Source organism: Lycorma delicatula, chromosome 6 (genome assembly GCF_047948215.1).
Source record: "Lycorma delicatula isolate Av1 chromosome 6, ASM4794821v1, whole genome shotgun sequence".
NCBI lineage: Eukaryota > Metazoa > Arthropoda > Insecta > Hemiptera > Fulgoridae > Lycorma > Lycorma delicatula.
Window position 1 is genome coordinate 54099993 of NC_134460.1, and position 144179 is coordinate 54244171.

Here is a 144179-nt window from a genome sequence, read left to right on the forward strand (position 1 = left end):
TTTTCTTGTGTAGCATAAAGCACAGCTGATTAGAACTCTGGTCGAGTCTTTTGACCACATTTAAACAACCGCATGCGCGGTTGTTTGAATTTCCGTTATTTGCAAACAAAAAATTTTCTATGAAAATAGATTTTTTATGGAATTTTTTTGTTATAAAATGAATTGTCATTGACAAGAATGTCTGCAAAATTTTAGCCTTCTATCTCATCTGGAAGTAGGTTAAATATTGCTGGAAAAGATTCTGACTATCCCGTCGTGCGACACAGTGCACAGAGCAAGTAAAATAAAAGCGTATAAAAATAAAGGGCCATTGAACAGTGCCGAGGCGATGCTAGGATATAGAACGCTTTAAGATCATGAGTAAAGGAATACACCGGTTTAGTAGTTTCCATGTATTTTTTTTTGGCAGGAAATTTTAAAATTGAAAATTATTTATTTTGAAATTAGGTTTAGAATTTAGTTAGAGATTACGAATCTTCTCCGCATCAGTTCCTTTATTTAACGTTGAGAAACGCAGGAAAAAATTAAAAAAAGTCAAACGTAAAATACTAAATTTCTAATTTAAGTGTGTTTATTATTTTTCGTATATACATATATATGGTTCTGACACATTCCTTATTGTAAGTTGGTGGACATAAACAAAAAGAATGGAAGCTATTGCAAAAACAACATTTTACGGTACAAAATAGCTCAAACTTATTGTTTATATTACTTCACTGACCATAAAGTTTATTTCATTGAATTGGCAGCGGAAAGCATGGTGACAGCTTAACAAAGCAACAGGGGAGGAGGAAATTCAACAACAGTATTTTTCACAATGTTGTTTATTTCAGTTATAAAAATAAATAGAATTCCCTTATAAGTAAATAATCTGACCTCTGTTCAATTACATCTATACGTAATAGGTTACATGTTATTTATTTACTGAAATATTTGGCATAATTTTTTGAATAAATAAGTACAAGGTATAAACTGTTAGAGGATTTATTAATATTTATTAAATTATTAATACCGTTCTCTACTAAAAATTATCAATGTAGTAGTGTCAACTAATAAAAAAGATCTTTCTTGGTTATTTTAACTGAGAAATTTATGTTTATGAGTTCATTTATTCGCCGGTGCAGTAATCGTTTCAAACAAACTGGAATAAATTTCTTTTTAACTGCTTTTAAAATTCATATTTTACAATTCTTTGACGTCAACGAAATTAACCTTGTAAAACAGATGAGTAAAAACAAACGCGCCCAACGACGAGTAAAAACAAACATTTGTAGTTATAAATATGGTGAAAAACGCTGATTCAACACATGAATGTAAATAATTGAACTTATCGAATTATAACTGAAAATTCCCTTGTGCTCTTGATTATAAAGAAAGATAGTACCCGGTAAAAAAAATTCACCTTTGAATTCTGCTATACCTCTTTAGAAATTCTCATTGACAGAATGAAACGACTACAGTGATGACTTCAGGGAGATACCGGATTCAATCTTTTTCTAACTACACACCCACGAAATACACCTACACTAAAGTGAAACATTTTATTGATTTGTTTATTTAGTAACGTATATAAATATCACTGAATATTTACCTAATGTCTACATAAAGCAATTACTGTGGGGAAAACATAAATTTAGTAAAACAAACATAAATTTTCTTTTTACTTCGCATTAATTATAAAATATATTATTTCATCTTTTCATGTTTTAAAAATTAATTAAGTAAAAAATATTAATTCATAACAACATAAAACAACTGTCAACATTAAAGATTCTTGAAAAACACTTTAAATGTAATGTCTCTTTTAAAAATAAAAATTAAAGATAGATTTTCTTTTACCTTTTAGAAAGTTTTTAATTTCCAATCATGCATTTCTTTTACAAGTTAAAAATCCCGAACACATAAAAGTTAACGAAATCTAATCACTATAAAGATTTAACACCTCTTTAATACGCGGCTTTATCCGCAACTGTGGGAAAGTCCTACAACTGTGGGTTGTTTCTGATTCACGGCTTACACACATATATAACAGAACTTAATATAAAATATTTATCATTTTATTTAAATATAATATTTTTTGTCTATTTAATTCAATGATTCTAACTAAAATGCGCGCATACCGTATTTAATTCGCGCGGGTGTGACGGTACCAGCGGCGACGGTAGGCACTAACTTAACTAATGTAATTTCACAACTTAGATAGAACAAATTTCGCTTGTACGATCGGCAGACTGGTGTAGCCGCGAGGCTTAACGTACAAGGTAAAGAGTCAAACGGGCGATCGAGTTCGAAACCCAGTCAGACCGAGTTACTTCTTTTTTTTTTTACACTTTAAATATTATTCATTTATTGCTCACCTCTGACGTCACAGCATATCAGTAGTTCAGAGCAGGCCTGGCCAACACGTGGCCCGCGGGCCGTATGCGGCCCGCCACGTTAGATTGTGCGGCTCGCCAGGCGATTTTATATTTCTATTGAAACTTTTGTTTCTCGTTGTACGTATAAAAAAAATTAAATAAATGAAAATTTGCATGTGTCGTTGTTATAATACACAAGTGCAATTACAAACTCTAGTTCTATATTCGAAATCCACGAACGCCAAATGTTACTGAAAGAATCGGTTTCGTTAGACAACCATCGGTAACGTTCATCTGTAATTTGAATGCAGTTATGCAATAAAGAACCAATCCACACATTTTTGCTCTTAGTAATCTAGGAGAGTGGAATGATGACGTCGAACGGTGTGCAGCGGGTTGTCTGTGGGGAATCGATACGCTGTAGTTTTGCGACCCGAATGAGAGCTGTACGACAGAAACGCGAACGGAGAGCACGTGCATCGCCCGCACAATTCATTTCAACTGTAATTTTAATAATAATAATAAACAAATACATACACATTATGTTACAGTAATTGATGTTTGAAAAGACATTGGTTCCCTGTGAATAAAAGTGACATCTGAAGACATCAGATTTTTTTCCAAGGAAATTCTGAAATTTATTCAAGTGAGTGTATTGTAAAAATTAATGCAAGTAAAATTAAAAATTAATTAATAAGAATTTAATAAAACGTTAAATTGATAAAAGTTGTTATAAATTTTCAAGTGTCAAGTGACCGCTATTGGCATTATGTTTAAAAAGTTATTAAATTTGGTATTTTTACTTAATACATCATTAGAAAACAAGAATACTGAATTTACTTAAAAAAGTAAATTTGTTGCTCTGTGTAATATACCAATATTCTCCAACTAACATTTATTTACAATTTTTTTTTAACATTTCAGGATGAATTCAAAGAAAAGAAAAGTTGTTAATGAAAACAGGAAATTTAATGATCGTTGGGAAAAAGATTATTTTTTCACAATGTAGAACTCAAAATTAATTTCTTTAATTTGTAGGAAGACAGTCGCTGTATTTAAGTAACATAACTTTAAAACGCATCATGAGACAAAACATATTGAATATGTAAATTTCAGTAAAGAAGTAAAATGTTTTAAATTAGCTACGCTTAAATCGCATCCGAAACTTAGAAGACGATGTTTGGTTCACCATTACAACAACCATCAACCATTGCCAAAGCAAGTTATTCTGTTGCCACGTTGATTTCTAAAAAAATAAAACTATTTCGGATGGTGAACTGGTGAAGGAAGCAGTTATAAAATATATTTTTCTGTTATAATATATATATATATATATATATATATTATAACAGATATATTTATAATATATTAAATAGAAAGTTTCCTAAACCTATTACAACTAGAAAACACAAGCAATCCTCAATATATTTCACGGTTGTTGGATCGTTCTTGAAATATTAAGTAAAATATACATAACAAGCAAGTGCATACATACACTGTCCACACACAGGTTTTTTTAACCAATAATTTAATTATTTTTCAGGACTTTAGAAGAAGGATACAAAGTTAAAAACAAACCAATAACAATTAATTATTAATATCGTTGGCGTACATGCTTTCCAAAATATTATATATATATATTACTTCTCTAAAATAAAGAGGTACATTGGGGATATGCGCAAAAATCGGACTTGTATTACTAATTTTAACCACTAATTTTTCAAATGTATTTTAGAGAATTGTCTTAAAATGCACAAACAAAAAAATGATGCAAACCTAACTGTTAACATTTTGAGACCTAATTAAATTATAATTTTCTTTAAAAATAGAAAAACCGATTTTTTTCTTTTTAATGAAGCTATGATTGAAAAGTAGTGAGATTTTCCATGTGCATTCATGATGTTGTACGAAAAATAACAGAATTAAAAGATATAGTTGGATGATAATCTTATGTGCATTTAAAGTAATAAAGTCGTCGTTTTCGCAATATTTTGATTAAAATTTGAGGAGATAGGAAAACATTCCCATTATGCGAAAAACATTTCCATTTAATTTATATATACATATTTAAAATAAAATGTAGTTAAAAAACTTAACTATTTGTTGCTGTAATGATCCAGGATAATAAAAACCATTTAATAGCTTATATTTATTAGCTGAGATATTCGCTGTTAGGATGAGATGGATGTGTGGAGAACTCGGTGTGGGAGAGGGTAAAGGCATTGACCTCGCTCCTGAAAACAGACCAGAAGCAGAGAGAGAAATAGGGTATGTTTTAATTAGAGGCTTATTAAATTTGTGAATGAGTTTCTTGATTTTTAAGTAAATCAAGAGAGATTTGAGTAAATTGAATTATAAGACAAAATTGTTGTAGCGATCAACGGTTGTTTTGTCGATATAAGGATACTATTTTTGGTATTTAAAGACTTAATCACGTTATGATCTATGTGTACAGTGTAATTGAAGTTACATGTAATAGGAAGAGTTTTTGTGTGAAACCTTCAGTGTTTGAGGAAGGCGCGTGGAACGCGATTCCGCGAATCGGTTAATTTGATAATTGAGGGTTTTAAGTTATGGTAGGCGGTCGTGGTGAAAATGGCTGATAGTAATGTCTGCCGAGGCATTTGCATCGGTGGCATCCTGACAAGAGGCCAAACTGATGACTGTGTTGTGTTTCGAGAGTTTAAAAGACGACCATCAATTACGTAAAGCCCATCAGGGCTATGAAGGGAGGGAATAGTGTGGCGACCGAATCGTCACAAGGCGGTTGTCTTCCCGTACAGAAGTCAGGGTACTAAAAAATTCAGTTTCGATAATTTAGTTTGAAAAATGGTTATTTTTTTAAGTAATCTCAGTACTGATTTGGGAAAAAATCATTGTTTGCACTTACTTCAATAAGACGGAAGTATGTAATAAAAGAAACAATATTTCAATGTTATTATTACTACTACTTTGAAGAGGAAAAGAATTACCTTATACTCATATTTTTATTAAAAAATAATGAGGTACACATATTCTACCACATATTTTAAAAGTAAAGCTATCCAGATATCGGTATTTGCTTGTTATAAAATATATACAACGTATTCAATCGATTTATCCTACACTCCATTTAAGTGTATGTTAAACCATTTTTTTCCTTTTTCCCTTAAAAAAAAACTTGTCATCTTATTTCCTTACCTTGTCAAAGCCTTTCTTATGAACATAAATATTCTTTGTTAAGTATAATCAACTTCCTTTACTCTTTTTATAATATGTATGTATAGGTTTGATCATTTATCAAATAAAGGTGGTGAGATTGTCAGAAAATTTTCTATTTTACACTATTACTTTTTGTAAATATCACATGCTATTTTACAATGAATATAAAATTATACTGATAATTATAAAATTTACTACAATTAATTCCAAATAGTAAGAGAATCAATTTTTACTTCCTTATACGAAGTAAAGGAAGTATTGTGATCGCGAAAAATTATGGTTTTCAGATTTCAACGGAAATATACTCTTTGACCACTCCTGAATCCATTTTGACTCGGCGTCACGTCTATACATGCGTATGTATCCCGCATAACTCAAAAACGATTAATCGTAGAATGTTAAATTTTGGATTTAGGATTGTTGTAACATCTAGTTGTTTATCTCCCCTTTTGATTGCAATCGACTGAACCAAAAGTGTTCAAAAAAGCCCAACATCCAAAATTTTTGAATTTTGGTCTTTTTCTTAACTGTAGTAATAAGCCCTAATTGAGATATTTTCAACGATGTGTCATAAGTAGTACTTATTTTCACCGGTTACAGAGTTATAACCAAATAAAATTTTAATTAATGAAATATTTTGATCTTTCAAGAGGAAGGCCCATCGGTACGAATCCGACTTCATCTCCTTTTTTTTAACTTTTTTCTTTTTAATTTAAATATATTGATTTATTAATAATTGTTAAAGACTGATTGTAAAATAAAAATTACAATAAATAATTCAATAATAACAATAAATAAAATATCATAAAAAAAATTAGAAGTTATATATTAAATACATTAAAAATATTATTTTTAATATTCTTTATATTTTTTAATAATCATTTTTAATATTTATTTTTAATATTTTTAAATATTATTAAAATATTTTACGGATACATAAAATATTTCGGGTAAAATATTTATCCGGATATGTAGGTCCTCTCGGGAGCCCTTAAGGGCAGAGAGAACCTCGACTCCATCCGGTAAAACGACCCCTTTGACGGAACGGAGATCAGCATAGGCTAATTGTAGAACCCTTTGCTTTAACCACCACTCTAGTCGTCGACAGACCCACTGGCCGTTTCTTTGTTTTGTTTCAATATTACTGTGTTGTTATTGTTCCGTGTAATATTTTTATGTTTCGTGTTGTGTGCTGAACTCACTTTTTCCCTCCACGGATAGGTAGTTCAGTTCCTTTGTTTCGTTAAGTCCTTTCAGTCTTACTTAAGACTCGGTAAAATGTTTTCAGTTCATTAAATAGTAGTACACCGATGGGATGGCACTCGTATCGGTGATTTCCTCACTGAGGCCGACTGGAATATTTCAAAACCCGAGCTTTCGAAGATGACCTCCGGTAAAGCCGATAACGGCTAGGAACGTTGGGGTGTCTTCTCATACAGGAGTCAGGATGCCCCTTCCTTTTCTATTGATGTAAATGACTTAAAACAACGTACCGCAATCACTGTTGCTAGTGATGATAAAGTGGCTCAGTAAAAATAAAACTAGACGCGGGGTTCGTGCTTCCGCGGTTTGCTATTTCAGAGGGCACTGATAGGACATTCAAGATGTCCGGACGAAGCATACAGCGAAGGCTGAGTTTAAAAATCACCGATGAAAATGTCAACCGAGGCATTTACATCGGTGGCATCCCAACGAAGCTTGGCTTATTACTGTGAGATGTAAAATGTTAGAGGGCGAAAGACGACTTCCGTCAAAGCCCATCAGAGCCATGAACGGAAGTGGAGAGGTATGGCGACCGGAAGCGTCGCAAGACGGGTATGTCTTCCCCTCCTGGGTTGGGATTTTGCTAGTGATGAGCGGGATATGCTTTCTTGTGTTTGAGAGTACCGTATTGATGTCTGTTATATAACTCATCGTGTACACGTAAAACACATATATAAAATATTTTACAAAATTTCCTGTAAAATTATTAAAGTAATCTGTAAAAAGAATTATTTATAGACCATTGAATGTATATATTTCATTTGTAATCACCCTGTAGTAGATCAGGAAAGAAAAATATTATCTTATGGAAATATCTTAATGGAAAATATTGCTTTTTTACCGTTTAAAACTTTTTGTGTTTTTGAGGTAGAAATTGTAGAAATTCCATTAAGGATTATGAAAGATTACGCACAAAATTTATTCCATTTATCGCCTGTTTTGTCAGTAGTAGAACTTTAATGTTACATAATTTCGTTAAGGATTATTCGTATAAATTTAAGAACAGAGTTTTATATATCGTTTAAGCAATTTAAAAAAAAACAAACTAATTTTAATTTCGATATTAGCTTGTAAAAATCTCTCAGTACAGTTTTCAATGAAAATAACAGCGTTTTTTTTTCACCAAAAAATTTGTTTAATAACATTACTGCGGTAGGGTATGGGGTTTTATAAATTCTACTAATACTGGGATGAAAAAAATAATTTCTATTTAAACGGTTGGAAATCTTAACCGTCTATTAAAAACAGTAACTCGGGCATCAGTGGACTGCACAGAAAGAGGTTGTATAAAGTGAAAGGCCAGTGCAATATTGTGCGGTTAAGTGAAAGACAAGTTGTTTCATTAAAAATAATACATAATCTTTGTTAAAGTTTTAAGCTTTTGTAGCTCATTTATTACCAGAAAATAGTATAATTAAAAATAAATATATTTTGTCAGAGAGTTAAAGATTTATTGTAAGCTTCTATTCAATATCTTAGCCCATATTTACATAATCTTCCCAGTAATAGAGTGATGTGAATTTTTTTTTTAATTTATTATATAGCCCACAGTATTGTTTGTTATTGTTTTATTTTTTTAATAAAATATTTCAATTCATTTATTTATCTTCAGTAATATGATTATAAATAAATAAAGTATTCATAATAAATATCTAACACTTCTCGTAAAATCAGAAAGCGCAGTTTCCCAAATTAACAGTCTAAAAGAAACAAAAGAAAAACAGTTTGAAAATTTCCTTCACATAAACAAAAATCATGATAGGTATTCAAAAAAATCAGTACAGGCCAAACATTTAAAAATAAATGCAACAACATTTAAATATTTTTGGAAATCTAAATTAGATAAATTACATTTCCTAACAAAAGATATTTTCAAAAAAAAAAAACTATCTTTTTTTTCAACGCAAAACTGAAGCAATTAAAATGTAGTAAGACCAGTGTTCTTACACGAAATTGAAACAGCAAATCTAACTGGCCTAGGAAATCTCAAAATTGAAAGTAAAATCCTAAGGAAGCTCTACAGTCCCAGAAAAACAGAAGAAAAGTACACACTAAAATCAAATAAAGAAATTTATAAAAACCCAATAAAATTTGGAAAATGCAATTAGAAAAATGAGATTAAAATTCCTCCAAAACATGATCCGAATAGACCCAAAAAGACTAAATAAACACTTTTCGAAAAAGTTTAGAAACTGAACGCTTCTAAACAGAAACAGAATGCTTAAGCAACTGTAAGAACTTAAAAATGTAATGGTAAAAGAGGAGGACTGTTTGAAGTTTGGAGAAAAATCTTGCGGATGAAGGAAGAAAAACACCAGAAGAAAAATGGGTACATAGAAAAAATGAAAGAAATATGCAAAAAAAATATTAACGTGATTCTTAGTAGGCCGCTTATAAATTAAAATAATAATAATAAATAAACACTACAGACAACCTTCTTTCTTTTTCTGATTAGCCTCCGGAACCACCGTAAGGTACTTCAGATAATGATTCGTATGAATGTAAATGAAGTGCAGTCATGTAGTTTCAGTTCGACCGTTCCTGAGATGTGTTATTAACGAAGTACACCGGTATTCACGATCTAGTATTCAAATCCGTAAAATAGTAAGTGTCTTTAATAGGATTTGAACCTTAGAACTCTCGACTTCGAAATCAGCTGATTTGCGATGACGAATTCACCACTAGACCAACCCGGTAGGTTACTAGATACAAACTGCTACAGAAAAAACACGTTGCTAATTAATTTCTTCGATTGTCTTTATATAATATATTTGTCATTTATTTCAAAATAAATGGCATATTTTTAAACATTAAATTTATTTTGAATAAAATTCATTTTTAAGATAGATTAATGATTTTAATCATTTCATTTATTTGTACAGTTCATCCGATGAAAAATATTTATACGCTTACAGAATTTTCGAGGCTATACAACAGATAAGAGATGTAATAATTAATTGCGTAATAAAAACAAACAGTTATTCTAAAACAAAAACAAGACAATCATGAAGAATTAAAAAATGTTTAACTTTGAATGTACAAACAGAGTAATCAACAATCGGTTGAAAGGGCTGTATAACAAACTTTTTAAGTCTGTAACAGTAAACTAATTTATTGTTGGAGTTTATAAAATATTAAAATGAATCAGTTACGGATTAAGGTAGAGTAAAAACGAATAAAGTGATTACATAAAACAATTTTTCAATTTTATTTCAGTAAAAAATATAATAATCTTAAAATTAATACATTTATATAATAATTACTAAACTGCACATTTATCTCTAATCATAACACATTTTTCATCTAAACACAATATATTACTATTTATTAAACCTATATAAATCATACCAAAACTGAATTATTTATTATAATTGTAGGATAATAACAATATACAAATTATTATACTTAAAAACAAGCTAACTTTATTATACTTAAAGTAAATTAATAAGGAACATAATTACTTTAATAATTAATCCAATAAATTATTTTATTAAAACCAATAAATAATATTTTTTTTTTTTTAATTATTATTAATATAATTAAAATGTCATGCAATAAAACAATAAATAGACATGACAAAAAAGAGTTTTTCTGTTAACGTTTTTATTATAAAATAACAACTACAAGATTTAAAATAATATATTTACTAAACTACAAAAAATTATCACTAACAAACACTCATTTTATTTATTAAAAACTAATTGATATACTGTTTATAAAACAGAAGTTAGGGCATAAATAAATTTAATAGAGTATATATATATATGTGTGTGTGTGTGTGTGTGTGTGTGTGTGTGTGTGTGTGTGTGTGTGTGTGTGTGTGTGTGTGTGTGTGTGTATAATTTTTCTATTTTTTATACAATTAATATCTACTAAATTTATTTATCTATTTAATGAGATCACATAAAAGAATCTAGAAGAAAAAATATAGGCCTAATTATAGTACCTATTTTATAACAATAACATTATATATATATATATATACAACAACAATAATAGTAGTACTACGTAAACGCTTTCTGGTATATTTCAATGAAATAATAATATTACTTAAATATTAAATTAATAATAACTTATAGTTAATTTTTATCTACCAAATAAAGCATGCTTCTAAATGTATATCATACAAATATTCATGCACGCACAGATATTCACAAACATACATAAATAACGATACATACGTAAAAACAAACATACATAATAGAGTTTTGGACTGAAAAAAGTGAATTGATAATCACAGGTAAAAATGCTGTATCGGTCAAATCTGAAAAAAGCAAAAAGATTAATCCTTTTGTCGGAGGACCCATGGTACTTTTTATAGGCATCATGTCGTCTCGTATCCCGTAGTACTGGGGACTCCACCTTGCGGGCCTCCCCACTAAAACCCCTCCGCCACTATAACACGGTATGCCGGGTCCACCTTAAGGTATTATCACAGCAGCCCACGTTATTGCTGGCCCCACGCCTCCAACTTATCGGTATACTGAGGTTTTTTATCCTCACCCCTGAACATCTTCCGCCAATTTGGTTCGGACGACATTAACTAAATTCGTGGACACCGCATGCCACGATCGTTAGGTCTGTAGCACAGTCCCGATGATGATATCTGGGGAAAGCACACCGAATTCTCTCCTGCATGTTTCCCTATGCTGCTAGATAGGATATCCGTGTGCCGATCGCACCCGGACATCGTGTTATGCGATGTTCTCCTCCCCGTAGAAATCGCAATCGGCGGAGAGATACCAGCGTCCGCGAGCAAAAGTACACCTTAAAAGACCCGTGACCGGTAAGGAACTGACTCACCTCGTACCCTAGTTCCCCGAGTTTTCGGCAAGCCATCTCTGTAAGTCCGGGATCAGTCTGTAGGTCCATCTGCCTTTTCTTGATCCCATCTCTCCCGTTTTCTGCAGACATTTCGCACCCCTCTTACCCAATCCCCCGGAGAAGAATAATCTAGATTTTCAATTTTTCCAAGGTCTAATTGATCTTAACATAGCCTGTAGAAAAACTGACCGCTCACAAGCGGCGAATCAATGTGGCGTGAGCCGCATTGTCGGATCATGTGGGAGTTCCTTGATGCAGTTGCACTGTTCAACCGGCATCAATAGTTTGCTTAAGGGAAGACTCTAACCGCATTGCTGGAAGAAGCTACCCTTGAGTAATAAACGACCATCGATCCAAGCAGCTATAAAGGATGGATAGGTACTTGCTGGCATACAGGATCTAGGCACAGCAGCGAATCGCTCTCCTGTCCTTATGTATTATTGTCTTTATTTGACGAGGATAAACTTTAATTTATTGAAGTTAATATATTTTATTATAAGACGGGGTGCGCCTACCCATTTAGAAAATATATGACAAGTGAACGACTGGACACAAAAGCAACTGGTGTAATAGAGCGTGCTTCTACTTTTCATGCGACTAGATTACCTCCGGAAGCTATTACGAATGAGGTCGCTTAAACTGTTTCGAGGTACAGTGGCATTTCGAGGCACGGACATTCGGTCTCATGCTTCAGGACGACCGAATAGGGTGGCTACGGAAGAAATGGCAGTAAATCCAATAGCGTGTAGAATATAGAATAAAATTCTCATTTTTATCCCTTGATGTTAGCCGCTTATTAATAAACAAAAACATTTAAGTATAAATCGAGTACAACTGCTAAAACTGATATTTAATTGTAGTTTTCCCGTCATTCATTGCTATATATATATATATAGTTATAAAAACCGTAATAAAAATCTTTTAAATAATAATTTTAAAGGTTAGCATCTGGGCGATTCAATTTTTACGAGATTTATCTGGTTAAATTACGTATTTACTTCGGACTTTTAGATAAAATAAAAATCACACCGGCTATTTTAAAATAATAATGCTTAACAATCAATTTGTATATAAAAATATTTATCACTTCCCAATAAAATTCCAATTAAAAAAATAAATTTAACCAGGTAAATTATTAATTCGAAACCTACTTCTCCTCTATACAGGTATTTCTTAGTACTTGGAAGTATTTATAAGAAGTAGTAGTACTTCTTCCATTCTGAATTTACACAATTTTTATCTTTATAGAAAAAAATCTACGGAACATATACACCGCACACAAATAAAACATTACTATTAGCCTATCCAGTATAACACTATACAACTAAATTTACTAACATATCGTTATTCAGTCAGTATGAATGATAAAATTAAATTATCATTCATTAAAGATTACTAATTAATTTTACTATGAAACTTTCTTATTAATATAATGACCAGAAATATATTATTTATAAAACATAGTGTATTTATTATGAATATATAATTTTAAAAATATAATATTTTAGTAAATGCAACATACATATATACATTTTTTTTTTAATTTTATGACAATTTAATTGTCATAAATCTAATTGTATTATTATATATTTTATAATTTAAATGAACTATTAGTTAATTAAATAATATTATAAATTAAAATATAATAAAATTTCTTTTTATAAATATCATTAAAAATATTTTTTTTAAACTAAATTTCTTTTCTTCATCTAAGTATAATGTAAAATATAAGCTTACTCATTACAAATAAATAAACTTTATGTTAGATAAATATAACAACAAAACAATGTTACTGGTAAAAATGTTCGAGTAAAAGCATAACTTTAGATAAAATTAAATACCAGTTACTTTGTTTTTTAAGAAAAAATATTTCTTAATTTTTGTTAAACGAAAAACTATTTTTAATCTTTAAATTTGAAAATAAATGCATGAAAAATAAAGAATAATAAAAATTTTTCTTTATGTGCAAAAAAACATTTAAATTAAAACTTTTTTTTAATTTTATTTTACGATAGTTTTATTCTTATTTATTTATTTTGTCATTTATATTCATGTTTACCAGTCTGTCTACCACTTACTTATAAGAGACTTTTTTTTTACGACCGAATGCCCTTTCTGACATCCAACTTAAGAGTCGTAGCGCGCACATTAACACTATAACTAAATATAATTTCTAAAATACTTTTTTTTAATTTAACATTTATAACTTGAAGAAAGTTACTTATTTTAAATTGAAAATTTTATATATATATATATATATATATATATATATATATATATATATATGAAGGAAGACAAATAAATTTAGATAGTATTTCTAGCTAATTCAATCAAATTAGGTTTTACACATTTAAAAATATATTTCAATATTTAATTTAAACCTAACAACAATAATAATTAGAAGTTTGTAAACATTTTATAAAATACTTATTTTTATAAAAAAAAAAATAAATAAGCTTTTATAAAAACCTTATTTTTTTAATAAAAATTAAAAAAAAAAAAATAATTCCCAGTTTTTATAATTGTATCATTTATTCGTATTAAAAGGTAAACATTTACATTTTTAAATAAATAAAAACTAGGAGACCTTCACAAACAAAAAAAAAAAATACGAAATTAAAAAAAAACCTATATTTTAATTTGTTTAATTTATCTTTGTCGTGTTTTAAGAGAAACAATAACGTAGACAGTGACAAGTAAACAATGAACTAATGAAAAAATATCAGTAATCTCATACACAGTGTGCAGTGTAAAAAATAAATCATTTTCATATATGTACATATATAAATACTAAACACGATTATCTTTATGAAGTTTACGTATAATTTTATTAATAAATATTTATATTTAATATAACATTTAAACCGATAAAAAATATTTTCTTTATGTTTATAATCTCTACTACAAAATTATTCACTTAAAATTAAATTCTAAATTCCGAAATCTAAAAAAAATGTTTGATTTCAACAAAAAAAAAATTCCAAAAATATCTTTTAATAATAATAAATGTAATATTTATTATATACATTCTGGTAGTCGAATTTAAATTAATTAAAATATTACGTTAATATTTATTAAATACTATGAGAAATAAATTTATTACTTTCAGTGACAAAATTCTACGATGTGCTTATTGAATGAATGGAAAATAAAATTAAAAAAAAAAGTTTTCTATCTACATAAAGTGATTCTAGATTAAAAATTTGTGTAAAAACGTAAAAATAAATTACTATAGACTAGCTTTATTTCATAATGAAATTTTTTTTTTTTTAATTTTAAATGAAATTATTATATCTTTTATTTACTTTTCTGAATAATCTTCGCATATATTTTTTTTCAAATAATTACCAAATTTTCGCATTCAATATATATGTATAATTAATAATATTCCTCATTCACCAAGGATAATGAAGGATAATCATTGTCTCGCTAAATTATTAATAAAAATGTTAAATTATATGTTTTTTTTATTTCAATTATTTTTTGTAATAACAATAATTAAAAACATACAACAATATTTCACTTTAAGTAATGAAAAAAATAGGAAAAAATAAAAACAATATATACATTGTAATTTTATAAATCGAGTACATAGGCCGATAATCTGCCAACTAATTACAAAGTTGTGCTGTTTTAGGTTTGTTTTGAATTTTACAAATGCTACAATCGTATTTTATTTCAAATTTAGGCAGAACAATTCAGGTATATTAAGTGTAGAATAACAACTATAGGAACTGGAGTAATAATAGGCATGTCAAACACGCATGCAGAATCCGTGAACCGAATAAGGGGCTCAAGATGCTTCAACATTTATTTATCGTAATATTTTTCTAAATAATGAAAGAACTTTATATTAAAAAATTTAAGATTTATTTAAATAAAATTTTCAGGAGTTTACAAAAAACTAAATGATATTTTTCAACCTAACATATAATTTATTAATTTTCTTCAGTATATATTCAAATTTATAAGTAGCATTAAAAAGGTGTAGGTTGTGCTGATGTCCGGCCGGCGTAGACTGAGTCCTATCAGTTTCTGTGTAGGCGGTACTATAATCTACCCCAGTATAGTCACAAAATACCTGGGAATGTAGCTGGACAACAATCGAACATTCTCCGTTCATGTGGAAGAGGCAGCCAGAAAGGGCGAGAGGGTGGTTCAATCATTGAATAGAATCACGACTAAAAAAGGGGGGCCAAGGACCATGAAGACTTGACTTCTGGTAAGTGTACTCTCGTCAGTGGATTTATACGTAGTACAGATTTGGCAAGGAGCTCTTTCCAGAGCTCGAAATGCGAGTCGATTGATGAGACTACAACGCAGACTTAACCTTCGGATAATCGCAGGATACAGAACCGTACGCACAGTGGTGAAATCAGTAATAGCGGGGGTTCCTCCGATGGATTTACAAGCTAGGATGAGGAACCTTACTGTGAACGGTAGAGACAGGAGGTCAACAGTAGATGAGCTGTATAGGGAGTGGAACAGAAGGTGGCAAACGACACCCAAGAGTAGATGGACGTTCGGGCTCATCGGAGATGTTGGACAGAGAGGAGCCATAAAGACACGAGCTTCGAGTTTACCCAATTCCTCTCTGGCCACGTCTGTTTTTGTGATTACACAAGGGATAGGTAGAAGCATCACCAACCAAGGTCATGATTGCGAGGAACAGGACACCGCGGAGCATGTGGTGTTATCCTGCCCAAGATGGCGAGATTTGAGAGTCGGTCTGGTGGAGCAATGAATAGTGGACGCGAGCAATATAATAAGAGTAATGTTTTCAAGACATAAGCTATTATTAAATCTAACTAAAAATATTTATTAATTTTAAATAAATGTATTTTGACTAATAACAAAGAAATCCGTAAAAATAAAATATTAACTTTTACTAAAATTTAAAAATCGTTACAACACATTTTGATTAGATTATTGTTTCAATTGCTAATGTTAGTAAGAAAAAACGTAAAATTGACATTGCATCGATATGAACACCCTATAGTAAACATTTTTAAAAGGCAACTGATAATATGAAATACTTTTTACACGAAGCTTAAAAGCATTTCAAACAAAAACGGTTGTTATACGTTACTTAAAGATTTTATGGAATTATCTCAGATTTAATATATATATATATTAAAATTATATTCAATTTATATCGAATATAACAAGAAATACATTAAAGTCAATGCTGTTTATACCTTTTTAAGAGATTTAATTTTGAAATAAATTTGTTTTTTATAAATAATGATTACAATTCATTAACTTTGTGAAAATAAGTTACGGTTGGCATGTAACAATCTTATAAATTTAAAAAAAAAATTATAAATAAAAAATTGTAAAAAATTATTACATTTTTAAATATTTTATTAGATTTTATTATCAGATTTGACATGCTTGGTTATTTGACATGATGCAATTGTTTTCGGTCTACAGCATGTTCTCAAAACATTTTTTTTTTTTAATTATAAAAATTCTTCCTTTTTAAAATTCCGTTTTAAAAAAGCGTGTAGTTATAGATTTAATTAACTACATGACATTAAAAATAGCAAACTTAATATACCTGTACAATGTCTAACACCGAAGCGTGATCCAAAAATACACAGTAATGGTATTATGTAAATAAAATTGTAATTGTTATGGAATGATTACGATAATCCAGAACACTAAGGCAGTGAATTTAGGAAAAAACTCATTTTACAACAAATAAACAAAAATTATAACTAAACAAAATTAAAAGAAAAAGCGAGACGTTATAATTTATAAATTATGATTATCCCTCCTTATCCTGGGATGGACTCTCGTAATCCTATATTCCCTCTAAATTTGTATCCGCCGTTGTTTCGCAGGACAAAACCCATTCCCAGATTCTTGAAGTCATAGCTTTTTGGTCGATAGTAGTTTCTAAACCGTAGCTGCTTAGTAATTTTTTAAGCCTCGTTTTGCTTTCATCGACGACATGATGCGCATCTTCTTCTTCATCGTCGTCTTCGTTATTAATATACAGATTAGTAGAATCTTTACGTTCGACTGGAGAAGCGTTACCGGGTTTATCGATAAGCCAACTATCTTTGAGATATTTACAAATTTCAGTAATCGGCGCCCTCTTTTCCGGTTTATGATCCATTAATCTACGAAACATACGAAGTAATCTCGGCGTAAACTTTTTAAATTGAGTTGGAATTTTTGTAGTTCGTCTTTTTTGCCATTTCGCAAAATTGCTATAATCGCTGTCCGAAGTAATATCGGCCGATTGCCAAGGCGGACAGCCGGTTAAGCATACGAATAATACGATTCCTACTTGCCAACAGTCTGAACCAGTACGACATATAAACCTTTCGTTACGAACCACTTCACACACTTCGGGCGGTAGAAAAGGGTGCCATGTACATCTGACCTTACTGACTAAGACGCCTTCTTTTCTCGTTTCCCCGAAATCACAAAGTTTTATTTTAGATAAGTCTCCGGAAAAAACTAATATATTTTCCAATTTTATATCCCTATGAACGAGTTGTTTGGAATGAAGGAACTCCAGCGCGGATCCCAATTGCTGTGCTACTTTTTTACAAGATTCCTCAGGTACTCCGCCGGCCTTAACGATACCGGCTAAATCGCCGAACGGTGCGTATTCTTGTGCGAAAACAAAACATCCGTCCGCCTTAAAGGCGACGGGATAGGAAGACAGTATATTCGGATGCGGGCTCAAATGATAGCTGTAGTGAAATTCTCTGTAAAAATCTTTTATCGTCGATAACTCGGTATGAATGGCCTTCAATACCACCGACGTATTAGTTTTACGATGTGTCGCCAATAAAATTTTAGCGAAACATCCTTCTCCTAACGTCCTCTCGACGTCGTATTCTTTAGCGAGTTCCAGATCTTCCAGTTCGACTTCCTGGATACGGTGTAACCCGCCTTCACGACCCCTTTCACCACGCATTCTGTGAACAAAAATAAAATAACTATTATTAGCATCAAACTATTCTCGACTGTCGCTGTACATTACAGCAAAAGACATAAAAAGTATTTGTGACGCTACATCTGTGCCAAAAACAAAACAGATTTTATTCGTAGCAATAAAATCCATTCTGAACATTCTTTTGAATATGCCTCTCACATTAAAGTGGCACATGCTAATTTTGCAACACATACACACACACATACATACACACAAACTTTACAACTTAATTATATATATATATAAAACACAGATATACAATCACCAATCAAACTAATTATTTTTGTAATGAATTAAAAATAGATGTATATTTTTAAAAACTTTTCTTTTATGTTATTTAATTTATTACAATTCTCAAAATTCATTTCGAATAAATTTAGAAGTAAGCCGTGTGTTTGACTATTGAAATGATATAAAATTTTCTAAAAAGAGTTCCTGTAATATCATTACTTTTTTTTAAGAACATCTAATTATATGTTCAGTAAAATACTACTTGGCATATCACTTCTTAAAGTAAAAAAATAATCTTAAATTGAAGAAAGGGAATTACATATATATAAGGGAAATACATATATATATAGGCAATGTTCACCTAATACCTTCTCTTGTATATGTATTAATTACATACAAAATAATGTCTTCTCTTTTATATATATGCCTGCGCTGATTTTTTTTGATTTTTTTTATATTACGAACAATTAATTTCACTTTCCCGACTATTATAGAATATAACAGAGTACTGCTAAAACAATCAAGATTAGGTTTTTTTTTGACTCAAGAGAACAATGAACTGCTGAGTCCACAAAAGAAAAAAATGCTTACTATATATTACATTTTTTAATTCCTATGGAAAATAATTACATTATAGGAAGCGTAAATAAAATTAAAATAAAAAAAAATAAAAAATTATTAATTAACATTAGAAAAATATAAATTGTACTCTATTCGATTGAACAATAAATTTTATTTATATAGTGATGTATCAGTTCAGATCAGTTCAGTAAAAATAATTCAATAGATTAACCTAATTGAATTATTAATAGTGGTAAATAAAATGATTTGTGGAAAAAACTTTATAACGGAGCAGTAGTAATATTTTGTCATTTAAAAATGTTTCTCAAACTTTTTTGGCTCTAACTTTATTTAGACTGTGAAATCTATTAATATTCTACTGAATTCAATTATCTAAAATTTATTTTACATGAATTATTATTTGTACAACGATTGCAAACTACATGATTATCATATAAGATATACTTTGTCGGTAACTTCTTTGCGCTGGAATTTTAAATTATAAAAATAATTATATGGTTCAAAAATTACTCTTTCAAACGCAAGTTTAGGAAATGAAATATTTTTTCCAAGCAAATAATATTTAATAACTATTGTGATCACGAAAAATTTCGGTTTTCAGATTTCAACGGAAATATCCATTTTGACCATCCCTGAATCTATTTTGACTAGTTTCAGCGTGGCGATTGTACATACGTATGTATCTCACATAACTCAAAAACGATTAGCCGTAGGATGTTGAAATATTGGATTTAGAACTGTTGTAACATTAGTTGTGCATCTCCCCTTTTGATTGCAATCGATTGAACCAAAGGTATCCAAAAAAGCCCAAAATAAAAAAACTTGGTTTTTGTACTTTTTCTTAACTCCCGTAATACGCCCTCATTGAGAGCCTTTCAACAATATACATAACTGGCATTTATTTTCATTGGTTCCAGAGTTACAGCCAAATGAAATTTTAATTAGTGAAATATTTGGATCTATAAGGGGAAGGCACATCGATTCGAATCAGACTTCATCTCCTTTATTAATTTTTTTTAACTTATATTTTTAACTTTTTTTTACAAGTATGTATATGTAATAGATTTGATAAAACATTTGATGATTACTAATATTAATTGAAAATTATATTTTAGAATCATATTATTTTTGGATTTTTTAGTATAATTTTATTTAATTATTTTGAATAAATGTGTGTATGTATTTTAATAATCGTATAAGTTACAAAGTCATGTGGTGTCCACATCAGATTTTTTATAATATAATCAAACAAGTGACCCCAGATCACTTGATTTGATAATATAAAATGATATTTGTTTTTTCTTAATATCTTGACATTAAAATTATTAATTTATTCAATATTTACGGGATACCATTTCTTATCTATAATCCGATACAGAACCTTACACTAAAATTTCTAAAAATATTTTAAATATTATTGACTTTAATTCATTCACACGAAAATTATTAGTAAAAATTTATTTCCAGTAAGTAAATCACATAAAACTTTGTTCCATCAAGAGGAACGAGGGATCCATTAGAAAGTTTCAAAATATTTTCTTTTATAAACTGTTTAAAATTATGTTTACTCTAATTTATCCGTTTAAGTTTGCAAAAGAAAAATTTCAATCGTTCAAAATTTAAAATTATATTTCTCTAGAGAAATTTTGCCTAAAATTTTCTTTTCTTTGAATTATCACAAAAAATCGATTTGACAAACAAGAGCGTGGCCCATAAAAAAACCTCAAGGGCTATTTCAATATGAATTTATTTTTTGTATCATATTTATATTTTTATGAAATTACTGCTAATTACTTCAAGCGATTGATGATGTATTTTTAATAATCGAAATTTCAATTCAAATCTAGAACTTTATTTTCTGTAAACAGTTGTTCAGCGATTACTCTTTTCAATTTTATAACACACTAATGTCATAGATTCTAATTTTTATTATTAACAGGAACATCCAGATTTAATTATAATTTATTATTTATTCAAAAACTAACATAAGACAAATAAATTACATCCTGTTATTTCTCAAATAATTTTGCTCCTTTTTAATGCACAAGCGCCATATTTCGGGTAGCTTCTGCATTCCTCAGAAAAATATTCTTGTGGCAACTGACGGACCATTCTTGCGTGTCTGCTTGTGTTCGTTTGTTAGCATACACAGAATTTAGCGTCCGTATATTTTTATACTTTCCGGTAATAAAGTTGATTTCTTTTACCGACACTGATGTAGAGTACAGAAAAGATATTCCGCACTGTAATTCGACAATAATTTTGAAGAAGCGTGTTAATCTTGTTAGCCAATTCTTCTGATGTCTATGTTTTCGGGCGGCGAGACAAGGATTCATCATTCTATATACTTTCTCGACCGTCTTTTAAAGATTTACACCCGTTATAGATTCTTATATTTGTCAACGTTTCTTTATCAAACTGTCTTTTAAGTCGTTCACAAATTTCTGCCGGTTTCACGTTTTCTTTTGTAAAAAATGTTATAATTATACACTATTCCACGCTCGGATGCTCTTTTTCCACTCATACTTGTTAACAAATTGCGTATGCTCAGGCGGGTGCTGAATTACTGGAATAGGTTAATGTTTAGCGCTTGTTCCCGCCCACCAGAAAATGTTACAAACTTCGGTTTTTGTTTCTTTTATTTGGCGCCAAATTTAAATTATAATTTAAATTTGAACACCCTATTTTCAATTGTGCGTAAAGTGTAGCCAAAAGAAAGGAGAGCTAAAAGGAACGAAAAGGGTTCTGAAGTAAAGAAATAGCTATGTGCATTTAAAATTAAGATACATACATTCTATTTTCCTTACTTCTTTAAAACAAGTTCGGATGTTCTTACTTTATAGTGTAAACAAAAGCACAAGATAATGAACTAATTTGTACATAATGATGCACGTTCTGAATGGAACGTTAAGATATTACAAAATATAAATAAACAAATCTACAATATGTTTTAAGTAATATACAGACAAAAATTTGTATAGGAATATAAACTTTAAAATAATTTAAGCGCTATTTTTTTTCATAGAAATAACAATGAGTTCAAAAAATAACACAAACAACTTCATAAAAAATCGTGTAACTTAAAAAGAAGAAATAAGAAAGCTAAGTTCATTACAGTAGTTAAAACAATAATTATCGCCGTTTATCTTCGATGATTTCTTTTTTTAAAAAAATATTCGAAAAACACCAAAGAAAAACATTAACACAAAGGTTAAAGTTAAAAGTAGAAAAAATAAGATAACAGTTTCTAAATAAGATAAACATGAAAGATCCTTTTTTCTCATCATCTTGTATCAGCCAGATCACGTAGAGATAAACAAAAGATAGTACTTTGAAGTTATAATATTTACATTTTTAAATTTGGAATGATTTATAATAGCGTTTATTATTTGGAGTCTACGAATAAGTATATAAATAATGTAAAGGTAATAAAAAATTTATTATAGCTATTTATAGTCAGTTTAAAACGTATATCATTCAACGCCTAAACGAACAAATATTCTTTAAAAACGGTTTCATAGTTTTATAATACAGTATTTCCGGGTGAATGTCTTCAATCACGTTGAAATTTACTAACATATGAAGTAAGTTCTTAAAATTTTTTGACAGTTCTTTGAAGTTCGTACATTTAAGATCTGTTAACAATATATAATCTATATATATAAAAATGAATTTTTGTTTGTCCCGTATGCGTTCCTATGCCATTCATCCGATTGCGATGAAACTTTGGTGAGTTATTGTGGGCAAGTCCGCGAAGGTTTCTGAATTAGTTTGAACTCGCTAGGTGGCGCTGTGGTGGAGATATATCGAAAAATTGTATTTACGGCCCGATTTGTCTCATATTCAATATATATATTAGGTACGTGTAGAAGAAATATTTTTTGCGAAAAATGAACCTGCTAGGTGGCGCTGGGGTCGAGATATTTACGAAACAAAAAAATATACAGACTTTCTTCTTCTATATATATAAAAGGTAACGTCGTTATATAAAAGGTCAGTGTGACCGCTATAAAAAATGTCCGACTAAAAAATTATTGGACCGATTTTTTCGCGGGAAAAACGGAAAAACAGGAAGGGAAAAATGGAAATAGGGTAAAAGTGAAAGGATAAATTTTGTGGTCCCGTAATGTTCAGTTTTTTAATGTTTTATCAAACTTTCAATTGTGTTCGTTTAATCTATATACTAATCTAATCTTTATTAGATAAACTATATCTAATCTATAATTGTGTTCATTTAATCAGGCAGTAGCGAAGCATTGCCGGGTCTGCTAGTAGTAAATAATTCATTAAACTGTAAAGAATCACCCAATAAAAGGGTTTCAGTAATAAGAAAAAAAAATTAATGATAAAAATTGTTCAGTGTAGAAAATAAGTCAGGGATGAAAATAAATATATAATAAATTTTCATTTATTTTTTTTTCGTGAATGTTTAAAAGAAAATAGTAAACAATTTTAATATAAACTAGAAAGTAATATTTTAATTTTGTTCCCAATACTCTAAAAAAAAACCTGTTATTTTTTTTCTTTATCAGGTCAAATTTCCAACACACAAATAATTTCAGAGTTGACCACCGATTCAATAGAAAGATGATAGATATAGATTTTTCCTATCCTAAAACTCGCTAAAATCATTAGCTACGTTGTATTTATGTAATTAAGAGTAAAGATATGACTAAACGTAATGAATAGCTCAAATTAAATTTTTTTTAAATCTAATTGTTTCTGATAGCTTATTTCTTTAACTTTTTTTTAAGCAACAAACTAACCATACCTTGTTATCTCATAAAAGTATTCTGTTTTTTTTTTTTTTTTTATAATTACCAAATATAAATCAAAAAAATTATGATTTAAAAATAAACAAAGCTGAGAAGTACTCAAAATTCTTTGTCATAAAAAGATTTTTAATTATTTAATAATACACCAACAGAAGTAAAAGAGATCTTTTTTTAATTTAAAAGAAAATTCGTGAAAAAGAAAGTGACTGAAGAAAATGATTCTGAAAGATAGCAATATAATATATATATATATATATATATATATTATAAGTAAGTAATATATATATATAATAAAAGTAAGTTAGCGTAAAAATATCACTGTATTAATAATAAATTTGTATTTAAATCAAATTTTAAAACGGTTTGCATATATATATATATATATATATATATATATATATATGTGTGTGTGTGTGTGTGTGTGTGTGTGTGTGTGTGTGTGTGTGTGTGTGTGTGTGTGTGTGTGTGTGTGTGTGTGTGTGTGTGTGTGTGTGTGTGAGGGCATAGTTTTAAAAACGACGATTTAATTGGTGAATTGGTGATGGTTGTGTTGGTTATTGTCATATATGGGAAACACACTGATAGCCTATAAAAAAGATTTTACAAGTCTGCAAGGCGGGGTATCAACAAGAAAGGAGAAATTAGCTTGCTTCAAGCGATATGCGTTTCCATGTAATAGTTTCTTGATAATAACGAATTATTTACTCTCTAATTCCCGCATAAACAGAACAATCACTAACGTGGTATGGTAAAAATAACATTTTACTATTCTGAAACTGTAGTTAATTAGCTGAAAAATACCTTATTCAATTATATAAATAAAATAATGGTTTCACTAAATGAAATTCATTATTATTTATAAAAATGTTTTATTACAATCTGTTTACAAACTAACATATTATACACGTGCGTCCACACACAGAAAATAATTAAACATACAAAATATACAATAAAAATAGGAAGTAAACAAATATGTCCTCGACAATAACCTGGCAATGATTCAGATCTGAATTTTAAAGTTTAAACATCTTCATTGTTATAACAGGCCTAAACGTTGAACTGGTGAAGGTCTTATTATCAAGGGACAAACAGTATAAAAACAATTCCACTTCCAAATTATACTTACAACAAACTTATTCATAAAAATTATTATTAACCCGTTATATGACGTAAAATTCACTATTAACTTAATAATAGATTACAAAATTAATTTACTCTGAAAATAACGTAGTAATTTAGTACCAAAATTTATAACCTAAGATATCAATAATCTTTTTCGGTAGATTTCATAAGAAAGCTACCTATTGTAATGGGTACCGTGATTCGATTTCCAGAATATTTCGACATATCTTCACCTTTCATATACCCCAGACCCCAAAATCACCGTAAGTTCAAAAGTTTATATATACATTTATGTATATATATATTTCACTTTCTTGTGAACAAGATAACTGACGCAATTTGGCGCCAATCACTTTCAAATTGATACGTAAAATATAACGATCCAAAATCTCGGCCGAGTTCGTTAATGGACAAAATCGGACCATGGGGGAGAGAATGAGGGGCTTTTTCGAAAAAAACAAAATATTGCTATAACTTTCTTATTAAGTAAAATATCGAATTCGTTTAAAAATCCTACTATTCTTTGGATAAGGGCCTAAAACTTATCTGAGTAAAGTTTTTATATATCACATTAGCTCAGGGGGTGGAAAAAATGGGTTTCGAAAACAAAAAAAAATCATAACTTCCGTAACAGGCACCGTAACGAATCCATTTATGAAATGGTATTATTCCTATTTTTGTCAAAACTCCTGTTATTATTAAAATTATTTCATTGTTGTTAGTCCTCTAAAGATTTGTCTTTGTTAGTTCTCTAAAGATTTGTTTGTTAGACCTAAAACCTTTGTCTGAAACAATTTTTGATATGACCAACCCTTACGGCAAGGGATGACAAAATTTTGCTGGAATTGTAAGAAGGGCTTGTCGTATGCTAAACATGTGAAACTTTTTTCACGTGAAACCAGTGTCGTATTGAGTATATTTGAAGTTTTACTTAACTTTAAGGTAGAAATATTTTTGATTCCCTACTTAGTAACGGTGAAATCTACCTCCGCCTTCCGGCATACCGAAAGGAATTTTTTATTTTAAATAAAATTTAATAAATCTCAATGTAGATTATTATTCTGTATTGTATTAAAATAATTTGTAACTGCTTAAAATTACAACTTTATTTCATGAAACTACCATTAATTGAACAAAAAATTGTAAATTATTAGCGAATCTATTATCTTTTTTTTAAATTACAATATCCCCTACATTTTTTTAACTTCCACCGATCAAAATGGGTGTATTTTTTTGATAAAAATCTGTAATTTTTTCCTATGTAACTTTTGAACGAATTGAACGATTTCAACACGGTTTTCGGAAATGAATTATTATTTTTAAAGTAAGGTTTTTAACTTCTTAAATATATCTAAAATTGTATACTGTTTTTGAATCACTTTTTCACGCAATTGAATTTTGAGGTCGACTCACCGTGTGAACATGCCGGCATCGTTTGTCATCGCTAGTAATAATTCTTTCATGTATGGATCATTCTCTTTTTCTGTTTAACTTCCGGAACCACCGTAAACTATTACTTCGCAGGATGAATGAGGATGATATTTATGAATGTAAATGAAGTATATTCTTGAATAGTCTCAGGTCGACCATTCATGAGATGTTAATTGAAACCCAACCGCCAAAGAACGCCGGTATCCACGATCTAGTATTCAAATCCGAGTAAAACTAACTGCCTTTACTAGGATTTGAACCTTTGACTCTCGACTTCGAAATTAGCTGATCTGCGATGACGAGTTCACCACTAGACCACTCGGTGGGTTTTATGCATGAATCAACTTTTAAATTCTATATATATTTCCCTCTCACGGTTAATAAAAATTTTAATTTCAACATTAATTTTACGTTTTATATAAATATCTAAGCCGAACATATTACATAATTTTCTAGTTAAAGAAATTTATTCGTTAAACTTTTTTTTCAATACCGATACATATTTTAATTTATTAACTTATATAAAATAAAATACTTGGTTTAATGTTTTATTCTATATATAATTTTTATTTTACTGGAAAAAGTTATTTTACGATCTCAATCAGTTAGTGGTTGACGTTTTCAAATAATATTAGATAAAATTACTTGAACAAAGTAAAACTAAGTACTTCAATACAGATAAAACTTTGATGACGATAACAGCTGACACTGTTTCCAAAGTGACGCTCTTAAGTTTCTTCCTTGGGATCACGAAACCAATATAAAAAACTATTAAATCGATATGGTATCTACCCGTAATTGTGAATCAGAAAAGAAGTTGCAAGAGGATTTATCGACCCAATTTTACTTGTTTTAGATAAAATTGTGTCAACATGCTATTAATCAATGTTGTTACTGAATAAAATAAACACCTTAAAATCAGTATGTATGTTTTGGGAGTAATAAATCTAAAGTTTAACCTTACTATACGATATAACATTATACATTATATGGAACTAGGAAAAAAATAAAGCTAGACGAAAATAAGATACTTCAAACCACTAGAGTTTGAAAACCTTTCCTTTCTTAATGAGCCTTCCCTTACTCTTACGCCTAAAATCCTTCCACGTAACTATATTTCTCTTCTTAAAAACTTCTCTTTTCATACACGTACTACCTAATGAGCTGTTACATCTTATGCTTTACGGCTAACCTATTGACTCTTTATACTTAACAACCTAGACATCAAAGAAATTCACTGGATGTAAAAAAATATATTCACAGAAAACGTTTAATTACAAATATTTTCTTTAATATTTAATAAAAAAAAAAAAAACAATTTTAATTTCTAAGCAGTAATATATATATGAATAAAGGTATAGAAATTATAAAATTTGTACGTTAATGTTACTTTGTATTTATTTAAAAATTACATCTATGTATAATTATCTACTGATTACAGCAATTAACTTGTATTTTATTAATAGTTTATTAATACAAATTTAAAAGGGCTGGAGAAATAAAAATAAAAATATTATACAAAAAAAAGCTACACCAAACATAAAAACCAGTTATTAAGATCTCATCTTATACTAACGAATATATTTTAAGGCAGTGGTTCCCAAACTTCTCCGACTCGCGGCGCCCTCCTTTGAATTAAAATTTTTCTATGGCGCCCTACCCAACTAAAAGTATGACTACTCGTACGAGATAAAAATAAATAAAACTCGTATATCTTCATTATTTTATTTTTTTTTTTTACTTTACTAACATTAAATTAATAATTACAAATATCTTGGTTCAATTAATTTTGAAGCTTCTACGATATTTCGCGGTGCCCCTGTGAAGAAACCGCACCTCCCTGAGGCGTCGCGGCGAACAAAGGAATTGGGTTTAAAAATGTAGGGTCTAAGCAAGACAAATATGAAAATAACAATTTTAGCAGAAAGTAAATTTCATAATACCAATCATAGCTTTATGATTTAAATTCTACAGAAATTAAAATTTTAAAGTTTCTTATTGGAAAAAAGCCACTCCGATATATAAAGGAAGCTGAAGATTAATTTGTTTGCCAGGGTAGTTTTAAAAATAAAACAGTTTACAAATATTAATAGCGCAAGTTGATTCCTCGGAATACAAACTTATTTGTAACGCTATATTAGATTCAAGCCCTAGAGTACTCGGCTGTAATTTAATTTTCAGTAGCATTTCTTTAACAATGTCGATCATCTGTGAAACATTTTTACCATGTAGAAGAATTTGCATGTTTTAATAGCAAACTAACTATAGAGTTAAGATATAAGAGCGTTATCTACATCCCAGGCGCTAAATGACAATTTATTGAATGACCACCCTCACATTTTCTGATTAAATCGAGGAATGAGAACAGGTATTTTTAAACATGAAAATTATGGCAAAGGAGTTTTGCGACAGGAATGCCACCTTGATTGTTTATTCGTTTCGAGAAGAAATTATCAATCAAAGAAACCATGTTTACCACCAGCTATACAAAAATTAGAACGGTTCAGGATGCAAATGTGTATGATCTATAATGATGCGTGTCCTCAAGTTGTTCAGAATACGGCAGAAAGGAAGCACGTTTCGATTGAAGGTATTAAATAATTTTTCGTACAGTCAAGATATGATACCGTCTGACTTTCACCTTTTTCTGAAATTAAAGGAATTTTTGAGCAGAAATTCATGCACACCGAAGAAAACGTCCATTGAACTGTCAGTTCTTATCAAAATAATAAAAAAACACTTTTAATCCGGTATACGGTACAGGTTATTCAAAAAGAACAGATTTCATAACTTAATATTTTATTAAGGAAAATCACCTGTATTACTCATAGTTAAATTTCATTTCCTGTCTTACAAGTGTTCAATGTGACCACCACAAGCAGCACGAACAACATCAAGGCGGTAAGAGAATTCCTCTAAGACGCGTAGGAACGTGTCACGATTCGTTGAGTCGATCGCAGTTGATATTCGATGTTTAAGTTCATCGATGTTTTTAGGTAGCGGTGAACAAAAAACAAGATCTTTAACATATCCCGACAAGAAAACATCACGTACGGTTAAATCTGGAGATTTCGCAGGCCAAGCATAAAGAGCAAGATCTTGAGTATTGTTTCGACTAGTCCATCTTCGAGGCACGTTTTCATACAAAAAAGCTCGTAAAATCAGGTGATAATGAGCCAGTGTTCCATCTAGTTGTAAAATGAAGTCATCTGAATCTCCTTGTAGTACGGGATGAGCCAGTTCTGGAGCGTGTCGAGAAAGGTTTCTCCTGTAACTGTGTTTCCCTAGAAGAAAAAGGGAAGGTAGGTAAACCGTGTCCTTACACACTGCACACATCACATTCACCTTAGGAGAATCTCTTTCGTGCTCGACTATTAGATGTAGGGGTATCGATCCCCAAATATGAACATTTTGACGATTGACTGCTATTTAAGTAAAAGGTTCATCAGTGAAAATTAAATGTGAAATGAAGATTCCGTTTTCCATTTTCTCCAGCATCGATTCGCAAAATTCCAATCTCTTCCTTTTGTCATTATAGGAAAGTGCTTAAACGGCTGTCATCTGTACCGTTCATATGTAGACGTCTTCTTAGCACACGCCAGATAGTCGGTTGAGGAATTGCAAGCGATTGAGGCGGCCAGCTCAGTTTCTGGACTTATGTGGACTACGATGAAACGCATCACAAATTCTCTCCACTTGTTCCTCCGAAATCTTTGGTCTCTTGGACATTTTTCTTTAAACACCCTGTCTCCTCAAACTGTCGAAACCACAGTCGAATATTTCTCGTAATGGGCGGATAAATTTCGAATCGCCTTCGAAAAGCACGCTGCACCGTGACTACCGAATTTGTTTTCGCGAACTCGAAAAGACAGAACGCCTTTTGTTGTCGACTCGCCATTTTGATGTTCACGATAACTAACGCGCTCATGCAGTAGCTATTCGAAACTTATGAACCTGCTCTTTCAAATGATCTGTGACTGATTCTATAACGGTTGAAAAATTGCGTCTTGAAATCGGTTCATTTTTTTTTAATAACCCAATATATTGAGACTTTTTTAAATTCATTAATTTTTCTTTTATTATTACTTCAAAATTATAATAGCTCAAATTCAGGTGTTTTCTTTCGTTGATTAAAATATAATTGGTGAAATTTGAAAAAAGAGATTTAAAGGAGAAAATTTAAAGCGTAGAAGGTTATTTAATTTCATCCTAAATGAAGTTTTCTAGAGGTTAAAACTCTAAAGGAAGACATAAATTAGATAAAGCGAAAAATATAACTGAACAAATAGGTTGTAAGAAATAAGTTAGAATTAGATGAAAAATATATTAATGGAAAAGATGGGAAAGAAGTATAGAAAGCTCTTTTACTAATCCAAACAACTCAATTAATCATTAATTAATGCCGTTATTTTATGAAATAAGTGATCGTACCGTTTAATTAAACAATAATATTTACATACAAAGTAAAGTTACGTAATTCAAAGATTTAAAGTTATTTTCATCGTAACAGTCTCATATGTACTCAAGTTATCATCGAATTCACTTTCAACAAACAGTTGAACAGATTATCAGAATTAAAACAGTCAAATTTAATTAAACTTTTAAGTACCTGTAAATTATAAACAGTTCTTTACCGAATTAGTTTCCGTTAATTTATAAAATAACATATTTCACATTATTAGGTTTATGAGATACTTCTAGGAGATATATATATATTTCTATATATTAAAAAAAAATATTATTATGCATATTACACACCAGAGCGAGTGATTTATAGATCAGACAAAGAAATAACCTAGATTATTAAATATAATGCTGATGATTGCAAATAATTTGGGCACAAATGATTTACGTATATACATATTTTTTTTTTTTAATAGGATGAATTTGATTGATTAAAATGAAACTCCGCTTCAGATAATATATTCGTACATATTTTTATATTATAGTCAGCTAGATCAAAAAACTATATGGAAAATTTCAATAAGAACAAAGGTTTAAAGTTAAGTGTTAAGGTTTTTCTTAAATAAAGATATCGTCTGTCACTCGGAGCATAAAATTAAATTAATTTTTTTTTTTAAATTCTAATTAAAATAAAACTTGTAGAATGAAAAACATAACCCTTCTGGCTACAAAATAGTAATAATTTTAAACTTTTTAAGAAAACTCCTTACCTACATATTTATAAGAGGGAGAAGGCCAAATCTCTCTTATATCTGAGTAAGATTAAAACTAATTTATGTCGAGATGTATAAATATCACCATTTAAGATATTACTGAATTCTATATTTTAATATCCCATCTAGTGCTATAGCTTTAGAAGGGAAAGTACTGCAATCGGTCCAATTTGGGTATATGTAGTTTTCACCGGATCTTAGCGTTTTGACACCTAAGGAACCAAAAAAACCGGAGGGAAACTTTTCGGATGTTCGTATCTACGTGTGTGTGTGTGTTGGGTGTTGCACTCCTTATATCTACAGACCTACAGGACCGATTTCACCAAACTTGGTCAGGTTACTTCTATAAATGTGGCATTGATGCCATTAAATTATCAACTTAAAAGGTCAAGGGGATGAGGCTGTACAGCAAGGTCACCCTCAGTCTCGAGATTTCGTCTAATTCATTTCGTCAATACGTTAATTCAAAAAAAATTTTTGCAAAACTGCACTCCCATCTCAAAAAAATTCTGTTGTAGTCGTCTACTATGTTGTGACGTCACAGGTGAGCGGTAGAATTAAATAAATTAATAATGTTTAAAGTGTAAAAAAATATATAAATGACCGCTAGTACCGCCACACCCGCGAGAACAAAATACGGTATACTCATGCGCTTTAGTTAAAATCATTGAATTATATATATATATATATATATATATATATATATATATATATATATATTATATACAAAAAATATTATATTCAAATAAAATTATAAATATTTTAAATTAACTTGTATAAACCGCGTATCAGAAAATAGCTGCGAGGCGGGAAAGTCCTCCAACTGTTCTGCCAGCATTTTTATAATTCTATTTATTTTTTATTCTTTTTTTAACCTAATGCGATGGAATTAATTTTAAATTTTCATTAAATTTCAGTAAAAATAGTTAAATTAATATATTCAACTAAAAATAAACTTTTTATCCACGAAAAGCCTTCACTTAATTATTAAAATGCTAACGATGTAAACTTTGTTTTTATTTTCGTTGGGGGAAAAACAAACATCCTACCTAACATCTGTAATCATTTTAAGGAATGTTTTAGACTTAAGCGCAAATTATATTTTTTTTTTTTAAAAAAGAAAAATCAAAACAGTATTACTAATATAAAAGTAAATATCAAGTGAATAATAATTAATATAGCTTGAACATAAAAGGTAAGTTAAAACGAAATTTAGATAGCTCACTTCAGAGGAAGGATTACCGGGGAACACCTATGGTAGTCATGCGATGATTGCGTCGAGACACGCCTTGAACTACCACTTTGGCACAAATTCAAATCTCAAGGTCAAAATTTCATTAGGATGACTGTTTAACTTGTCTTCTTCCATCAGGATGCTACTCATCCATTACTGATTTTAAAGCCGTGAAGTATTTTTTATTATTCGTCAACTACTTCTTTTAACATATATTCACTCTCAATATTTGAGTATATCTAAATAATTTTAAAATGTTTTTCATGAGTCAGATTTAATTAAATGTCCGGATTTATTATATTTATTCTCCATTTAATACGAGTGTTAATAATATTTAAAAAAATATGTTTCTGTAAATTTGCCAAAATATACTAAATATACAATTCCATTACTTTTAAACATTTATTATAATGAATATTTATGTATCAAACATGTAAAACATAAATTTGTTATTTTAAGCTTAACTTATTTATATATATAGTTCCAGATAGTATGTATTAATAAAGATAATTAATAATTTTAAGCTATAACTTTTGAATAATGTATTTCTTTTATCAGTAAGAGCTTACATCTTACCTATAACATGTTTATTTTGAGATTATTTTTCATTTCTTAATAAGATTTAATCGTGTAATTTACATAAAAACCTGTGTTTTTTTACATGGTAGTCGACGATAAAAATGATTATTCCTATGAAAATGTTTTTATACGATAAACCAGAACATGTTTAATAAATATAAAGTTTCCAGTCGCTTTAGCGACCTTCAGTGAATGCTGATGCTTACTCTCAGTTCGAATAAGCAAAAAAAAATTCCTACATCAATTAACGCCAAAGTAACAGTAGGAACAACAGGATAGTTGCAAGAGCAGTTGTAAATATTATATTTACAATTGTATTTGTACAATAATTTTCACTGTATTTGTACACTTTGGTTCAGATAATCGTTTAAACATTTTAAAAAAAATATAATAAAACACACTTAAGGATCCTAAAAAGGAAAACTGTAATCCTTTAACCTGCTTTTATATTTTTGATGGACAAAAAACGGAAATATTATATTGTTTTCATCTTTAAAATAAAAATGTTAAAAAATTAAAAAGCTTTACGTAACTTTTTAACACTCATTTGTTTTAAAACATATTTAAAACGTAATTATTTTTAAATTTACTTTTAAATTTACACATATATGTTGGCAAGGCTTCCCCTTTGTGCCATAATGTTACGGGAGGAAAGCTCTTTACTTCTGACGCACCAACTTTCCCGTACGTTTAATAGATATAACAAATTTAAAGCGTCTAAGATACAAGAGGCATTAATCAAAATTGCTTTCTCTAGATACGCGTTGTTCACTAGATCCAGTAATAAACAAGAGTGGTTTCACTGTGTAAGATACACAACACTGAAATTATGTAGAACACTCAAATTACAGCCTTGCGGTGATGTACGAAAATTTATTTGAATATGTAAAAAAGCAAGGAAAATTTTAGAAATATATACTTTTTTTAAGAAAATTATAAATTAATGGTCGCTTTGAATATGATCATGAAATTTACAGGAACTCAATTACTTGTGCCTTACGTTAGTTCACTTACAACCGAAGCTCTTACAATGGACATGACAAAGAAGAAGTTTTGGGCCGGGTGTTTTTATTTATTCGAAGTGTTGGTATTTTAGATACTTTTTAGTAGTGTTTTATTTTTTTTTATTTCATTTTTACTGTCATGAATTTCATTAATTTTTTTTTTCTGTTATACGAGAAGGAGCCTAACACACCTCTCGGAGTTCGTTAAATTTATTTTAGTTTTTAAATATATATATATATGCAGTTATCTGTGACAGGAGATAAGTTTTTATCTGTAATAGTAGTTATAATTAAGTTTTTATTATGTTAGCTGTGATACTAGTTGTGTTTTATGTTTTAATTTAAGTTTTCTATTTTGTTTTTGTATTTCATATTTTAGTTTACGTTTTAATTTTCTTTTTAAATTTCTGGTGTATGTTATTTTGTTTTAATTTTTGATGTTGTTTTCTTAGATTTTATATTTCTGTTTTCCGGGCGATGGTAACGTAAAGTCGTTTTTGCCCCCCCCCCTCTTCACAGAAAACCTCTACAATCGATAAATGTTTTGAACAATAGTTTAAAATTTCTTTACTTAATTTTAATGAAGAGAATTGTAGTATTATATGGCATGACGAAATATTAAAATTTCTGCAACCATTGAAATAGATAAGAAAAATCTTTTTTGAAATATTTTTTAAAGTTTAATCAAATAGAACAACCTAAAATCGATTTCTTTTAAACTATTTCTGCCAGTTTCTATATTTATAAAAATTCTTTCTATAATAACTACTTAAACATCTTTTAAATGTGAAAAGGTACAACAGAGATTGTAAAAGGTAACGTGTAAGTTAAGTTTTTTTTTTTAATTCTTTGTAAATCAAATTTTAAGGCATTAATCAACCGTTTGGATTTGCATTATCCCAAATTTTAATACGTTTACATTCTAATTCATATAATCTACATTTCATTATTTTACTTTTATAAACTTGAACACGCTATAAAAAGTATTTTAAAGAGTATGAAATGGATGTAATAGTAAATGAATTGCAAGAGCCTGCCCTGGAATCGAAACCTTGGTCAACTGATCCAGAAGTAGATCAAGTAGATTATTACGAGGTAATAATCATACATCAACTGATTAAATATATTCACACATCGACTTATCTTTGCTTCTCTCTTTCTATATATATAAACCCGAGTACTACTTAAAACTGAAATAATTGCAGATATAAAAGAACAAACCGAAATTATTTATTAGGCAGGCTAATAAAATTTGGCCTGCTTTTCTAATTTTATTTAATCGAAAAATAAATAGAATTAAATTTATATATATATATATATACTACATTTATTTTGCATAAAAAATATTACGATTATTTTAATACTTATAGAATGTTTATTTGCAATAAACATTTTGTTTATTAATTATAATTTCTTTAAACATGTTAATTATGTTTTGCAATGTATATAAACTTGTAAGATTACAGTTGCCAGCAAAAAAAAAAATTGCATGTTCTCCTTCGTTAAAAGTTAATGAGACGGAAACAGACTAGCCAGGCGCCGAATGTTACAGTCTAATCGACACCTATAAAACTACGATAAATACAGTTCCAACAACAATTCTAATGTAAACTAGCACAATAAATGCAAAAAGTTTATACAAAAAAATATATATTTTATATTCACAAATGTAGGTATGAGTTAAACAGATAATATCAGCTTACATTTTCCATTAACAAGAAAATATCTGTTAATTTATTTATTGATTTACTACAAATGCTCTAATTTTGATACGAAGTCATTAATTTCCGTCCTCGCCAATAGATCTTTTCTACACAAATTTCTTTACAATTTTTTAAATAATCACATTCATACACTACATGCTCCCATTTCATTTTCCGCCTTACAAATAACGCATCTAGATGTAGTATATATATTTATTGGGTACAGATGGATACCAAGACAAGAAATGGCCAGTTATTATCCTAAGCGTGGCCACACTTTCGCTTCTAGGACTGTCAGGTATAATTGCTTCATTCTCTACCAGACCATCTTTTTTCAGTATACGACAGGAAGTAATGTCGAGTACAAAGTCTAAATTTGTTGTAAATAAAGAGGTTTGCTGAATGATAAGATAATATAGACGGCTGCTGAAACAACGTTTTTACACCCATTTTTGCCAAGAGATCGGCCTGTTCATTACCGTATATACACACATTGGATAGAATCAACTGAAAAATCGCTTAGTGGGGGTAGGAGGTCTGTCCGCCTCACCTTGTGGACCAGACCGGAGTCCGTAAATTAATCCTAAGTCTGAGTGATGAACTGAAGTTGAGTTCATTAAGGGAATTAAAACTAAATTTCGTTGTTGCGAAGAACAGTTTTGGTGGTATGTTCTTGTTAAATTGCCTCGAATTTCAGGACATTTACTAAATTGGCTCAATAAAAGTAGAACTAGTCGCGGGGTTCGTGCTTCCGCGAACTCGGTTAGCTAGTTCAGAGGGAAACGATTTAGGACATTCAAGATGTCCGGACGTGGCCTACAGCGAAGGCAAAAGCCGAGTTCAAAAATCACCGATGTAAATGTCTACCGAGGCATTTACATCGGTGGTATCCCAACGAGGCCTTGCTTATTACTATGAGATGTAAAACGTTAGAGGGCGAAAGACGACTACCATTAAAGTCCATCAGAGAACGGGGGGGGGATGGTTGGACGACCGAAAGCGTCACAAGGCGACGTATTTTCCCCTACGCGGTTGGGATGAAAAATCACTTCCTTTCCTGTAACTTGTAGCTGTGGGAAAGCGAACAATGACAACGATATGATATTCGTGACAAATAATATTCCCGAAAACCATTTATAAGAATAACAAGCCTCAGGCTAAACAGTGAAAATGAGGAGTGAAGTGATTTCTTTTTCAAATTTTTATTAAGACTTTACTCTGTTCTCCTTAAGGACTGACTGTATAATAAATTTTATTCTTTTCTTTGCCCTGTTTAGCCTCCAGTAATTACCTTTCAGATAATACTTCAGAGGATGATATGTATGAGTGTAAATGAAGTGTTGTCTTGTACAGTCTCAGTTCGACCGTTCCTGAGATGTGTGGTTAATTGAAACGCAACACCAAAGAACACCGATATCCACGATTTAGTACTCAAATCCGTGTAAAAATAACTGACTTTACTAGGACTTGAACGCTGGAATAAAGCGAATTGGAGTAGCTAGTGTAAATCGTAAAATTAATGTATCTCTTTCTGTGGAAAATAACGGATTACACATATAATACATTAATAACACATTATACACCATTTCAACTCAATAGGAAAATTTGTGTACAAAAATTAACTTAAATTAATTTTTTTAAATTTAGCCTCCTTTACGTCAGTCATGCTATCTGCCAATAAGTTTGACGCTTAATAACTTGTTACATGAGAATTGTAAAATATTGAGGTTGGACTTTCCCGCTGAAATAATAAGCTGCGAGGAAACTTATGCAATTTCATTTTGTTATTGCAAATTTTCTCAAAAACTGAAGGAAAGCGAAAGAAAAATAATTATTTCTCACAACCTTCAACCGAAAAAAGATTTTTTGCTTAAGTGCAAAATATATAACAAATTAATTTAAAAAGTCATTTTTTGTCATTCTCCTGAACCATTCTTGTGATTTTCAATTATAATGATTTAAGTCAAAAATGAGTTTTGTTTTTTAAATTATAAAAAGAAATCTATGTTCGTTTTGATAAAGTCAAAATTAGTTATATAAATAATGAAAAGTAGTCATTATTACGTCATGGAGTGTGTACTGTTATAGATAGTTAAAACAATTATTAACACATTAACTTATTATAAAATACACTACCAGACTGTAACTATCAGATAACTAACAATGAGTAAGCGAATATTGTGGAATGCTCCTCATAAAACAATGTGCCGGCTAATCATTTTCTTGCGTGACTTAGTTTAAATTGCCCGCACCGGTGCGAAGTATTTAATCACATTATTATTTACAAATCAACACATCCGTAACATAACAACGGATGTTAATCGTCAATGATATATGTTTTCTTTCACACTTTATCAAAACAAACATGGCAGGATTTTTATTTTTTTTTTTTTTAATTCCAGAATTACTGAAATATAATCTATATCTGTAAAACAGTTGACAGAAATAAGCCCAAATTTGGCGAAAGCGATGAAAAAATCTTTTTTGGCACGCCAAAAGGAGGAGGTAGATTTCACCGTTGCTAAGTAGGGGATAAAAAAGATTTCCACCTTAAAGTTAAAAAAAATCTTCAAATTTACTCGATACAATGGTTGCATGTGAAAAAAAGGTTCACATGTTTAACGTACGACAAGCCCCATATACTTACAATTCCAGCAACATTTTGGTCATCCCTTGCCGTAAGGGTTGGTTATATAAAAATTTTTTTCAGGCAAAATTTTTAGGTAATATTTAAAGGACTAAAGAACACTTTAAACCGATTCGATACTGTGCGTATTAAGGAAGGTATGATTTTTTTGTCTTCGAGCCCCATTTTTCCACCCTCTGACCAATGTTTGGTGATACCAAAAACTTTACTTAAATACGTTTTGGACCCTTATCCAAAGAATAGTAGGCACTTTAAACGAATCCGATATTTTACTTAATAGGAAATATATAGATATTTTGTTTTTTCAAAAAAGCCCACCCATTTCCACCCCCACGGTGCGATTTTGCTCATTAACGAACTCGACCGAGATTATGGGTCGTTATATTTTGCGTATCAATTTGAAAGTGATTGGCGCAAAATTACGGCAATTATCGTGTCCACAAGAAAATGAAATATATATATGTAAAATTTTGAACTGACGGTAGTTTTGAAGTCTGGGGGATGTGAAACTCGAATATATGTCGAAATTTTCCCGAAGTCAAATCATGGTACATTACAGTAGGTAGCTTTCTTATGAAATCTATCTAAAATGTTGCTTATTTGGAAGTTTACAGTGTATTTAAAAGTTAAATAATAATTTTATTGGGTATTTCAAACTATTGTAAAATCAAATAATATTAAAAAATAATTAAAAAGGTACTTTTTCTTTACTTTTGAATACTGTACAAATTCCCATTTGTTCGGGGAATAAAGTAAGACAATCCTGAATTTTTCTCATTATGAAGCAAGTTTTTAAATTTCAAACCCATCGGCAGAAAAAAAATATATATATATATGTATATCCTAATATAGTTTTTTATGTCTCATAAAGAAAACACAATTAGAATTTTCATATTAAATTTGTATGTTATATAATGAAATCGACAACGATGAATAATTAATAATTTTAATTTTAATAATTTTACGATAAATTTATGTACAACTTGAAAATTCATAACATATCAACCACGAAATTTTTTGAAAATTGTTTACCTCTGTGATACAAGGGCATCCTTTTTAGTTTGATAGCGATTATTTTCAACGCGGTTCCGTTTGTTGACTTAACACAATTGCAGATGCACGACGTACTTATGCTTTCAACACTACTTTATCGGACGTACTACGTAAACAATTCAAAAACAGATCCGAAGCAACACGTAATCTATATCGGTGTATACAGTACTGTATTAGTGATCTTTTAATGGTTTTTATAAACGATATTATGTATACATTTAGTATTATAAACTCGTATAGAAAAATCGAAAAGAGAAAATAAATATTAGTTTAATGCCCGTTATATCTATCTATAGAACTTTTAAATAAATAAATAAATAATCATAAATACGAAAAGAAAATTGATTTATTTAATTTTTTTTAAATATACTTTATTTAAAATAAATTTAATTATTTAAATTTTATTTATTTAAAATTTCAAAAATTTTATTTATGAGTCATACTTCTAACATATCCACGATTCGACATAAAATTTCAACAGAAATTTTGGCAATTCTCTCTCAGATCTTGGCTTTCAGATCTTTCTTCGTCGCAGCCGATTACAGTTCATCGATATTCGTCCTATGTATGAAATATATACATTTAGTTAAAAAGTAGTTGTAAATCGTTTGTGAAAATATAGCGCAAGTCTATATTTCTAAAAACGATTACATTATATTAGGAAAACCCAACAAAGGCCTCAGGCACGGTAAAGCACCGAGCCGAACTCTGTATTTGCTAGTTGCAAGGCTACCCTCATTCTCAAAAAACAAACCTTAGGTTATTATGCTCTCTATACTATGAAACAGCACACCACGCGGCAACCTTGTTCCTATATAATTGATGGTAATGTAATCGAGGACGTTTTGCAAGGCCCAATATCGAAAATTTAGTTTATCATAAAATCGATTCGTGTAGAAATAAGCTTCATCCTACACGCACAGGTCGTTAATGTGCTGCGTTAGAAGGCTTGGTGAATGGAAAGAAAGGAAGAGATTTCAAATGATGGATGGGATTATGGAAAAGGGAAAATATGCGGAAACAAAGAGGTTAGCAAAGGACAGAACAAGATGGAGAGCAGCAGCTGTGACAGGACCTGCCCTGATGCAGGACTCTATGAATGAATTCATAAATTTGGGATAGTCAATAATAATTTAGATAACACAAAGGTAAAATTTATTTTTAAATTATACGATAAAACGTAATCCATTGGAAACAAACACTAATATTAATTAAAATAGCAAAAGATCAATATAGCTTGATTACAATTTAAAATCCACAGTTAATTAAAACAAAATGAGACGTGTTGACAAAAATTGTTTTTTTTTCCATCGAAAAATTACATACGCTTTCTCTTCAAAATCATGTAAATAAAAATGAAATTAATATTTTCAGACTCCCAGTTTTTTTTTATTATTAAAAAGGAATAAGAATTATAGACTTTAATTGTCCTATTGTGTTTGATCGTGTCATTTTATTAATTACTATATAATCTAACAAATAATTCTTCGAATTATACAATATTTAAACAAATAATAAAAATGATAATAAAAGAGAAAAACCAAAATATAAAAATTAAATATAGATTACTTCTGCTGCCAAAGTAGTACCTTTCGCACATCTTTTAAATATGATACTTGTTAAATATTTTATAAATTTTAATACTCAAAGTGAATTTTAAGGTGTAAAAAGCCACAGTTTAAAAAAATATGACGTGTTTAATTAAATGACAAAAAATAAAAAGGTACACTTTTATTATAATAAATTATTAGATGTAACACAATTAATTGTCAAAATTATTTATTAATTTAATTACAAGTACTACTAAAATAATTAAAATTATTATTATTTTTTAAGATTGTTTTTTTTTTATAAAATCTATAAAAAAAAAACAAAAAGTTAATTTCAATTAGGTTAAATGAATATATACACGAGCGTTCATACCGGTGTGAAGAGTACGAGCAAATGTATTACTTTTTACTCTCTGTAATTCAAAGAGAGTCACTGTATAAAATTCACTAACTGATTAATCACATATCATTCTTTACACGATAAAATATACAATTCATTTAAGTGTTCATTTCGTGACCATAAAAAAGAACAAAGACAAACCTGAGAAACAGTTAAAAGGAAGCAGAGCCTTTAGGGGTAAAGAGAGAAAATAATATGATTGTATTATGGTTAGATAATTAAAGAAAACAAAAAAACAATTAGGATATCTTTTAATTTTAATACCGTCAGTTATTATTATATTTAATTTATTCAACTCTCTATTAAAGAGAAGATGAAATTATTTCGTTTACAAAGAAAATTTATTCTTAATAGTTAAATTAACATATTTTTTAGATTAATAATAAAATAAATATCTTTGTTTCTTTCAATATTAATTACTTTTCTCTCTTCTATTTTATTAATAAAATTAAAAATAAAACTTTAATGCATTTTTATAATTACGTTATTTCTTATATAGAAAAAAACAACCCTTTCTCAGTCCTAGTAATTTTTAAAAATTAACTTTTTTAAATGTCTTCCCTTAAATTAATTAGGCCTATAATTATTAATAGTTAATTAAAAGATGTACAAAATCCGCGAAATATTCGGTCTAACATTGGTCCAGCTGATAAACTGTGATTTCTTTTCTGTTGAACTTTTCAAACTGTTAAACTGTGATTTGTTTTCTGTTGTGAGGGGGGAGCATATCAGAATAAAAAATTAAATCACAAACAGTCAAACAAAGTTCAATTTACCTGGAATTTACACGTTTGAATGCTCAAATGAAATAAGTTTTATATAGGACAAACTGGTCGGAATTTTTCACTACCATATAAAAGCACTTTTGGCAACTATCTCATTAATATAAGTCACAAACGAAAAAACATCAACAAAAATACGAAAATTTTAAACATAAAAGACCGAAGGTCGAAAATTAGCAACGCTTAAGAATCTCGAAATATATATAAAATAAAAATAACGAACTAAATGAATAAAAAGTTTAAATCGTACAACTATTAGAACAAATAACCTACAAAGCACAGGCTTAACAAAGGCTAATCCACAAAATTGCAATATAACAAAAGGTACGAAAAATCATAGCTCTCAAAATCAAATTTACTAAAAAAAAATTTAATTTTCAGCGAAATCAGTTTAAAAATTATTTATTTTTTTGGAAGTGGTCATTAAAAAAGAAAACGTTTTATTTTTTTGTTGATTGTATAATTCTAACACAGGCTGTATGATATTATCAGACAGTGGCAGCTCGCGTATAGACACTGTGGAACTGCAGAACCCCCTATTTCCACTTGACATTATCGATAACATTTAATATAATGAATCCTCTTTTCTTTAATTCTTTCTTTATACTTGTACAGTATATATTCCTAAAGCTTAATGTCAGTAGCTATCTCACAATTTATGAAAAAGATACTAAAGTTTTTGTAAGGAACTGTGCGCACCACAGTTCCAGCGGCATGGTGTTTGGTTGCTGTGCGCATGGCGCTCGTAGAAAGCTGAACGCGAGGGAGAGGGAGTACTGCCGCACTTGCAGTGCCGACCTTGGCGTGCTGGTGGAAGGTAGTCTTTTTTTTACTCCGCGTGTGTATGAACGTTCCTTGATCGTTCCGTTTTCTAGTTTAGTCGGTGGAAGGAATTTGAAAGTGGTTTAGTTGTTTTTCCAGTAGTGATCAGAAGATGGCGAAAAGCAAGGGCTCTCTTTGATTGCCAAATCTGTCCAAAGACACGCTGGAAGGGCGAAAGAGAAGGTAATAAACAAAAACTAATTATGTATTTGCTTTCTGTGTACACAGATATTTAAATTAAGTACCATTGGACTATAGTATTTTTAAGCGGACGTTTTAAGTTATCTAATAATATTAAAAAATATTATCTGTATTGACAATTTATTATTATTTAATCGGTTAAACCGAATGTTCGGTTTAATGTGGTAAACGAATACGTGTACCATATTCTTGAATGTGATAAAGTGTAGAATTAGATTATTATGCTGCTTCCAGCTATTCTATTTGATTCATTTTTCGATTCTTTTGTTTTACAGAAAACTTTAACCACAGCCTTGAAAAGGTCCAGAAAAAAACTTTCTGGAGCAGCATCCCCACTAATTTTAACTACGAGCCGCCACTGTTATCAGATAAAAGTATTTAAGTATGGTGCTCGAGTATTATACTTGCTCGAGAACTATACTTAAAACCTAAATATCACCATACTGATTAATAACCAAAAAGAGAATAACTAATTATCATTAACACTTTCCACTCTTTTAGATTCGACAGTACCACCTATCTATTCTTTTCTCCTCCGACCGTAAGACAAGAGCTTCACGAGTTACTCCATCAAATAACTCCATACTACACGTAATCCCTGTTTTACCTTCTACTGTGACACTTTTATAAGGGCGGGATAATTTCTAGACGCAGATCTTCAATGACTCCCGTTTATTCTTAAGTAAAATCGATGTTAGGGATACATCCAAAAATTATTATATTTTATAGGAACGAATAAATTTCGTAAATTTCATTAAGATTAGAAAGTAGAACAGTTTATTTGTAGGACACAGTACGTACATAAATTCTTTCATGTTACATTATCAGGCAATATAATCTTAAAATTACATAGATGTATATTTACAGCACATTGTTTGCCAAATCTTAACCCACTTCAACATTACTATAGCATCAATATCGTATTTGCGTCATAACCATAACAACTAATCTTCATTAGATGAAAGAAACAAAACATTTTTGAGGTCGTAGATATATTTAAGACGCATTTTCCAACAGAAATAATTTATTTGTTTTTTACGTTTTAAGTTTTAACAAAAGAACATTAATCAAAAGAAACCACTTCATAAAGCAATGGGTTTCCTAAATTATAGAAAAGTTTTTTTTTGTTTACGTAAATTGTGACATTTTTTAAATATAATTTTTATGTTTAGAAAATCACGTACTTAATTTTATCATTATTTAAAATTGTTTTTTTTCGATAAAATATAATTATCAATCCTTATTTTCGATATCGTTCTTTTACCAAAGCATATCTTATTAAAATACTTATCTTAAATCAACAACCGAAAAAAGTTTAATATATATGAACTTTTAAGAACCCCCCTCAAAAAAAAAAAAGTGTACGTATATATATATATATATATATATATATATATATATATATATATATATATCTTACCCTACTACAGGGCATTTACATGTGTCTGTGTGTGCGCCCCCCTTAGTTGAGATCATGCTTATACGATCGAACATACTGCCTGTCAAAAAAAAATCATGATTTTTTTTTTCTTAAATGTTTATAAACAATAAGTAAGAAGAAGCAACACCAACAAATAAGAGCAAAAATAAAACATGCTTATATGATTGAACGTACTGACCGTCAAAAAAGCATAAGATTTTTTCTTAAATTTTCGTAAACAATAAATTACAGTAATAACAATTATAAAATAAATTAATAAATTTTATTACAGTAATTCATTCATTCAATTAACTAGCAGATCTTAAAACAACTATTTTCGATACAAATAAATCGATATTGAAAATACTATCAATTATCCATTTAGAATTGTATATATTTTTTTGGGCTTGTAACATATATATATATAAAACAATGAAACATACATATAGGTAAAATACGTCGGTCAAATCAAATGGTAAACAATAAAGGCCAAAATTATTTTAAAAAAAACAATAATGATCAATTTTCATCATTCACAAAAAAAAAAAAAAAACATTTTTACAGAAGAGGCAATCAATTTTGGACACCTAATAATAGCATTCCGAGACGCAACCCGCCCGAAGGGCCTAGCTGCGGAGGCGCCCTGCAGCTGATGTATATATATATATATATATACGTCAGCTGCAGGGCGCCTATCACACACACGTGTGTATATATATAGTATATATATATATATATATATATATATATATACACACACGTGTGTGTCTGGGTGTATACATGCGGACGAAATGTCCGAACAGTCTTTCAAAGAAAAAGCAAACTTCTAGCATATATTATAACTACAACCCAAAATCTTTTTCATTAATTTGCTACTCATACTCCATTATAAATATTCCGAGGGCTTATAGGCACGATGGTCGTTGCTAATAGGGCTCTTACAAAATTACTTCTTGGTGGTGATAATCGTTCCTAGTCACGGTTAGATCTGTGGCCATAATATGTCACCTTTATCCTTATTTTTTAACTCCTTCTTCCGTAAATTTGGTTCTATATTAAATTCATGAAAATTGTTTAATGGATTCGGTCCACAGATGTAGAACGGGCTTAAAACAAGCCATTAAATCCGTGCTTAAGTTATGGAGAACGGTAGTATTTCCTTACAGTGATCTAAAGGGAGGCTTAACTTTGAGGATATGTCCTGTCAACGTCTTAAAAAAATTCCTTTTTAGGAAAAAACCTGTTATGAGACTGGAAAATGTAGGGTGTATTTTATCTGTGATTCTATCTGAAGTTCTCTCAATAAGCCTAATGGATACAATGTAAAATCAAGTAAAAGAAAACCTTCCAATCTATCCCATAATACAAATCGATATTAATATGAATTGCAAAGATATAGATTATTTTTAAAAATCTGATGTAGACAACACATGACTTCCTTGTACGCGTATTAAATTACATTCACACTGTTTTTTGAATGAAACGTACATAAAATTTTATTTTATTAAAAACTTCTGAAATTTGTTAATTTTTTTTATTGAATTATTATTCATCGTAAATTTTTTTTTTACAATGCGAGATTAATAACTATTAATAATTTAATCAATACATTGAAATTTCAACGATATATAAATGAAAGCTTATTACTGCAGTTAAGAAAAAGTTAAAAATCCAAGTTTTTTGGATTTGGGCTTTTTGGACACTTTTGGTTCAGTAATCAAAAGCAATTCAGGCAATTAAAACGGGAGGTGCACAACTACATGTTACAACAGTCCTAAATCCAAAATTTCAATATCCTACGGTAAATTGTTTTTGAGTTATACGAGATACATACGTATGTACAGACGTCACGCCAAAACTAGCCAAAATGGATTCAGGGATGGTCAGAATAGATATTTCCATTGAAATCTGGAAATCGAAATTTTTCGCGATCTCAATACTTCTTTCACTTCGTACAAGGAAGTAAAAAAGAAACGTCATTTGCTATAAAATTATTTATAGCAAAAAACCAACCTCTCGCAAAAAAAGTCAGACAGCTCTTGCGCTTTTAATGTTAAAAAACGAATACATTTATGTTAAAATTAAAATATCTGACGTTTTAGACCCCAATATTAGGTTTATCAAAACATAACATCTTTAAAAAGATGTTATGTTTTGATAAAACATAACTTGAGAACGGCTTGACAACCAAATTCTGTTAGATCCCTTTAATTGTGTTTGTAATCTATTAATTTTGGTAAATATGATTTTTTTTCATACGATTCAAGAATAAATTAAAATAAAATAAATTTTACTTTTGTAAATTACAACTTACATTACATTATTTCTGTTTTAATCTTTTTTTTATTGTATCGAAATATTTTTTTATCGAGGTAGTATAGTTCCATACGCGGTGACGTATTCACAAACTTCTCAATTTCAAGTATCAAATTTAGTGTATACAGACTACTACATTATAAAGTTTACATTGCGGTGCACAAACTACTGCGCTCAATTAACCACACATCTCAGGAATGGTAGACCTGAAATTGTACAAGACTACACTTCACCTACACTCGTATGTATCATCCTCTTTCATCTTCGGGGAAGTAGTACCTGAAGGTAATTCCAAAGGATAAACAAGAAAAAAAACACTCTTGCGGTATGAACGTAAATAACTTTTTTAACCTCCGAGATCACCGTTAGGTCTTGCTTCAGAGGATGAGATGAATGATTTGTAGCGTGTGTGAAAATGCCATGCCATACCGGGATTCGAACCCGGGACCTCCGGATGAAAGGCCGAGACGCTACCAATCGCGCCACGGTGGCCGGCACGTAAATAACTTAGTGGGTTTTGACAAAACGTTAGCTTAATTTATTTAATAAGTCTTTTAATAAACCGCTTTTTATATTTATTTCTAATTTACGCTTAAAAATTTTCTACATTGAATTACAAAATGTAGCATTTATTATAAAAACATGACAGTGGATAAAATAATAAAATTATTTACTTTTAAATAAATTAACAGCACGATCAAAAGAGAAAATATGTGACAGGAAATGTTGATTCACAAAGGAAACGGATTCGATATATATTTATGAACATTTTTTAATACTTATTTTTATGAAGGATTTTTATAAAATTAGATAAATAGAGCATTAATTAACTTTTTTTTATAAAGCAAAAAAAAAAGATGAAAGATAATTTTTAGGTTTTTTGTGATTTTTTATCTTATTTTAAAATATGTGAATTTAAAGAAAAATTAAATCCTGTTTCATGTTTCAATGCCATACAAAATTTGTTTATAAATAACAACGGGTTAATTATACTCATTATAAAAAATAAATTTTTATTTTTAAAATAATTATTAATCAACCTATATATTTCCCAATATAAAATACAACAAAACTTTCTGTCTGTCACGAACGCATGGCCGACTTTGTAACTGTTTAATATCTGATAATTTACTTAATAGAAAAGCACTATTATAATGCAGTTATTTTTTCTGGCTAAAAAAAACAATGATACAAAAACTAATTTTATTTTCCCACAAGAATTGATAATTATGATTTTTTCTGAACCGGAAGATTCTGGGTTCGAATTTCCAGATCACACTTGGAAGTTTTCAGATACTACAAAACTAATTTCTAATTATTCAAAAAAAGAAAAGAAAAAAGGTTAAGGGGTAATCCTACGAGAATATAAAATAAAATTTTAGTAATTTTTATTCCATTTCTTTTTTTAATCCAATCGTGAAACGACAGAAAGCATTGTTTGTATTCTCTGGATCAGTGGCGGCTCGCGTATAGGCACTGTGGAACTGCAGCACCCCCTATTTCCACTTGATATTATAGATAACATTTAACAGAATGAGTTCTTCTTTCTTTTAATTCTTTCTTCCTTTCCTTCAGTTTATACATTTATATTTATATTATATATATCACTTTCTTGTGGATATGATAACTGCCGTAAATTTGCGCCAATCACTTTCAAATTGATACATAAAACATAACGATCCAAAATCTCGGTCGAGATCGTTAATGAGCAAAATCGTACCATGGGATGGAAATGGAGGGGCTTTCTCGAAAAACAAAATATCGCTATAACTTTCTTATTAAGTAAAATATCGAATTTGATTGAAATTCCTACTATTTCTTGGATAAAGGTCTAAAACTTATCTAAGTAAAGTTTTTTGATATCACCAACCATCGGCTCATGCGGTGGAAAAAATGGGGTTACGAAGACAAAAAAAATCATTACTCCCTTAATAGGCACAGTATCGAATCGGTTTAAAGTAGTCGTCAGTCCTCTAAACATTACCTAAAACTTTTGTCTGAAACAATTTTTGATATGATCATCCCTTACGGCAAGGAATGACCAAAATGTTGCTGGAATTGTAAGATGGGCTAAACATATGAAACTTTTTCACATGCAACCATTGTCGTATTGAGTGAATTTCAAGTTTTTATTAATTTTAAAGTGGAAATTTTTTTAATCCCCAACTTAGCACCCGGTGAAAACTACCTCCACCTTCCGGCTTGCCGAAAGGGATTTTATTGCTTATTATATGGAACGCTAAAACAGTTATTATTATTTATTACTGTATATCTATTGTCTATTATATATATTTAACAAGTATTTTTTTTAAACAAAATTCTAAATTAGTAACAGATTTTGATAATAGAAATGTAGCGTTTTACCTTTTTTGATATCAGTATCGTTTTTTAAAAATAGTTTTCTACAATTAATAGACTCTTCAATTTCATGGTAATTTTTTTGGATATCACTGAGTTTTGTTAAATTATTATTTTATTTATTTTTATGAATTACTGACTGTTATCTTACGGATTTATTATTAAAATTTATTGCCTTTCTATAACAAACAAATATATATTTTTTTTTAATTTCTCAGCCAATTTTTTTTTTTTTGATATATCATTCACTTCATACCATATGTTTGCTTTTTTAATAAAACTACTATAATGACCTTTACGAATCGAAGATCCGTGATTTGATATTGCACTCAGTACTTTGTAAGTGTACCTCGATTTTAATCGTATCCGTGGACACACTTTCTTATATTATTATTAAATTCACTTTTTTTTATTTTACCATCGATTAGATCAAATAGTTCTAATTGTAGAATAAAAATTTTACCAATCGAATTTATTTCTGTTTATGTAAAAAATCTTTGTTGCCACATCTGAAACACTTTCCTACCGTTCGTGTTTTTTGTGTTTTATTAGCAGTTTAATCTCTTGTAAAGTAATACTATTACTTTTTTTTTAATCAAGTGATGGGAATTAAAAAAATTGTTTCATCTTCAGTACTTTCATTTACATAAAAGCATTTACTATTAAAACAAGCTGCATCCTATCATCTTTTAAATTGTATTATTTCAAGTACATATCAATCAAATTTTTGCACGCTACCTAGTACTATCAATTACTGCTACATAGCGGCGCGATTCGTAAACCGTCCTTTTTGAGGAAAAAGTGACATATTCGAGTCCCGCAGTTCATCAAATGGAAAAAAAACGTTGTCTAACAAAATTCGAGGTATTTTTTGAAAGTATTCTTTATTACAAATCTAATTCAACTAAAATATAATGTTTTCATGCTTATTTTTACCCCATTTTCATTTCAGTTTAAGGTTAGGTCATGTTTAAAACTGTAAACGTAGTTCGTTGACTTCGCCGTGCCGTCCAGTCTTCTGCGGACTCTTAACGGCAAAGTTCGAACGAACTTCTTGATATATTGATACTGTACAATTGTACGATTAGCTGTCACGTACACATTTTAAAATTAACTCTTCAGTGGAGTTATATCTTTGTCGTTGAGTTTCAACAACAAGTAACTTCATAACTATGGTTTCATATTTTATTTTCTAATCTACTTTATTAGTCAAAACGACGTCATTTTAATTGTTATATATGAAATCTATCTTAAAAAAGAAAATCATATGAAAACTAAATAAAAAGCCCCTTTGAATACTTATAAAAGTTATTTTCTTAATTTTTAAATGGCTTAATAACTTGAAAAATAACAGGTAAATAAAATAACATGAATAGAAAAATTTCCAAAATGGATGGGAAAACCTTAATACGATACTTTTTTCGTAAATATGTAAATTAAAAGTTACAAAACAATTAATTACTTCTAGTTAAGATAGATTTATATTGCGAAAAGAAAAAGGTAATTTGAAATAAAACAAAATTACCCTCATTTGTTACCATTATTAAGAAACGAGTTTCAGTTAAATTTAAAACTGTACGGTAAACATACTAGAACAACGCAACTAGTATCATAGTTCATTAATGCAAACAAATGTTTTTCACTAGTTTTGTTTGTAAGAGGTTATTTTTAATCCATTGTTTTCTTTATTTCCACCTAGAAATAATACATCTGTTATGTTAATAGTTATATCTATTCGAACGAGAATTTAAAAGTACCCGGTTTTACTAAAATGTATTTTTATATGCAGTTTTTACCCGTCGAACAGTTATTTGTATGTTAAGTTATTAAATTCGTAGAAAAAATGATTAGTCTGAAATAAGACGAATAACACTAAAAGTTAAACTAAAAGAATGTAAAAAGACTGCTTCAGCCGACAAAAAATTATTACTAGTTTTTTTTTTTTGGTTAAACTTTAAGAGCGATGGGGCCGGTTATCTTTTTAAATGTCTTATGTATGTTACCATCGTTACATGAAAAAGTAGAAATTATTAACTAAATAAGAAAGAAAAGTTTTTAAAAAATTTTTTTAATATTCTAATTAAATCTTGAATTATTTTCTTTACATACGTCGTCTGTCTTTTATGAACCATAAGGTAATGTGCAGTAGATGATCTGACACATGATACAAATGAAGATATTACAAAGATTAATCGAATGGTTTCTTATTACCGACAATAAAATGCATCCAATCCATCCTAATGATGGAACTGAGGAGTGCAGTGGTTTCTCGTTATGTCATCACTAAGCCGAATACAGTGTTCAATATCTATACTATAAAAAAATTAATTTAAAATCAACAGACTCTACAGAGTAATACATTCATTCTGTGCACCATAAAAACCGGACATACATTGAGCATAATTACTTTCAGAGAAAGTCATAAATGATTGCGCCTCTTCTATTTAAAGAGTTTTAAACACGACATAAACATAAATAAGGCTAGCATATATAGTGCAAAGCATCAAATCTTTTACATAAAATTTCTTAAATCTTTTACGAAAATGTTGTTACAAAAATGTCTAAAGTTATAAAAAGGTTATATAAATATTGTTTCAAGTTAAATGTTAAAAATTAGCATAGATTATGTTACTACGTTTCGCATTACTATTATTTATCCTTAAAATTAGGCTCACTTTATTAAGAGATAAATATATATATTTTTTTGCATCAATTACTACGGTTATTTACCCTTTTCCCAAACAAAAACGAAAAAAATAACTTTTTCTCTCTGATAAAATCACTGACGAACTAGTCAGAAGACTAGTCTTATCAGACAGATCATCCAGAAATAGACCTGTCATACGACATTAAATACCCCAAAAGAACACAAGATGACAAGGATGTATAGAACCCTTGCCACTTAAAAACATTCTTCCACTTCAAAGATGTCAAAACGGGTGTAATATTCCCGTAATAATTAAAAATCTCATCCTTAATGAAAATTAGTCTAAAAACTTCATGTTATCTAACGTCTAGTTTTATCCGAAGGCCTCCTTTCTTGTTTCTGTTTTCCTTCTTTCTGACGCCCACCACCTCTGATTCCAGGGTGTTTGAGGCCTCGGAGATGGTATCTACCGATCCTCCGCAGTAGAGTACGGAGGATGTTTTGCTGCCGTCATCGGTGTAGATACTTGTTGCACTACTCGCTAAAATGTTTTAGGCGACTAAAGTGTTCACACACTCTTTTAGAGGCCTCTGTGGGCTCCAGTGTTGCTTGTCTAACATTCTCTTTATTTACCATTATTATATAAGATATTCATTCTTGATTCCTTGAAAGGGAATTTCTCGATATGTATCTTGACTACAATGTATTTGGTTTACGCTTCCTTTGAGCTTTCAGTTCATTTCCTTTGCCTTAGAATTGATCGAAGGCTCATTCTTCGGTGGAAAATAAATTTTTGTTTTTAGCTACCTTCACTACCGGTTTTTGACTGATTTCTCTAATTGGTCAATTTTTCAGTTTTTCATTAATGATGGAGTTCGACCATGTTCGCTAAAGCTGGTACCAGTTCAGAGATTACGTCTTTTGTTTAAAGGAATATTGTGAGCATTAAGATGCCACCTTCGGCGATCTGCTAAGCACAGTTTTCCTAGCATCCAGTTACTTCGATGCTATTTGTATAGTCTTCACCTCTTGAACTGCTACCTCTTCTTCATAAATCGGACGGTTTTGCGATCTCGCAGAGTGGTGTCCATTGATAACTGACACAGACAGATGGAACACTGCACTGTTCATCAGGATTCAACGGCTTACCACAAACACAGATTAGCTTTATCATGCATCGCGCTGCAGTGTATTCGAATTTCTGATATCCAAAACACCGTAATGAGTGGCGATGAAAGACGAACATCTATGAAAGCCAGCTTTAATCTTCTCTGGACACTTGGTTTTTTGAAAATCTGGATATGCGACACTGAGGGTACAACTTCTCCGTGTTTGAGAAGTATAATATGAAGATTAATAAAAAAAAAATAATAAATTTAATAAAATTCCAGATATAACTAACAAACAGTTTTTTTTTAAATGAAAAAATCGTTTTCATTAAAACGGCCTTGTATGAAGTAAAGAAAGTATTATGATCGCGAAAATTTTGGTTTTCAGACTCGAACGGAAATATCCATTTTGACCATCCCTGAATCCATTTTGACTAGTTTCGGCTTGATGTCTGTACGTGCATATGTATCTCGCATAAATCAAAACAATTAGCCGTAGGATATTGAAATTTTGGATTTAGGACTATAGTAGCATCTAGTTGTTCACCTCTCCTTTTGATGGCAATCAGCTTGACTAAATATGTCTAAAAAAAGCCCAAAATTAAAAAAAATTGGATTTTGGACTTTTTATTAACTGCAGTAATAAGCCCTCATTGAGAGCTTTTCAACGATATATCATAAATGGTACTTATTTTCATTGGTTCCAGAGTTATAACCAAATAAGATTTTAATTATATAATATTTTGACTTTTCATTAAGGATGAACATGAATACAAGGGGGCACATCGATTCGAATTCGACTTCATTTCCTGTTGTTTTTTTTTACCTTTTTTTTTAAAATTAAATATATTGATTTATTAATAATTATTAACCTTGATTGTGAAAAAAGTTTAACAATAAATATTATTATTATCATCATCATTATTATTATTTTTTACAATAATAATAATAGATAACAACAAAAAAAATTTTTTTTAAATCAGTTTTAAAAATATGTATACGTAATTTAATAAGCGTACAACAAGCAAGTAATGTGATGTCCGCATAATTTTTTTTTTTTTTTGCAGTAGCTTAAACGTTTTATTTATAGTACACATTCAAGAAGTTAGATAACCGTTTATTATTAAAAGTTTAATTTAGCCCTGAAAAAATAAATAATTTTCTTTTGTTATATATAAAACTTACGTTATTATGTTACGTTTTGTACTAAAGTTTTTTTTATAAAAGTTGTTTTGCGTCGTAAAGTTTGCATTAAGAAATTTACTTTATGATAAGTTTGATCTAAAAATAAATGAATTTGTAATTTTATTTACTTTACCTATTACATAAAATATTACGTAAAATAAATATTTGCAAGTAAAATTATGCAAATAAGTTAATTTATAATAATGGTTTTTTTCTTCAAATGAAAGATAATAGAATCAACTTTTTTATATAACCGACGTAGTTAATGCATTTTAAATAGAAATTTAACAATACAGCAGTATTAATTTTGTTATTCTTTTTATTTAAAATTTAAGAAAATATTTTATTTAATCGTATATGAAATTGTATGAAAATATCCCTATTCATGATACAATTACCCTACCTTACGAATAATAGACACTGATTATGATGGCAATAGATGCAGTATTCGTTAGATAAGCTAATTGCATCATAAATAGGATATTTTCATTTTCAGCCAACTGTAAGCAAAGAGATAATACGTTTAATAACCGTTACGATATTGAGACACACGTAACATTAAAATTATACGATGAAGTAAATTATAACCTTTCAGATGGGTTTAATCGATCTCCACGGAATCCGAATTTTATTCTCCGAAACAACGCTAAAGATTTTATTCTCCGAGAACGCTAAAGAATGATTATTAAAAAACAATGATTTATTAAAAACAAATAATAAATAGAAATATAAAATATACAAAAGAAACAGAACAACGTCTATGAAACAGTGAAAAAAGACAAACCTCGTTATGAGCAGTTCAAGCGGAAAGCAAAACGTTAGCTTACACTATATTTTACACCATCCGAACTTGTACATGGCATCCCAACTGTTCACTAACCCTTATATAAAATACAATAATAGGAAGGTGTCTCACGTAAGATCAATAACAAAAATCAAGCTTTCCAAACGGTCTGGACGTTTTGATATCTAGATTTTTAGATAAAGTGATACGTAAATAATCATTGGTTTTCTTTTTTGTTCTTATTTTGGTTGATGATATCGCCACATAAGCTTGAAGCTTGTACGTGATGGAAATGTGAATTTTGTAGCGTATAAAAAATGCCATGCTTGACCTAGATTCGAACCCGGGAGCTCCGGATTAAAGCCGAGACGCTACCACTCGCGCCAGTGAGATTGAACTAAGATTAAACATATAACCTTCCTTTCCTTTTAAAGCATTTTTATTTTGTGTTTTATTTTTTTATTTTAATTTATTTATAAGAATTTCTTTATAAATACTGATGGTAACTATTTAGTAATCAAAATAATCCTTTTATTTATGTATAAGCAATTTAATTTATATATAAATAGTTACTTGAACATATTTAAAAAAATATTATTCCAATAAACATTTAGCGTAATTCATTAAGTGTAAATAATTAATAATACAGTTGGGTAATTTCAAATGATTTTAAACAATTTTTTACTCAATTTATAAGCATTTAGAAAATAAAGATTTCAACAAACAATAAATCAAATAGTTTTGTTATATATATTAATATCTTTAAAAAAAAGTTTTAATCCGAAAGCTACATTGCTTTTGCGTTACCAGCACATAGTCATTACTTTTTTTAAATTTAAAGTTGAATTCCTAGAATGGTTCAGTAAAATAAAATTTATTTTTATGCGTAATATTATACCTTAGTACGTTATGCAATTGTCATAGAATGATTAAAACGTATTTACAGTATTTCCTTATATATATTTAAATACATAAACTTTTAACATGTTTATCACTTATTACTATATGTAATAATATTATTATTATTACATAAAATTATTAAAGGAAAATTGTTATTCGTTGCAAATGGTTTTACATGATAAATATTAATCGGGAACTCAATAAAAAAATAAATGCAAGTTTACGTAACAAGATATGCATAAATATATTATTTTTTTCGGTGAAATGATTTTCCAAGTGAAAACATCAAATAAATCGAATAATTTCCATTTCCAAACCACAAATTTGTTTTTTAGATTACTTAATTTATTTCCTATAATTTGCTTACATTAAAAATTAATTTAAACCTCAAGGAAACATTTTTGAAAGTATATGTTTGGAGCGTAGTTTTATATGGAAGTGAAACTTGGACGATCGAAGTACCTGAGAAGAAAATATTAGAAGCTTTTGAAATGCGGTGCTATAGTAGAATGTTAAAAATCAGGTTTATATATCAGCGGTTTTATGAATATTATAAATCAACTAATAAATAATTGCAATAAAACTTAATTGTTTTGTTTTTTTTCATTTTCCTACCACAAGCAAACATTATAAGAAAGCATTTGGAAAAATATAGTTAAAAAAAGAGACAGACTTTTAAGCCACATATTAAGACATCCTGGAACAGTCGCTTTGATATTGGAGGGACAGATAGATGAGAAAATTGTGCAGGCTGGTCATTTTTGGAATATGTAAAACAAATTGTCTGGGATGTAAAATGAATGTTTGTCTGGGTATACAGAAATGAAACGACTGGCACTAGATAGGGAATCTTGGACAGCTGCATCAAACCAGTCAAATGAATGAAGACAAAAAAAATATTTCCCATTGTATCTATGTTTTATATATTTTAATTATTGAGTTCTGTATTTTCTTGGAAATAAATAATTAATAATTTAATTTAAATCAAAATATAGAAAGGCGTGAAACATCATGATTAATTTTTTTTTTTTAATTTTTGTAACTATATTATTTAATCGATACCAGTTTATATTATATAATTTATTCATTTTCAAAAATTTAAAGGCAACCGTAATTAATATTAGGTATAAATAAATAAGCTGACATTTTGATGACGGTTATAACATTTTTAATTTTAAATTACGTACTGTTCCACATCCACGTTAAATGAATTGAATTTATTCAGGAGGGTATACTTTATATATGTACGTAGTATGTGATACTATGACCTTTGAATTTCCCTCTCTGAATATTTAATTTCTGTCTTTTACGTTAACCCTAGTAATTTATATAACCGGGAGATAACCGGAGTACGTCGAATGAATATTGAAAACGTCAATACTATACAACGATATAAATGACTGTGCACTTACCTGTCCGCGCAATTTTTTTTTTTAATTTAACTTCTCTCGACTAAATACAGATGAAGGGCTCTCAGTAGAGTACCAGAACAGAAATATAATAATTTCTATATGGCCAAAAAATATGTTTCGACTAAAGACATTTTTTTCATAAAAAAAATTTATTTATAATATTTTAATATTAAAAATAGATTAAATACTCGTATAACCAAAATAGTGATTTTATAGATCAGCCACCATTATATACTGAATAATCTTTTAAATGAAATATTTTTTGAAATGACTTTTACCAATGTGTTTCTTATACAGTAAAGACAAAAATTTGATACTATTTTATGACAATTCAAGAATAATAATAAATCAATATAAAAAAGATGTTAAAATTAATTTAAATTACAAATTTATAAATTGTAGTAGATTTTATTTTCATGTTCATAATCCTAATTTCGAATTATTATTTTTAAAAGCCAAGTTATTTAATTAAAATTATTTTAAATTACTTCTTCTAAACTGTTTTTTGTATTTATTATATTAATTTAATAACGTCTTTATATTCATTTCTGTTAATTTAGCATGTTAATTTCTAACATATTACGTATAACTCTTTAAATTTATGTGTTTTCTATTCATATTATAGTTATAGAATACTAAACATTTGTTAAATCCTCTTATGATGTAGTTTTACTTTAATAATATGAATTAAAAATTGATTTTACGTTTATAAAAAGAAAAAAAAGGGAAATATTACCTTACATATTGCTTAAATAGACCTCGGTGAAACTGAAGTCGATATTAATTTTAGTGAATGCTAATGTTTTGGAATTAAAAGAAACACAAATTGACATAAAAAAACGATATATAACTCCTCCTCAAAGCGTGGAGGATAGAAACCGAAAAAACCGATCACATTTTCAAAAAATAAAATATATTTTTCCTAAGAATACATCGAAAACAATTTTCAATCAATAGAAACAGAGAACCCGGGATAAACTTAAAAAAAGCCCAAGATGAAAATGTAAAATATTTTGAATATTACATTATATTTTCATACTATACAAAAATTAACCTTTTTTCGAGAATTGGTTTTCCAAAATTTTTGCTGAAGCATAAACCAAAAAAAAAGTAAGTAATATTTTTAACAAGATAATAATTTTCTTTCCTAAGAAAAAAGTGGAAGTACGAGGAGAAATTTTTAAGGCCCCAGTTAAGCTTGAACTACAGTCTCGATTAAAATAATGTTGTCAAGGCAAATTTTATTTAAAATCGTTCAGTCAGATCAAGTTCAGGCGGAAAGGTAATGTTTCAGCCTTTTATCTGGAGGTTTCGGGTTCGAATCACGGTCAGGTATTTCAAAATCATTTTTCAAACGCTACAAAACTCAATTTCCGTAAACCATGGACAAGCCTCAAGCGTATGATTGGAATTAATTCATCAAGCAAAAAAAAGTTTAAATTAATTAATAAAAAAAAAGAATATTGATAAACTATATTTAGGTATATACGTATATGGCAAGAGATTGAATGAAACATAAATGTTTCAAAAAAAGAACAATATATATTAATTATTATTATTAGTAAAATTTAGGTTTATATATAGTGGTTTTATGAATATTATAAATCAACTAATAAATAAATACAATAAAACTTAATTGTTTTTTTTTTTCATTTTCCTACCACAAGCAAATATAAGAAAGTGTTTACTGTTATAAAATTAAATAGTTAATCATCTAAACAATTTTCTGAGATAAATTACCGACTAAACTACAGTAACAGAAAAAAGTAATGGATAGCTTAATTTTGCTAATGACACTAATTTTCTCTAAAATTTTAGCTTTTTTAAAATTCTGCAAATGACAAATGGTAGAATCTTACTTGTATTCAGTATTATACCGCGCAATTTTGATTACAGTTGGAGTAATAATTAATTTTCCGACCCTAGATAAGACCAAAAAATTATATCATTTACAATCTCGCCGTTCCACAATTGGAAAATTGAAGAAAAAATAATTCGGAAAATTGAAAGCACGAAAGCAAAAAATATCATATTTAAAAAGAAAATCAAGCATAATTTTGTTGCGTATTTTGGAGCTAATTATAAAAAATAGAAAAGAAAACATCTATAAACACCTTATTTTCAAACTTATAAAGGGCTTTCCAGAAAAAAAACCAAAAGAGTTGAGAGAAAGTGGCCTTAAGTACGTAAACAACTAGTCGCAGAAATTAAATGAGTACTGGGCCAAACATAAAAATGAAACATCGAAAAATAAGAAACTAAAGTAGTAACTATTCTAGGTTGATTAACGGAGCCTCTTCAGAACTTATTCGAAAAAACATGTCGGATAAATAAAAAGATTAAATAGTGCTACTAATTTAATAAATAAATAAACATTTTAATGAAATAATAAATTCTATACATTTAAATAATGGTATATTGAGAACAGGTGATTACCGAACCATGAGAAAACTACCTGATAAAAAAAATATTGTCCAGTATAAACTAATTCGTTTCGCGGTTAATCACATTAAAAAGTAATTTTTTTTATTAAAAGGCAATCTTGGTCAGATTTGCAATAACAGATAGTAACTTAATATAACTTAAGAAAAATATGTATTTTTTTAGTTATCAATATAACAATACTTCGGCTTTATTTAAATATAAATCTCCGTTAGGACTTCGCAGGCCATTGACGATACTGAAAGAATTACTACCAGTCCAGAAGATGCCACTTTCGAAGAATTCTACGCGTAATTAACTGATAATGAAAAAGAAATGAACTTCTTCCAACAAGACGCAGCAACGTGTCACACATCAAACGTTTCACTTTATCACAATCGTGCAGGTTTCACAAATGAATGAGCCGTCAGCAGAGGACGGTGGCCTCCACGTTTCCCAGAGTTGTCTACTCGCGATTTTTTACTTTGGGGCTATTTAAAAGAGAGTGTTTATGCATCTCATCCCCGCAATATTGATGAACTGAAGGGTAACATTCAAAGAGAAATCAACGCAATTGACACCAGTGTTTTGCATCAGACGACGTTCAATATTATCAGTCGAGCATAAAAGTGCATCGATGCCAAAGGTGGTTATTTTGAACATCTTTTGCAACAATAAGGTAAATAAATGCAATATTTAAATTACGTTTAATTTTTTTCTTCTTAATTTATCCGTATCATTCGTAAAATCTCATTCCAACATAACCTACCGATTCTGCAGCGGCTACCGTTATGGGTTCGGTTTTATGTTGCTTGTTGTTGTAGCAATTCCGGGTCTGCTAGTATTATATAAAATATTCACTATCGGTAGGGACAGTCGGAATCTTATAATTCTATATATGTGCATCACGTTACATGCTCTTGATGTCTGTTCATTTTTTTTTTTAATAATTATTTTTTATGATTCCTTGTAAGAATCTACTTTTAACTTTAATCATATTACCATATTCGATACTAATAAATCGAAGTAATATATTTTTCGCTAATATCTCTACAAACAAAGGTAACAATTTTTTTGGTATGGACTGTAAATATGCCTACCAGATCTATTAAATTTTATAAAAAAAGAAAAACAATGAACAAAACCTCAAACCTTATCTCCGTGCAAATTAATTTAAATATCAATGCACAAAGAAAAAGATAAAAGGTACTCTCATCAAATTAAATAATCTCACGTTTAATGGGTCGTATATTATAAACCTACGCATCATGTTATTGAAAATTTTTAATCCTTTAAACAAATATGCCATCCCGGCCTTACTTCAAAACAAATAAATTGATTATAAAATTATCTATATAAAAAGTTTTACATTTTTATTAAATATGATGTTTTTGACCTGTTTTTTTTTTTAACTTTCGGGAGTGAAAAATATTATTTTTAGTATATTTAGCAAGAAAAACAATCAAGTACGAAAACGAAATATCACAATTTGTTATTAAAAAAAAACAAACAAACAAGATTGAATCTTTTTATTTGCCTGTCAAGAGTTATCAAACTTATTTAGAAAATTAAAACTTTACATACTGACATCCGTCTCATAATAACCACTAGGAAAATTTCTTTAGAATTTCTCTGTTAACAGTAAATAAAATGTAAAAGTTTTTCTTTTTACAAAGGTAGAATTTTAATTTATATACTTCTCTGAGAATTATTTATTTATTCAAAAACTACAGTATTAGATCCAATTACAGTTACCGATGATGATAAATCGATTTTGTAGCTAAGCCTGTCCGGAATTCAATCGTTAAAAAAGTACGCTACAGAAAACTATGATTGCTTATAATTCAAAGCGAGAAGGGATTTTTTATTTCATTTGATATTTAAACGTAATAAAACTAATTTCATTAGAAATTTAATACATTTAACCTTACAGCTTTTACATCATGGAGAGGTAAAAATAAAGTGTGACAAGGATACAAATTGTCTTTATTCTAATGTACGTTCATAAATCCCTGGATAAATAAGACAGAAAAGAAATACAAATGTGAATAAGAATACAAATGGAGAAGATAAAACTTTATTCTTCGCTAATGATATCAGCGTAGTAGCGGAAAGTATATGAAGTCCTTAATTATCAGCAGAAGAAAATGAAGGAAATAACGAGTAAAGTACGTAAAGGAAAAACTGAAATAATAAAATGTATCGAAAGAAATTTATTTTAAATTCACATATTGTACTAAAAGTCAAAAAGACTGAAGATGTAAATGAATTCAATTATTACTAAAGTTACCAGTGATGGCCGAAGCAAAGAGAAATACTTTTTAGGATAAATGAAATTAAACTAGCATGCAGTTTGCGAAAGAATTTACTGATAATTAACACAACTTCATTGGATACTGGAAAGAGATTATTACGATTTTATATCAGTAGAGCTCTATAGGCGCCCGTAAATGGGGTTCCTCCACCTCTTTAAATAAAAAAAAGTGGATACCGGTGTACTTTGACGGTTGGGGTTCAATTAACTACAAGTCTCTGGAATAATCGGCCCGAGTCTGTACAAGACTATACCTCATTTACAAGCAATACATTTCATCGAGTCGTGAGGGAGAGTTGCTTATTTTTAACTAGCTGAACCGAGAGCAACGTACAAGTTAGGAAAATAATATAATAATTCTACGATGTAAAGGGTTTTCCTGATTCCTAAAAAAACGAGTAAATTATAAAAAAAAGTACGAGAAATTAACCCACCGGGTTGGTCTAGTGGTGAACGCGTCTTCCCAAATCAGCTGATTTGGAAGTCGAGAGTTCCAGCGTTCAAGTTCTAGTAAAGTCAGTTATTTTTACACCTATTTGAATACTAGATCGTAGATATCGGTGTTCTTTGGTGGTTGGGTTTCAATTAACCAGACATCTCAGGAATGGTCGGACTGAGACTGTACAAGACTACACTTCATTTACACTCATACATATCATCATCCTCATTCATCTTCTGAAATATTATCTAAAAAGTAATTATCGGGGCTAAATTGGAAAAAGAAAAGAAAAGTACGAGTAATTAACTTTTTTTTTATCATAAATTTTCAAAAAATGTGTCAAAAAATAAAATAAATAAGTTATTTCTTTTTGCATGCTGTTATAATAATATAACTAGCCACTGAAGACAATGTGTTTGTCTAATCTGAACCTCTAGATGTTAAAGAATGATTAGCCTGCATATAAGTACAATAGGTTACCGATTAGTAAAAATATCAAGCCCAACAAAATTGATATTTTGATATTATGACCTACAATTAACACGTTCACTTTGTTCATTTCAGGGATCCGGTACGTAACCCACCGGATTGGTCTAGTGATGAACGCATCTTCCCAAATTAGCTGATTTGGAAGTCAAGAGTTCCAGCGTTGAAGTCCTAGTAGAGGCTTTTTTTATGCGGATTTGAATACTAGATCGTGGATACCGGTGTTCGTTGGTGGTTGGATTTCAATTAACCACATATCTCAGTAATGGTAGAACTGAGACTGTTCAAGACTATACTTCATTTACACTCATACATATCATTTTCATTCATCCTCTGAAGTAATACCTGAACGGTAATTCCTGGAGGCTAAACAGAAAAAACAAAAGGGATCTGCTACATATCGAAAATAATTAATTTCAGATGAACTAACTTTGACTGGTATCTCTTGTACCTCAGATGCTTTATATCCATCAAAATCATTATAAATACTGGGACAGATAGCTCAAACAACAAATTATTCTACCCTTTTCTATTATGAAACAATGGATTACATATTTATTTTGAATTAAAGTTAGTCTAAGCTTCGTTAAACTGTCAAGCTATATTGTTGTTTTTTTATTTTTATCTAATCTTGGCATTTCATATATTTGTATGAAATCCAACACCGTTATAAAGTTCATACTATAAATTGTACATTATAGAAGATTATATAGAATAAGAAACTTTGTATAATAAAACTGCAGAAACAACTAATTTTAACAAGACTAATCCAATTTACAAGACTGAATATTAGTTAGATGGCTTCATTTGAAATATTTAAAACATCAGACTCTATATTCAAGATGCACTAGATAAAAACCCCATTGTGTTTTATTAAATTTAAAAAAAAGTAATATTAAAAATTTGTTTTGTTTTTTTTTTTTTAATTTTGAGGTGTTTGGTGATTTTACCAATTAGAGTAAGAATTTTAGTGACAAATATCGAGTGATGAAAATTTAAAATTATTTCTATAAACAATATGTTTAAAATTTAAAAAAAGATTCTACATTCCTCATCGTTCAAGATTTAATATTCGGTTAAAAAATATTTTAAAGGAAAAGATATTAAATAAATAAATAAATAAATTTTTAACCAATTTTCTGTAAAATATTTTTTAATTTTATTTTTTAATGTTCGAGTCAGAATTGCTTTTTTGGGTAGTAGATAAGATTTGCTAAAAGGAACATCGAGTAATTCAGCTTGCATTTATATAATAATGAAGCTAATTCAACAATAGATTTATATATAAATATTTAATCGATGTAATTTTTAAATATGTGAAGAAGAATTAACAATATAAACATAGAAACCGTTTACTTAGATTATCTGTAGATTCTTTCTGTGAATTTTAAATCAAATTTTTCATATACACCAGATAATCGAAAAATTCCATTTCATTTTTTACCGTTTAAATAAGTTGAATAATCTTTTAAAGACTTTTTATGTAATATGATTTGTATAAACAAAATACAAATTATATGATATACACCGTAACTAACATTCTTATATGATAACATCGTTAAAAGCAAATGGGAACAGCAGACAGTGCATTGGCCTAATGCTGAATGGAGATCATTACCGAAACAGAAATTACTTCTGAGTGCTTCGTTCTTTTTGAATAAATGGTTTATCGTAAACGAGTTAACTGAAACTAAAAGAAGAGTTGAGGGTTGCAAAGGTTAATGGATTTTACGTTCGTTTATAAAATACTTTATAAAATAAATATATTTTACTGAAACTTATTCAAACATAAAAATATATTCGGAAGACTATAATTTTTTTTATTTTTTTTTATGTACATTATAACATTAATGTAATGAGTATAAGTATATATTTTTCTTTGATCTTCAATGCCCGTTACAAATTATTGGAAAAAATAATCAAAGAGAAAACAACCCACGCACATCCAAACATGATGTGTTACATCATATATATATATATATATATATATATATATGATGTAACACAGATTTGATTTTGTTTATTAATTAGTTCTTTCTACCTTTTTATTTTCTATTTTTATTACATTTTCTTTAAATCATCACCTAATAATAGGGAAGTTTAAATAAAAATAAAAATTATTAAGTTTTAATTTTTTTTTTTTTTTTATAAAAATTATCGAGTTAAACGTAATCATCTAGGAGTTAAGTATAATATGTTTAAATCAATTATTAGTTTTCACTCGTAATTTTGCATTATTATTATTATTATTATTATTAAATAATAATAATTCATTTAGCCAGTTAAGTAATAACAATAAATTATTATTATTAATAAGTTTTAATAAAGCAAAAGAGAAAAGTTATATTAATTTATGAATATTAAAACAAGTTTGATGATATTAAAAAGAAATTATTTACATTAACTAAGAAAAATCTGACTAAGAAAAAAATTATAATACTTTCCTGGCATTGATTATTTATTCTTTTATATTCGAAATAGTATAATGATACATGGGAAAACTTATCTAAGAATTCATTTTTTGGGTGGGGGTAATTTAAGGTGAAATTTTATTGTAAAATTATCATTATATGTTTCAATAAGCCAAAAAAATCGGCATTTTCTATATTTTTCTGCTCCTCATCTCCAAAATCACTTTCAAAAAAATATTTCTGAAAAATATTAAGAAAAAAGTTTTTTTCTTCGTTTACTATGTTAAATGAATGAATTAAAAATAAAATCCATTGAAAAATCTACAACCAATAAAAAGTTACCTAAGATTTCTTTTTTGGGGTGGAGGTCAACAGGATGAAATGTTATTGTAATATTATTAGTAAAAGTTTAAATAAATCAAAACAGATTTTAAAAAATGAAAAAAAAAAGATCGTAATTTGTTTACTTGTTCGGCTCCCTCACCCAATATTAACCCAAAGCTTTTTTTTTTTTTTTGGCAATTGCACTATTACTATGCTAGGAAGATATAAAAAAAAAAAATGTATAATTTTAAATTACTTCATGATTTTATTTAAAAAATGTTAACATTTATATTGATTTTTATTGTATAATATTTTCTACGATAATATAGACGCATATTTAATGTTTTATTTAATACCTAAAACAATAAATTTTAAATACCGTTTCGCTTTTCGTCTTAGGAGAAATTGCGTGTCGAACTTCCGATATTTTATTTTCTTCAAATAATTATATAATCGCTATTACTAATACGATTGAGATGACATGTTTGAATATTTTATCAAATATTTTAGAGGTAAAGAAACGAGAATGAATCAATATACTTACTATCTTAATATGTGACCTTCCACCTGACACATTATACAATTGGACAAAAGAAAAACGATTGTAAAAAAGTTAAATAAATCGTACTTAGATATTATTGACTTCTATATTTATCTATTTACTTCAAACGCACTAAGCTGACACCCGATTACAGTTTTTGATGTTAAATGAATTATATAGCGTATAAATAATGTTAATCTAGACCAGACTTCAAACCAAGGACTTTCTGAATGAAAGATATATACACTACCATTCCGCCACGGGATCGGCAATATTTTAATAACAATAATAATATATGATATTTACAATCAAACAATTAAAAATTATAATTCATTATTATAATTATTTGCAGTTATTTTAGTAATTTACTTTAAAGGCTACACAGAATAGGAGAACATACTCGAAATTTACAAACGCTTGGAATAATGATGATCTCCTAAATTTACTAAAAGAAGGGATAATTATTACGTCGTCTATTTAAATGATCTTGCGACAGTACTGCAACGCATTTTTTTTAGTAGTGCCCTTGACCCAAAACTTGTCCCATTCTTTTCAACCGAATTTCTTGAATTTCAACGTTTTTTTACCCGCTTAACTTTTAATTATATTTTATAGCTATCCGAAATAGAGTATTTAAAAAACAGATAATTATAAATCTAGTTTTACAATAAAATTTCAAATTACTCAACCTTCTTATGTCGCCTAAGCTGTTTTACTGGATATTTTTTACAATAATATGCATAGTATACATTTATAACTTGACGTTACTTTATAATAATCTAATAAATTATCGCCACAATTAATAAATCTTCGCAGACGTATAAGTTATAGTGTTATAACGACTAAAAAAAAATAATAATAATAAATCGCTGATCTCTTAAAAAGAATAACCATTATTTATATTCCTTTGTCGAGTAAATAATACTGGTAAAAGCAGAAACAAACTTTAATATAACGAGTTAAACTACACAGACGCAATCAATATCATGTCTCTTAATCGGATACGCTTATAACGAAATTATGTTTGAAATACACTATTTTTATTATTTTTTTTAAAGATTTCTTTAAAAAAAATCCATTTTCAGCAACCACAGATTACTGCGAAAGTACTCAAGAAAGATAAATTAAAAAAAGGAAAACCAGAACGCAAAAAAGCAATTTTAAGAAAATAATTATATTTTGCTGCTAGCATGCAATTTTCTAAATTATTTTTAAATATAAAAATTCTTATATCTTATACTACCATCGTAAGTATCTTCTTGACAAACGGTAAATTTTAAAGAATTCAACGGCAAATTCTAAAGAATTCATAGATTGAAAATGTATAATTTATTCTTTCATTGGGGAAAAAAGGATACCTAATATCAAGCGTATTTACGTCATTAAAGAGTGAGTGGGCTTGATCGAATTAGAAATAAAATCGGATTATACAACATTACAAATATTACACTCACATGTAAGTTCAGATGTTTTGGCCGCTAAAGAAAAATGTATTACTCTATCTAAACCAACAGAGGAAGGTCGTCTGATATTCAATGTCGATAAAACAGTCTACTGGAACACATATCATGAAGTACGTATAGAGACAAAGTTTTACGGTCCGTAAACATGTTTCTACGCAATATCAGCAATACAACCAACCGGGTTGGTCTAGTGGTGAACGCGTCTTCCCAAATCAGCTGATTCAGAAGTTGAGAGTTCCAGCGTTCAAGTCCTAGTAAAGTCAGTTATTTTTATACGGATTTGAATTCTAGATCGTGGATACCGGTGTTCTTTGGTGGTTGGGTTTCAATTAACCACACATCTCAGGAATAGTCGAACTGAGACTGTAAAAGACTACTCTTCATTTACACTCATACATATCCTCTAAGTAACACCTGAACGGCGATTCCCGGAGGCTAAACAAAAGTAAGTAATATACAGCAATACACAATCTGATCGTTTGATTAAAAATTGGTTTTAGTGTAATGATCTACAACAATAAGACTTTACGATTACTTAACAATTTATTTACAACCGCCGATCTACAACCATCTTCAGTAATCAATGAAGTCGTTGTGGCGGGAGATCTACTTTTCAAAAATTAAAAAGAAGATGATAGCTTTACTTCCATGTAAGGATATTATAACAGCGAAAGATACAATACGGTAAAGATTTTATAATATTAATATTTTTATATTAGTTTAAATGAAATTGTTATATTAATCACTGTCATATCTTATATATAAAGTCGAACGTTTGTCCGTTTGTTTGTTCTCGTATCTCGCGAGAACGATTGCTTTCAAATTTGCAAGAAATATTCGTGTTATTCCAGCGCAGGTTTTAAGCCGAGCCGAGTCTCCTTGGGTATAAAATTGTGAATTAATGATATTTATTAAAGAAAAAAAAATCCTTTTACCTCATTATTATATTTCTGTTACCATGGCGACAGAAATAAAGTTCTTCGTCAAAAGTTTAGTTTCCTTTTCAAGTAAAGACAGAATACTTTGTTATTTATCAGAATTATTTTCACAACCATGTGGGTAATGAACACTGTGGGGGTTCAGGGGTGGAGCCCTCAGACTAAACAGTAATAGCGAACGAAGCAAATTCTGCAGTCCTGGGGTAAGCCCCATGGCCCTGGGAATCCAGTAAATTTGCCATTAAATTTATCCTTTAATTTAGTTCCCAAAAATACAGTGTGGCTTAATTTTAACAAAGATGCAAAAATCAGGGCGAAATAGTTTTTAGTTTTCCACTCAAAACTCCCTAACGAAGCGTTTCCGAACATATGTTTATATAAACTTTTTTTTTTCACCAGTAGAACATGTCCTGAAAGTTAGTTACGTTCTTCATGAATCAGAATCAATCTTTTTATATACATATATATATATATATATATATATATAAAATTTACACATACACGTTAAAAAAAGTTAAAGGAAAACTTTTGAAACGTATTAAATGACTATTCTTTTATAAATAAGATCAATTGTTTTAACGGTTGAGATAATTAATACTTATATTCATATCATTTTAACGTTTAAATTATGTTTGAAATATATCTTTTTTTTTAAATAAACAATCAACTTTTAATAATCAAAAATCTTTCCGAAAATACTCAACAAAGATAAGAATGAATGAATGAATAGAAACGAAAGAAATACCAGAAAGAAAATAAAAACATTGTAATATTTTGTTACTACGATGCAATTTTCTTAAGCAATTTGTTAAATATACAAATATTTAGAGTACATCCTAAATATATTGTTGGGAAACGATAAATTTTATAGAAAATAAATAAAAAGCTGGAAAGGTAAATTTATTCTTCCATTGGTAAAAAGATGATACTTAATACCAAATGTTTCTCTTGTGAATATTTCCGTTTCCGTTCAACTTTACCCGTTCTACTACGAATAAAACATTTGAAATATGATCTAAAACAAAGACAAGCGATTTTCATCTTTGTTTCTACCATTTGTATTATATCTTAAAGCTATTTTCGAATGTCAACCGTAAAAATGTTTTTCTTTTCTTTTTATTACTGTAAAAAAACAAGAAAGAAAACTCGGTCAACTTGTCTAATACATAAAGATGACGCAGTCCCTACTTTTAACTTTATAAAAATAAAATATAAAAAACTCATTAAATAACATTAAATGTAAACAAAGAAATAATAAAAAAAATTAAATGTCTTCTGCTAAACAACATTCATTTATAAAAATAAAAAACTTAATAAAATTTAATACAAATAAAAATGCATTTTCATTTATATTCCAGTATTGTACAAAGTAATACATCTCTTGTAAATCTAATGTTTTTTAAAACGATCTGTAAAACATAAATTTTTTTTTAAAACGTATGGTATTTCTCATTAAAAAGACCTAGCACCTTAAATATTATCGGCGCTAATAATGGATAACGGAGGGGCTGGTGAACCCCGACAGAACGTCGTAAGTACCAAGAAGCTAGTCGCCAGTCGAGCAATCCATTTCCACCGATCATAATCAACTGAGCTTTCTAAATTTTGAGTAATAAATTATTCTGGCGTTTTAAGTGACCTTTCATAATAAATATTTTTTTTTGTGATGCGTATAAAATAACTAAGATATTAGTTTTAGGTAGAGTTTTTTTCTCTAAGAATAACTTCCCGGAAAACATCTTCGAATACAAATTTTATTAATTTTCAAAAGAATCATTTATCAAATATTTAAAAATTTTTAATTAATTTTATTCTGGATACATACCCATACAGATTTATAAATATACAGTTTAATAAAGCGGGGTCTTCATGATATTTTAAACGTAAAACAAAGAAAAATAAAATTTAGCAGACGGTCATACTTCGAAACGAAGTATTTTCGATAAAATATACCACACTCTCAGCACCCAGAGGCTCGTGTGATGAGAGGAACTTACAACTTTTTAATGGAAAGGGTAAGTGGACAGTGACACATTATGACACGACGCTTTAAAAAGCATTCAAAAATAAAAGTTTTGACTATAACCACTTCGGAATACAAAAACGGCTGCCATTTAATATATCTTAAAGCTTGTTTCAAACGCGGTACAGTGTCTCATTATATTGCTGAACAGTCGCTAAACACACACGCAAAAAAGGAAATCAACTAATGCTCTTAATCGAAAGTATTCATTTTTCGATGAGACCTACCTTAGGAATATTTGAAAACTCTTTTGAAACAATTGTGAAAAATTTTAATGACCGCCAATTAGTTATTTTTATTGCAGCCTTATCTAATTTAGTCAATTTTTTGTTTTGTTTTTAAGAACCTTTTAAAATATTTATTTCATGTCTAATCATTAATTTTTTTAGTTGTTTCTAATGGGTGACCTTTTTTTCACTACTGAGCAATTATTTAAGCGGTATTGTAGACTACTTTTGAAATAAGCTGTGAAAAAGATTAAACGGCCGCCATTTTGGTTACTGTTTTGGTAATCCGATGGCTTTATGTCAAAGGTCTTTTTTTTCAAAGATTTTTCATATTCCCAATATTTTCCATTTAAATATTTGAATTGCTTCCTCATAGCGGGTTTGGAACGTGATGGTTCATATCGAAAAAATAGAAATAGGAGTGCACTTCTTAAATATCTTCTTTTTTTTGTTTAACGGCTGATTTATACCGGTTCATTGCTTTATTAATATTGTTACCTATAATTAGCGTATGACTTTCATTAATAAGCAAAGATATTTCTATGTCGCCATAAATCCATGCACGTCTAAAACGGAGATCTTCATTTTAACAGTAGATGATGCAACAGACAACCCGTCGCGAGGTAATTACTTATGTATGTTAAAAATAATAACTAACTGCATCTAGAACGTGTAAAATAAGATTGTTTAAAGTGTCGTAAAGCTTTTAAGATGTAAAACTGGTGTATTAAAATACAAATTTTTAGAAAAATTATAAAAATTACTTTATATTTTACTTAATACTGTAATGTAATTGTTTTCTACGAAATTTAATAGTAAAAAACTTTGTCAAAAAGGTGATACAACTAACCCCTTGAATATTTTTTATGTAAACCGTATTTAGTTTGAGATTTTTTATTAGTTCATTCTACTCGTTAGAATCGGTTTACGTATATTGTATTGTGCGTGAAAGTTGAAACAATGGAATAATTTATTATATTTTTAAATAGAAAATGTAAAGAATATAATGAGAAAAGATAATCGAAAAAAGCTTTACTTTTATGTTAATACATTTTAATTTTATTATAAGACTGTAGTAAAAATTTTAATAAAGAAAAAAAATTGAAATTTTTCCAGTCTAATTATGAATAATCTTTTTTTAAGTGTGGTTGATGAAAAAATGTTAATAAAAAGAACCATCCTAGAGGACGTTTATTCAAGCATTAATAATAACACAAATATTATTCTAATTCAGATATCCCTTTAGCGGCAGATATTAAAAATTTTACATCTAAATATCGTTTATGAACTAAACGCTAACATATTCTTATGAAATTAAAAATTACTAACTAAAATTTATAAATTTATAAATTATTTGAATATAAAAATAATTAATAATTAAAAATAAATAGGTTTATAATATTTTCTAGCAGCAAAATATAATATTTATTTATAAAATGATTTTTTTTTTATACTTCTACTTTTGTTTTTTCTTCGATGATTAGTTAGTATCTTCGTAAACATCTTCCCATCATCAGAGCTTTCTTTTATATATATAAATGAAAAAAATATTTAATTAAAGTGTCAAAACTGTAGAGATATGTTACTATCAGTTAAGATTCAGGTTTCATTTGCCCCTTTTTTTATTAAAACGAGGAACTTTAAATTTTATTAATGGAGGACTTTTAAATTTTAAAATAGAATTTTTACTTTTTTGTTACTCTTTATAAATTCTCACTTTTTTGTTACTCTTATTAATTGAATTGGTCTAACGCCCTATTGTTAGTCGGTCTTGTTCCATCCTTCAAAGACACACCATGAGTTTATTACGAATGTATAATCAATTAATACAATAATATCATTTATGTGAATTACAAATTGAAAGATTATAATAAAAATAATTTATACTATAAACGAAATAAAGACTTTCATCTGAATGAACCATTTAGAATAAATAAAATATTTAGAATAATTAAACCTAACCCAGGTATTGAACATATTATTCGACACTACCTCATTCGCTGATTTAAAAATTACTTCATATATATATAAAGCCTGGGTCGATCTGGTCAAGGCCCAGATGGACCCAGGCGAGTCTCGGGGTCAACCAGCAGCTCCTCGGGGCCATAGACATTCGAGATCGAATCCAGGACCGCAGTGCTCACTTTGTCTAAGAATTAAACAATACTCCAGTAGTTTAATCGGTTTAAGGAAACAGGTAGTGTCTTAAAGGGAAAGTTACAGGCAGGCCGTCCGTATCTGAACACAATGTGGAACGGATCCGAGCATCTTGTATGCGTAGCCCGAAAAAGTTATTAACAAGCCACAGTCTAGGGTAGGAATACCTAAATCTACAGTGTACAAATTGGTGCTTAAAAGGCTTAGACTGAGTCCCGGCGGGGTCGTGCCTTCGTGGTGTCCCCGTTAGAGACGAAGCACAAAGGAGAGATCCCGGTTGCTGGGTGATGGAGGCCGGGAACGGCACAGCCGGGCCTGGCGTTTCCTTCATCTGGGGGCTAGAGGCGAAGGCACCTCTCGAAATCGTGTTCATGTTTAATTGGGGAGGTCTGGTTCTGGGAAGCAGGGTTAAAAAAAAGAATAAAAAAAGAGGCTTAGATTAAGTGGGTGTAAGATACAACCTTTACATGAAATCAAATCCAATGACAAAGTGAAAAGATTGAAGTTTACAGCTTTAATGCTTAACAACATTGATGAAAATGAGGATTATCTATAAAAATGTCACGTTTTCAGATGAGGCGACATTCCATATTAGTGGTTAAGTAAATCGATACAATTGCAGGATATGTGATCAGAACCACATGAAACTATTGAACATCAGCGTGACTCTTCCAAAGTCAATGTTTGGCGAGGACTGATAAATGACCATAGAGTAGCTTCGTTCATTTTTGTAGAAAGCACAATAAATCGGGATATTTTCTGTGATATGCTCGAATTTTACGTTTTTCACAGATTGGCGATATTGAAGAAGAAAAAGAATTAATTTTTTATCAGCTAAACGACGCTCCGCCACATTACAGCAACCGTGTCCGTGCAACAATAAATATTCGGTTTCCAAACAAGTGAATTGGAAGAGAAGGGCCGATCGCATGGCTACCAAGGAGCCTAGAAACTCAACTAAATCTATTTTTTTGAGGACACGTGAAAAGCATTGTTTATTCGCAAAAAATCCATGACATCAACCATCTAAGGGAGAGGTTTGTTGCGGTAACAGTATCTATTACACCCGACATGCTGACGAGTACATGGGCTAATAAATAATAATTTTAATATAATGCAGTTTAAATAATACTTGAAATCAAGGAGTACTTAAAAAAATTCTGTACTGTATAAACATCCGGTATACAGGTCTCAGCAGAGGTACTATACATTTAAAATAAAAAACAGAAGCAGTATTTGCAACAAAAAAAATTGATTTTATTTTATAAACATTGATTTTATAATTGATTTTTTTATAATTAGATTTTTTTAAATTTGAAAATGAGATCAAGTCAAGGAGTATTTATATTTTGTTCTATTTATAGTTCTTTATTTTACTTTCAATTTTTTTATATAACAAAGTACACTCCATTTTATTTATGATATGAAAAATCATTTAGATCAATGATGATTACAATAAGGTCAAACATAACATTAATTTTCTTAAAAATCATAGAATATAAGACGAAGCAAACTACTTTCTTTTTTTTGTTTCAATAGTTTGACTGGTTTGATGCAATTTTCCATTCATGGCGATTCTATGGTAATCTCTTTATTTGAACATAACCGTTACATCCTACATTCTCAATTATCTATTTCATATATTCTAGTATTTATCTTGTTTGCCATGCTTTTACCTACAGAAAGAACCAAATTAAATAGACATGGGTTTTTTTACATACTTTTGTAACAACACATCTCATCTCAAAAGCCTTCATTCTTTGTTTTTGTGCCTTTCTACTGTGCATATTTCGTTGCCATAAACGTGCTATACGCCGTACAAAAAATATCTTAAATAATTTCTTTTTACTATGTTCGATAACGTATAAAATATTAAGTTATAAAAAGAAAGAACTATTTAAAAAAATCTGATGTGGACACTACATGACTTCCTTGTACGCCTATTAAATTACATATACACATTTTTTTTTTTTTTTAATGAAAATCATATAAAATTTTACTTCACTAATAACTTCTGATATTTTTTATTTTTTTTTTTTATTGTTATTATTGAATTATTATTTATCGTAATTTTTTTTGCAATGAGAGGTTAATAATTATTAATAAATCAATGCATTAAAGTTAAAAAAAAAGGAGTTGAAGTCTGATTCGTACTGATATGCCTTCTTCCACTTGTAAATCCAAATATTTCACTGCTTAAAATGTTATTTGACTACAACTCGGGAACCAATGAAAATAAGTACCACTTATGACATATCGTTGAAAAGATCTCAATCAAGACTTATTACTGCAGTTAAGAAAAAGTCCAAAATCCAAATGTTTTGGATTTTGGGCTTTTTTGGACACTTTTGTTTCAGTCGATCGCAATCAAAATTGGAGGTGCACAAGCAGATGTTACAGCAGTCCTAAATCCAAAATTTCAACATCCTACGGTTAATCGTTTTTGAATTATGCGAGATACATACACACAGACGTCACGGCGAAACTATTCAAAATGGATTCAGGGATGGTCAAAATGGATATTACCGTTGAAATCTGAAAACCGACATTTTTCGTTATCACAGTACTTCCTTTACTTCGTACAAGGAAGTAAAAATTGGAACAAAGAAAGATTGCGTTAAGTAAAAAACATCTCTTAAGAATAAAGTAGGACAAAGAATAAAAAAATGTAATAGCAGTTCGGACTATAATAAATAAGACAAATGAGAAGAAATGTTAAAATAAGCTCAAAAAACTTTATAAAATATGGCTTATTTAGAAAGAAGCGCAATATTTAATGAAGTAAGGTAGGAGGAAAATCGATAGAAAACAGAGGAATGTTAAAATTAACATATATTTCCCGACCTAGATTATTTTGAATGAAAGAAAACAATATATAAAAAAATGAAAAACAAATCAGATCAGTTGATAATACCTATATTTATGAATTATTATTTATATAAATATAGAATATTATTTATCCATACTATTATCGTACTAGTAATTGGATTAATATAAGTACGGCAATACTGTCTAACCCATTATGATTATTTTCATTCTAAAATATTTACAAGAAATATTTTTAAAATGAATAATAAAGCAATGGATTGGCTTTTATGCACTGAATTTTTAGTTATATAAAACGATATTTTCTACATTAATACTTTTACGTGGAATTAAATCGGTAGTTTAGCTGTTTTATTTCAATCAACCAACTAACATATCCGTCAAATTCTATATGTATCAAAGAAATAATAAACGTGAAAACTATAAACATTTTTTTCATTAAAAAAAAAAATTAGTGTCACGTTCAGACAGAATGTTTCAACAATAAATTTTGTACAGAAGCGTCATTTCGATTAGACAAGTACATGTTTTAGTCTTCATTAGTAGGCTAAACGTTATATTTCTCGTCTCTGCAGGCAATGATAACGGCCTCAACAAGAGGTAGTGTGTTGGACGTCATTTAGATCTATTGTCATCCCCTGGAATGACGTCATGGTTCTGATAATATAATAGTTTACCAGGATGTACGAGTATAATACAATCCCACTTTAAGCATCTCCTTTATCTGACCGTTATTCATAATAAAAAAATTATCCAATGATATGTTTACATCCTATAATTTTCCAAATGATAATATAATTTTTTCAAACAAATTTAATTTAAAATTAACGAAGAAGATGTAGTAAAAACATTACAAATTTCACTAAATTGTGAAGTTATCATTTTTTTTTTTTTTGTCAGGAAAAATTGTTTATTCCCCTTTATTGTAATATATTTTTTTTAGCTTCTATTAGCCGTAAAACTAAAGGTACCTCTTTATCAATGTTGCCGGTTAAAGTAGAAGGAAAATACATAAAACAACCGTAAAATATCGGTAATTTCTTATTATATATTTTAATTCCATTTCTACTACTTAAGATGATGAAAGACCTAAACGTTTTCGAACCGTACAAAAACGTTAGATATTTTACAAACCTTTACAACAAATAGCAGCTAAAATATATATATAAACAGAAAAAGCAGAATTTTTTTCAATAGTTCGACAGATACGTATAAATAGATTCGAAGCAGAACAGTTTCAAATTAAAAAATAAAAAACAAAAAAAAAGGAAAAGGAAAAGCTTAAACCGTGCACGGATATTTTAATGAAACAAGTTACACTAAACATAGAGACGCAAAAAAAAATTAAATCTAAATTCACGCTATTTGTTTGATCCATTAATCCAATATAAAAGACAGGTTACAATTGTAACAGCGTAATTAAAATCCCATTACATTACAAGGAACAAAACATTGTTAATTGGATGTAACTTTCATCAGATATCACATATCAACTGATCGGGGATGTTGATAATCCAAATAATTCGTTAATATACCCCTGTATATTTTAAACACCCAGTGTATCATGTATTAAATATATCATACATAATTTACGTTAAAATGACGTAATTATATAGTGTATTATTATGTACAGTCAAATTAAATATTTATTTAATATATATCTACGTAAGTCTTCGTTGTGTAAAATATCTGTTAACCAGCAATTTTTTTTTTTTTACATATATTTGTAAAAAAATTAATTAATTTAAACCAACAAAATTAAATTAAATTTATTTGAAAATTTTTTAAAAATTATAAATTGTACAGCGGTATAAAAAAAATTAAGTTTTAAAAATATAACAAACAAACTCTAAGCGAGTGTGTGTGCGCGCGCGTGTTTGTGTAATTTTAATTTGATAACGCATATAAATTGCTGAACCTGATTCAAATTCAAGACCTTGTTGATATTAAGGCTGATAAGCTACCACTTTGTTACAAAAAACAGGCAATCTCTTACAACTTCAGTACCGAACATTCGAAACACTTACGGATGCAGCATCTTAAAAATTGACGCATTTCAATTGAAATTTAAACGTATGTAAAAGGGCGATGACAATAAATAGATTTCCATAGAAATACGAAGTTTATCAGCGTGTTGAATGGAAAATGTTCAGGCATAATTCTTACTACGTTGATTTACAGGGGGGAAAACCACCGGATTCTGGAAAATAATTTATAACTGTCCTATCAATTTACAAAATATTTCTCCGTATACAAAGTACATGTATAAAAAATTAAAGAATTAAAGTAATGGTGTTTTTACATTTTTTTCGTAATTAAAAACCGTACGTAGGACACATAAAAAGATTAATTAAACTTTTTTATTTTTTCAAAAATAAAAATAAAATACTTTGAAAAAATTTAAAAATAACAAAAATAAATTAAAATATTTAATGGAAATCATTTATTATATAACTAACATGCGATGAAATCTTCAATCTTATAAAATAATTTTCAAATATCACAGGTTCCAAATGAACTGATTTACAGAAAAATATACAATTTGTAGGTTTACTTTTTAATTAATATAATTATTTTTATTTAATATTTCTTTATTTATACTAAAACTGTAAACGAAGAAATTTATTTTACCGTTAAAAAAAATAATTGATTTACATTTCCGTAAAGTTAGTTTTACATTTCCGTATTTCCAATGTATGACAATAAATACGTAAGTATTTTAGAGATAATTACTTATCTTATCTGTAAAATTCAGTAACCGACGGCAAATATTTTAAAAATTATAACGGCTTATCTTAAAATATTATTATGTAAACACAATTAATGAAAGATTATTTCGTAAAACAAATTATCCTATCCCTTAAAAAATAAAAAAGTAGACTAAAATATTAAATAACAAATAATATTAAATAGATTTCTACATTATTTTATTAAAATAAACTTTTAATAAAGATTAAGTAACACCGAGCATAGTCGGATGTAATCGTTTATTTTCTTATGGTCCTGGAATTTTATAGTAGATTTTCCCAGGAGAAAAATTTATTTAAAAGCATACCAAAAAATAATTATTAAAATATTCAGATCTCTTGGTTATAATGTTAAAATAAAAACATGTAATATTCTACAAAAAGAAAAATTGTAACAAGACTACTTTAGACATTAACCGAATTAATGGGAAGGTATGTGAATAGAATAATATAAATAAAAATGTATTTATTTAAAAATACGAGTACCATATTTATAATTTAAAATCTTTAAATTATTTCAAGAAAATAAGTTTTTCTTAGGCTCTTCGTTTTCAGTTATGTAGATTTTTTTTGTTAAAAAACTAATTAAAATGTATATAGAAATTAACTGCAAATAAAAGGAAAATTAGTACAACTTAATATTTTTTTATAAATGCATCTCTTTTACAAAACATGTCAAGGAAAATAAATTAAAATTATGATTAAGAATTTTCATAAATTAACTTTTTTTCTTTTTTTTAATCGCGTAAATCAAAACAAAATTTTATGTTTTCCTTGAAATATTTATTTGGATTTCCATAAATAAAGATTTTAAATTAAAATATTATTTTTTAAAAATCGTTTCGTAAAATTAACTTACTTAAAAGAGTTGGAAGAATATCCCGTCATATTATTACAAACAGCAATTCACTATCATGTAATACAATAGAAGTTATCTACATGGCGATGCCAGGGCTACTAAAGCCGACGCCACCTGAGACCCCCTTATAGTGTCGGGACGCCTGGCGTACGGGCCGACGCACTAAGTCGCGCGTAAGTACGGGCGTCCAGTTGTCTACTTCGCTCCGCCTGTTAGTGCGACATCGTACTATACTTAAAATAAAACCGCTAAAATCCATACTAATTTTTCATTTTCTTCTTTTTTTTATACCCTGATTATAAATAAATATTTTGTAAATTATGTAAATAGTGATGTAACATTAATTTTGACATAGATACAAAACTAAAATAAAGCAAAAGGATATAAAAATACATTTTTCAAGCCTCCTTCATCATATCATTATATAAATAATCCATGATGTAGCCGAATAGATATTGTAAGTAGGTTTCTACTGAATAATTACTTAATAAATCTATTTATTATCTAAGCCAAAAGCATACGTCCGATTTTAGTCAATTAATTCTATAGAATGTAAAAAATACCAAGTTCGTCCAGGGAATTGAACCTAAAACGTTCCGGATGAAATGGAGAGACCGACAGAGTTATTTCATAGTTATATGAAGAAAATCGATAAGTTGTATAAATTGAATAATATACCGTCACGGTTCAATACCTCGGTTAGGTTTAATTATTCTAAATATTTTATAATTCGGAGTTCATTCAAATAAATAATAGTCTTTATTTGGTTTAAATTATTTTTATTATGAGCTTTGAACATGTAATATAACGTTATTGTATTAATTAATTATACATTCGTAATAAACACACGGTGAATCTATGAAGGATGAAACAGCACTGACTAACAATAGATCGTTAGAAAAATTCATTTAATAAGAATAACAAAAAAGTGAGAATTTATAAACAGCAAGAAAGAGGGAAAATTTATAAAGAGTAAGAAAAAAGTGAAAATTTTTATTTTTACAAATATATAAGTGTTTAACTAAATCTTATTATAATTTAGACAGATATATATTAATTTCTAATTTAATCCAATAATTTATCAATCTAAAATATAATCAGATTTAGTTAAAACATATCAAATGATAATAATTTAGGCCATTATTATATGTAAATCTACAAAATTGAATTAATTCTTTTAAAATTTATAAATGCAACAATCAATTATTGACTGTAGATATTTTTGTTATAAAACAGAAAAAAAAAATTAATAAAACTCTCATTTTTAGATATTATATATATATATGTTTTCTTACGTTTGTATATGTTTAGAGCGTAGCTTAAGATGGAAATGAAACTTGGACGATCGGAGTACCTGAGAAGAAAAGATTAGAAGCTTTTGAATGCGGTGCTATAGGAGAATGTTAAAAATCAGATGGGTGGATAAAATGAAAAATGAAGAGGTGTTACGGCAAACTGATGAAGAAAGACACATTTGGAAAAATATAATTAAAAGACAGACTTATAGGCCACATATTAAGCCATCCTGGAATAATCGCTTGGATATTGAAGGGACAGGTAGATGGGAAAAATTGTACAGGCAGGCAAGGTTAAGAATATGTAAAACAAATTGTTAGGGATGTAGGATGTAGGTGATATAACGAAATGAAACGACTGGCACTAAGTGGGAAATCTTGGAGAGTTGTATCAAGCCAGTCAAATGACTGAAGATAAAAAAATCTTTTCTTTGAGATACATTAGAGAATTTTAATAATATAATTTCCCCAATGTTACTTTTTTATTATTAGTCTTTTTTTAATTTCTGACAAACTAGAAAACACAAAAAACAGTTTCAGTTTAACACCTACATAATGTAGCTTTATCATACTACTCCATAAAAAAGTATTTCCAAAAAGGGTTTATTACATACGTAACCTGTAAGATTAAACATATAATTTTTTTTTTGTGAGGGCTAGAAACGCTTTTGCGTTATTATCGCTCAGAACAAACATAATACAATATTACAAAGAGAAAAAAAACATATTTCAATAACTATTAAATAGTCGAAAGCCTATAAGAAACAAGATATTCGTTAGCATTATAATATTGTTTCCTACACTGTTAGCTTCTAATTTAAATTTACGACGCAATGCCGCATAATACACACAGTCCACAAGAAGGTGGTATATCGTAGTTGGCAGTCGCAGCAAACAAACGGATGCATCAGTCTGATTCATTACGTGTCCATCTGTAAGATTAGTATGCCCTATTCGCAAACTGCAAATAATAACCTTCTGTCGACGTTTATTCCGGATTGAAGAACTTTATGTCAACACAGTATTCTTGATAAGTCGTAGTTTATTATCTGTACCAGTCCAGCAACCTTGCCACCTTCCTCGAACAGTGTGTTTAATAGAATTAATAAAATCGATAGTAGTAACACGAGTGGTGAAAAACGGGTTGGCTACATGCCTCTTTAGCTACGGAATCCGCACGTTCATTACACAAGATTCCCACACGGCTAGGGATCCAGTAGAAACTCCCTTGTATGTTGCGACGGTTCGACTCAGCGATTCATTATGAATTTCAGTGACGAGAGGATTGTATAGAATACAAATATTCTAAAGCTTGGAATGTACTACACGAATCGTTACAAATAAGGATGTGATGGTATTTTGGGTTAATGATATGCAAAGCCTTATTGATGGCGTACATTTCAGCATTGTAAACACTTGTAGTACCACGTAGACCGAACATATAAATTCTATCATTTTATCATTTACAACAAAAGCGCATCCAACGGTATCATTCTGTTTCGAACGAACAACATATGATTGTAGATTAAACCGTTTCCGAGTTATGAAAAAAAATACACGCATATTTAAACATGCACTTACGTACACAGGTCATATTTGTTTCATTTTCTTATTTATGAATGAATTAAGGTGTATGTCAAAGTTCGCTGATTATTTTAAGTAAATTAAGCCTTAATGTAGTCGCATTTTTAATTATTTTTTATTATAAACTGTAACTCTCATTCATATATATATATATATATATAAGATTATTAAACTTGTAAATAAATAAGTAAATCCATCGTATTTGTAATTAATATATGTAACCTTATTAATCTTGTTACCTCATGTAATTAGTGAATGTTGACTCCTTAGAGACTGATCGAAAAATGGTCTAACGGAACGCAAAAGTGGCGGGAGTTTCATTTCTCCCTTCGAAAACGCAGAGCCTGGACAGTGTCCTTGCTGCTGTATCAATCTATTAATCGGGCGTGTTTAGGGGTTTATTTTAATTTCGGGTATGAGTTTAAAGGATTCTTTATTTTTATGGACGGATTTTTGAATAGCGTTCCATAGTCTAAAGACAGAGCATACCTACTTATATAGTAGTACGGAGCCGTGAATCTGTCAGGAGCTGTGTGAACTATGCGGAACCGAACGAAGCCGCTGTTGTGTATGCATCCGAACGAAGCCGCTGAATCATCAGGAGCTATGTGAATCCGGCTGCAGCTGAGTACAGCCGAACGGAGGTATCCGAAATATCTTTCTATTTTAAAAATCCTATTTTAAATGGAAAATAAATGTTTCTCATTAATAATGAATTTTAAATAACATAAATGAAAGCTAAGGGAGCATTAAAATGTTGGGAAATCGAATATTAAAAAATTTGTAATCGAAATTTAATTTAAGGACACGCATGATATGTAGACAATTTAAAATTATATTTAAGAAGCACGCGTGGAATTGAAGTTCTGTAGTTGAAGTACGAGTACAACATACTACAAGTGAATATACATTTGCTGTAAAAAGTAAAATACGGATTTTTCTTTCTTACTGCATAATAGTTAATAATCAAATCTTAATAATTCATGAAAATATTTTTATTTAATAAGTAAATTTAAATTTATCAATAAATAAAAATAGTTATTTAATGTCACGATAAATATATAAGCAAGTTATGGCAAGAATGGCATCGTATCTGTACCAGATTCTGCAACCAGACTGTACTTCGAAGATTATTTTACTTACATACTGTACTTTTTATATCAGACTGACGATTCCAACGACACAATAACAATTTATTGTAAAACGCCTGTCAGATTTCGGAATATGCTCGTTTGAAAAAAAAATTATGAGTATTTTAATACAGTTTATTCCAACTGATACTCAGTAGAATAATAAATACGGGTTGGGTGAATATTTTATAATATAATTTTTTATCGCTGTCTATTATTTTTTACGGTCGTCTAAAATTTAATTTTTCAAAAATATTACGCAGAAAACAACGCACAAATATGAATTATACATTTTTATGCAGAAAATGTTGATTAATAATTGGTGTAATTTATTTTTTCTATAATTTTTACTTCCTTGTAGGAAGTAAAGGAAGTACTGTGATCGCGAAAAATTTCGATTTCCACATTTCAACGGAAATATCCACTTTGACCATCTCTGAATCCATTTTCACTAGTTTCGGCGTAACGTCTGTACATATGTATCTCGCATAACTCAAAAACGACTAGCCGTAGAATGTTGAAATTTTGGATTTAGGACTGTTTTAACATCTAGTTATGCACCTTCCCTTTTCATTACAACGACTAAACCAAAAAATGACCAAAAAAGCCCACAATTCCAAAAAAAAATTGAATGTAGGACTTTTTCTTAACTGCAGTAATAAGTCCTCATTGAGAGCTTTTCAACGATGTATCATCATAAGTGACTCATTGGTTTCAGAATTATAGCCAAATAAAATTTTAATTAATGAAATATTTGGATCTTAGGGGAAGGCACATCGGTTCGAATCACACTACACCTTTTTTTTAATTTAAATATATTGATTTATTAATAATTATTTATTATTATTTATTTCTTCTTTATTATTTATACCTTCTCATTGTAAAAAAAAATACGATGAATAATAATTAAAAAATAACGATAAAAACAAATATATTAAAAAATATCAAAAGTTTTTAATGAAATAAAATTTTATGTACTTTTCATCTTTTAAAAATCTGTAAATGTAATTTTTTAGGTGTATAAGGAAGTCATGTATTGTCCACATCAGATTTTTTTGATAATATAGTAACAGGGAAAAATCAACCGCTAAATAATATGGGGATTAATAAAACACGTAGATAAAAAAAGGTATATCTATACGTATTTGAAAGTTTGAATCGTTTAGAAAAAATAAAGCGATTGACTAAAAATGATGGATTTGGAATCTTTAAACCAGTATCGATACAAACATTAATAAATCATACGATATTCGAAATTCGTTTGATAATTATTCTGTACTTCAACAGATGGCAGCATTAATGAATATTTAATACGGTATTTAAAAAAGACTTAACTTTATATGACATATCAAACCTTCACAACATTCCAGCGATTAATTTATTTACTACAGCCATCCATAATAGAAGTTTAATTTTATTACGGAAAAAATGTATCGTGCAACGATTATATATTTGTTTTTTTGAAATATTAACTTTCCAAGAGATCAAAACAGGTTTAATAATGATTTTAGCGACTCTATATCAACGAAATCAACAATTTACTTTCGATATGGTAATTAAAAGTCGTCTAGAAAGCTAAAAAGATCAACAATATATGAATGTAAAAATTAAATATATTTTCATATTTTTTTATCATGCTGTCGGTTTGGAAGATCATCCAATAAAGGAACATTAAATTGCTGATATTGTGAATACCTCAACCATACATGTATACAACATCTACGTGAATATTTCCCACAAGAAAAAGCTATCAGTAAGATTAATGCCTTTAAGCTTATAAGTAAAGCTTAATTTTAGTTTACTTATAAGCGAATTAAAATTAATTTCAACTTAAATATATAAACGTTCATTGAAAAATGGATTCATAACTACACTCCAGAAATGAAAGCATTTCAATCAGCTTCTACGACGGGTAGAAACTAATGAAAATTCTCCAAAAAGTAAATTTCGTAGTTTCATTGCTTTCGCTGTATGAATATTATTCGATTATCTAGAGAAAGAAAAAAAGATTCTGCTGCATTTTTTTGTCAAATGTTATTACGCACCATCTTATACTGCAGTAATTATATAATAATGGTAATAATTAATTGCACAGTAACTGCAGGTAATTGAATAAGTTTATGTGAATTATGGTACTAAATTGTTTTCACGTTTACTATATTCAACAGATTTATTTTCTTGTGACTTCCTCTTGTTTTCAAACATAAAAAAAGATTTGATGGAAAGATATTTCCATCAAACAATAAAGTAATCTATGAAACAAATGCATTTTAATTTTGGAGGTTTGACGAATCTTGTTTTACTGGTAAATATAAAAAACATTAATCTACCTGTGAAATAAATGTATCGAGGTAATAGAAATTTCCTGAAAGGGGGATCATTTTTTAGGTTGTATTTTCATTGCTATTCTTGGAAATGATAAATCATGACTCGTACACACCACAAGCCACAACCAGGACTCTCGGGGCCTAGGCGAATCCCGGAGCGAACTCAGGGGGTCCTCGAGGCCTCCCGGCGGCTTATCCCCTTGGCTGCAGAGCTCGGCTCGCCCGCCATTTCCAATTTTCCAGAGGGACCGGCGCCCTGAACACCAGCAGAGCTTGTTTTGGTCTCCATTCCACCTACTCAGAGGGCTCCACTCCCTGGACCCCCGCACTGACCATTAACCTCAAGGTTGTGGGAATAATACTGATAAATAATAATTGGAGTATTTAGGCTTTATAGAAACCCGAAAAAGAAACTAAATTACAAAAGATAAAATAATAGTATATACGGTAACTTATGTACAAACACCTTTGCTGTCGAAAAATTCATAACTTATTTCTCTGCCATGGTGGCAGAAATATAATAATGAAGTAAAAGGATTAATTTAATTTTTCCTTTATGAATATCTTTAATTCACAGCTTCACCCTCCTTGGGGGCGAAAAAATAATGAATATTTTTAATATCTTAACCATCAAGGGAGCTAGAGGGCATCGGTCGATGGCTTAAAACTTTCCCTGGAATAACATGAATGTATCCTGCAAATTTGAAAGTAATCGGTCGGTTGATTCTTGTGTGATGTGATAACAAACAGACAAAATGTATATATATATATATATGTACATTTCCGAATAACATGATCTGTTAAATCGAGAGTGTACCTGGTGCATGAAAAACTTAACCTTCAACCTACTAACAAATACTCCGTTTGAATTTTGAAAATCGGACGATTGTTTGCAGAAATATTATAAGAGAACCCCATTGCACCTCCCAAAACAGAACCCCACGGATACCCCGTCTATTATCAGTTGATGGTGATGATTGGTCTAGCCTCCCACGAGCTGCTCGCATAACTCAGCACTCTAGCCTCACACGCAGTCCCTACAGGAAGTCCGTTATTGTTAAACAGATATTTTATTTATTTATTAAATATTACTTCATTTAACGTAAATTTAATTCTATTATTTATCTAATATTATTTATTCGATTGATTCGAATCATTCAGTTCAAACTCAGCTCACACAGTGATAAAGACTAGCAGTTCACAGTACATTAGTTCAATTCATTAAAATTTGTGCTTCAACTAGCAAATCTCCACTACTACGCTTCAACTGGCAAATCTTCACTACTACATACATTTTTTTCGAGATGAAATATATCTAAAAATCTAAAATCTTCTCAGTTATACCAAGAAATATGGTAAAAATTTAGTAGAGATTGATTTTTTTTTTTTTTGTTTATCCCGATCAAACAAAAACCCTCTTCCTCTTTATATGACAGTATAGGCATATGATATAGATATGACAAATTTTTATGAAATTGTCCAGCTACTAAAGCGCATATGCTCTAGGCTTATGTAGAGTTAATCATAACAAAAAAAATTTAATACAGCATTTTTCAACCCTAATATTGTCAGTGATAGAATTTTATTAATTTGTTTAAAAGTTAACAAATCTCCTGAAAATCCTAATTTTGTATTACTTTCCCGGGGAATATAGCTAGAGTAAAAGGAGAAAGTACGGTGATCAAGTCAAAAATGGGGTATAGGGTTTTTTTTTGCAAATCTTTATGATTTACTGTCCGAACAAGTTCATCTAGACAAAAAAATAAAAATAAACATACGTGTGTATGTATAAAATTTCGCTCAAATATTTTTACATACAGGCCACTGATTGAATTATTTTTTTTAAATTGTTGAAAAGGTGGGGGAATATCGCAATTTCGATTTATTCAATGGCATTTTAAAGAAAACTTTATTAAAGCAGCTTTCTTACAATAATGTGTACATAGATAATCCAAAAATATTTTTTTTTAAATCAACCTTCACCTCTTAAAATAGAGAAATAAACGTTTCTTGATCTTTCACTTTATCTCCCTTCGGTTTAAATATTTTTCAAACGTTTTTTGAAATATTATTCTTCATATACAGATACGAAGTATAACATTTCAAAATGCACAAAAGTTTTTTCAAAAATTTCCTTTTTCTTATAATTATGTTAAGAATTAGATCAATCATTTTCAACGATTAGATTATTTATTTTGTAAAGGGTTAAAGGCTAATATTATTTTTACGTTAATTAATGCTAATTTACCGTAGTGATACGGCAGTACGTTAAGAAAATGAATTTGTCATTATTTCATGTTGCAGTTTACTTGTATCGATTATCTAGTTAGGCTACTTATATTTTAAGCTATAAGAAGTTTTCATAATTTACAGTTATTTTTTTGCTACAGCAAAATATTAATTGTTGAATCAAGGAAGTTGTACCAAAAAACTTCACCTACCAGATTAAGGAAAAGGATTATTAAAATTAAGCTTAATGAAATTTTCATGAATATAATTGCCCAAATACGTAACCAAACCGACATACCGATGTAACGAAATCATCTAATTAGTACAAAAATGTAAACTGAGCTCAAAAAGGAAAAAAAAAATATTTTACTCCCAGCTCTTTATGGGATTCTGAAGAGCAAACAGAATCAGATAATGTGTTAGCTACCAAAGGACATTAAATTAAACAAAACATTTTATCTATCCTTTCAGTAAAATTTTGAGACACGAAACTGATAAAATTTGTGCCTCTTTGCCACCTTTATCTATTTATATCCAAAATTGCCTTAATGAAAAAACAATTGTACTAAATTTTACCCATGTCGGCCACAATCCAGTCGGCAGATAACAAAAATAAAAATGAACCAATGTACGGTATGTATGAATGTAAAAACATATTTTCCACATTTTAAATGCTAAAATTGTTAACAGAAGCATATTTTTCCATGTGTGAAGTATATTGTGTAACTATACTGCCGGAAAAAAAAATGTTTAATGTGTTTACTTCTTTCTACTCAAAACCATATTGGAATGGCAAATTTCATAACTGATGAAGATATTACAACTTCATAAGTTGAAGGTTTTGTAATACCTACAACTTATGAAGGTATTACAAAATGTTAATACGATTATTTCTTGTAAGTATTCTAAAGATTATTTCTTTATAAGTTATTTAGTATATATACTACATGACATTTTTATAAAAGCTTATAACATTCAAAATCAGCTTTACAAGCAGTTGTATTTTTTGGCAATACTACGTTCAAATAGATTTTAACTTCAATTAGAGAAAATGACGTCTGTTATCCGTTAACTTTTTTCCTTAAAAATCACATACGTACAGAGCCAGTAGTGCTATTACAATGAACACTTCGATAACTACTTCATAATTAGTGCGACCGCTCTGGTATTTAATGGAGGGACACAAACTTCTAATTTAATTAAACTGAAGCGTGGTTGTGTATGAGGTGATATGTTGCGTGTACGGATATACAATTAGTATTAAATAATATACGAAATTAAATGACACCTAACCAAACACAGATATTGTAAGCACGATACGAAGCCGCGTTTAACACCGTAATCGTGTCCATAATAAGATGATCCTTACACTAGGACTATATTAGACTGCATAGACTGGAAATTGTGATTGGTAAGGTACCTTCTCATAACAGTACTACTACACAGCAGCTTTGTAGGTTGATCAATAATCATACTTTTTTATTTATTACTTCGTACAACGAAGTACAGGAAGTATTGTGATCGCCAATAATTTCGGCTTTCAGATTTCAACGGATACATCCATTTTGACTAGTTTCGGCGTGATGTTTGTACGCATGTACGTATCTCGTATAACTGAAAAACGATTAGCCGTGAAATGTTGAAATCTTGGATTTAGGACAGTTGTAATATATAGTTGTGTACCTCCCCTTTTGATTGCAATCGACTGGGCCAAAAGTGTTCAAAAAAGTAAATTTTGGACTTTTTCTTAACTGCAGTAATAAGCCCTCATCGAGAGCTTTTCAAAGATCTATCATAGGTGGTACTTATATTCATCGCTTCCAGAGTTATAGGCAAATGAAATTTTAATTAATGAAACATTTGGATTTTACAAGGGGAAGACACATCGGTTCGAATCCGATTTCACACACATATATTTATTTTAACTTTTCTTTTTTTTTTTAAATGTATTGATTTATTAACCTCTGATTCTAAAAAAAAATTTACAATAAATAATAATTCAATAATAACAATACAAAACAAAATATGAAAAAGAATCAGAATTTATTAGTAAAATAAAATTTTATTAACTTTTCATTTTAATTCAAAAATGTTTGCTTTGTTGTTCGGGACTACCGTTAGATATTACTTCAGAGGATGAGGTGAATGACAATTTTTGTAAGGTGTGAAAATGCCATACCTGACCGGAATTCGAACTCGGGACCTCCGAATGAAAGGCCGAGTTATATAAAATTAAAAAATACATTTATATTTAAATTAAAAAAAAATAAAAGTTAAAATAAAATATATGTATATGAAGTCGGATTCGAACCGATATGTTTATGGCTACGGATCCGACACGTTCTCATTTACACCACACTATTTGAGCGACGTGAAACAAAATTAATATATAGACTAATATAAAATGCTGATACGGTCACCACAAAAAAAAAATGTGATGCTATGTGGTGTCCACCATAATGCGATTGTGTATCTGTCCATTTTATTAAAGAATTTGAGGATCGTAACTCACTTTCAAATGAAATAAGTTTAAATGAAGTGCAGAAAAAAATGTGTACAATAATTTAATAGGCGTACAAGGAAGTCATGTGTGTCCACATCAGATCTTTTTCTTTTCCTGCACTTTTTATTCTTACTTAAAGAGTATAAAAAAAGGCGAACTTCGGCTTTAAAAATTTATTCCATTTTTTCCCTGATTTTCTACAACCCATAAATTCTTAGTTTATTACATATTACTTAAAATTGAAAAATAACTTTATAAACAATACCTATTTTGAGTTTTTTCTCACAAATCAGTGAGTAATACGTAAAAGGAAACCATCGCTTATGTTAAAAGTAGAACAAAATATAAAAGACATAAAATATTAAAAAGGGATAAATGATATTTTCATACAATTAAGATGACTTTGTTCATCTCAATTCAATCTTTATTCGTTCATCTTTAATTCGTTGAAGTAATAACAAAACGTAGCAGATAACTAATAATATAAATTGTATTTAAAGATGTTTAATTAAAAATTTACAATACTTTCCGAGTAGGATAAAAAAACATACACAATATTACGTCCAATATTGAGTTAGTAAGATCAAGGTCAAATAAAACATTAGTTGAGCCACCTGCTTTGTTATTGCAAGTAAAACACATTTTACGAAATAATAAAAATACAACCGATATTAAAATTTCATACGTATAAAATTCAGTGAATTGCATTTTTTTAACGTTGTACGTTCACGGTAAGAAAACTAATCATACTTTTTCCTCCATTCCACTCAAACATTTATTTATATTTATAATAAAAAATAAAATTGTATATTTAATTTCTAAGAAATTTTATAAACAATATATAAAATAACAAACATGTATTGCTGAAGAAAAAAGCAACAGCACGTAAAAATTAAGATAAAAAAAAATTACAGCAAAAACGTACTGATATGCCGTTACGAAAAGTGAGAGCGATATTCTGTTTCTTTCTAAATAAACTAATTTGTTTTTAAAAACATTGACTCATTAATACATTCACACATTCTTACTGCCATTCGAATTATAATTTCATCGTCCCTGCAAAACAAATCGGTTCTTATCTTATACTAATGGTTTCTAATTTTAGAATTTATTTCTAAATAATAGAATTTATTTTTCCACATTCGAGTAACTCTTAATAACATAGCTAAATTATCGATATCGTACATTATTGATATATCGTACATTACTTAAAATAATTATTTTTTCGTAAATTTCCATATATCATTTATTTCTTTAACACAATCTATAAATCTGTTATACACCGTATAACAGATTTATCATACGAATTGGGATTCTTAGATTAGCTTACACCTACTGAATGCATGAAAGACACGTATCACCTCCTTATACTTCAGTTTAAATCATACTGCACTAACTTTGTCGCGTGAAAATATCAATAGGTCTACAGTATTCTACAAGATTCATAAAGTTTTTTCTTTGACTATTTTCATGGAAGACTATTTTCGAAGACTTTTTTCATGGTATAAATTGAAACAGATTTTACTGAACTTCTTACACACTTAGCGGAACCGATAGAACTTCAGTTTTGAAATTGTCGGGACAACTTTTTGTCGAACAGAAATTTTCCATTATATTTCTTATAACGTCCCGATCAAAACTATTGATGTCTGCGTTACGGTAATGAGGACGCTTCCTTTTTTCCCCAGGAGTTGTTGGCGATTCACCTTCACTAGCACGAACTTCTTGTGTTTATAGCAATCACAATTTTAAGTGACATTCGATAGTATTTTGCTGCTTGTTCCGTCGGTTTTTTTTCTAACCCACCCGTTCAAGCACGGGCGAACGGTAGCACCCCGCGGGGATACGGTAGCTGTCTCTCACCCCGCTGCTCTCCTTATGGAGCTGCCTCTCACCCCCTCGCTTCCCGATATTTCATTTCAAGTATTCCCACCACAAAATCCATCATAGTGTCGAAATCCACCGGATTGCGTAACATCGTTTCAACGATAGTCCGTATTTCGAGATGTTTAGTTACGTTCAGTCGCTTTAATTAGTGGAATCGTCACCCTGTTTAATTTTTTCTTTTCATTCCAACAATCTATGACGAGAGCAATTAATTCTTTTTCAGAGGTGAGAATTGTTTTACTTCGTTTACAAACATTAGAATTTTTCCATCATAATTATTAAAACTAATTTAAAAAGTTGGGCAATTATAAAACAAAAAAAACTACCGGTACGTATTTCTAAAATTAACCCTAAATTCAAAGAGTGAAAGTCAAAACATAATACTAGTATGGAAACATGATAACTAAACTACACTCAATTTTGATTTTATAATGAACAGTCTGGTAAGCGGTTGGCACTGCGTTTACTTCAGTAATACTTTTAGAACGAGTAGTAGCTTCTCATCTACGTGTTCAATAAAGTTTTTCCTCGTACTCCGTCTACAACAATCCAAGCCATTTTTCGTTGCGGCATATTAGTACACTTAATGTTCTTTAAACAAATATATTAAACGTTAAGTAATTAATTTTTTTTTTTTTTTTCAAAGAATATCCTCCATTTAAAACAATATGGAAAACGTAAGATTTCGTGGAGGCTTAAGCAAATACGTAGACGATATCCTCTGGAATAATTTACCAAAAATTTAATTAAATGTTTTTACTTCCTTGTACGAAATAAAGAAATTACTGCAATCGCGAAAAATTTTGGATTTCAGATTTCAACGGAAACATCCACTCTGACCATTCCTGAATCCATTTCGTCTAGTTTCGTTATGACGTCTGTACTTACGTATGTATCTCGCGTAACTCAAAAATGATTAACCGTAGAATGTTGAAATTTTGGATTTAGGACTGTTATAACATCTAGTTGTGCACTTCCCTTTTTGACTGCAATCGTGACTGCAAAAGTGTCTAAAAAAAGCCCAAAATCAAAAAAATTCGGAATTTGGACTTTTTCTTAACTGCAATAATAAACCCGCATTGAGAGCTTTTCAATGATGTATCATAAGTGTTAATTATTTTCATTGGTTTCAGAGTTAGAGCCAAATAACATTTTAATTAATGAAATATTTGGATCTTACAAGGGAATCTTACATCGGTGCGAATCACACTTCATTTTCTTTTTTTTTAATTTAAATATATTGATTTATTAATAATTATTAATTATTAATCTGATTGTAAAAAGATTTTTACAATAAATAATAATTCAATAATAAAAATAAAAAAATATTAAAAATATCAGAAGTTATTAATGAAATATACTTTTACGTACTTTTCATTAAAAAAAAATGTGTATATATAATTTAATAGGCGTACAAGGAAGTAATGTGGTGTCCACATCAGATTTTTTTTTTATGTATAAGCAGTTACTTACTAGTAACTAGTAAGTACTAGTTATATACTAGTACTTGATTACGGACTTAAATAGATGTTATTTTAATTATCAAAATACAATTTGTTAGTTTCCAAAAAAACTAACAATCATTATTTTAGTTGATTTGTGTTTCTACATAAATGTTTACAGAGAATGAATAGTTTAATTGAATAAAATCAAGATATTGCTTCATGTTATTTTGTAAGTCAATTTAACCTTATTACAGACTCAAAAAAATAAATGTTTGTACTCGTACTTTGATAAAATAAATCTAAATAACAAAATCGACTATTTTTTTATGTATCATATCTATCAGCTATTACAAGTTTGACGCTAAAAAACCTTAAGGTAATATCCTTAATATTTTTACGTTTGATTCAAGGAATATCTTTAAAATATTCTAGAAATACTGCAAGCATGCGCCAGTTTTTTTCCTTTAATAAAGGATAAAAAGTAAGTATTAAATATTTTATTTGTGATTGAATTCTGTTTAAGGCATATGAGGCTAAGTCTATTAAAACGTTACTTCAATATTTCTTGTTCGCTCTTCTTACACATAAAATACAATGTCTGACAAACTCGCTCAACAACAGGCAGAAAATGAATTACCTCTAAATTTAGATTTAATCCTTCTGGTGTTAGTTAATCAATAATTATTTAACTTTCATGTATAATAACGAAAGATTCCAATGTTCCAGGTCTATATATAGGTAATAAAATAATGTTTTTAATCAGGAGTTAAGAAGAAGATGAAGCCCCTTCTTAACTCCTTTAAGTTTCCAAATCTACCAACATATTCCTAAATTTTCGTATAAAGATTGTCATATATAACGGAAATATTTTAACTTTCTAAGAATTCATGAGGTCGACGAATCAATGACGACAGAGTAATGATTTTTTCATTCATTTATATGATCTATATAAATAAAGTGTAAATGTTCGTTTGTTCAAAATCTTAAATCTCCGAAAGTTCTCCACCGATTGCTTTGAAATTTTGACACGTTGAATTCGAATATGCGCGTCTTTTTATATACCTAAGGTATCACACCGGTGCCAAGTAAAAACAAATCTTTTTTGAAAAACAGCTCCATCTGTTGGACGTAAAGGCAACACACGCTTTACTAAATATTTTACCGATTCCATGTCAATGTTTCCGATACGTGTGTCCGCTATAGACCAAAAACCTACTGGACCGATTTACGCGCGGGGAAAAGGAAGAAAGGGAAAAATCGAAAAAGGTAAAAAGGGAACAACGGGTTCCCTTTCGAGTGGTGAAAGACGGTTGGCTACACGATCTTTAGCAGCAGAATCCGCAAGTTCGTTACCCAGGATTCCCATAGAAATCATTTGGATCCAACAGAAATTCACTTGTGTGTTGTCGCGATTCAATCCGGCGAATGTATTATGAATTTCGGTGACGGTAAAATGTTTAGAATACAAATTCTCTAAAGCTTGAAGAGCACTACACGAATCACTACAAATAAGGATGTGACGATATTTTAATTTAATAATATTCAATGCCATATTGATGGCGTACAGTTCAGCATTGTAGACACTTATGATATCAAGTAGACCAGACACATAAATTCTGTCATTAACAATGGATTATCATGAACACCAAAATACAACGGTGGTACAAACCATGTAGAAGTCTAATTCTAGTTTTCTTAATATCAACACAGAATTGTTTTTTTTTTTTTAGATTAATCGTGTATAAAACCGTTAAGTAAACGCTCATCCTTTAATATCACAATGACCAATAATTATTTAATATTAGTAGGCTGGTGATACTGTACCTAATGATAATGAAAGACAGGTGAATTCTACTAAATAAACACGATATTCGTATATGCCCAATACTATGTGCAATTCATAACAAATAAAAGGTGGAAGTGTTCCTTAATGACATTTTGCTCCGTATTTATTTGTAATGACTAAATATGGGATTTTGAAACAAATAACTTAGTTGTTACAGATCGGTTGTGCATTTATACAGAGAGAACCGTATGATAGAAGGAGGGGGAGTTTCTATATATTTTGGGAGAATAATTTTTGTTTATAAAATGAAAATAATTACTAACAGAAATGTTACTAAAATGGATAAATAAGCTGTAATATAAATATTTAGTTAGCTAAAATAAAATTAACATTGTTGAAACTGATTGTTACTACCTTCAATATCTAGCTCTATCAAATCGGAAAACGAACTTTTTTTGAGTAAATCAACATAATTATTCGTCGAAAGAGACAGGATCTTCCTTTGACAAATTAACACTTAATCCTTTATTCTTTGCCACCTCCTCCAACATATTTACCTCTTGTTACAGGCAATGTATAGAGCCGCCCGTTATACTGCACATAATCGAAAACACCTTTATCGTCATCTAAAAAGTTAATAAGTTTCAGAGTACCTATTTATCTCTTTTAATAATGGCTTGCCGCCCGCGCTCTCTTCATAACGTGTAGTAAAATATACTGCCTCGCTCAACGGACACTTGATAACATGCATAGCCCGTTCGCTTGCTCAAGAATTACAGGAAAATCTATCGTCCTGTAATTATTTACCGTTAATACGCTACAATCTGCTTTAGTTACAGTAAATGCCTAATTCTTTACTCTCTGTTAAAAAACATATCTTTTCAGGCGGATTTGCACCATCCTTCATTACTTGAGCTCTAGTGTCGTTATTATTTACTAAATCATTTCACTCTACTTTCTTAAATCAACCTGGTTAATTTTCGCTATTACATATCCTTCCTTTGCCATTTTTAAATAAATTACCGGACCGTTAAAGGTCAGTTTCCACCGGTTTACTTAAAATACAATTAAAAAATTTTATTTTACAGAAATAATATTGTTCTGTCGATGAATATATAAATATTAACTAAAAAAAAAATAAACACTGAATTTTTGGATTCTGTTCAAAGCGTAAATAAATAATTTACTCAAAAAATTTTAATTAATACCATCTGAATAGAATTTATTTTATCTTTATATTTATACTAAGTATCTTTGAGTCTTGATATGTTAAATAATAAATATGGACGTTAATAACATTTGTTTTTTATTTTATAATTAACTTTGTAATTTGTAAAACTGCTCTGAACCAGATTTTACCACGGTTTTCTTTGATCCATCCAGGAAATGCTGGGAAAGTTCTTTTTTTTGTTCAGGGCGTATCATATTTACCCGTTCCTAATATTATCTTATATAATGTATTATTATTAATTTGTTGTATTACTGAATACCCAAAATAAAAATAAAAGAAATGGCAAGTAATATATTATTATACTCGACGGTATGAATATAATAATTACTCAGCGTGTGATAATAAGAAAAAAAAATCTGATGTGGACACCACATGACTACTTCCTTGTAGGCTTATTAAATTACATATACACATTTTTTTTTTAAATGAAAAGTACATACAGTTTTATTTCATTAATAACATCTGATATTTTTTCACATTTTTTTTTTTTATTGTTATTATTGAATTATTATTTATCGTAAAACTTTTTTTACAATCAGAGGATTTAATTATTAATAAATCAATATATTTAAATTAAAAACAAAGTTAAAAAAGGGAGATGAAGTCTGATACGATCCTTGTAAAATCCAAATATTTCATTAATTAAAATTTTATTTGGCTATAACTCTGGAACCAATGAAAGTAAGTACCACTGATGATAAATCAATGAAAAGCTATCAATGAGAGCTTCTTACTGCAATTAAGAAAAAGTCTAAAAACCAAATTTGTTTTGTATTTTAGGCTTTTTTGGACACTTTGGTTCAGGACATTTTTGGTTCACTCGATTGCAATCAAAAGAAGAGGTGCATAACTAGATGTTACAAAAGTCCTAAATACAAAATTTCAACATTCTACGGCTAATCGTTTTTCAGTTATACGAGATACATACGTACGTATAGATGTCACGCCGAAAAAAGTCAAAATTGATATTTCCGTTGAAATCTGAATACCAGTATTTTTCGCGATCACAATACTTCCTTTACTTCGTATAAGAAAGAAAAAATGTTAAATTATATTTTAATTGTTTAAATTTTAAAGATCTTATTACTCAGCCGATTAAAACACACACGTCTAAAATATGTATAGAGCTCGTTTTATTATAAATATTAAATTGTGATAAAAAAAATAGGTAGCCACAGTATCTTCCGAATCAAAAACGAAGACGCAACTATTCTACCGCGAAGGTCGTCTCTTATTATGCTGGTACGAATAAAAAATTAATATAGGAGAAATTTTGTGTATAACTCATTAAATTAGAAATAAAATGAAAACGAAAAACGTTTTTTCATGGAAAATTATCTTTTTAATTTCCATTAAATAATTATTTAATTTCCTTTAAGTTGTATCATTTCAAGCGCGAAAAGAAAATTTAGGAAATATAACTTAAAAATTTTAAATGTTTCTAAATTTATAAAATAATTTGAAATTGAAAATTCTCCTTGACTTGACAAGAAAGCGAATATAATTTTACACGTTAGCATGTCAAGCTCTCCAAAATGCAGATTACTTAGTCATACAAGTTACACTTTTACTCTTAACGGTTAGGACTGATTTGACAATCTACATCGTCGTTATAATCAGAGAAAGCAATGTTGGTGCCTGTTGTACTTCTACTTTTCTATTACATACACTACATCACACTATAGTACATCAACTACTATGTCTGGAATATGAAGTCGATAATTAATAGAAAAGAACTGTTTTTTTTTTCTAATATTCTTAATTAACTATTTATTTAAATTGCAAGTCTTCAGATTTCAACGTAAATATATATTCTAACCATCCCTGAATTCATTTTGACTAGTTGGGCGTAACGTCTGTACGTATGTATCTCGAATAAATAAAAAACGATTAGTCGAATGTTGAAATTTTGGATTTAGGACTGTTGTAACATCTACTTATGCACCTCCCCTTTTGATTGCAATCGACTGAACCAAAAATTTCCAAAAAAGCTCAAAATCCAAAATATTTGGATTTTGGACTTTTTTTTTAACTTCAGTAATAAGTCCTCGTTGAGAACTTTTCAACGATATATCCTAAGTAGTACTTATTTTAATTGGTTCCAGAGTAAATTAATGAAATATTTGGATCTTACAAGGGGAAGGCACATCGATTCGAATCCGACTTCATTTCCTTTTTTTAAATTTTTTTCATTTAAATATATTGATATATTAATAATTATTAACCTCTGATTATAAAAAAATTACAGTAAATACTAATTCAATAATAACAATAAAAAAGAAAATGTAAAAAAATATCAGAAGTTATTAATGAAATAAAATTTTATGTACTTCTCAAAATGTTTATATGTTATTTAATAGGCGTACAAGGAAGTTATGTGGTGTTCACATCAGATTTTTTCTTCATGTATTACACATTACGCGTTTCTAATAAATGAAATTTTATTCAAAAAATGTTTTTTTTAATTTTTTTATTACATTAACACATATAATCCAAACATCATCACAACGAATACAACCTAAAACAAAATAAATTAATTAAAAATAATACATGTTTATAAAAAAATATTATGTGTTTTATATATATATATATATATATATATTATATGTGATATCCACCGGGGTGTTCTAATGGTTAACTTGTCTTCGCAAATAAGTTGCTTAACAGCTGACTTTCGAAGTCGAAGGTTCTGAGTATCAAATCCTAGTAAAAATTATTTGCTTTTATACGGATTTGAATAGTAAAAAGTGGATACCTGTATAATTCGGTGGTTGGGGTTCAATTAACCACACGTATCAGGAATGTGCCTGCTAGTATAAGACTACATCTCATTTACATGACATAAACATCACCCTCATCTTATTTGGCCAACGGGAGTTGCTTATTGTTCAGTAGTTGAACAGATTGCAACGAACACGTTAGGAAAATATAAATATATACAGGCCTGAACTAAGTACAGGCGTAAACTTAGTACGGATAACACGACAATTTTGGGTGCTTTTTGTAAGTACGTTCTTTAATAAGTAATATTGTGATGTGATTATGAGTTTTTTATGAGTAAGAATAACGAAATGTGATGTAGATAATTTTCATTCTCTGATGATGTTCATACACTGATGCGGCGAAACGTGTAGGAGAAAATATTCCTATGACAAACGGTAAGGCGATAATAAAATATAAAATATGGATTTTTAGTTTTATATATATATATTAGCTTTTGAGCTAATAATTTTTCTCGCGGTAAGTCGTCAACTCATTATTAAATTTCAAAAAAATTAAAACGAGTCGTAACCTCCACATTAAGTATAAATGCTGTGTAATCAGCCGAGTAAGGGTTCATAAGTACCTAGGTGTTTTGTTTGATGACAAGTTGCTTTTTAGTAACCACATTAAGTTGCGACGGACGCCGTCTCTGTGATGCACAAACTTAGAAGGATTGCTCGGAAGGATTATGGGCTGTCGGGTCAGATGTACTTGGTGTACCGAGGTGTCTTCGAGAGCATGATCGCATACGCGGCGCCAATTTGGGCGCATAGGTTGGATAGAAATACAGCACTTCTTCAAAATTTAAGAAGTGCCCAGCGCAGAGCCTTGATAGTATGCACTGGTGTTTTTAAAACAACCTTCTACGAGGCTACCACCGTATTGGGAAAGGCTCTCCCAATCGATTTAGTGGTGAAAGTTCGGGCAGCCATGTGGAAGTTGCGAAGAGGTCGGGAAGCCGAGGCATTTGGGATGCGGTTTCGAGCCGGGCTAGAACCGGAGCGGAACGGCGATCACAATGCACCGGATCTAAATTTCGTTCAGTTACCCATTTCCCGCCTGCGGAAGAGGCTATGGAGCCTCGCATGGAGGCATGGCAACTTGAATGGCACACCACGACTAAGGGAAGATCCTTGTATAGGTTTATACAGGATCTGGGGCGATGGTATGCCTTGAATTCATTTTTAAGGGCAGCGGGTGCTCAAGTGCCAACCATGTGGATTTGAAGCAATATCTGTTTCGGTTTCGCCTAGCGGCTGATGAGTTGTGTGTCTGCAGTGAGGTCCAGTCGAACGAGCATATGATGTTCGACTGTCCTGCTCTTGGGGGGGCCAGAGACCGGGCCACCCTAGAACTTAGAGGTCAGGGGAAAAACTGGCCGCTCATAAACGGCGAGTCAGTGTGGCGAGAGCCGCATTGTCGGACCGTGTGGGAGTTCCTCGATGAGGTTGCGAAGTTCAACCGTCATCGCTAGAGTTTTCTAAATAATCTAGGTTATACTGATTCCTATAGCGCCGCTGTGGCTTGAGATAATGGCTGGCCACCGGCCAGATACAAACTCCAAGCGCTTTAAATGGTGGACAGGCACTAGCTGGCATACAGCGACCGAGGCGTGACAGCCTAAATTGCTGTTTTTTATTTTATTAACTTTAATGACTTTTAGTAATTAGTAACAAGGGGTGCACCTCCCCGATCTAGATTTAGTTTGACATGTGAGCGGTTGGGACACATAAGCGGGTGGTGAATAGCACCCTGCTTAATCCGCTCACGCTGATAGGTAGCTCACTAGGAGCTTTCAGGTAACGAGGTCGATAAACAGTTTAAGAGGCACAGTAGCCTTATCTTGGCACTGACATTTGATCTATGCTCTAGGGCGACCGAATGGGGTAGTGGCGGGAGAAATGCCAGTTAACCAATATATATATATATATATATATATTTATATATTCATTCTTATAATGACATAAAGATATTTTTGCAAATAAATTATTTTTTTAATTATTAGCTTTTGAGCTAATAATTTTTCTCGCGGTAAGTCAACTCATTATTAAATTTCAAAAAAATTAAAACGAGTGCGTCGATGTGTGGACACTAGACGGAAGCGAATCTTCTTACGCAATATTATATGGATTATTAATGGTCAAAAATAACGTATACGCAATATACACAAATGATAAAAGTTTTTTAATAAGAAATATGAACTAACAATGAAATTCACATATTAAAAAAAAAGAAAGAACGATCTTATACGCATAAACCGTGTATAAGAATGAGTGAGTGTGAGAAAGGGGGAAACAGAGCGCTAACCGAACATATGTGTTAGTATCTATATATATATAGAGCTAGCGCGTGACGATTTTTCGTGACACTCGTTTTTTGTTTCAGTTGTCTTCCCATTTCGAAGCCTGCGTTAACAAGCTTCGCTTCAATGTTGCTGTTGAAAACTTCAAGTACAAATATAATGTAATTTTCAACTTTCATATATCTAGATATGGGGGGAAGTACTTAGCATTAAGTTATACATTCAATAATTTTGTACCAGTACGTGCTCTAAATATTCCAGATTTCCACATATGAGATGTTACCCTATGTTTAAGTTTCTACGTTTGTAATACAAAGAATTTTTATTTGCTACGAGTAAATTTATTTCTAAATATCTGGATCATTTCTTGAAGCCCCTAGATCCATCAATGAATCTTTTCTATGACAGTAATGTAACTTAATCAGAAACTCGTCTTTGTAAAGGACAAAATCGTATGTCATACTTGTAGGTGTGAATACCAATCTGCATTCATTTTGGTGAATTAGGTAGGTCAATATTCAGCAAAATATTTCAGTAAAAAAAAGAAGAAAATACACACATAAAACGAGAAATAAATCACTTTATTACGTTATTAATTACAGTTACGTTATTTTTTAATTTACGCATAATGCGTAATATTTTTTTTTTAATTACGCATACTTGTATTAGAAAGTATACTTTAATGCAGTAATCAGTATGCATTTTTAATGAAATCTATAAATATCATACAATCAGCAGTAATAAATTTAGATAGTCTATAATGGATGGTCTTAATTAAACGGAACAATGGTTTTACTGGAACATTTAGCTGTAATATATCAGTTAGACCGACGGTTAGTTTTATTCCAACAAAAAAATCGACTTATTCACTTTCCCTAAAAGAATAAGATAAAAAGCTATTATTCTTCATTATTCGTTTTTATCCGCTATACTCGTATATCGTATACTTACTTAGGTAGTTATAGTTTGATAATAAATAACACTCTCACACTTTTTTACGAAACGAGATTGAAATGAATATTGCAAAAATATATTTTTGAGTAAGTGTACGATTCCCACACAACATTTTTGAAATTTCTATGTAGTCTAAATTTAATTAAGAAAGAATATATTGTTAAATAGTTGTATCCGAATAGAAACACATACAGAGAGATTCAGGAAGAAGGGGAAATAATTTGGAAGCAGATTCTACCGCTTGAAATAAAAGGTTTTATTCAAACATATGTCTGTAAATGCTTTGTTACCGAGTTCGGCCAGCGAAAATTTCGGACGGATTTCAATTCCCTCGGTGAAATGACGTCATACTGAAATGTTTAAGGCGTTATTTTAAGTGCTAAAAGTGATGGTTCTCATAATTGTTGACCTGAGAAATCTAATAAAACTGATCCCAGAATTGTACCTCCAGTTGTTTTCATGACATCCAACTAAAAAATCTAATGTGTACGCCACATGACTTCCTTGTACGCCTATTAAATTACACATACACATTTTTTTTAAATGAAACGTACATAAAATTCATTTTATTAATAACTTCTGATATATATTTTTTTATTTATTATTGAATTATTATTATCATAAATTTTTTTTACAATCAATGAATAATTATTAATAATTCAATATATTTAAATTAAAAACAAAAAAAAAGAAAAAAAAGAAATGAAGTCTGATTCGAACCATTGTACCTTCCCCTTGTAAGATCAAAATATTTATAAATTAAAATTTTATTTGGCTATAACTCTGGAACCATGAAAATGTACCACTTATGTATATCGTTGAAAAAGTCTCAATGAAAGCGTATTATTCCAGTTGAGAAAATATCCAAAATCAATTTTTTTTTGGGGATTTTTGACTTTTTTGGACATTTTTGGTCCAGTTAATTGCAATCTAATTGGGAGATGCACAACTAGATATTACAACAGACCTAAATCCAAAATTTCAACTTTCTACGGCTAATCGTTTTTGAGTTATACGAAATACATACGTACGTACGTAGGTACAGACGTTACGCTGAAACTAGTCAAAATGAATTCATGGATGATCAAAATGAATATTTCCGTTGAAATCTGAAATCGTAATTTTTTCGCGATCACAATACTTCTTTTATTTTGTAAAATGAAGTAAAAAGGAAAAATTCGGTGACGAAAAACACGTTTTTTTTTAGATTTGAAGTACAATAGCTTTGTTAAATGACTAATAAGTATTTAGACATTATTATCAAAACCTGTAGAAAATTTAATTCTGAGAAAATTGATATATTAAAGTCAATAAAAAACAAAAAATTAATATCATCTTTATTATTAAAAACAGAACTTAACAAAAAAATGTTATGAATTTAAAAAATTAAAGCTGTTTTTAGTACAATAATTTTGACCTTTGAAAAAAGGTTTAAAAAAGTAATTAGAAAGTAAAAAACGTATTTAGATTGGTATCACAACTGTACGCTTCGATAAATTGACAAAATTTTGATAAGTAAAATTGTGATCATAAAATTTTCGGTTTCTTGTACTCTAAACTGTGTCTACGTTTTTCAAATTGAATCTGAATTTATAAAAAAAGTGAAATTCCGTTTTGAAAACAAACTTTACTCAAGCAGAATATGCTGATATGATTTCTGCGTTCGGCTTTTGCGATGTAAGTATCTAGCTGTTTCAATGGTTATCTCCATAAGGTGGGAAGAAGGAATGAACCCACGTGCATGTACTGCGAACAGGACGATGAATCTGAGCATACGTTTTTTGTATGTAATAAATGGATAAGACTAAGACACGACGCGGGTATTCATGGAAAAACGCCGAAGGAAACCATGGATTTAATGCTCAGCAGTAAGGAGGAACTGGAGGATCGCTGATTTATATAAAGACAGTACTAAAACAGAAGAATGAAGATGAAAGAAGTATGGGTTTCTAGTATGTTAGGTTGGGTGGACAGCCTCAGCGGTGAGAGCCAGCATGCTTAGGTGTGCTGGTTTCAATGATCCGCTGAGGACTCCTTGGGGGTGTGCTGTAGGGACAAGAGAGTATTATGAAAGATCCGGGGGTCACATCACGACTTGTAGGTATGATGTGGTTCCATAGAGGATATAATAGAGAATAAAAAATCTCAAAAGAGCCACCGGTAGGCCTGACCTGCCATGCCGGTATATAGCCGGTAGGCGAGGAGGGCCTATTAGAGTAACGGACACTCCCTTGGGTGGCGTAATACCATCAAGTCGGTCCGGCCCAAGGGAGCAGAAAAAAAAAAAAAAGTATCTGGCTGCGGTGGAAGAATACCAACGTAGGTATCCTGGACGCGAGTAGTTTGAAACCGTAAAATATTTTGTAGAATTTTTAATAATCTTCGTGATAATGGTACACTTCTCAGCGCTCATTTTTCATCTGAACATTAACCAGTACATGATTATGAAAAAGAAAACATTCTTCAGATGGTACAACTTAGTCCTACAACGAGCACGCGTATAATTTCTACACGACTCGACACTCCTACATTACAGTACAGTATGGATAACATTACATGTTCACGAACTGCGACCTTATCATTTTCAGAAAGTTCACGCCTCCAGTTTGATGACCTAGCCACACGATTGCAATTTTGTCAACGGGTTAACAATAATTACCAATTAATTCCGTTCATCCTATTTTCGGACGCTAGCTAGTTTTACCGGTAATGTCATAAACAACATACGCAATTCATATGGGTTTTCTGAAACCCATAAACGAATCAAATTTCCAGCAACAATTTTCGGTGAAAGTTTGGTGTGGCATGATCGATAACTAATTAATAGGCCCTTTCATACTAGAACAATGTGTCACGAGGAGAAATTATCTGGAATTTTTAAAACAATGAATTTCTTACAGTGCTTGAAGAAAATTTCTCAGTGGCGAAATTGAAATGTATTATCAACTTGATGCAACACCAACACACGAACGAAGCAAGACAATTCTTAGATGAAAGATTTACTGGTAATCGACTGGACGGTAAATTGGCCACCTTTATCATGACCTTATTCCCTTAGATTACTGTTTATGGGGATGGATGAAATGCGAAGAATACAAGCGTAATTAGACATAAGTAATAAACTGATCGCTCAATGTTGCTGTTCTCATTGGGAACGCGAAAATTTCATTAAGTGGGCGAATGAAAATGTAAGGAAACGATTGAAAAGTCAGTCAATGTCAATGGTGGAATTTTCGAACATTTATTGTAAACTGATACATCCCAACCCCGTAGGGGAAGACACCCGTCTAGTGACGTTCCGGTCGCCACACCCCCCCCCCCTTCCCGTCCCTTGCTCTGTTGGGCTTTAACGGGAGTCGTCTATCGCCCTCTGACTTTTTACATCTCATAGTAATGAGCCTGGCCTTGTTGGGATGCCACCGATGTAAATGCCTCGGTAGAAATTTGCATCGGTGATGTAAACTGATACAGTATAAACCACAGTGAGCTTTTATTTAAAAGTAAATTAATAATATTTTAATTTTTCAAAAATTTAAATTTTTTAAATTTAAAACAGCTGCTTTTAATATTTTTTATACATTGGGTACAATATATTTTTTACACGTTCGATATAATGAAAACTACGGCAGATACAGCTATAGGACCTGTTTTATTCGATTTTTCAGGTCAAAAAACATAAGAAACCATCACATCTACTCCTAATATAAACTTGCATAGAAATTCACTATCATCTAATTTCACGGAGGGGACTGAAATCCGGGCGAAATTTTTCGCTAGGCGTAACTCGATAACAAAGCGTTTTCGAAAATAAATTTTTATGAACTTTTTTCCTTATTTCAAGCTCTAGAATCTGTTTCCAAATTATTTATCTTCCTTCATGAACCTCTCTGTATATAAATAAATCTCTTTGGATATATCAAGTGAATATATCAAAAGAGAAATATAAACTGATTTTTTAACTTTAAATTTACGGAAGAACATTTTCAGGGACACCTCTGTTTCAGATTCACGTTATTACAAACATTATTTACAGATTAAAAAAAAGCCAACACTTAAGTTGACTACAATTTAATTTTATCAGATAATTTCAAATGACTACCTTGTGTTATAAAATAACTGAAAAAATAACATTTTTATATACAGAATTGACATAATACGTGAGTCGCATATAAAATTTGGATTTGAATGAAGAGAAAGAACCACGAGAACCTTCTTAAGAGAAAATTTAAGGTAAAATTTAATTTATACTTCTGCTTTGGTGGACATACATTTGATTTATAAAAGTTTATAAATAAAATAATAAAACATAGCTTTTTTAAAAACTACATATTTATAACACACACACTCTCTATCTCTCTCTCACACATTCACACACTCTTACATATATATATTCACAGGGTTCTCACAAGTAATACCAACTGATTTCAGGATACGAATATATTCTACTGATAAAATAAAAAGATCAATTTCTACTAGAAAAATTGATTCGGAAACGCTTTTTATTCGAGTAAACGGCCACCTAAAAATTTCTATCTGAGTTCTGCTCCAGTGATAAAATGGGACTTAGTAAAATTCTTGTTAACGAAATTAGGGAGAAAAATTGTGGTTGGATAAAAAAATATTAAAAAAATGGATTTCAAAATTGAACCTCCAGCAGTAAGTAAGCTTTGTAATATTGTGGATATTTGTTTATCAATAAATTTTATAGTTTGACCAATTTTTTTTAATATTAATAATAATAAATGTTAAAGCTTAAATCCCTGAATTACGAGTAGTATATGGATTTGTGGTTATTCAAAGGATGATTTATTTTTTAAATTACTATTGCATCAATCTTTAATTATTGTTATATTAAATGTATCTTTATTATTGAAATTACCTACAAATTATTTTGTTTTTTGTCTTTAAATTTGCACTTAACTAATAAATAAAAAAAGTTGAACCGACTCCACAAAAAAAAAAAAATCTTACTAAAAAGGAAAACTACACTATTTTTCTACATTAAGAGTGTATTTACACTACCCTCTCAATACAATCTTTAAAGATACTTTTTTAAGTCGGCACCAAATTTTAATTTGATTACAGTGCATGAGGTACGGGCTACGAAATTTATTTCAATTAAGGTTCTATTATTTCAAACCGTAGTGGAAAAAGTATTTTCTCCTTTTCAGTGCAATATTTTTAACTTTTTTACTTCCTTGTACGAAGTAAAGGAAGGAAAATTTCGGTTTTCACATTTCAACGGAAATATTAATTTTAATCATCCCTGAATCCATTATGAGTAGTTTCGGTGTGACGTCTGTACGTACACACGTACGTACGTATATCATAAGTGGTACTTATTTTGACTGGTTCCCGAGTTATGGCCAAATGAAATTTTAATTAAGAAAATAATGGATTTTACAAGAGGAAGGCACATCGATTCCAAATCGACTTCATTTCCTTTTCTTTTTTTTAACTATTTTTCTAATTTATTTATTATTAATTATTAACCTCCGATTGTAAATTACAATAAATAATAATTCAATAATAAAAAATTTGAAAAAATCAGATATTAGTGAAATAAAATTTTAGGTTTTTTTTAAAAAAATTGTATACGTAATTTAATAGGCGTACAAGGAAGTCATGTGGTGTCCACATAAGATTTTTTCCTTTTTGGAAACCGTTCAATTTTTTCAAAAACGTTTTATGTTATTCTTATGTTTTGTAATTTCTTGGAAGCGAAAATATGGGCTGGCCAACAAAAGAGAAAAAAAACGGGGAAAAAACATTTTCTTGAAAAAAAAAACGAATCGTTTTAAACTCGTTTAAAAACGACTTAAAGGTCCGAAGGAAAGGATGCGTAGGAATAGGAGTAACGAGTCTAATGTAGAACATTAAAATAGGAGGCTGTCCAAAATACGGGAATGTATGTTGTGAAAAGAAACGCCGTTTGAAAGGAATTGTCGAAATGATTTGATTTATGAGCGCCTTTCAAATGAAACTCAATAATAATAGGAAGGAAGGCTGTATTGCCTAATCGTAGTTTTCTTCCAATTTTTTTTTTATAGTCCGATACCACTCGGTAATGGAACACCGAGGGATCGTCCTGTTTTTTTGAAAAATAATTCATTAAAATTGGTCCTATTTATAAACGTTATGTACGAACGAAAATAAAATGCGGGTCGAATTGCAAACCCTTTCCTTTTTGAACTTAGTTAAAAACTATTTTATTTATTTTGTATGAGTAAAAATCATTATTGAAGAATATTATGTATGCGTATTCAATTTATTATTTTTATAAAATTTCATTTTATCGAAATTAAGGTTTTTTTTTTATTCTTATAAAAATGAATCCAAAAGGAGAATGTTTTTAATTCAATTAGAACTTTATTAAAATGAGTCATTTTCAAAAGGTATTTTCCATTAATAGTAAATTTTATTTTTTTTTTTTTTTAAGTGTAAATAATTAACAGCATTTCTTGTTTAGCTTCACATATATAAGAAATTACATTTCTATTACTACTACTATTATTATTATTATTTATATAGATAGATATATATATTATAGTACTAATAAATTTTTTTATTCCTAAGTACATTACAGAATAGTCATTAAACCTTTGCAGAAAACTCTCAGCAGTAAAACTTCCTTTTAGGTTTAAAAGCATTACCGTTAACTTAACTGAACCAAAGAATCATTACTATTACATTGTACCCACAGTCAAAACTAAAATAGTTTTCACTAGAAGTAGTAAAAAATATACTCTATTCACCAAAGTATTCACTGTAAAAGCTAATAAAATTGTAACACTGTGTAACACAATTTTAACATAAAGATAAGTTACTCTCTTAAAGAGATTGATTTAACCGAAGATGTACAGCTATAACTTGTTTATCTCAGTTGCTATGGTTCGCTTAAATGTATTATTCATCTAAACCAAGTAAATAAATAAATAAATTCCGCTTCTTTTATCGTGGTATTCGTAATAGCATCAGGAATAATAATAATGACTTCACAGATTTTTTTAGCAGAGTATTATTTAATTACATTAAAAGTAAGTAAATAATTATTAAATTACATATTAAATTTACAGAACCCAGCTTAAATATTATTATACAGAATACTTTAATAATCAGAAATAATTATATAAGTTCATTAAAAAGAGATAAAGAAAAAAACTGTTGTTTTTCAAACTATTAATATATTCATCGGGTTGATAAATGAAATAATGAAACAATTTACAGGCGACACAACCAATCTTGCTGCTTCGTGCCGCGGCAGCGACAGCCGCAATTCGAATCATTAACTATTATCCTTTTAGCGTAATGTTTTCTTCATTACTTAACAGTGAATGGGCTTTCGTAAGATGTATTATGGTTTTAGTGATGAATCACAGAACACAATTTTTTGAAATTTTAATCACTCAATGTATCGCTAATATTTTGAACATTACATTTTTAAAATTAATTTTACGTACGTATAAGTTGTCAAATTTAATTAAAAAAAAAAATATCAAACATTATAGCTATATTGTTACTTGATATGATTCTAAGAAACCTGGTTTATTCGGTTAAAATAGTTGGCTTGTCTGTGTTTATTTTTACAACAAACAAAAAAAAATAGTTATAAACTTTCTTTATATACAAAGGTGTGCTATTAAATCAAGAAACTAATGCTGTTATAAAACAACTGCGCAAGTTCTAGCGTTCAAGTCCTAGTAAAGCCAGATATTTTTACACGGATTTGAATACTATATCGTGGATACCGGTGTTCTTTGGTGGTTGGGTTTCAATTAACCACACATCTCAGGAATGGTCGAACTGAGAATGTACAAGACTACACTTCATTTACACTCATACATATCATCCTCTGAAGAATTATCTATACGGTAGTTACCGGAGGCTAAACAGGAAAAGAAGAGAAGAACTGCGCATGCGCCAAATTCGTACGACCGAAAGCTGTGTAGCGTGAAGCCTTCTCTTTCGATTGCTGCCACTCCAATTTCTGTACACATATTAGTCTGGCCGTGATCTTCCTTTGGATAACATCTGTTGTTTTTTTGTTTGGCCGAAAAAATGATAAATGTTAAAGCAAAGAATTTTCGTGAAATTTCATATGAAACTTGGAAAAACCGCTACTGAAACTTATCTTTTATTAAAAAAAAGTATATACCAATGAATGTTTATCACGTGCGCCGGTTTTTGAGTGGTTTAAGCGTTTCCAAAATGGAGAAAAGACGTTGAAGATGACAATCAAAATTCAAAGCGATGATGATTGTTTTTTCGATATTCATGGGATTGTATGTACCTACAATCCTACATATTGTACATACATGGGATTGTATGGATTGATGTACCTTCACTGGGTTCTTGAAAGTCAAACAATTAATCAACATTACTACCTTGAGATCCTTGCTCAACTCAAAAAATAAGAAAAAAAAACGACCCGAATTGTGGAAGCACAAGTCACGGGTTCTTCAGCAGGACAACGCACCGGCTCATACTGCATTGATTGTCAAAAAATTTCTAGCCAAGTATAACATCCCAATGTTACAACATCCGCCTTATTCGGCTGATCTGGCACCATGTGTCACTTTTATCTATTTCCCAAGGTCAAATCTGCATTAAAAGTTATAAGATTTCATGCCGCTGAAGCTGTGAAAGAAAAAGCGGTACGCGTCATGAAAGAGCTCACAGAAGAAGACTTCCAGCACTGTTTCGAACAATGGATAATTCGCATTGAGAGTTGTAGGGATAGAGGAGGGATGTATATTAAAGGGGAAATAACTGAACATGTATAAATTTAAAATAAAATACTTTACAGCAGTAGTCTCGTTATTTAATAGCCACACCTCGTACTTCAGACAATTATAATGTTAGTTGATTTATTATATAATGTTTGCTAAGATAATAATAGTACTTCTTGAGAATAGGCTTTAATTTAAAAATATACAATAAATTTTAATATTTAAAATTCAATTTTTTAAATTTTATTTTTTATTTAAAAAAAATTTTATATTATATTTTGAATATTTAAAAATATACCATAATATTTTTATATAAGTGTAAACAGCGGAATTGGAAAATAATTAAAAGTAATCCATAAAACCAACCAGTAACATAAAATAATAAGTTGTATTTTCAAGAAAGTAATTTGCTTCGCGCGTGATACTAAACTGAATGTTTTCAGTTTAGATAAATGGCATCGAACTAGCTGTCCAACCTTCAAGATTCATTGCGACAGCTATACGAGTACGTCATCAAACAATTTACACTGTCAGAGGCAATCAAATCATACACCCAATTATGTAAATAACTACATCTCATGCATGAATGCAACTATTTTTAGTAATTTCTCCATTAAAATAAATAACAGTAGAATACATGTACTGGGGGAAAAAATATTAGTGTCATTCAATTTCATATTCAATTATGTTCGACAGGTGTTTTTTACCCTTAAGGAAAGACCCAAATCCCTAAAATATTTCTGAAATAATTTTTTTCTATCTTTTAAATGGCTACAACAGTTTAATGGAATTCTATATGATACCATATAATATTATACTTACAATAATATGTTTTAAGACCTGTTTTTTTCTTTTCATTTCATCTACATTATAATAGAAGCTCAAATCTTCCTTGAAAATTTATGAAAAAAATATTTATCAGTTCGCTATTTTTAACCCTATTCAAATTTATACAAACAAAAAAACGCGCGCGCGCACACAAAAAAAAAACGCTCACGCTAAGGAAATAAAATATAGGGAAATAAATATAGTACGAGTACTAAGATAAAAAAATATTTTCAATGTCATTCGTATTTATTTTATTCTCTTTATTAATAAAAATTGCCATTTATTCTCAAAATAATAATATACATCTTTAGCAAGCCAAACAACAGAAAGTGTTTTCGTATAAATCTATACGATTCTTTGTCGTACGAGAAAGGATCTTATTATGTTTCCTTTGCCATTTCTAATAGATTTCATCAAATTTAACTACACAGTAGCCATTGAAATTTATTTTATTAAAAAAAATATATTACCCCTGTCGATGAATTTTTAAATAAGAAAATAGTTTAAGGAAAAATCCTGAATTTTCTGAATCCCGTTCAATATGTGCTCAAATAGTTTTCATTAACGCCTTCCGAGTAGTAATGTATTTTATAATAAATAATTAAAATATAAAACCCTCTTACCAACAAATCTTTTTACGCGGTCAAGCGCTTTCGGAACGAATTTCATCTTCAGGAACTTAAACATTTTTTTATATTATTATAAATAAAACTAAAACTTCGTTGTCATAAGTAAAATCGTTATGTAAAGTGTATAAAATATATAACAGTGGTCGTCATGTGTTTAAAATTGTGTCGACTTAACGTCCTGGCATTATGAATGTCTCCACAGTTATATTTTTTCTTCCTGTTTAAACTCCAGGACTCATCGTCAAGTATTACTTCAGAGAAGAAGATTAAGATGATATGTACGAATGTATTGTGAAGTGAAGTGTGGTTAATTGAAACCCAACCACATAAGAAAACCGGTATCAGCTATCTGGTAATCAAATCCGTATAAAAGTAATTGGCTTTACTAGGACTCGAACGTTGGAACTCTCGACTTCGAAATCAGCTGATTTGTCAAGACGCGTTCACCACTAGTCCAACCCGGTGGGTTTTCCACCGTTATCTAACCGACTGTGTCTCCATCGTCCTGTCATTCATCATGACAGGACGTTAAGTCGACACAATTTTAAACACATGACGACCACCGTTATATATTTTATACACTTTACGTAACGATTTTACTTATGACAACGAAGTTTTAGTTTTATTAAGAATAATATAAAAAACATTTTAAGTTCCTGAAGATGGAATTGGTTTCCGAAAGCCCTTGAACGCATAAAAAGATTATTTGGTAAGTGTATTTTATATTTTAATTATTATTATTTATTATTTTAATTATTGTATAATCATATCAACGGGCCATGTATGATAAAATTATTAAAACTCTATTTTATAATTATTTTTTATATTTATATCTAACATATTTCATCTTTCTATATTTTTAATAATTACAGTAATACAGGTTTAACATATCTATCTTTTTTATCTATGCTACTATGTAAAGTGAAAAAGGGTTTTTGTTTGTTCGGGAAAAAACTACTCAATCACTCGCAACCAAATTTTTACCCGTTTCTTGGCATAACTGAGAATGCTTTTAGATATATTTTATCTCGAAAAATCTCGAGAAAAAAAAATATATATATACATACATATATCTATGTAGTAGTGGTAGTGATTTGCCAGTAGAAAAGAAACTATAATATTAAGGATATTCGGAAATGTGTGTGTAAAGTTTGTCAGTTTTTTGTTATCGCATCACGCAAGAACCAACCTAGGGAAGGTTTTAAGCTATCGATCGAGTCCCTAACTCCCTTGAAGGTTAAGTATTAAAAATAATCATTATTACTTCGCCTCCAAGAAGAGTAAAGTTGTGAATTTACGATTTTATTAATGAAAAAAAGATTAATCCTTTTACTTCATTATTATATTTATGCTACCACGGCAAAGAGATAAGTTATGAATTTTTCGTCGTCAAACATATGTGTACTTTAGTTACCATAATTACTTTATTACATAATTACGTTATATCATAATGTTATAATTATTTATTAGTATTATTCTCACAACCGTGAGGTTAATGTACAGTTCGGAGGTCCGGGGGGTGGACCCGTCTGAGTAGATAGAAATGGCAACCGAAGCAAGCTCTGCGTGTGTCTAGGGCGCTGATCCCTCTGGCAAATTAAGAATGGAGAGCGAAGCAGCCATAGGGTAGATACCTTGGCCCCGGGAGACCCCGAGGAGCTCCTGAGCTGGCTGCCTGGCATTCGCCTGGGCTGAACTCAACCCCGAAAGTCCAGTTTCTGGCTTGACGGGCCGGCTAGTACTTGGATATTTTGATTCTACTTTGATTCTACGATTTCTCAGAGAAATGTTTGGATAGTCCATTTTTTCTATCTTTAGAGTAGCATTTAGCACTATACAAAAGTAAAAAATTAATAAGACAAAAACTACCCTTCCCCTTTTTAATTTTGACAAAAATTTAATGCCGTCAATTCTACAGACAGAATTTTTTTGAGACATTTTTGAAGGATTTATATTATGTTGGGCCAGTCTGGAGAAATCATAATCAAAATACAGGCCAACAGTACGTATATTTTTAACTTCCGAAAATTTCTATATATATTTTTGTTTTTCTACTAAGGGGGGGGGGGTCATAAACAACGACATTTGCAAAAAAAAACCCTTGATACCCACAATTTTGGCCGACCCGTTGTACTTTCCCTTTATTATAGCTATGCCGCTACAGCAACAATACAGATTCAGCCGGGAAAATATAAATATATAATAACTAACTTTTCATTTTTAAATTGTATTCTGAAACAATGCTATGAATATAAAGGCACTGTATAATATTATTTTCCATTCGTTTTTTTAAAATATTAAAGATGCTATAAATTTCTTAAGTAGATGAAATTTTTAATTTTAGACCAACTTAACTTCACTGAACACACAGAGGAATTGTATAATGAATACTATAAATATCGCGGACTCTTATCTTTTTATTCCTTTCTTTGTCTTTAACACAGCAAGTCAAGTACAAAAGAGTTCCACAGTGCAGTCATTATGCGCATACTTTACCTACATCATTATCGAATCCCAAGTATTTCTTAGTGCTCGGTAAGAAAGATTTTCTGCTTAATGACTTTGTTTGATGAAAGAAAAAGAAATAAACATTCCAACACAAGACATAAAAACCACTTATACCTTCAAAAAAAAACAAAAAAAAAAAAAAAAAAAAAAAACAATATATATTACTTTCAGAAAAATTAGAAAAGCTTTCAGATATTTTCAAATTTTCAGTAACTAGATTTTCGACATATTTTATTTGTTAACAATAAATTTTATTCTATTGTAGGATTTCTAAGACTGTTAGAATTATAATGTAAATACTAAATAAACGCAAGTGCAAATATAAAAAATCAGATGCGAACACCACATAACTTCCTTGTAGCCTATTAAATTATATATACACATTTTTTTTTTGAAATGAAAAGAATATAAAATTTTATTTTTAATAACTTTTGATATTTTTTTAAATTTTGTTTTTATTGTTATTAGTGAATTATTATTTATTGTATTTTTTTTTATAATCAGAGGTTAATAATTATTAATAAATCAATATAGTTAAATTTAAAAAAATAAAAAATGAAAAAAAACAAAATGAAATCGGATTGGAACCGATATGCCTTTCCCTTGTAAGATCCAAATATTTCATTAAACAAAATTTTATTTGGATATTACTCTGGAACCAATGAAAATAAGTACCACTTATGATATATCGTTGAAAAGCATTCAATTAGAGCTTATTACTGCAGTTAAAAAAAGTCCAAAATTAAATTTGTTTTTGGATTTTGGGCTTTTTTTGACCCTTTTGGTTCAGTCTATCGCACAACTAGACGTTACAATAGTCTTACATCCAAATTTTCAACAACCCAAGACTAATCGTTTTTGAGTCATGCGAGATATACACATACAGGCGTAAGTAGTCACGCCGAAACTAGTCAAAATGGATACAGGGATGGTCAAAATGGATAACATTTTTACTTCCTTTACTTCGTAAAAGGAAGTAAAAAAATATAAGTAAAAGTTTATTGAATTTTATTACTAATTTTTATTTGTTTATGTTATATCGGTTTTATTCACCAATTTTTATTGATAATTTACATGTATAAAAATAATATAATATTTCGGTACACAAAACTAATATCAAATGATTATAATAATAACAAAAACGCAAGAGAAAGCGCATTTAATTTAAATATAACATTCTGTGAATCACACTGGAAATATAAATTTTATTGTTATACTAACATAGGTTATAGCCGACTACAACTAAACGCATTTCAATATAGTCATACACATCAACGTAAAACATATTTTAAATGTTATTCAGATCTGAAACAAGTCTCATTTAAGTATGAAAAATAAAGCCGTAAAATACGTTGACAGTATGTCACAAATAAACTTAGTTTGGTTTCATAAATAGAACACAAACAAGACAAGAAAAGTTGTGTTTCTTTAGCAGTTAATATTTTATTATGACATGACCATCCCAACGTTTTGTTATTTACTTTTGAAATATGAATTTTAATATAAAAAGATATGAATAGCAATTAACAATTAGAAACAAAGTTTTGGAGTGGTGTTTCAAGTTGTTTAGCGTTCTTTAAAACGGTTATCCTATATCAACATTTACAGAAGATACAGTTATAAGGGATAAAATCATCAAACCAGAATCGAATCAATTCAGCAGGTACTTTTTATTTATAAAAGAGAGAGGTATAGTTTGTTATAGGTAAAAAAATATTTCCATAACCACTATTTTGTGTACAACCACCAACAAAGAAACTATTCAGGCCTATACAGAATTCCCTACCATCAACCCGACCTATTAAAATAACTTAACTAGCAAAAAATGACTGAGCAACATAAATCAGTGAAAATATGGGTAAAAAACTGTATGAAATCATCTATCAATAAAGATAACAACTGAATTTCCCGGTTATCAAATGTGTTTGTCTTCATGTTTATACTATTTTATGAGTTCTCAACGAACGAACAGTTCGTTATTAAATTCATAGTATATATATATATGTGTGTGTGTGTGTATGTATGTGTGAACATTTTATGTCTGGAATTTTTATTTTTATTTGGTTTCGAATAAAACATCGATAGAGGACTGCAAAATACATGAAGCAATCGGCCGTCGGGTTCACCTCAGAATGGTAGCCAAAATTAAAATTTTGTAATAATCATTAAGCAATAACGGTGTAACTATCAAGCTGATTCAAACGCACTAAAGTAAAATTTACTAAAATGCATAAAATAAATAAATATCAATTTTGTAAATCATGTGTAAGACCTGCAACATTTTAATAATTGAAAAGAAATGCCATAAAAACCACCAAAACACGAAATAAAAATATTGTATTAACATATGTAGACCCCAAAAGAGATAAAACCGTACAATCTCATTTGCGCCACCTACAGATTTAAAACAAAATTTAAATCTGAAATTAGAGAAATTTGTAACCGATACTAAAAAGGATTAACGTCATCTAAGACTACAAATTACGATTAACATAATATGTGAGTATTGATATGATCGGCCACCAAAATAATGGTCGCGTCACTTAAAGAACTTTAAAATATAAAAATCTGATGTGGACACCACATGACTTCTTCCTTGTACGCCTATTAAATTACATATACACATTTTGCTGCACTTTAAACGTATTTCATTCGAAAGTGAGATACGATCTTCCAATTCATTAATACGTAGGCAGTTACAGAATTGCATTGTGATGGACACCACATTGCATTACATTTTTTTGTGGTGTCCGTACCAGCATTTTATATTCGTTCATACATTAATTTTGTTTCAAGTCACTCAAGTAATTATGTAGTGTTAAAAAGAACGTGTCGGATCCGTAACCATGCACAAAACGGTTCGAATCCGACTTCATATATGTACATACATTTTTTTAACTTTTTTTTTTTAATTTAAATTATTGATTTTATTAATTATTAATCTCTAAAAATTTTTGAATTAAAATGAAAACTACATAAAATTTTATTTCACTAATAACTTTTGATTTTTTTATATATATATTTTTGTATTGTTATTATTGAGTTATTTATTGTAATGTTTTTTTTTTACAATCAGAGGTTAATTATTAATAAATCAATATATTTAAATTAAAAAAAGGAGATGAGGCCGGATTCGAACCGATTTGCCTCCCCCTGGTAAGATTCAAATATTTCATTAATTAAAATTTCATTTGGCTAACTCTGAAACCAATAAAAATAAGTATTGCTTACGATATATCGTTGAAAAGCTCTCAGTGAGGGCTTGTTATTGCAGTTAAAAAAATTCAAAACCCAAATTTTTTGGATATTGGGCTTTTTTGGACACTTTTGTTTTAGTCAATTGCAATCAAAAAGGGAGGTGCATAACTAGATCCAAATCCAAAATTTCAACACCTACGGCTAATCATTTTTGAGTTATGCGAGATACATACGCACATATGTACAGACGTCACGCCGAAACTAGTCAAAATGGATTCTGGGATGGTCAAAATCGATATTTCCGTTGAAATCTGAAAACCAAAATTTTTAGCGATCACAATACTTCCTTTTCTTCGTACAAAGAAGCAACAAGAAAAGATATTTAAATAAACCTTATCGTTGCGCGATTCATTATTAGGATCAAACCAAGAAAATACTAAAAACTTTGTATTGCTGCGTGTTCACGGTTCGATACCGATCGATTAACAAACTAGGAATTTCTTGTAAATACAATTTATTACTTTAAAAACATAGAAAATAAAATAAATAATAATAATTAATAACGACAACAGAAATAATAATAATAAAAATAAATACACGACATAATAATTCGTAATTCAAAATAAGAACAAGATTTGTTTTATGACTGTTAAATTATAAACCAGAATACTATTTATTTTACTAAAAACGTTATAATGACAACATTAATCTGATGATAAAATGATATTGTATTAACAAGATAGTACTAAAAAAGTCTAAAGTTCATACAATTCATTTTCTGAAAACATTATTATTGTTACCGTCTACAATAGAACTATCCTACAGTTTATGAATAAATATAATATTATCGCTTTCACTACAGTTTACCAATAATTCACAGAACAACATTGCATTCATCCACTGTCAAAAATGGAATGCTCGTGACGTACTCTTCACTCGTTACCACAAGCTTACTGATATCGTTGTCAACGCAACCGCGTCAACTCGGGCTTGAGAAAATATTCTGTCATCGCTGGTTATCACGAATACGCCGAATACGGCCTTGCAGAACTACTTACCCTGTCCGGAACGGAACGCAAGGATGTCGGAGGCTGCAATACCCTCCTACTTTTCACAGTATACGGACTCGCGTCCTTTACTGCTGAGTGATTCTATTGTACTGGCGGTTTATTAATAGTAGTTGGCGTTGATTCGGTTTGTGAAGTTTGGATTGCGTTCTGATCCAATGGAGGGTTTATCGGTAGGGACCCGTCGGAACGATGTGCTAATAAGCTTATCTTCCGTGACGCGATCCCTTTCAGCCTAGCGTGGACTGAAATCCTTTATTTAAGGGATCGTCCTCTCGTAAGGAAAGGACGCAAGAGGCGATTTTGGGCCTGCACTTTAACATTTAATTTAATTTGTTTAGAATTAAAGAAAATGAGTTTGGCTGGATTGCTCTGAGACGTTGTGCCCCAGAGGTATCTCGGTCGGGATGGTTGTGATGGAACATGATGTTTGTTTCTCAAATCTTAATATTAACCAGAACCCAGAAGTTCTGGAGAGAACTAGACTGGCGAGAGACAGACAGTTGTCTTCTGTTCTTTTTTTTCTGTCTCTTCTTCTTCTTTAGTCGCTTCGTTTTTCGGTGGATAAAAGGGAAGCGAGAAGGTTACATGGGATCATGGTACCAGCGATTTTGGTGCGGGTGTTAGTACTATTCGGTTTGATTAACGTAAGCGCGATACATCTCTACTAAGGATTAGATGTCTGCTCGCCATAAGGGCTGGCAGGATAGATGTATTTAACGAAGGTTGTTTTCGAGCGCCCGTGCGCCGGGGTGGTGACAATTTTGAATAAGACGCCCCCCTATTATACGTAAAATTATACGAATATTGGTCAAGCCCTACAAAATATAATGATCCGCAGTGGGTTTGGAGGGTCAGGTGGACCCTGTCCGCTGGTTCCCGGTAGTATTTATATCCCTTGGCCTGCAAAACCAGTACCCGACTCGTCCCTTAACTATTGAGGCATAATAATTTTCATCTCCACGCCCTTACGTTTACTCACAAATTCTTATTCCGGTTCGTTAACCTTTCTGGTCGACATCAGCTTTTGGAGGTTCCATTGTTTGTATTACAAAGAACAGATTGTTAAACGGACCTACTATTCTGAGAAAAGAATTCCTTTTAATTCGTTCTAGATTCTTCTTTTCATAATTGTCTTCTCATTCTTTCTTCTTAATCGAGAGAAATCCGATACCCTGGTCCATTTTATTGATCCTGTTACTGTATATTAAGGAAACGGTTTCTTCATAACTCTTACAAATATGGCTTCAGTATCGTATAACTCTGGCAATATTAATCGAATTTGGCAAGATTCGCTTACTTCTGAAAGTTGACATATCACTGAGAATTTTTATAAAGGTTATGATTAAAATAAAATGTTATTGAAAATTAGGGAAAACAAAGAAGAAATTCAATACATTTTATTTTTTTTTTACAAAAGGGCGTAGAATGCTACTCAGACTGCTAAAAAAAAAAAAAAAAAAAAAAAAATTATAGAGATGGTACCAGTACGTGCGGCGTAAAGAGTTTTGAATCTGGTAATTTTGATGTCAATGATGCACCTCGCTCTAGTAGACTAATAATACAAAAAGTAGATGAAATCATAGAAAAGACTGAGCAAGATCGGCTTGTTAGCAGTCGTGATATCAATAACGAATTAAACATCGACCACAAAACAGTTTTAAACCGTTCGGAGAAGGCTGAATACCAAAAACCTTGATATTTGGGTGACACACGATTTAACAATGAAACATTACTGGACCGAATTTCCATCTGCGAATCGTTCCTTAAACGAACGAAATCGAACCATTTTTGAAGCAATTTTTTTCCTTGCTGGCGATGAAAAATGGTTTATAAGACAATAATGTATCGAAAAGATACGGTCGAAGCACGATGAAACTCTGCAAACGGTGACGCCAAGAAAAGTGATGCTGGGTGTGTGTTGAGATCGAAAAGTTATTTTTCACTGTGAACAATTATTTTAGCTGCTGCTAAAGATTACGCCATTGTATAAACGATGAGAATTGATCAATAAGAAAGGTTTTGTCTTTCATTACAACGTCAAACATCGGGTAACCCGATGAAAAATAAGAGTGCTTGGCTGGGAGGTTTTGATGGATCCCAAGTATAGTCCAGTCTTTGCACCGCCAGTGTACCCTTTGTTTCAATTTCTATAGAACTCTCTTAACGATGTAAAGATGTATTTAAAAGAGGGTTCTGAAAATTTCTTACCGCAGTTTTTCGTCCAGAAAACATAGAACTTCTGCTGTGATTTTACTTGAACAAAAGCTGATCGATCAAAACGGCACATATTTTGGTTTGATAAACATCATTTGAGATATAAAAAACGCCTATTTTACTTTTACATTAAAGTATGAAAGTCTTCCAAACCATTATATATATATATATATAAATATTTTTCTATGAAAATGGGTAAATGAGAAAAATAAACCGAAATTATTTAACAATTCTAAAAATATAAACATTAGTATCATCAGCTTAAAAAAAAAATCTGATATATTTGACAATTATTATCTGTATAATTTAGAGAATTGAATTGTACACTACATCAAGTTTTATTCCATTGAAAGGAATTAATTATAATATAAAATACTCTGATTTTAAAATAGAACTTTTTATAACGGTTACATAATAAATCAATAAGTTTAGCAACAGTTTCACTTCTATTCTATATTTATTCCACAAAACTGCATTTATAAAAATGTAGATGACATAATAAAAAACAGACTTTTCTGTTCATGGCAGATTTGTAGGCCTCTATATTTTACTCTTTTGTTAAGTTTGTTTGTAACAGTTCATTAAACTTATTTTATTTTTATCTTCTATAAAACAACTCTTCATAACAATTATCATTAGCATTTATTTTATATAATCAATACATTTATAATAGATTTTAAATACAAATGGATTTTAAAATCCATTTCTGTTGACAGTTTTTTGTACATCCTCCTATTCATCCAGTATCAAATAAAAGGTTAAAAAAAGAATATATATATATATATACACGTGCCCGCGCGCGCACAGAGAAAGAGAGAGGGATTGGTGAGGGGGAGATTTATTTCCCAATAAATTGTTTGGAATTAGTTTACAGTAAAACAACTACCCGTTCGTAAAACATCAAGCTGAACTTTTCGCATAATCAGGATTAGACCTCTACCGCAATATTTATAAATAATGTTTCACAAATGTAAAAAGTGCTAGAAAGAAATCATCTGGATTTGAAAACTCCAGGACTCGATAACTTCGTTTAACCGTCATACTTATTCAAATTATAATAGTAGATTATATATGTTTATTCGAGAAAATAATCCCGAAAAATTAAATCTGACAAAGTTTCCTACTGTTTTTAGTTTTCTTGCTTTATACCCATAATCCGTATAATTTTCCGTAAGGTTACATTGCGTGCAATTTTTCTGTAGATCCACTAAAATGTTTTTAAAACGGCTAATAGCTTCTTTAAAGTCAACAACGTTTAATCCCGTACACAAAAATTGTATGCAATGTTTAATAAACTCATATATTTGAAAGTTATCAATTTTATCTTTCTTTTTCATTCTTTTACGAGTTTCCTAAAATTTTCACACACCGTATGGGCAAATATGCCGGAAAGGTCAGCCGCACGAACTTAATTTCTCTTCAATTTTATTTTTGTATATTTTCAGAAATTCTCTTTAGCTATTTTTTATAATACATTTTCTTTAGCTTTTTAAAATCAGTTCACGTCCGATTCTGTGAGATCATAGCGAGGCGAAGGTATACGATAAACTGTTAATGATGAGCACTGTAAAATACTGTTTATAAGTGGAAACGAAGGACGCAAGGTAAACACGAGTTCAACAAAGCCAACGGCTCTTGATACCTACGATGTCCTGTCGCACTGTACTATTAACAGTGCCAGCACTACTTCAGACACCTCAGATGAATCTATGTATTTACACTTTCCAAACTTAAGTAATAAAAAAAATTATATATATATATATATATATATATATATATATAGAGAGAGAGAGAGAGAGAGAGAGAGTTTTGAGACCAGAGTAATGTGACGATAAAACAAACCAAAAATAGTGAGTATAAAATAGGTAAAATGTTTCAGTCTGAGCATCAGTTTTATGATTAGCACCCTATAAACCCAAAATGTATCCGATTGAAAATATTTCATTACTAACATCTTATTATATACATATAACTACACTTCAGGTAATTTAAGTAATATAGAAAATGTACTTATATGCCGTAGAAAACCCTCTCTAAGAAATGTTTGACATGATTTCCTTGGAATGAAAAACAATAAGTGAATATGTAACAAAATACGGTACTCTTATCTTAACCCCGTTAGATAAGATTCTAAAACGTTAATAAAGACTAGATTCGAGTTGAATTTACAATCATTTTTTTCCATTAAAATATTCATATCCCAAAAAACTAACCTAACAATTTAAATGATAATATAATTATAAATTTAAATTATTATTATTAGTTTATTAATTAAAATGAAAATTGTAATTACAATCACAGGTAATTAAGTGGATATTAGAATATTCAACTTTGTGTCACGGTAGAATCAATTCCCGATCACTAGTAACATTTAAATACAGTATATCGCTGTCTCCACTGTTAATTACGAAAGTTACAATTATAACAACAGCAATATTAACAAACAAATAAACCTAACTACTCATTTCTGCACGAGTAGAATTACAATAGTTTTACAGCGTTTATATAAAACTGCTCGAATAACACTGAGCACCACCACCAACCGATTTGGAGAATAACAAAATTCATCTCTAGAACGATTAAATACAGAGTAACATGATGATGTTATACTATTAACAGCCTGTCAGGTTACTAGTCAAAGACAAGTAAGAAAAAATATTATTAATTACAACAGAAAATCATAATGTCATCTCATTTGAATTAAACCTTTCACCTTTCCGATACAAAGGTTAATTGAACTAATAAACACATTACAGAAATGGTATTTAATATTAACTCTAACTTGAAAACAAATCTCTAATTGATAACTGCAATTATTATTTATCTGGATACAAGAAGGCCGATTTTCGTTATTTTATTTGGCTTCCTTTTAACCAGTATGAATTCATTCTATTCTAAAATTAAAAAAAACCTTTGATCCCTAAAAAATAGTTACACTTCAATAAAAAAAAATTAAAAATTCAATATTTGGAAAAGTATGTCATGTTTAACTCCACATTAGATACCGCAGATAAAGAAACGGCAACTTCCAATTTGCATCTTCATAACGAACCAAACGCCGCTTAAATTTTAACGAACCTTAAATTGAACGTGATTCAAAACGACTCAATCAATCTTCTTAAAGTTTTCACATGCAAAGCCTCAGATACACTACTACAGCATATATAAATTTCAATGAAATTGATTTAGTTTTGGAGATTTTCAAGGCATAATATTTTATAGATATGCCTGTACACAGAATTTTTCTAAAATGGTGGGCTGGCTATTCGGTTTCTACTTTGTAAAACTAAACAAAAAATATCCTTAAGAAAAATGGCAATTTCTCCTTCCTTCTCCCACTGTTCGCCATTTTGTTATTTTTATATAAAAATTTATATCTCAAGTTCGGATTGACGAATCACATTAATATTTGGTAAGCGTCTAGGTAATAAATTTTTTAAATTATCAAAAAAAGCAACACTTCCATACCTTTGCAAATTACAAAATGGCGGCCATGTTTATTTTTCCGTTATATCTCATAAATATTAGTTTTATCAAAATTTATGTTATTGATTAAAATATTAAGCCTTTTATTTTGAACGAAATGACATTTTATTTTTGAAAATCAGTAAACAAATTGTCGAGTTATGGGAGAAAATTGATGTAATTTTGTGTTGTAATTATTTGGTCATTATTGTGAGAAAATTATTACTTAATTTGATACTAATTTACAATACTAGAATTACAAATAAATAAAAGTAATTAATATATCATCGAACTGAACGTAACATGGATGCATGAAAACTGACACAGTTGATGCATGAAAACTGTCCAATCCCGTTGATTTTCAATTTTTACACAGAAGAAACAATACAGAAACGAGTGGGAGACAAGTAAGAGGTAAATAAAATATCCAAGGACAAAAAATAAATATGTTAGGTATAATTAATGAATTTTCCTTTTAGTAGAAATCCGAAATGAGTTAGAAGAAATTATCTTGGATACCTGGAAAACCCCTGGAAATTACCCTGGTTACCTTGGATTTATTATTAGGATAGAACTTTAATATGAAATAAATAAGAGTAACACAAAGGTAATGAAATATCACAGAAAGGAGAAAGATAAGGGATTAATTATTAAAATAAGGGAACATGATACCAAACGCTGGTGAAATTTTCTACGTAGCTATTAGTAAAATTAAAAAGGACAGATGAAATTAGGAAGATGTCAAAAGCACACTGACAAAACTAAGAAGCTATGCAGAAAATAAATCTGTTAGTATCAAACATACATTTAAGAATTAAAAAAGTAAAATAAAAATTAAAAAAAAAAATTGAAAAATAGAATTTGAAAATATTACGATGGAGTTGAACGTTTTATGATCCTGAATTATGGACAAAAAAATAGCAAGAATAAGAATGGACCCTTTCGAAATTAGGGGTTACAAGACGATATCGGCAATCAGATAGATCGATAAAATTCATAATGAAGAGTCTTAAAGAAGGATAAGTGAAAAGAAAAATCTTTTGGTCTACCAAAGATTTTGCGTTTCTACGAAAGAAAATAAGAGAAGAAAGAAACTATTATTTTCTCTTAAGAAGATTCTATCTTATTAAGAATAGGAAACAAAGTTGAAGTGCTAACATCCGAATTTTAGTTAATTTAGCGACAGATGAGCATGTAAAAGGCAAAAGCTGTATACAAAAACAAAGGTAGGAGTCTGTAAAATAATTATTAATAATAATAATAATAATTTTAAAAACATTAGTCACAATAATACTAACAAAATTAAATCTAACTGATCAAACAAATGTATACAGACTAAATATCCTGAAGTAATAATTCAGAGAAAAATATTAATCATCATATTCATAAAATTCTAAAAAGAGATTATTGTAAAAGAACTAATAATAAACTTGGTAGTAAAAATGTAAAAATAAAGTAAGTTAAATATAATATTTTAATCTATTTTAAAAAAAGATTATTGGGTCATAAATTGTGTACAAAACCCTTGTCTATCTAATATATATCAAAGAGAGAGAGAGAATAATAGAGAACTGAAATATTTTATCACCCGAAACAAAATCAGTAATAACACAGGCTTTAAAATCTAGTTCATAGTTTTTTTACGAGTAGAATATTGAGTTACATAAAATATATATTAAAAGATAATAATATACTAAAGAATTTATTTAATTTACTTAATTAAATTCTATTATTATCTTTTTAAATTAAAGAAACTACAAAAGTACATACATTTTTATGTAATATGTACAAATTTTCAGTATTAAAAAATAAATGAACACGATATTCAGTAATATTTTTTGTCTGATTAAAAAAAAAATTAATTAAATAAAAAAATGTTTAAGAAAACTTTATTTTAAAACATAACAGTCCGTTCTGTAAAATAAATAGTTCAGTTTGTCAATAAAATTTAAAATAACAGAAAACAACTTAACAGAAGGGATTTATATAATATGCAATCAATTTAAGAAGAAATCCGCTAGAAATGGGGGATTTGGCAACAAACTATATGAAAAGAACACTAATTCAAATGCGTTTTATAAGATTTACTGAATAAAATGACTTCATTTTATTCAGTAAATCTTTCAAAGATTCTATCTTTACAATTTCAAGTCGACATTCTTAGGTACACGCAGCCAAAAAAAAAACCATCCTAAAGTTAATACAATTTGATAACCACTGATAAAAATAAATGAAAGTATATGAAATAGGACAACCATTTTAAATAATTTGCAAAATAATACTGAAAAATGTAATCAGTAAAAATAAAGACCGTGATCTTGCGAAAAGAAAAAAATTGGCAGCGTTACAGCTAAATTTTCTCAGTATTGTTACACAGTTTAAAACTTAACTGTACCAGTTATAAAGCTGAAAATAATACCATTATAGCGTTAATCGTTTTTTTAAATAATAATAATAAAAATAGTAAAGGAAATTGAAGCAAGTAAACATATGAACCATATCAAAGTAAACTGTCCAGGATTTGCAAATGACCTAGCGTTTCTAGCCAATAACATCGCAGAAGCTAGAATCCAAGTAACTTCATTGGAAGAACTAGCAGGAAAAATAGGCCTAAGAATACCATAAGAAAAAACTAGAATAATGGCCATAAATCCCCTGGTATGAATCACAAAATCATAAAGGGACACAAAGTCGAGCTAGTTGACCGGTTTAAATATTTAGGAGAAAATATCACACATAACCTCAAAGAAATCTAAACTGGACAGAGCATTAAGCGAAACACTCTTCAAACTAAGATCCAACATTTTTTACTCAACTGAGATGCAAAGAATAGAAAGAAGAATTCTAAGAACATGCATAAATAAAAGACGACTTACTGATGGGGGAGAATGGAGACTCATACCAAACCAAAAGGTACTTAAAGACGTAGAACCAGCTCTAGACTACTTTAGAAAGAAAAGAATTTCCTTCTTTGGACATATAATAAGAACAGAACCGAACAGGCTCGACAGGAGACTGGTCAAGAAATACTGGAAAATGACCAAAAAACCGACCCGGATCACCGAAATTAAACAAGATATGCAAGAACTAGATATTACAATAGAAGATTTATGAAACAAAACTGACAATAAAAAAATACTATTACAAGCAAACTCCAGATTTAAAATTAAAGAAAAGAAAACAACAACGGGGGTTTGTTCAGAAGAATTCAAAAAAGCAAGATCTGATACAATGAAGTATTGGGAAGCAATCAAGAAGAAAAATAAATAGAAAAGACAAACCAGAGTTGGCTAAAGTGATCCACTGTGACCTCAAAATCCTAAAAAAAAAAAGTCAAAGAATGTTTCATAATTATTTTTTTTTAAAAACAGTACATAATTAAAAAGATGAGCACAAATGCGATTCTGTATTCAAGGCACTTTTTCGTAAAATCTACTACAGTACGAAATTATTTAAAAAGAACTTCACAACTTTGAAGGCATAAAAAGTTAATTCAAAATATTTCATTTGTTAAAATATGATTTTAGAGTACAACTATATCTTCATAAGTTTACAGTACGCACTGTAGTTTTACATAAATTGGTTTACTCACATTACTCCCGCCGCCACCCTATTCAGTAGCCCTAAAGCATAAAACTGAATGTCAGTGCCACGTAAAGTTACAGTTTATGCGACCAGTCTCCTAACTAGCTCCTGGAGCTAACCTAATAGCGTGAACGGTAGGCGCATCCCGTCTATACTATAATACATGACTGTCATAAATATAAAATTTGCTGGCACACCTAGGTCGCTAAAAGCCGGCAAAAATACCTGTCCACCAACTGTAGCGCTTGGAGCTACCGGCTGATAACCAGCGATTTCTCGAAGACAGCCTCCTACAGCAGTGCGGTAAGTTCCTCCTTAACAAACTATTGATGACGGTTGAACAACGCAACTGCATTAAGGAACTCCCACAAGATCCAAAAATGCGACTCACACCACATTGACTCGTCGTTTGTGAGCTGCCAATTTTCCCTCTTGACCTCTAAGTTCCAGGGTGGTCCGAGTTTCCTCCCCCCCTTCAAAGAGCGGAGCAGTCGAACATCATATACTCGTTCGACTGAACGTCCCCAGTCTCCACTTTTAAGTTTTACATAAAACAGTTACCTCTGTTCGATGTGAATTCCAAAGGGAAGGGATATGACAAGACATCCTACTTGAAATCGATTTCTTACCAAACTCGATTTAGCATAGTCGGAATCACTACTGCAATCGCAGAGAATATTCGATTTTTGAGTTCAGCGAGACCAGAAGATAAGGATTGAAAATTTAATATTTTTCTTACCCCGTAAAACAAAATAAAAACGGAACCAAATCCTGGGAACGAGGAGGAAACCGTGAAATTGAGTCAGCTCTATCGGTACACCGACCTGGAAATTGTTATCGAAGAAATTCAGTGCGAAACGTGGCGGTGCACTTCCGACTGGAAATGAAAGCATCCTCTTGGTCATTTGACGTTCCAATTATGAAATGAGAAAATTTTCCAAAGCATCCAGGAACATAATACACTATGTATTATCTCAATAAAAAAGAATGTAGGCGTTTTTCTAGCTGCATTGAATGGACATCACTAGCCGCTCATCGTGAAGGAATTTGTACTACGGTAATATATGAGTCAATGCTTAGTTTTTCTATAAAATGGATACATCTACCGATTACGTTATTTTGTATAAATTTCTATATAGTATAAAAATATAGAAGAAGCTTTTCAATCAAGTGTACTATTTTTGCTTACTATTACGAGTATATCTGAAATCAAAACGACGGAATTCCGTTAATGATATCGTAACATTTCGTATTATGTGTCCTCTGTTTAAAAAAATGAAAAATTTTTAAACCTAAATTACAGTTATTTATAAAATAGTAAAACATAAATTAAATTTTTTTGCAGAAATAATAGAATATATCCGTAATATTTCTAAATCAATATTAGTATACAACATACATATAGCAAACAAAAGATAAACGAATATGATAAAAAACCGATAAATGAGATAAAATTATTTATCGAAAATAAAATGTGTAATTATTCAAATTCTTTTTTTTTAAATGACAAATAATAAAGAAGTAATTAAAGCGATGTATGTAGTTACTTCATTTTCAAGTGCCAGGTGAAATCGATCAGTCGAACTAGGCGGGGCTTAATTTCAAATCAGTTATGAATACAGATAGTTATGCACCTACCAGCATCATCCATCACTATCAAATTCTTTGAACGTCACGTGACGTATTAGCTACTGCCTCTTCAGTATTACTTCAATCTGTTTAAATTAAACAGAACCCTCCTTATAATATTATACATGTAGTTAAATTAACTTTTTTAGAGAACCCCGGTAAACAAATAAAATATTTTTGCAAAAATAGTACAATTTTATCTGCCCGCTTTTCTGAGGGAATGTACCATTATAAATGTAAATTGGCGTTAGGGGAGGTGATTTTATACGTATTTGCACGGCGATTGCATGTTATCCTAAAGCTGGAAATTTATTACAAACCAAGAAATTATTACTAAATTTATTTTAAAATTCTATAGCAAGATTTTCACTGTCTATTAAATCTACATCAAAATGCAGTCTTTTAATAATCCTTTCCCTAGCCATGAAGAATATAGCTGGTCCTGTAGTCTTCACAACAGGATAATTCTTGTCATACATCTTTTTCTAGTTGTAGATAAAGAGACAAATCAGAAAGCATTGTTTTTTCTTGTAGTATTTATACATCTTTGAGTTACAGCACTAAAATTAAATATCGGATCATTTTGTCACACGGTAATTGCAGTTATCAATTAGATATTAAATTGTCTATAATACTTAAGCTGTATTTTATCAATACTGAAATAATAGAATATCCTGAATTTGTAATTATTAACTTTTTGCCGATGTTATTTTTGTTTTTTTAGTTTTAAATTTTGATTTTAATTATTTAACTGTTTATGATTTTCATTGATAATACTGTTCCCTGTAACTTTTCTGAGCATATCTATTCGGCACGCCCGGCATTTCATTTTTTTTCTTGTTTAACCTCCGGGACTACAGTTAGGTATTGCTTCAGAGGATGAGATGAATGATTTGTAGCGTGTGTGAAAATGCCATGCCTGACCGGGATTCGAACCTGGGACCTCCGGATGAAAGGCCAAGATGCTACCACTCGTTTATTAAATGAATAATATTTAAAGAAAAAAAGTATTTAAAGTGGTCGCTAGTAATATATAACGCAATATCCGTGTGATTGAAATACGGTATGCACGCACGCTTTAGTTAGAATTACTGAATTAAATAAACAAAAAATATTATATTTAAATAAAATTATAAATATTTTGAATTAAGCTGTATGTGTAAGCCGTAATCGGAAAAAGCCGCACGGCGGTAAAGTCTTACAACTGTATTGCCAGCTTTTATCTATCAGCGCTTATTACTAATTCCATACAATCCAACATAACTCCAGTTTTTAGTCGACGTTTATACAAAAACCATAAATATCCAATTTATCATTTTAATAAAATTCTTCCCATCTTTTCTGAACAGCATCAGTGACATTCCCTTTTATCTACATAAATTCTCTTTCTTTTTCAAACAATTCTTTTGAGTTTTACGTTATCTGTTTCTTCTCTTCTAAATATTAATTTCTTCTTTCCAAAAATTTTAAATTTTCTTCTTTATTTTTGATTCCTTTGATAGATTTTAAAAATGGTTCTTTTCCTAGATAAATTTCTTTTGAATTACAAATATCCGCTTGCAAGTTTTTAGGTTAATTGGTTAAAAAAAATATATTGGTTTACATATATCGGTACCGATTAATCCTTTTCTTTTTCCCGTTTAGACTCCGGGAATTACCGTTCAGGTATTACTTCAGAGGATGAAGGAGCATGATATGTATGAGTGTAAATGAAGTGTATCTTGTACAGTCTCAGTTCAACCATTCCTGAGATGTGTGGTTAATTGAAGCCCAACCACCAAAGAACACCGGTATTCACGATCTAATATTCAAACCCGAATACAAATCAGCTGATTTGGGAAGACGCGTTCACCACTAGACCAACCTGGGGGTTGTATCGATTAATCCGGTTTTACTAATATTTATGATTTCTTTTACAGTAGAAAATATGGAACTGTTTTTTGTAAAAAATTTTCGCCTTCTTTTTAGAAAGTTCTTAAAACGCAAGATAAAGAATCCTTGTTTTCTATTTTTTCTATATATTTAATGTCTAAATGATAAATTGGTGTTAGATTATAACCAAAGGCCGAAATCATAAACGTTATTATTTTTACTTTGTCATCCGTCGGTTTAACAGTTACAGAGTATCCAGTAATTTTGGCTGTTTTTACATTTCCTTACTCTCCATAAGCAATTCTATTTTTATAAGAAACTAAAATGATCTTATAAGTGATATATTTTATAATTTTTGTCTACATTTCTTCGAAAGAGACAAGAGTTTAATGGTGCATCTTCTGTAAATTATTGTAAATTTTCTCGTACAACATTTTCTGTATCTTCTGTTGGTGAGTAGTTGAAATCGTTGTCTTTAAAAAATTTTCTAACTGTAAATTGTTGCTTCATATCTTTTAATTCCGTGTCGTTTTGCTAAAGGATTTTGGAAAATAGATTTTCATCTCTTATCTGGACAATTTATAAAATATATTACACGGTTACCAATATCTTTATTTACAGCGCCAGAAGTTAACTGGCAAATAAATTTATTGTAAATTTTTGCTGTTACTTTTTTATACAAACAGTTTTTACCAACTGCACTCTACCACATACTTCTCTTAGAGGAAAGATTTTTTCTTTTAACTCTCTTCCGGCAGTTTTAATTATGTTTTCCATCTACTTTCATTTACAAATACATTTCTCTAACTTATATGGTAGTTTTAATTACTTTTTCAACCACTTTTTGCATAATTTTTAGAAGTAAATCGTTTCTAAAGTTAGTTGGAGATTAAGAAATTGGGGATGTTCTATGCCGCTTAGAAGTTTCGAATGTTACGTAATATAGATGAAAGATAGTTGAATCTTGGTAGTTTGGGCGTAAAGGGATGGAATTATTACCTATGTGAGAATAAATTTAAGAGAATATCATGTGAAAATTATTTTTCACTTGAGAATCTTTTGTTACGCCAAATGATCAACCTTACTAATTGTATGTGTATGTATTGTGTGTTTCTAAGTAGAAAATGTTAAGGAAATGACCAACACTATTTCTTGTTTTTAAATAAGCAACAATCACTTGAATAGTTTACGAGTAACAGATATAAACATATTTTTTTCCGCTAAATTAATGGCACTTTTTTCTTAATGTACGAGTGTTTATTTATCCATGGTAAACTTTTATTTAAATTTTGCATGTAAATATTTACATAGCAAATCTTAATTCAAAGAACAGAGGTAAGGAAAAAAATTATTTTTTAAGAAAACGTTTAAAAATGGATAGTAATGTAATTTTATTAAGAATCCACACCAAATATGGTAATGTAAGCTACATTACGTATAAATTCATTTGACTGATATGGTCAATTTCCTGTAAACTAGCAAACAGACAAAATTCTGAAAATTTTGTCTGTTTGCTAGTTTGCAACAGAAAAATGCGAGAACCAACCGACCGATCCCTTTCAAATTTTCAGGATACATTCGTGTTATCCCAGGGAAAGTTTTAAGCCATAGATTCAGGTCCAAGCTCCCTCGGGGGTGAAGTTGTGAATAAAGATATATCTTAGAAAAAAAGAAAAAATTAATCCTATCAATCCATTATATTTATTTTACCGTGGCAACAGAAATAGTTTCTGGAGTTTTCCTCGTCATAAGTTTGTATACTTTACTTACTACTATTCTGTCTTTTGTAATATATTTATTTTTCAGGTTTCTAAAAAGCCTGGATGTTTAATTGTTATTTATCAGTATTATTCTCACAACCATGAGGATAACTAATAATGTGGGGGTCCAGGGGGCGGGACTCTCTGGCTAGTCGGTAATGATGACCGAAGCGAGCTCTGTGATCTGAGTACAGACCCGCGATCCCTGAGGTCCCGGAAAGCCCCTGGGTCGGGCCCGAGACCGGCCTTGGCAACGGGGATCCGGGGAGCTCAGGTACTTTTAATTCATGAGATTATAGGACTCTTTATTTTAAACAAAAACTAGAATTAATTAACCACGTAAAAGTAATTAAATTGTAAAATGTTATTTACTTAAATTAATGAAATTCTTCAAGATTATAAGTTTAATTAAAAGAAGTATTTGAAAAACTTTAATAATTAATATTTCCAATTTTTAATTAATAACCGTAATGACATTTGTGGTCGCCACTTGGTTTAAATAGTCAGAATTTATTTTTTAATTTTCTTGTACGAAGTACAAGTAATTCAAAAGTACAAGTGTCAATATTTTCTTCCTCTTTAGTTATCATCATCTCTTAACGTTTTTTTTCTTTCTTTGGTTTAACGTTTTTTCCTCTACATTTATCATTTTCTCTTAATCTTTTTATTCTTCCCTTTTTCTTAACGTTTTCTTTCCGATCATATTAATCTTGTCTTTTTTGAGATATATTTCTTCAATGTTACCTTTCTCTTTCTGTATGATTGTTTATTTTTCATTTTTGATTATTCACCAAATAATCCAATAATAAAAACTGAATATTTTACACCGTAAGCTGGAAATTAACATTTGTAAACAGTGTACAGGAGTTCACTAAACGGAATAGTTTAATTTATAAGATACACCAGAATTCTAAAATTTTTCTTAATCAGCAACTCACGAAGATACGAATAATACTGATCTAGTAATTCGAGTAATAAAGGGACTTTTACTCTGTCCTAATATTTCACGTAAGATTGTTGGATTAATAATTGTATAAATATCTGATGTTAATAAAAATTAATATTTCAGCAATTGTGTAAGTGTCCACTTTATTAAAGGATTGGAGGATCGTATCTCACTTTCAAATGAAATAAATTTAAATGAAGTGCAGCAAAAAAAGTGTATAAGTAATTTAATAGGCGTACAAAGAAGTCATGTGGTGTATATATCAGATTTTTTACACCGTTTAGCTTGTCTCGCAAATAATACTTTTAAAACAATCTATCACATGACTTTACGTCCCCTTTAAATTTTTGAGTCGCCCATGCCCCTACCCCCCTTCCTGAAGGTCGAATACACTAAATTAGGACTTACAAAATTAACCTCTCTTATCGGAGAAGTTTTCCAAATAGAGAATAGGGATACCTCAAATAACAAAAAAATCAAAGTGGAAGTTTACTACCCCAGTTTTAGCTATCAAAAATTACGCATTATTGGCCGCCACTTTGGAGCGGGCGATTAGAATTTAGTTGTATCAGTTTTCTCGTCTCATCGAGCTCTTTAAAATGATGTATCATATGGCTATTGTCCCTTTGACATTTTTGAGTTCCCCCACCCATCACCAACCAAAAATCAAAAAGAGTAAAATATACGTTCATTGAAAACCTCTCCGTAGAAGGAAGAATGGCACAAACCGCGGAAATATCTCAATTATAAAAAAAATTAGAAGTTGGTGTAAGTTATTTTTCAGCCACCCGGTGTGTGTGTGTGTGTGTATGTGTATGTGTATGTGTATGTGTATGTGTATGTGTATGTGTGTGTGTATGTGTGTGTATGTGTATGTGTATGTGTATGTGTATGTGTATGTGTATGTGTATGTGTATGTGTATGTGTATGTGTATGTGTATGTGTATGTGTATGTGTATGTGTATGTGTATGTGTATGTGTATGTGTATGTGTATGTGTATGTGTATGTGTATGTGTATGTGTATGTGTATGTGTATGTGTATGTGTATGTGTATGTGTATGTGTATGTGTATGTGTATGTGTATGTGTATGTGTATGTGTATGTGTATGTGTATGTGTGTGTGTGTGTGTGTGTGTGTGTGTGTGTGTGTGTGTGTGTGTGTGTGTGTGTGTGTGTGTGTGTATTCTCGAAAGAATATTATTTAAATGCATTAAAATATATGTATTAAAGCAATAATAAAATCTATTTATGTAAACTTTAATGTAAAGCGTAATTATAATAAATAACTCTTCTACAAATCCAGATTTAAAATTACGTTGTAATTAAACAAATTACGAATTTCATCGGTTAAAATTCAGACAAAGTGCAATAAAATCTGGAATTTAGCCATAATATTTAAAACGTAAAATTGTATAACAGAAGTAAATAATTGCAGTATTAACTAATAAGGTTACAATTATAGCACGTAACGCTATTAAATTTACTCTAAATCGTTTACGTAATAAGCTTAATAAAAATAGGAAGTTCATGAGTTAAGATATTTTGTAAATAACTTGTCAACAGAACATTATAATAACTGGTAAGTTATGTCGATCACGGTTACCTTCAGAAGTTAAAAATGAACTTGACGGTTTAACTAGCTATTTATAGTTTTAAATATCTAACAACGAGCATAATTTATTTTCGAACTAATTATTATAAATATTGAGTTGATGGTGTGAAATGTACATACATATTTTATGTAAATAAATAATGTCTTCCGAATAAATAAGAAACATTAAAATCTTGCGATGACGCAACATAACGTTTTAGTAATCTACATTGAATCTAAAATTTAAGTTTCCGATATGGTGGTAAACTGGACAGTTATTATTATTATTTACCCTTAAACCTTATTTCATATCTTAATTTTTATATTTATTTATTTTCAAACCAAAATAAAGGTATAGAATTTTTATTTAATTAATTATAACTCAAAAATATAAAAATTTGCCTAAATTCATAGACTATTTGAAAAAAAGTTAATTAACAGTAAACTTATTAATTTACCTTCCACCATTAGCAATACAATTTGAAAATTATTTTCACCTTAATAACGCTTCACAGAAAAAAAATAAAATAAAGTAAATAGTAGAGACAAAGCAAAACGTTAAAAGAAAACTGGCACAACTATTTTTAGAGATAGCTATTTAAAACTTGCTAACCCGAAGAATGTAACCTTTCAGATCTCTTAATGGAAAGTTTAGAGAAAAACGATTTTAAATAATAATGCAGAAGTTCAAAAAGTCTACATTAGACTGCTGCACTAAGTGAGCTAAAGATCTGCCCTTGTCTTTGTTTCGAACTTTTATTTCTTTTTCATGTTTAGCCTCCGGGAATTACCGTTCAGGTATTACTTCAGAGGATGATATGTATGAGTGTAAATGAAATGTAGTCTTGTAAAGTCTCAGTTCGACCATTCCTGAAATGTGTGATTAATTGAAACCCAACCACTAAAGAACACCGATATAGTATTTAAATCCATGTAAAAATAACTGACTACTAGGACTTGAACGCTGGAACTCTCGACTTCCAAATCAACTGATTTGGGCAGACGCGTTCACCACTAGACCAACCGAACTGGCTTTGGCGGGACGGGCGAGCGGGGCTTGTACTCTCTAACCAAATGACATCATCAGATTACTAATATAGCGAGCGGAGAATAGCGGTGCACATTGCGTGCGAGAAAGATAGACTGATAGGACGAGTGGAACAGTTAAATAGTCTTTCCTTTACGAAAACATCTTGTATAGCTCTATATACTTACACAGTATGCAGTAAATTTTCAGAGTTGTTCAGAATAGTTAATAGCGCGGTAAGTCAGCCGTCGGCCTACGTGCACAGCAATACGTCGCCCGCTAATAACAAGGCACATTTGTATATAAAATGCAAACACAACAGACTAGTACAATACAACGACTACAGTGTAAGAAATATCTGAAGGCGGGTCAGTAGTTCTCTGTGGCATCCCCTCCGCTGTTCTTAAAATCACTCGGCAACTTCTCCTGCATCAGCAACCGAAGCAGTACATTCCAAAAGTCACATCCATTAATTTGCAATGACTTCTACCGTATCCAATTATGACGTTACTATTGTAGTAAAAAAATATGTACTGGTAATTTGTTATTATAAATAAAATTACTCATATGCCTAATTTTTTTTTCAATGTACATGAAGTAATTTATTTATTTGTTTCTTGAAAGTATAAGTTTATTTTTTCAAGTATGTTAAACTAATGTTTTGCAATAAATAAACAGAAACAATGACGTAACACAAGTATACGAAACAAGTTTATTTCTTATAGGCTATAACGTTATCATTTTCTTTGACCGGTGTAGTTATTTACGAAATTTATTTTTAAATAGCACGTACGCATTACTTTTGCATCAAGCAGTAGCAAGTTTTCGGCATTCCGGTTTATAGGAAAGCAAGACAAGAGAAGACAAGTAGAGAAGGCAAGTTTATAGAGAAGACAAGTAAAGACAGCTTGCAGGGAGGATTGCCTTTGGATTTTACATATACTATAGAACACAAGATACAGTAGTTGGTGAGGGGGCAAACTTTCAGTTCACGTATTTTATTCTTCCATAAAATCTATCCGTTACACATAACTGAACTTTTAATACGATTCTACCATCGCTCGCTAATCATACTGCCCTACGTCGTCATGATTAAATACTAAATATATATTTAAGTAACATTTAACATCACAAAAACCATTTTATGACATGGATAAAACCATGACGTATGAAAGTAATTCAGCTAAATCTGATACGAAAACTTTCTTTTACTTCAACAATCTTCTTAAACGGGAACAAATTTTGCATTAAAATAAGGTAAAGTAACTCAAGATTAAATCTAGTACTCAGCTTACACATTCTACTCATGTTAAAATAAAATTACTGTTAAACAACGGGATAAAATTTCCACGTGTGTTTCTTCAATAAAAAAAAAATTAAATTTTCCAATTTTAATAAGCTGAACTGCACAAAGTATTCTCAGACCTACATAGACGTAGTAAATCTCAAATTTAAGTTTTTATAAAATTCTGTCAACTCCTTCTAGTCTAAATTAAGTTCTATAAACACACAATAATACATAACAGATTTAATCACATAACAAAGATTTCAAGATCCTTATAATAGATGATGAACTTTTAAGAATTTCAATTAAAAAAGATGTATCTGAATTATTAATGTATCAAAACCTAACCGTTTATAAAATCACAATTACACCAAGAACTTTCGGTAAGACGGCTGCTAAAGTGAAGGTGATCAAAAGATCTACGATAATAATTTTACATACTCTAATGGATTTAACTGCACAAACTCCGAATTCACCTTTAAACATGCACATGCTTACACACTAATTTTAATCTACTTAAAAACTAAGATTAAATTTTTAAAGTATTTCAGAAGATTGCTCAATGGGCTTAAAGCTTCTTCCAAATGTTGTTTATTTTTTTAATTTATTGTTCACATTTTATGCAATTTAGTTACTGTACTTAACTAAAAAATTGTCTACTATTATTTCCCCCCCCCCATTCCCATTTCTTATTAAATTGGAATATCAATTACAAATTGGTACAAAATTCACTTTTATTTATATTTTCAAATGTTACAAGATAATATACACCAATTTTGCTCCATCATCGTTATATACATGCGTTATCTGTAAGCCATTTTAATCAGTTCTCCATCCATTGCAATTTACACTCTACGTCGAGTAATGGTTTCGTATCATTACAACCCTGATTTTGATCGAGGAAATTACTAGCTCACATCAACTAATTTCGCATGCCGTCCTGAAAGTTAACAGGTTTTTCTATTCACATAAAATGCGTGAAAAGCAACAACCAAACGGTACGTACAAGTAAACAACAGTTGTGCGCTGTCAGAAATGCACGATGATAATAAATAAGAAATGAAAAAACAGACTCTTATGATTTCAGAAGTTAAAAATATGTGATTATGGTTTGTAAACCACTACTTAGCATGCAAAAAAATATGTCGGTTTTTAGCGTTTTGGATACTGTTGCTACCGACTTATTAGGATTTTCTATGCGGCAAGTTAAAAATATCGAAGTAGAAGCCGGCGTGGGGAGATCTCAGTTCTTACTTACGCGAAATTTGTATCCAAAAATTTGTATTTGTCTTGCAAAATAGCGTAAAAGTCGGGTCCTGCCAAGATAGTTTAAACCAATGAGGCAAATCGACAGAAGGAAGAACAGGATGAGTGTCGTCAACCTAACGATAAAAGTGAAATGAAAAGTACCTAATATTATTTACCTAGGTATGTTTTAATACAAAATTGCATCAAATAATGTCATTTATTGGCGTAACTTCATTTTTTAAATCGTTTATCGGATAAATGTCCTCCACCATTTTCTATCCAATGTGGCATTCTGCCCCACAGATATCGCATCGCTGCTTCCATCAGTAATGATAATAGTATTGTCTGGGATTGCACTGATTTCTTCTTACCTGACGGCATTCAGTTCGTAAATAATATTGGATCTACTGATGAAACTCCAAACTTTAAATACCTCCAGAGAAAATAGTCGCATACTGACATGTCTGGAGAGAACGTATGTCTCAAACCCCCAACATAGATGCTCCAGCAGCGTGGACTGTTGCTTCATCCTGCTGGAACCACATCGCATTCGAGTCGATTTTACGACAAAGTAGTTCAGAAAAAAGGAAATCTTGTAACATCGTTGTATACCGCTCACAGATGATTGTCATCAAGAGTCCTTCCTTTTCGAAAGAAGAAGGGCCTATGACAAGGGCCTATAACTTTTGGCCTATGGCCAGAAGTTGACAGAACACACCGGACAGTAACATGGTGAATGTAAACAGGACCCTTCTTAGGGTTCGTATCAGACCAGTAACGAAAATTTTATTTCTTCACTGTGCCCGATAAATGAAAATGCGTTTCGTCATGATTACAAAACTTGTCAGAGCACACCACAGAGTTACACGTGGACAGTGAAGAGGACGCATATGAACCGCTCAGAATTCGTAACAGACTGTAACGAAAATTTGGTTTGTTCACTGTACCCATTAAATGAAAATGCGCTTCAACATTCATTAACAGGTACATTTCCTTGGTAAACAAGTTGAAAACATTTGTACAAAATGTCACCCGATCTGCTTTTTACGCTGAATTACATCTTGCACCACCATCATTTTATACAGATGAAAGTTGAAATCCTTATGTAGAATTCTTCTGACGCTGCTATGGAATAAACGAAGGACTGCAACTACAACGTACCTTCTGGTTGAGCGGTGAGGGGTCTTCGTAATTGCCTGTCTGGTTCTGTCAATGTTTTTGTAGAAGTTCTCAAGGAATCCATAGGACCTGAAAGTCTGCTTTTCGTTTCAAAAGCAGTAATTCAGAGATCTGTTATACACAATTTTATCGTACTGCGGCTAGAAATGTCACCATGACGTGGTACATTGAAATGATAGAAAAATCTATATGTAATAACCGAATAACCATTTTTAAAATACGTTTCCTTTACGAACGAATCTTTTTTAATGATGATACGAAATCGAAGCACGGATTTATTTCTTACATTATCTAGAAATATATCACGTTGGTACTTTACACAATTAATGACCGTAAGCATTCATTTAATTGCTTAAATACGGAAAATTTCATTCGTTTGATAGTCAATAATTATTTACTACTTCATCGCTCTGGAGACTAGTGCTTACCAATCGGATTATTGAGAGGTTGTAGCGAAAAGCCAGTCAAAAATACCTTGATTTTGCGACCGCAAACCATTTTTCCAGGTACCTCACTCAATTTACGTTCAAAATTATATATTCCGACCACAATACTCTTATACGAATTTTTATTTAATACAAATCTTATTTAATGTGACTACTATACTAACATCCTCAGTGAAATTTCTAAATTATACAATTTCATAATGGCTATCGCACGGTAAGCCACAAAAGGGAATTTATCGCAAGACACTTACTAATAATAAATAGAATTTCATTATGTCATTCATAATATAAAATTATTATAAATAATGGAAAAAAATTGTAGTTTCGTAAAATATTTTAATTTGAAAAGAATCTGAGGTGGATGCATAATAACAACACAACTAAACTTTACTGTGTAGTCCTAAATAATGATGATGTGATTAATAACTTTAAAACAAACAGTAAAAATATTTAGAACTACTATTTTTTTATTTTGGAGGAGTAAACCCGTAACTCCCTAATTAACCTAACTATCTCATAATGATATAAAATTGTTCCCACTCTGATAACGTCTTATTCTAAGTCGTTATCTTCCACAGTAGGGAAGATAACATGTTTATATGTTATCTTCCTTACTATCTTCATTACTGTCATATCTTCCTTACATAAGATGTTATGTACGGAAGATAACAAGATTACAAGTTTTTTCATGTAACGGTTATTCCATTACATGAAAAAACCTAGGAGAAAAACATTTCAGCTATATGGGTTACAAATACAACATTCATCGGAACAACTGAACGATAAATCAAGACGATAAAATATAATGAATTTCACTGCAAAGCAAAACAAAAATCATTTAGCAATTAATAGATAAAATTCCCCTCCCCCCCCCTTCAAAAAAATCTAAATGTAACGATCATTAAAACTTTAAAGCCAGAAAATAACAAGATCACAAACGAAACTTCTTTTTCTTTCAACAAAGGTGTTTTATTGATGGGACAGTAAAATATTTCTTTATATTACGAATATAATCAGAACTATTTTAAATATCAGAAATTATAAAATATTCAAAGGCAATGAATTTAAAGAAAAAGATGGGTCGATGGATATTTAAAAAAATGTTCAATGATATATTTCTACTAATAGGTCAGTCTAAAGATTCACAAAAAACGTATTTAACCAATTAATTATGACCAATTTCATTGGTATATTGTTTATTTTAAAAAAGATGATTTATTTTACACAATTACTTATATTTATTTTACAAAATTACATTTTTAAAAGTAATTACTTGTATAATTATTTTGATATTTTAATTGAAAATTTTAAATGAAAATTCTTTTCAGTGGTT

General features: G+C 29.8%; 1 protein-coding gene across 1 annotated transcript; it reads right to left on the minus strand.

Annotated features, from left to right (window-relative positions):
• Positions 1-16867: 16867 nt before the first annotated feature.
• meng (serine/threonine-protein kinase meng-po) lies at positions 16868-80295 on the minus strand. Its single transcript, XM_075369211.1, has 2 exons — positions 80201-80295; positions 16868-18583 (listed from the first exon to the last, which is right to left on the minus strand). The coding sequence occupies exons 1-2, from the start codon at positions 80227-80229 to the stop codon at positions 17452-17454; spliced, it is 1161 nt and encodes a 386-aa protein (XP_075225326.1). The 5' UTR covers positions 80230-80295; the 3' UTR covers positions 16868-17451.
• Between the last annotated feature and the right edge of the window lie 63884 nt (positions 80296-144179).

Bases quoted from the DNA above. Each gene is read 5' to 3' on its own strand.
- meng (XM_075369211.1), bottom strand. From the start codon at position 80,229: ATGACGGGATATTCTTCCAACTCTTTTAA. The intron at 18,584-80,200 runs GTAAGTTAATTT...TTTTGTTCACAG, and splicing joins TATTCTTCCAACTCTTTTAA to AATGCGTGGTGAAAGGGGTC.